The sequence below is a fragment of the Leptosomus discolor genome, unplaced genomic scaffold (genome assembly GCF_034619465.1).
Source record: "Leptosomus discolor isolate bLepDis1 unplaced genomic scaffold, bLepDis1.hap2 HAP2_SCAFFOLD_29, whole genome shotgun sequence".
Taxonomy (NCBI): domain Eukaryota; kingdom Metazoa; phylum Chordata; class Aves; order Leptosomiformes; family Leptosomidae; genus Leptosomus; species Leptosomus discolor.
In genome coordinates this window covers 3,713,985-3,855,251 of record NW_028237772.1, presented here as the reverse complement: position 1 = coordinate 3,855,251, position 141,267 = coordinate 3,713,985, and positions in this window count along the sequence as shown.

Sequence of the window (141,267 nt, the reverse complement as noted above, 5' to 3'; positions counted from 1 at the left end):
GGGACGTGCGTTGGCCTCTACGTCGGGACGTGCGTTGGCCTCTACGTCGGGATTTAGCTTACTTTCAGCTCTACGTCGGATCGTGCGTTGGGCTCTACGTCGGGATTTAGCTTACTTTCAGCTCTACGTCGGGACGTGCGTTGGGCTCTACGTCGGGACGTGCGTTGGGCTCTACGTCTGTAGTTAGCTAACTTTCAGCTCTACGTCGGGACGTGCGTTGGGCTCTACGTCGGGACGTGAGTTGGGCTCCACGTCGGGACGTGCGTTGGGCTCTACGTCGGGATTAAGCTTACTTTCAGCTCTACGTCGGGACGTGCGTTGGCCTCTACGTCGGCATTTAGCTTTCAGCTCTACGTCGGGACTTGCGTTGGGCTCTACGTCGGGACGTGCGTTGGGCTCTACGTCGGGACGTGCGTTGGGCTCTACGTCGGGACGTGCGTTGGGCTCTACGTCTGTAGTTAGCTAACTTTCTGCTCTACGTCGGGACGTGCGTTGGGCTCTATTTCTGTAGATAGGTAACTTTCAGCTCTACGTCGGGACGTGCGTTGGGCGCTACGTCGGGACGTGCGTTGGGCTCTACGTCGGGATTTAGGTTACTTTCAGCTCTACGTCGGGACGTGCGTTGGCCTCTACGTCGGGACACGCGTTGGGCTCTACGTCGCGACGCGCGTTGGGCTCTACGTCTGTAGTTAGCTAACTTTCAGCTCTACGTCGGGACGCGCGTTGGGCTCTTCGTCTGTAGTTACCTAACTTTCAGCTCTACGTCGGGACGTGCGTTGGGCTCTACGTCGGGACGTGCGTTGGGCTCTACGTCGGGATTTAGCTTACTTTCAGCTCTACGTCGGGACGTGCATTGGGCGCTACGTCGGGACGTGCGTTGGGCTCTACGTCGGGACGTGCGTTGGGTTTTACGTCGGGACGTGCGTTGGGTTCTACGTCGGGACGTGCGTTGGGCTCTACGTCTGTAGTTAGCTAACTTTCTGCTCTACGTCGGGACGTGCGTTGGGCTCTACGTCTGTAGTTAGCTAACTTTCAGCTCTACGTCGGGACGTGCGTTGGGCGCTATGTCGGGACGTGCGTTGGGCTCTACGTCGGGACGTGCGTTAGGCTCTACGTCATGATTTAGCTTACTTTCAGCTCTACGTCGGGACGTGCGTTGGGCTCTACGTCGGGACGTGCGTTGGGCTCTACGTCTGTAGTTAGCTAACTTTCTGCTCTACGTCGGGACGTGCGTTGGGCGCTACGTCGGGATTTAGCTTACTTTCAGCTCTACGTCGGGACGTGCGTTGGGCTCTACGTCGGGACGTGCGTTGGGCTCTACGTCGGGACGTGCGTTGGGCTCTACGTCGGGATTTAGCTTACTTTCAGCTCTACGTCGGGACGTGCGTTGGGCTCTACGTCGGGACGTGCGTTGGGCTCTACGTCGGGACGTGCGTTGGGCTCTACGTCTGTAGTTAGCTAACTTTCTGCTCTACGTCGGGACGTGCGTTGGGCTCTACGTCTGTAGTTAGGTAACTTTCAGCTCTATGTCGGGACGTGCGTTGGGCTCTACGTCGGGACGTGCGTTGGGCTCTAAGTCGGGACGTGCGTTGGGCTCTACGTCGGGATTTAGCTTACTTTCAGCTCTACGTCGAGACGTGCGATGGCCTCTACGTCGGGACGTGCGTTGGCCTCTACATCGGGACGTGCGTTGGGCTCTACGTCGGGACGTGCGTTGGGCTCTACGTCGGGATTTAGCTTACTTTCAGCTCTACGTCGGGACGTGCGTTGGGCTCTACGTCGGGACGTGCGTTGGGCTCTACGTCGGGACGTGCGTTGGACTCTACATCGGGACGTGCGTTGGGCTCTACGTCGGGATTTAGCTTACTTTCAGCTCTACGTCGGGACGTGCGTTGGCCTCTACGTCGGGACGTGCGTAGCCTCTACGTCGGGACGTGCGTTGGCCTCTACGTCGGGACGTGCGTTGGCCTCTACGTCGGGACGTGCGTTGGCCTCTACGTCGGGATTTAGCTTACTTTCAGCTCTACGTCGGGACGTGCGTTGGGCGCTACGTCGGGACGTGCGTTGGGCGCTACGTCGGGACGTGCGTTGGGCGCTACTTCATGACGTGCGTTGGGCGCTACGTCGGGATTTAGCTTACTTTCAGCTCTACGTCGGGACGTGCGTTGGGCTCTACGTCGGGACGTGCGTTGGCCTCTACGTCGGCATTTAGCTTTCAGCTCTACGTCGGGACGTGCGTTGGGCTCTACGTCGGGACGTGCGTTGGGCTCTACGTCGGGACGTGCGTTGGGCTCTACGTCTGTAGTTAGCTAACTTTCAGCTCTACGTCGGGACGTGCGTTGGGCGCTACGTCGGGACGTGCGTTGGGCGCTACGTCGGGACGTGCGTTGGGTTCTACGTCGGGACGTGCGTTGGGCTCTACGTCTGTAGTTAGCTAACTTTCAGCTCTACGTCGGGACGCGCGTTGGGCTCTTCGTCTGTAGTTAGCTAACTTTCAGCTCTACGTCGGGACGTGCGTTGGGCTCTACGTCGGGACGTGCGTTGGGCTCTACGTCGGGATTTAGCTTACTTTCAGCTCTACGTCGGGACGTGCATTGGGCGCTACGTCGGGACGTGCGTTGGGATCTACGTCGGGACGTGCGTTGGGCTCTACGTCTGTAGTTAGCTAACTTTCTGCTCTACGTCGGGACGTGCGTTGGGCTCTACGTCTGTAGTTAGGTAACTTTCAGCTCTACGTCGGGACGTGCGTTGGGCGCTACGTCGGGACGTGCGTTGGGCTCTACGTCGGGACGTGCGTTGGGCTCTAAGTCGGGACGTGCGTTGGGCTCTACCTCGGGATTTAGCTTACTTTCAGCTCTACGTCGAGCCGTGCGTTGGCCTCTACGTCGGAACGTGCGTTGGCCTCTACATCGGGACGTGCGTTGGGCTCTACGTCGGGACGTGCGTTGGGCTCTACGTCGGGATTTAGCTTACTTTCAGCTCTACGTCGGGACGTGCGTTGGGCTCTACGTCGGGACGTGCGTTGGGCTCTACGTCGGGACACGCGTTGGGCTCTACGTCGGGACGCGCGTTGGGCTCTACGTCTGTAGTTAGCTAACTTTCAGCTCTACGTCGGGACGCGCGTTGGGCTCTTCGTCTGTAGTTAGCTAACTTTCAGCTCTACGTCGGGACGTGCGTTGGGCTCTACGTTGGGACGTGCGTTGGGCTCTACGTCGGGACGTGCGTTGGGTTCTACGTCCGGAAGTGCGTTGAGCTCTACGTCGGGATTTAGCTTACTTTCAGCTCTACGTCGGGACGTGCGTTACGCTCTACGTCGGGACGTGCGTTGGGCTCTACGTCGGGACGTGCGTTGGGCTCTACGTCGGGATTTAGCTTACTTTCAGGTCTACGTCGGGATGTGCGCTGGGTCTACGTCGGGACGTGCGTTGGGCTCTACGTCTGTAGTTAGCTAACTTTCAACTCTACGTTGGGACGTGCGTTGGGCTCTACGTCTGTAGTTAGCTAACTTTCAGTTCTACGTCGGGACGTGCGTTGGGCTCTACATCTGTAGTTAGCTAACTTTCAGCTCTACGTCGGGACGTGCGTTGGGCGCTACGTCGGAACGTGCTTTGGGCTCTACGTCGGGACGTGCGTTGGGCTCTACGTCGGGACGTGCGTTGGGCTCTACGTCGGGATTTAGCTTACTTTCAGCTCTACGTCGGGACGTGCGTTGGCCTCTACGTCGGGACGTGCGTTGGCCTCTACGTTGGGATTTAGCTTACTTTCAGCTCTACATCGAGACGTGCGTTGGGCGCTACGTCGGGACGTGCGTTGGGCGCTACTTCGGGACGTGCGTTGGGCGCTACGTCGGGATTTAGCTTACTTTCAGCTCTACGTCGGGACGTGCGTTGGGCTCTACGTCGGGACGTGCGTTGGGCTCTAGGTCGGGACGTGCGTTGGGCTCTACGTCGGGATTTAGCTTACTTTCAGCTCTACGTCGGGACGTGCGTTGGCCTCTACGTCGGGACGTGCGTTGGCCTCTACTTCGGGATTTATCTTACTTTCAGCTCTACGTCGGGACGTGCGTTGGCCTCTACATCGGGACGTGCGTTGGCCTCTACGTCGGGATTTAGCTTATTTTCAGCTCTACGTCGGATCGTGCGTTGGGCTCTACGTCGGGATTTAGCTTACTCTCAGCTCTACGTCGGGACGTGCGTTGGGCTCTACGTCGGGACGTGCGTTGGGCTCTACGTCTGTAGTTAGCTAACTTTCAGCTCTACGTCGGGACGTGCGTTGGGCTCTACGTCGGGACGTGAGTTGGGCTCCACGTCGGGACGTGCGTTGGGCTCTACGTCGGGATTTAGCTTACTTTCAGCTCTACGTCGGGACGTGCGTTGGCCTCTACGTCGGCATTTAGCTTTCAGCTCTACGTCGGGACTTGCGTTGGGCTCTACGTCGGGACGTGCGTTGGGCTCTACGTCGGGACGTGCGTTGGGCTCTACGTCGGGACGTGCGTTGGGCTCTACGTCTGTAGTTAGCTAACTTTCTGCTCTACGTCGGGACTTGCGTTGGGCTCTATTTCTGTAGATAGGTAACTTTCAGCTCTACGTCGGGACGTGCGTTGGGCGCTACGTCGGGACGTGCGTTGGGCTCTACGTCGGGACGTGCGTTGGGCTCTACGTCGGGATTTAGGTTACTTTCAGCTCTACGTCGGGACGTGCGTTGGCCTCTACGTCGGGACACGCGTTGGGCTCTACGTCGCGACGCGCGTTGGGCTCTACGTCTGTAGTTAGCTAACTTTCAGCTCTACGTCGGGACGTGCGTTGGGCTCTACGTCGGGACGTGCGTTGGGCTCTTGTCGGGATTTAGCTTACTTTCAGCTCTACGTCGGGACGTGCATTGGGCGCTACGTCGGGACGTGCGTTGGGCTCTACTTCGGGACGTGCGTTGGGTTTTACGTCGGGACGTGCGTTGGGTTCTACGTCGGGACGTGCGTTGGGCTCTACGTCTGTAGTTAGCTAACTTTCTGCTCTACGTCGGGACGTGCGTTGGGCTCTACGTCTGTAGTTAGCTAACTTTCAGCTCTACGTCGGGACGTGCGTTGGGCGCTATGTCGGGACGTGCGTTGGGCTCTACGTCGGGACGTGCGTTGGGCTCTACGTCATGATTTAGCTTACTTTCAGCTCTACGTCGGGACGTGCGTTGGGCTCTACGTCGGGACGTGCGTTGGGCTCTACGTCTGTAGTTAGCTAACTTTCTGCTCTACGTCGGGACGTGCGTTGGGCTCTACGTCTGTAGTTAGGTAACTTTCAGCTCTACGTCGGGACGTGCGTTGGGCGCTACGTCGGGACGTGCGTTGGGCTCTACGTCGGGACGTGCGTTGGGCTCTAAGTCGGGACGTGCGTTGGGCTCTACCTCGGGATTTAGCTTACTTTCAGCTCTACGTCGAGACGTGCGTTGGCCTCTACGTCGGGACGTGCGTTGGCCTCTACATCGGGACGTGCGTTGGGCTCTACGTCGGGACGTGCGTTGGGCTCTACGTCGGGATTTAGCTTACTTTCAGCTCTACGTCGGGACGTGCGTTGGGCTCTACGTCGGGACGTGCGTTGGGCTCTACGTCGGGACGTGCGTTGGGCTCTACGTCGGGATTTAGCTTACTTTCAGCTCTACGTCGGGACGTGCGTTGGCCTCTACGTCGGGACGTGCGTTGGGCTCTACGTCTGTAGTTAGCTAACTTTCAACTCTACGTTGGGACGTGCGTTGGGCTCTACGTCTGTAGTTAGCTAACTTTCAGCTCTACATCGGGACGTGCGTTGGGCTCTACATCTGTAGTTAGCTAACTTTCAGCTCTACGTCGGGACGTGCGTTGGGCGGTACGTCGGAACGTGCGTTGGGCTCTACGTCGGGACGTGCGTTGGGCTCTACGTCGGGACGTGCGTTGGACTCTACGTCGGGACGTGCGTTGGGCTCTACGTCGGGATTTAGCTTAATTTCAGCTCTACGTCGGGACGTGCGTTGGCCTCTACGTCGGGACGTGCGTTGGCCTCTACGTCGGGCCGTGCGTTGGCCTCTACGTCGGGACGTGCGTTGGCCTCTACGTCGGGATTTAGCTTACTTTCAGCTCTACGTCGGGACGTGCGTTGCGCGCTACGTCGGGACGTGCGTTGGGCGCTACGTCGGGATTTAGCTTACTTTCAGCTCTACGTCGGGACGTGCGTTGGGCTCTACGTCGGGACGTGCGTTGGCCTCTACGTCGGGACGTGCGTTGGCCTCAACGTCGGGATTTAGCTTACTTTCAGCTCTACGTCGGATCGTGCGTTGGGCTCTACGTCGGGATTTAGCTTACTTTCAGCTCTACGTCGGGACGTGCGTTGGGCTCTACGTCGGGACGTGCGTTGGGCTCTACGTCTGTAGTTAGCTAACTTTCAGCTCTACGTCGGGACGTGCGTTGGGCTCTACGTCGGGACGTGAGTTGGGCTCCACGTCGGGACGTGCGTTGGGCTCTACGTCGGGATTAAGCTTACTTTCAGCTCTACGTCGGGACGTGCGTTGGCCTCTACGTCGGCATTTAGCTTTCAGCTCTACGTCGGGACTTGCGTTGGGCTCTACGTCGGGACGTGCGTTGGGCTCTACGTCGGGACGTGCGTTGGGCTCTACGTCGGGACGTGCGTTGGGCTCTACGTCTGTAGTTAGCTAACTTTCTGCTCTACGTCGGGACGTGCGTTGGGCTCTATTTCTGTAGATAGGTAACTTTCAGCTCTACGTCGGGACGTGCGTTGGGCGCTACGTCGGGACGTGCGTTGGGCTCTACGTCGGGATTTAGGTTACTTTCAGCTCTACGTCGGGACGTGCGTTGGCCTCTACGTCGGGACACGCGTTGGGCTCTACGTCGCGACGCGCGTTGGGCTCTACGTCTGTAGTTAGCTAACTTTCAGCTCTACGTCGGGACGCGCGTTGGGCTCTTCGTCTGTAGTTACCTAACTTTCAGCTCTACGTCGGGACGTGCGTTGGGCTCTACGTCGGGACGTGCGTTGGGCTCTACGTCGGGATTTAGCTTACTTTCAGCTCTACGTCGGGACGTGCATTGGGCGCTACGTCGGGACGTGCGTTGGGCTCTACGTCGGGACGTGCGTTGGGTTTTACGTCGGGACGTGCGTTGGGTTCTACGTCGGGACGTGCGTTGGGCTCTACGTCTGTAGTTAGCTAACTTTCTGCTCTACGTCGGGACGTGCGTTGGGCTCTACGTCTGTAGTTAGCTAACTTTCAGCTCTACGTCGGGACGTGCGTTGGGCGCTATGTCGGGACGTGCGTTGGGCTCTACGTCGGGACGTGCGTTAGGCTCTACGTCATGATTTAGCTTACTTTCAGCTCTACGTCGGGACGTGCGTTGGGCTCTACGTCGGGACGTGCGTTGGGCTCTACGTCTGTAGTTAGCTAACTTTCTGCTCTACGTCGGGACGTGCGTTGGGCGCTACGTCGGGATTTAGCTTACTTTCAGCTCTACGTCGGGACGTGCGTTGGGCTCTACGTCGGGACGTGCGTTGGGCTCTACGTCGGGACGTGCGTTGGGCTCTACGTCGGGATTTAGCTTACTTTCAGCTCTACGTCGGGACGTGCGTTGGGCTCTACGTCGGGACGTGCGTTGGGCTCTACGTCGGGACGTGCGTTGGGCTCTACGTCTGTAGTTAGCTAACTTTCTGCTCTACGTCGGGACGTGCGTTGGGCTCTACGTCTGTAGTTAGGTAACTTTCAGCTCTATGTCGGGACGTGCGTTGGGCTCTACGTCGGGACGTGCGTTGGGCTCTAAGTCGGGACGTGCGTTGGGCTCTACGTCGGGATTTAGCTTACTTTCAGCTCTACGTCGAGACGTGCGATGGCCTCTACGTCGGGACGTGCGTTGGCCTCTACATCGGGACGTGCGTTGGGCTCTACGTCGGGACGTGCGTTGGGCTCTACGTCGGGATTTAGCTTACTTTCAGCTCTACGTCGGGACGTGCGTTGGGCTCTACGTCGGGACGTGCGTTGGGCTCTACGTCGGGACGTGCGTTGGACTCTACATCGGGACGTGCGTTGGGCTCTACGTCGGGATTTAGCTTACTTTCAGCTCTACGTCGGGACGCTCGTTGGGCTCTACGTCTGTAGTTAGCTAACTTTCAGCTCTACGTCGGGACGTGCGTTGGGCTCTACGTCGGGACGTGCGTTGGGCTCTACGTCGGGACGTGTGTTGGGTTCTACGTCGGGACGTGCGTTGAGCTCTACGTCGGGATTTAGCTTACTTTCAGCTCTACGTCGGGACGTGCGTTGGGCTCTACGTCGGGACGTGCGTTGGGCTCTACGTCGGGACGTGCGTTGGGCTCTACGTCGGGATTTAGCTTACTTTCAGGTCTACGTCGGGACGTGCGTTGGGCTCTACGTCGGGACGTGCGTTGGGCTCTACGTCTGTAGTTAGCTAACTTTCAGCTCTACGTCGGGACGTGCGTTGGGCGCTACGTCGGAACGTGCGTTGGGCTCTACGTCGGGACGTGCGTTGGGCTCTACGTCGGGACGTGCGTTGGACTCTACATCGGGACGTGCGTTGGGCTCTCTGTCGGGATTTAGCTTACTTTCAGCTCTACGTCGGGAGGTGCGTTGGCCTCTACGTCGGGACATGCGTAGCCTCTACGTCGGGACGTGCGTTGGCCTCTACGTCGGGACGTGCGTTGGCCTCTACGTCGGGACGTGCGTTGGCCTCTACGTCGGGATTTAGCTTACTTTCAGCTCTACGTCGGGACGTGCGTTGGGCGCTACGTCGGGACGTGCATTGGGCGCTACTTCATGACGTGCGTTGGGCGCTACGTCGGGATTTAGCTTACTTTCAGCTCTACGTCGGGACGTGCGTTGGGCTCTACGTCGGGACGTGCGTTGGCCTCTACGTCGGCATTTAGCTTTCAGCTCTACGTCGGGACGTGCGTTGGGCTCTACGTCGGGACGTGCGTTGGGCTCTACGTCGGGACGTGCGTTGGGCTTTACGTCTGTAGTTAGCTAACTTTCAGCTCTACGTCGGGACGTGCGTTGGGCGCTACGTCGGGACGTGCGTTGGGCGCTACGTCGGGACGTGCGTTGGGTTCTACGTCGGGACGTGCGTTGGGCTCTACGTCTGTAGTTAGCTAACTTTCAGCTCTACGTCGGGACGCGCGTTGGGCTCTTCGTCTGTAGTTAGCTAACTTTCAGCTCTACGTCGGGACGTGCGTTGGGCTCTACGTCGGGACGTGCGTTGGGCTCTACGTCGGGATTTAGCTTACTTTCAGCTCTACGTCGGGACGTGCATTGGGCGCTACGTCGGGACGTGCGTTGGGATCTACGTCGGGACGTGCGTTGGGCTCTACGTCTGTAGTTAGCTAACTTTCTGCTCTACGTCGGGACGTGCGTTGGGCTCTACGTCTGTAGTTAGGTAACTTTCAGCTCTACGTCGGGACGTGCGTTGGGCGCTACGTCGGGACGTGCGTTGGGCTCTACGTCGGGACGTGCGTTGGGCTCTAAGTCGGGACGTGCGTTGGGCTCTACCTCGGGATTTAGCTTACTTTCAGCTCTACGTCGAGCCGTGCGTTGGCCTCTACGTCGGAACGTGCGTTGGCCTCTACATCGGGACGTGCGTTGGGCTCTACGTCGGGACGTGCGTTGGGCTCTACGTCGGGATTTAGCTTACTTTCAGCTCTACGTCGGGACGTGCGTTGGGCTCTACGTCGGGACGTGCGTTGGGCTCTACGTCGGGACACGCGTTGGGCTCTACGTCGGGACGCGCGTTGGGCTCTACGTCTGTAGTTAGCTAACTTTCAGCTCTACGTCGGGACGCGCGTTGGGCTCTTCGTCTGTAGTTAGCTAACTTTCAGCTCTACGTCGGGACGTGCGTTGGGCTCTACGTTGGGACGTGCGTTGGGCTCTACGTCGGGACGTGCGTTGGGTTCTACGTCGGGACGTGCGTTGAGCTCTACGTCGGGATTTAGCTTACTTTCAGCTCTACGTCGGGACGTGCGTTACGCTCTACGTCGGGACGTGCGTTGGGCTCTACGTCGGGACGTGCGTTGGGCTCTACGTCGGGATTTAGCTTACTTTCAGGTCTACGTCGGGATGTGCGCTGGGCTCTACGTCGGGACGTGCGTTGGGCTCTACGTCTGTAGTTAGCTAACTTTCAACTCTACGTTGGGACGTGCGTTGGGCTCTACGTCTGTAGTTAGCTAACTTTCAGTTCTACGTCGGGACGTGCGTTGGGCTCTACATCTGTAGTTAGCTAACTTTCAGCTCTACGTCGGGACGTGCGTTGGGCGCTACGTCGGAACGTGCGTTGGGCTCTACGTCGGGACGTGCGTTGGGCTCTACGTCGGGACGTGCGTTGGGCTCTACGTCGGGATTTAGCTTACTTTCAGCTCTACGTCGGGACGTGCGTTGGCCTCTACATCGGGACGTGCGTTGGCCTCTACGTTGGGATTTAGCTTACTTTCAGCTCTACATCGAGACGTGCGTTGGGCGCTACGTCGGGACGTGCGTTGGGCGCTACTTCGGGACGTGCGTTGGGCGCTACGTCGGGATTTAGCTTACTTTCAGCTCTACGTCGGGACGTGCGTTGGGCTCTACGTCGGGACGTGCGTTGGGCTCTAGGTCGGGACGTGCGTTGGGCTCTACGTCGGGATTTAGCTTACTTTCAGCTCTACGTCGGGACGTGCGTTGGCCTCTACGTCGGGACGTGCGTTGGCCTCTACTTCGGGATTTATCTTACTTTCAGCTCTACGTCGGGACGTGCGTTGGCCTCTACATCGGGACGTGCGTTGGCCTCTACGTCGGGATTTAGCTTACTTTCAGCTCTACGTCGGATCGTGCGTTGGGCTCTACGTCGGGATTTAGCTTACTCTCAGCTCTACGTCGGGACGTGCGTTGGGCTCTACGTCGGGACGTGCGTTGGGCTCTACGTCTGTAGTTAGCTAACTTTCAGCTCTACGTCGGGACGTGCGTTGGGCTCTACGTCGGGACGTGAGTTGGGCTCCACGTCGGGACGTGCGTTGGGCTCTACGTCGGGATTTAGCTTACTTTCAGCTCTACGTCGGGACGTGCGTTGGCCTCTACGTCGGCATTTAGCTTTCAGCTCTACGTCGGGACTTGCGTTGGGCTCTACGTCGGGACGTGCGTTGGGCTCTACGTCGGGACGTGCGTTGGGCTCTACGTCGGGACGTGCGTTGGGCTCTACGTCTGTAGTTAGCTAACTTTCTGCTCTACGTCGGGACTTGCGTTGGGCTCTATTTCTGTAGATAGGTAACTTTCAGCTCTACGTCGGGACGTGCGTTGGGCGCTACGTCGGGACGTGCGTTGGGCTCTACGTCGGGACGTGCGTTGGGCTCTACGTCGGGATTTAGGTTACTTTCAGCTCTACGTCGGGACGTGCGTTGGCCTCTACGTCGGGACACGCGTTGGGCTCTACGTCGCGACGCGCGTTGGGCTCTACGTGTGTAGTTAGCTAACTTTCAGCTCTACGTCGGGACGTGCGTTGGGCTCTACGTCGGGACGTGCGTTGGGCTCTTGTCGGGATTTAGCTTACTTTCAGCTCTACGTCGGGACGTGCATTGGGCGCTACGTCGGGACGTGCGTTGGGCTCTACTTCGGGACGTGCGTTGGGTTTTACGTCGGGACGTGCGTTGGGTTCTACGTCGGGACGTGCGTTGGGCTCTACGTCTGTAGTTAGCTAACTTTCTGCTCTACGTCGGGACGTGCGTTGGGCTCTACGTCTGTAGTTAGCTAACTTTCAGCTCTACGTCGGGACGTGCGTTGGGCGCTATGTCGGGACGTGCGTTGGGCTCTACGTCGGGACGTGCGTTGGGCTCTACGTCATGATTTAGCTTACTTTCAGCTCTACGTCGGGACGTGCGTTGGGCTCTACGTCGGGACGTGCGTTGGGCTCTACGTCTGTAGTTAGCTAACTTTCTGCTCTACGTCGGGACGTGCGTTGGGCTCTACGTCTGTAGTTAGGTAACTTTCAGCTCTACGTCGGGACGTGCGTTGGGCGCTACGTCGGGACGTGCGTTGGGCTCTACGTCGGGACGTGCGTTGGGCTCTAAGTCGGGACGTGCGTTGGGCTCTACCTCGGGATTTAGCTTACTTTCAGCTCTACGTCGAGACGTGCGTTGGCCTCTACGTCGGGACGTGCGTTGGCCTCTACATCGGGACGTGCGTTGGGCTCTACGTCGGGACGTGCGTTGGGCTCTACGTCGGGATTTAGCTTACTTTCAGCTCTACGTCGGGACGTGCGTTGGGCTCTACGTCGGGACGTGCGTTGGGCTCTACGTCGGGACGTGCGTTGGGCTCTACGTCGGGATTTAGCTTACTTTCAGCTCTACGTCGGGACGTGCGTTGGCCTCTACGTCGGGACGTGCGTTGGGCTCTACGTCTGTAGTTAGCTAACTTTCAACTCTACGTTGGGACGTGCGTTGGGCTCTACGTCTGTAGTTAGCTAACTTTCAGCTCTACATCGGGACGTGCGTTGGGCTCTACATCTGTAGTTAGCTAACTTTCAGCTCTACGTCGGGACGTGCGTTGGGCGGTACGTCGGAACGTGCGTTGGGCTCTACGTCGGGACGTGCGTTGGGCTCTACGTCGGGACGTGCGTTGGACTCTACGTCGGGACGTGCGTTGGGCTCTACGTCGGGATTTAGCTTAATTTCAGCTCTACGTCGGGACGTGCGTTGGCCTCTACGTCGGGACGTGCGTTGGCCTCTACGTCGGGCCGTGCGTTGGCCTCTACGTCGGGACGTGCGTTGGCCTCTACGTCGGGATTTAGCTTACTTTCAGCTCTACGTCGGGACGTGCGTTGCGCGCTACGTCGGGACGTGCGTTGGGCGCTACGTCGGGATTTAGCTTACTTTCAGCTCTACGTCGGGACGTGCGTTGGGCTCTACGTCGGGACGTGCGTTGGCCTCTACGTCGGGACGTGCGTTGGCCTCTACGTCGGGATTTAGCTTACTTTCAGCTCTACGTCGGGACGTGCGTTGGCCTCTACGTCGGGACGTGCGTTGGCCTCTACGTCGGGATTTATCTTACTTTCAGCTCTACGTCGGGACGTGCGTTGGCCTCTACATCGGGACGTGCGTTGGCCTCTACGTCGGGATTTAGCTTACTTTCAGCTCTACGTCGGATCGTGCGTTGGGCTCTACGTCGGGATTTAGCTTACTTTCAGCTCTACGTCGGGACGTGCGTTGGGCTCTACGTCGGGACGTGCGTTGGGCTCTACGTCTGTAGTTAGCTAACTTTCAGCTCTACGTCGGGACGTGCGTTGGGCTCTACGTCGGGACGTGAGTTGGGCTCCACGTCGGGACGTGCGTTGGGCTCTACGTCGGGATTTAGCTTACTTTCAGCTCTACGTCGGGATGTGCGTTGGCCTCTACGTCGGCATTTAGCTTTCAGCTCTACGTCGGGACTTGCTTTGGGCTCTACGTCGGGACGTGCGTTGGGCGCTACGTCGGGACGTGCGTTGGGCGCTACGTCGGGATTTAGCTTACTTTCAGCTCTACGTCGAGACGTGCTTTGGGCGCTACGTCGGGGCGTGCGTTGGGCGCTAGGTCGGGACGTGCGTTGGGCGCTACTTCGGGACGTGCGTTGGGCGCTACGTCGGGATTTAGCTTACTTTCAGCTCTACGTCGGGACGTGCGTTGGGCTCTACGTCGGGACGTGCGTTGGGCTCTACGTCGGGACGTGCGTTGGGCTCTACGTCGGGATTTAGCTTACTTTCAGCTCTACGTCGGGACGTGCGTTGGCCTCTACGTCGGGACGTGCGTTGGGCTCTACGTCTGTAGTTAGCTAACTTTCAACTCTACGTTGGGACGTGCGTTGGGCTCTACGTCTGTAGTTAGCTAACTTTCAGCTCTACATCGGGACGTGCGTTGGGCTCTACATCTGTAGTTAGCTAACTTTCAGCTCTACGTCGGGACGTGCGTTGGGCGCTACGTCGGAACGTGCGTTGGGCTCTACGTCGGGACGTGCGTTGGGCTCTACGTCGGGACGTGCGTTGGACTCTACGTCGGGACGTGCGTTGGGCTCTACGTCGGGATTTAGCTTAATTTCAGCTCTACGTCGGGACGTGCGTTGGCCTCTACGTCGGGACGTGCGTTGGCCTCTACGTCGGGCCGTGCGTTGGCCTCTACGTCGGGACGTGCGTTGGCCTCTACGTCGGGATTTAGCTTACTTTCAGCTCTACGTCGGGACGTGCGTTGCGCGCTACGTCGGGACGTGCGTTGGGCGCTACGTTGGGATTTAGCTTACTTTCAGCTCTACGTCGGGACGTGCGTTGGGCTCTACGTCGGGACGTGCGTTGGCCTCTACGTCGGGACGTGCGTTGGCCTCTACGTCGGGATTTAGCTTACTTTCAGCTCTACGTCGGGACGTGCGTTGGCCTCTACGTCGGGACGTGCGTTGGCCTCTACGTCGGGACTTATCTTACTTTCAGCTCTACGTCGGGACGTGCGTTGGCCTCTACATCGGGACGTGCGTTGGCCTCTACGTCGGGATTTAGCTTACTTTCAGCTCTACGTCGGATCGTGCGTTGGGCTCTACGTCGGGATTTAGCTTACTTTCAGCTCTACGTCGGGATGTGCATTGGGCTCTACGTCGGGACGTGCGTTGGGCTCTACGTCTGTAGTTAGCTAACTTTCAGCTCTACGTCGGGACGTGCGTTGGGCTCCACGTCGGGACGTGAGTTGGGCTCCACATCGGGACGTGCGTTGGGCTCTACGTCGGGATTTAGCTTACTTTCAGCTCTACGTCGGGACGTGCGTTGGCCTCTACGTCGGCATTTAGCTTTCAGCTCTACGTCGGGACTTGCTTTGGGCTCTACGTCGGGACGTGCGTTGGGCTCGACGTCGGGACGTGTGTTGGGCTCTACGTCGGGACGTGCGTTGGGTTCTACGTCGGGACGTGCGTTGGGCTCTACGTCTGTAGTTAGCTAACTTTCTGGTCTACGTCGGGACGTGCGTTGGGCTCTATTTCTGTAGATAGTTAACTTTCAGCTCTACGTCGGGACGTGCGTTGGGCGCTACGTCGGGACGTGCGTTGGGCTCTACGTCGGGACGTGCGTTGGGCTCTACGTCGGGACGTGCGTTGGGCTCTACGTCGGGATTTAGGTTACTTTCAGCTCTACGTCGATACGTGCGTTGGCCTCTACGTCGGGACACGCGTTGGGCTCTACGTCGCGACGCGCGTTGGGCTCTACGTCTGTAGTTAGCTAACTTTCAGCTCTACGTCGGGACGCGCGTTGGGCTCTTCGTCTGTAGTTACCTAACTTTCAGCTCTACGTCGGGACGTGCGTTGGGCTCTACGTCGGGACGTGCGTTGGGCTCTACGTCGGGATTTAGCTTACTTTCAGCTCTACGTCGGGACGTGCGTTGGGCGCTACGTCGGGACGTGCGTTGGGCTCTACGTCGGGACGTGCGTTGGGTTCTACGTCGGGACGTGCGTTGGGTTCTACGTCGGGACGTGCGTTGGGCTCTACGTCTGTAGTTAGCTAACTTTCAGCTCTACGTCGGGACGTGCGTTGGGCGCTATGTCGGGACGTGCGTTGGGCTCTACGTCGGGACGTGCGTTGGGCTCTACGTCATGATTTAGCTTACTTTCAGCTCTACGTCGGGACGTGCGTTGGGCTCTACGTCGGGACGTGCGTTGGGCTCTACGTCGGGACGTGCGTTGGGCTCTACGTCTGTAGTTAGCTAACTTTCTGCTCTACGTCGGGACGTGCGTTGGGCTCTACCTCGGGATTTAGCTTACTTTCAGCTCTACGTCGAGACGTGCGTTGGCCTCTACGTCGGGACGTGCGTTGGCCTCTACATCGGGACGTGCGTTGGGTCTACGTCGGGACGTGCGTTGGGCTCTACGTCGGGATTTAGCTTACTTTCAGCTCTACGTCGGGACGTGCGTTGGGCTCTACGTCGGGACGTGCGTTGGGCTCTACGTCGGGACACGCGTTGGGCTCTACGTCGGGACGTGCGTTGGGCTCTACGTCGGGATTTAGCTTAATTTCAGGTCTACGTCGGGACGTGCGTTGGGCTCTACGTCAGGACGTGCGTTGGGCTCTACGTCTGTAGTTAGCTAACATTCAACTCTACGTTGGGACGTGCGTTGGGCTCTACGTCTGTAGTTAGCTAACTTTCAGTTCTACGTCGGGACGTGCGTTGGGCTCTACATCTGTAGTTAGCTAACTTTCAGCTCTACGTCGGGACGTGCGTTGGGCGCTACGTCGGAACGTGCGTTGGGCTCTACGTCGGGACGTGCGTTGGGCTCTACGTCGGGACGTGCGTTGGGCTCTACGTCGGGATTTAGCTTACTTTCAGCTCTACGTCGGGACGTGCGTTGGCCTCTACGTCGGGACGTGCGTTGGCCTCTACGTCGGGACGTGCGTTGGGCTCTACGTCGGGATTTAGCTTACTTTCAGCTCTACGTCGAGACGTGCGTTGGGCGCTACGTCGGGACGTGCGTTGGGCGCTAGGTCGGGACGTGCGTTGGGCGTTACTTCGGGACGTGCGTTGGGCGCTACGTCGGGATTTAGCTTACTTTCAGCTCTACGTCGGGACGTGCGTTGGGCTCTACTTCGGGACGTGCGTTGGGCTCTACGTCGGGACGTGCGTTGGGCTCTACGTCGGGACGTGCGTTGGGTTCTACGTCAGGACGTGCGTTGGGCTCTACGTCTGTAGTTAGCTAACTTTCAGCTCTACGTCGGAACGTGCGTTGGGCGCTATGTCGGGACGTGCGTTGGGCTCTACGTCGGGACGTGCGTTGGGCTCTACGTCAGGATTTAGCTTACTTTTCAGGTCTACGTCGGGACGTGCGTTGGGCTCTACGTCGGGACGTGCGTTGGCCTCTACGTCGGGACGTGCGTTGGGCTCTACGTCTGTAGTTAGCTAACTTTCAACTCTACGTTGGGACGTGCGTTGGGCTCTACGTCTGTAGTTAGCTAAATTTCAGCTCTACATCGGGACGTGCGTTGGGCTCTACATCTGTAGTTAGCTAACTTTCAGCTCTACGTCGGGACGTGCGTTGGGCGCTACGTCGGAACGTGCGTTGGGCTCTACGTCGGGACGTGCGTTGGGCTCTACGTCGGGACGTGCGTTGGACTCTACGTCGGGACGTGCGTTGGGCTCTACGTCGGGATTTAGCTTACTTTCAGCTCTACGTCGGGACGTGCGTTGGCCTCTACGTCGGGACGTGCGTTGACCTCTACGTCGGGCCGTGTGTTGGCCTCTACTTCGGGACGTGCGTTGGCCTCTACGTCGGGATTTAGCTTACTTTCAGCTCTACGTCGGGACGTGCGTTGCGCGCTACGTCGGGACGTGCGTTGGGCGCTACGTCGGGACGTGCGTTGGGCGCTACTTCGGGACGTGCGTTGGGCGCTACGTCGGGATTTAGCTTACTTTCAGCTCTACGTCGGGACGTGCGTTGGGCTCTACGTCGGGACGTGCGTTGGGCTCTACGTCGGGACGTGCGTTGGGCTCTACGTCGGGATTTAGCTTACTTTCAGCTCTACGTCGGGACGTGCGTTGGGCTCTACGTCGGGATTTAGCTTACTTTCAGCTCTACGTCGGGATGTGCATTGGGCTCTACGTCGGGACGTGCGTTGGGCTCTACGTCTGTAGTTAGCTAACTTTCAGCTCTACGTCGGGACGTGCGTTGGGCTCCACGTCGGGACGTGAGTTGGGCTCCACATCGGGACGTGCGTTGGGCTCTACGTCGGGATTTAGCTTACTTTCAGCTCTACGTCGGGACGTGCGTTGGCCTCTACGTCGGCATTTAGCTTTCAGCTCTACGTCGGGACTTGCTTTGGGCTCTACGTCGGGACGTGCGTTGGGCTCGACGTCGGGACGTGCGTTGGGCTCTACGTTCGGACGTGCGTTGGGTTCTACGTCGGGACGTGCGTTGGGCTCTACGTCTGTAGTTAGCTAACTTTCTGCTCTACGTCGGGACGTGCGTTGGGCTCTATTTCTGTAGATAGTTAACTTTCAGCTCTACGTCGGGACGTGCGTTGGGCGCTACGTCGGGACGTGCGTTGGGCTCTACGTCGGGACGTGCGTTGGGCTCTACGTCGGGATTTAGGTTACTTTCAGCTCTACGTCGATACGTGCGTTGGCCTCTACGTTGGGACACGCGTTGGGCTCTACGTCGCGACGCGCGTTGGGCTCTACGTCTGTAGTTAGCTAACTTTCAGCTCTACGTCGGGACGCGCGTTGGGCTCTTCGTCTGTAGTTACCTAACTTTCAGCTCTACGTCGGGACGTGCGTTGGGCTCTACGTCGGGACGTGCGTTGGGCTCTACGTCGGGATTTAGCTTACTTTCAGCTCTACGTCGGGACGTGCATTGGGCGCTACGTCGGGACGTGCGTTGGGATCTACGTCGGGACGTGCGTTGGGTTCTACGTCGGGACGTGCGTTGGGTTCTACGTCGGGACGTGCGTTGGGCTCTACGTCTGTAGTTAGCTAACTTTCAGCTCTACGTCGGGACGTGCGTTGGGCGCTATGCCGGGACGTGCGTTGGGCTCTACGTCGGGACGTGCGTTGGGCTCTACGTCATGATTTAGCTTACTTTCAGCTCTACGTCGGGACGTGCGTTGGGCTCTACGTCGGGACGTGCGTTGGGCTCTACGTCTGTAGTTAGCTAACTTTCAGCTCTACGTCGGGACGTGCGTTGGGCGCTATGTCGGGACGTGCGTTGGGCTCTACGTCGGGACGTGCGTTGGGCTCTACGTCATGATTTAGCTTACTTTCAGCTCTACGTCGGGACGTGCGTTGGGCTCTACGTCGGGACGTGCGTTGGGCTCTACGTCGGGATGTGCGTTGGGCTCTACGTCTGTAGTTAGCTAACTTTCTGCTCTACGTCGGGACGTGCGTTGGGCTCTACCTCGGGATTTAGCTTACTTTCAGCTCTACGTCGAGACGTGCGTTGGCCTCTACGTCGGGACGTGCGTTGGCCTCTACATCGGGACGTGCGTTGGGTCTACGTCGGGACGTGCGTTGGGCTCTACGTCGGGATTTAGCTTACTTTCAGCTCTACGTCGGGACGTGCGTTGGGCTCTACGTCGGGACGTGCGTTGGGCTCTACGTCGGGACACGCGTTGGGCTCTACGTCGGGACGTGCGTTGGGCTCTACGTCGGGATTTAGCTTAATTTCAGGTCTACGTCGGGACGTGCGTTGGGCTCTACGTCAGGACGTGCGTTGGGCTCTACGTCTGTAGTTAGCTAACATTCAACTCTACGTTGGGACGTGCGTTGGGCTCTACGTCTGTAGTTAGCTAACTTTCAGTTCTACGTCGGGACGTGCGTTGGGCTCTACATCTGTAGTTAGCTAACTTTCAGCTCTACGTCGGGACGTGAGTTGGGCGCTACGTCGGAACGTGCGTTGGGCTCTACGTCGGGACGTGCGTTGGGCTCTACGTCGGGACGTGCGTTGGGCTCTACGTCGGGATTTAGCTTACTTTCAGCTCTACGTCGGGACGTGCGTTGGCCTCTATGTCGGGACGTGCGTTGGCCTCTACGTCGGGACGTGCGTTGGGCTCTACGTCGGGATTTAGCTTACTTTCAGCTCTACGTCGAGACGTGCGTTGGGCGCTACGTCGGGACGTGCGTTGGGCGCTAGGTCGGGACGTGCGTTGGGCGTTACTTCGGGACGTGCGTTGGGCGCTACGTCGGGATTTAGCTTACTTTCAGCTCTACGTCGGGACGTGCGTTGGGCTCTACTTCGGGACGTGCGTTGGGCTCTACGTCGGGACGTGCGTTGGGCTCTACGTCGGGACGTGCGTTGGGTTCTACGTCAGGACGTGCGTTGGGCTCTACGTCTGTAGTTAGCTAACTTTCAGCTCTACGTCGGAACGTGCGTTGGGCGCTATGTCGGGACGTGCGTTGGGCTCTACGTCGGGACGTGCGTTGGGCTCTACGTCAGGATTTAGCTTACTTTTCAGGTCTACGTCGGGACGTGCGTTGGGCTCTACGTCGGGACGTGCGTTGGCCTCTACGTCGGGACGTGCGTTGGGCTCTACGTCTGTAGTTAGCTAACTTTCAACTCTACGTTGGGACGTGCGTTGGGCTCTACGTCTGTAGTTAGCTAAATTTCAGCTCTACATCGGGACGTGCGTTGGGATCTACATCTGTAGTTAGCTAACTTTCAGCTCTACGTCGGGACGTGCGTTGGGCGCTACGTCGGAACGTGCGTTGGGCTCTACGTCGGGACGTGCGTTGGGCTCTACGTCGGGACGTGCGTTGGACTCTACGTCGGGACGTGCGTTGGGCTCTACGTCGGGATTTAGCTTACTTTCAGCTCTACGTCGGGACGTGCGTTGGCCTCTACGTCGGGACGTGCGTTGACCTCTACGTCGGGCCGTGTGTTGGCCTCTACTTCGGGACGTGCGTTGGCCTCTACGTCGGGATTTAGCTTACTTTCAGCTCTACGTCGGGACGTGCGTTGCGCGCTACGTCGGGACGTGCGTTGGGCGCTACGTCGGGACGTGCGTTGGGCGCTACTTCGGGACGTGCGTTGGGCGCTACGTCGGGATTTAGCTTACTTTCAGCTCTACGTCGGGACGTGCGTTGGGCTCTACGTCGGGACGTGCGTTGGGCTCTACGTCGGGACGTGCGTTGGGCTCTACGTCGGGATTTAGCTTACTTTCAGCTCTACGTCGGGACGTGCGTTGGGCTCTACGTCGGGATTTAGCTTACTTTCAGCTCTACGTCGGGATGTGCATTGGGCTCTACGTCGGGACGTGCGTTGGGCTCTACGTCTGTAGTTAGCTAACTTTCAGCTCTACGTCGGGACGTGCGTTGGGCTCCACGTCGGGACGTGAGTTGGGCTCCACATCGGGACGTGCGTTGGGCTCTACGTCGGGATTTAGCTTACTTTCAGCTCTACGTCGGGACGTGCGTTGGCCTCTACGTCGGCATTTAGCTTTCAGCTCTACGTCGGGACTTGCTTTGGGCTCTACGTCGGGACGTGCGTTGGGCTCGACGTCGGGACGTGCGTTGGGCTCTACGTCGGGACGTGCGTTGGGTTCTACGTCGGGACGTGCGTTGGGCTCTACGTCTGTAGTTAGCTAACTTTCTGCTCTACGTCGGGACGTGCGTTGGGCTCTATTTCTGTAGATAGTTAACTTTCAGCTCTACGTCGGGACGTGCGTTGGGCGCTACGTCGGGACGTGCGTTGGGCTCTACGTCGGGACGTGCGTTGGGCTCTACGTCGGGATTTAGGTTACTTTCAGCTCTACGTCGATACGTGCGTTGGCCTCTACGTTGGGACACGCGTTGGGCTCTACGTCGCGACGCGCGTTGGGCTCTACGTCTGTAGTTAGCTAACTTTCAGCTCTACGTCGGGACGCGCGTTGGGCTCTTCGTCTGTAGTTACCTAACTTTCAGCTCTACGTCGGGACGTGCGTTGGGCTCTACGTCGGGACGTGCGTTGGGCTCTACGTCGGGATTTAGCTTACTTTCAGCTCTACGTCGGGACGTGCATTGGGCGCTACGTCGGGACGTGCGTTGGGCTCTACGTCGGGACGTGCGTTGGGTTCTACGTCGGGACGTGCGTTGGGTTCTACGTCGGGACGTGCGTTGGGCTCTACGTCTGTAGTTAGCTAACTTTCAGCTCTACGTCGGGACGTGCGTTGGGCGCTATGTCGGGACGTGCGTTGGGCTCTACGTCGGGACGTGCGTTGGGCTCTACGTCATGATTTAGCTTACTTTCAGCTCTACGTCGGGACGTGCGTTGGGCTCTACGTCGGGACGTGCGTTGGGCTCTACGTCGGGATGTGCGTTGGGCTCTACGTCTGTAGTTAGCTAACTTTCTGCTCTACGTCGGGACGTGCGTTGGGCTCTACCTCGGGATTTAGCTTACTTTCAGCTCTACGTCGAGACGTGCGTTGGCCTCTACGTCGGGACGTGCGTTGGCCTCTACATCGGGACGTGCGTTGGGCTCTACGTCGGGACGTGCGTTGGGCTCTACGTCGGGATTTAGCTTACTTTCAGCTCTACGTCGGGACGTGCGTTGGGCTCTACGTCGGGACGTGCGTTGGGCTCTACGTCGGGACACGCGTTGGGCTCTACGTCGGGACGTGCGTTGGGCTCTACGTCGGGATTTAGCTTAATTTCAGGTCTACGTCGGGACGTGCGTTGGGCTCTACGTCAGGACGTGCGTTGGGCTCTACGTCTGTAGTTAGCTAACATTCAACTCTACGTTGGGACGTGCGTTGGGCTCTACGTCTGTAGTTAGCTAACTTTCAGTTCTACGTCGGGACGTGCGTTGGGCTCTACATCTGTAGTTAGCTAACTTTCAGCTCTACGTCGGGACGTGCGTTGGGCGCTACGTCGGAACGTGCGTTGGGCTCTACGTCGGGACGTGCGTTGGGCTCTACGTCGGGACGTGCGTTGGGCTCTACGTCGGGATTTAGCTTACTTTCAGCTCTACGTCGGGACGTGCGTTGGCCTCTACGTCGGGACGTGCGTTGGCCTCTACGTCGGGACGTGCGTTGGGCTCTACGTCGGGATTTAGCTTACTTTCAGGTCTACGTCGGGACGTGCGTTGGGCGCTACGTCGGGACGTGCGTTGGGCGCTAGGTCGGGACGTGCGTTGGGCGCTACTTCGGGACGTGCGTTGGGCGCTACGTCGGGATTTAGCTTACTTTCAGCTCTACGTCGGGACGTGCGTTGGGCTCTACTTCGGGACGTGCGTTGGGCTCTACGTCGGGACGTGCGTTGGGCTCTACGTCGGGACGTGCGTTGGGTTCTACGTCGGGACGTGCGTTGGGCTCTACGTCTGTAGTTAGCTAACTTTCAGCTCTACGTCGGAACGTGCGTTGGGCGCTATGTCGGGACGTGCGTTGGGCTCTACGTCGGGACGTGCGTTGGGCTCTACGTCAGGATTTAGCTTACTTTTCAGGTCTACGTCGGGACGTGCGTTGGGCTCTACGTCGGGACGTGCGTTGGCCTCTACGTCGGGACGTGCGTTGGGCTCTACGTCTGTAGTTAGCTAACTTTCAACTCTACGTTGGGACGTGCGTTGGGCTCTACGTCTGTAGTTAGCTAAATTTCAGCTCTACATCGGGACGTGCGTTGGGCTCTACATCTGTAGTTAGCTAACTTTCAGCTCTACGTCGGGACGTGCGTTGGGCGCTACGTCGGAACGTGCGTTGGGCTCTACGTCGGGACGTGCGTTGGACTCTACGTCGGGACGTGCGTTGGGCTCTACGTCGGGATTTAGCTTACTTTCAGCTCTACGTCGGGACGAGCGTTGGCCTCTACGTCGGGACGTGCGTTGACCTCTACGTCGGGCCGTGTGTTGGCCTCTACTTCGGGACGTGCGTTGGCCTCTACGTCGGGATTTAGCTTACTTTCAGCTCTACGTCGGGACGTGCGTTGCGCGCTACGTCGGGACGTGCGTTGGGCGCTACGTCGGGACGTGCGTTGGGCGCTACTTCGGGACGTGCGTTGGGCGCTACGTCGGGATTTAGCTTACTTTCAGCTCTACGTCGGGACGTGCGTTGGGCTCTACGTCGGGACGTGCGTTGGGCTCTACGTCGGGACGTGCGTTGGGCTCTACGTCGGGATTTAGCTTACTTTCAGCTCTACGTCGGGACGTGCGTTGGCCTCTACGTCGGGACGTGCGTTGGCCTCTACGTCGGGATTTAGCTTACTTTCAGCTCTACGTCGGGACGTGCGTTGGCCTCTACGTCGGCATTTAGCTTTCAGCTCTACGTCGGGACTTGCGTTGGGCTCTACGTCGGGACGTGCGTTGGGCTCTACGTCGGGACGTGCGTTGGGCTCTACGTCGGGACGTGCGTTGGGTTCTACGTCGGGACGTGCGTTGGGCTCTACGTCTGTAGTTAGCTAACTTTCTGCTCTACGTCGGGACGTGCGTTGGGCTCTACGTCTGTAGTTAGGTAACTTTCAGCTCTACGTCGGGACGTGCGTTGGGCGCTACGTCGGGACGTGCGTTGGGCTCTACGTCGGGACGTGCGTTGGGCTCTACGTCGGGATTTAGGTTACTTTCAGCTCTACGTCGGGACGTGCGTTGGCCTCTACGTCGGGACACGCGTTGGGCTCTACGTCTGTAGTTAGCTAACTTTCAGCTCTACGTCGGGACGTGCGTTGGGCTCTACGTCGGGACGTGCGTTGGGCTCTACGTCGGGATTTAGCTTACTTTCAGCTCTACGTCGGGACGTGCATTGGGCGCTACGTCGGGACGTGCGTTGGGCTCTACGTCGGGACGTGCGTTGGGTTCTACGTCGGGACGTGCGTTGGGCTCTACGTCTGTAGTTAGCTAACTTTCAGCTCTACGTCGGGACGTGCGTTGGGCGCTATGTCGGGATTTAGCTTACTTTCAGCTCTACGTCGAGACGTGCGTTGGCCTCTACGTCGGGACGTGCGTTGGCCTCTACATCGGGACGTGCGTTGGGCTCTACGTCGGGATGTGCGTTGGGCTCTACGTCGGGATTTAGCTTACTTTCAGCTCTACGTCGGGACGTGCGTTGGGCTCTACGTCGGGACGTGCGTTGGGCTCTACGTCGGGACACGCGTTGGGCTCTACGTCGGGACGCGCGTTGGGCTCTTCGTCTGTAGTTAGCTAACTTTCAGCTCTACGTCGGGACGTGCGTTGGGCTCTACGTTGGGACGTGCGTTGGGTTCTACGTTGGGACGTGCGTTGAGCTCTACGTCGGGATTTAGCTTACTTTCAGCTCTACGTCGGGACGTGCGTTAGGCTCTACGTCGGGACGTGCGTTGGGCTCTACGTCGGGACGTGCGTTGGGCTCTACGTCGGGATTTAGCTTACTTTCAGGTCTACGTCAGGACGTGCGTTGGGCTCTACGTCGGGACGTGCGTTGGGCTCTACGTCTGTAGTTAGCTAACTTTCAGCTCTACGTCGGGACGTGCGTTGGGCGCTACGTCGGAACGTGCGTTGGGCTCTACGTCGGGACGTGCGTTGGGCTCTACGTCGGGATTTAGCTTACTTTCAGCTCTACGTCGGGACGTGCGTTGGCCTCTACGTCGGGACGTGCGTTGGCCTCTACGTCGGGACGTGCGTTGTCCTCTACGTCGGGATTTAGCTTACTTTCAGCTCTAAGTCGAGACGTGCGTTGGGCGCTACGTCGGGACGTGCGTTGGGCGCTACTTCGGGACGTGCGTTGGGCGCTACGTCGGGATTAACTTACTTTCAGCTCTACGTCGGGACGTGCGTTGGGCTCTATGTCGGGACGTGCGTTGGGCTCTACGTCGGGACGTGCGTTGGGATCTACGTTGGGATTTAGCTTACTTTCAGCTCTACGTCGGGACGTGCGTTGGCCTCTACGTCGGGATTTAGCTTACTTTCAGCTCTACGTCGGGACGTGCGTTGGCCTCTACATCGGGACGTGCGTTGGCCTCTACGTCGGGATTTAGCTTACTTTCAGCTCTACGTCGGGACGTGCGTTGGGCTCTACGTCGGGATTTAGCTTACTTTCAGCTCTACGTCGGGACGTGCGTTGGGCTCTACGTCAGGACGTGCGTTGGGCTCTACGTCTGTAGTTAGCTAACTTTCACCTCTAGGTCGGGACGTGCGTTGGGCTCTACGTCGGGACGTGAGTTGGGCTCCACGTCGGGACGTGCGTTGGGCTCTACGTCGGGATTTAGCTTACATTCAGCTCTACGTCGGGACGTGCGTTGGCCTCTACGTCGGCATTTAGCTTTCAGCTCTACGTCGGGACGTGCGTTGGGCTCTACGTCGGGACGTGCGTTGGGCTCTACGTCGGTACTTGCGTTATGCTCTACGTCAGGACGTGCGTTGGGCTCTACGTCGGGATTTAGGTTACTTTCAGCTCTACGTCGGGACGCGCGTTGGGCTGTTCGTCTGTAGTTACCTATCTTTCAGCTCTACGTCGGGACGTGCGTTGGGCTCTACGTCGGGACGTGCGTTGGGCTCTACGTCGGGATTTAGCTTACTTTCAGCTCTACGTCGGGACGTGCATTGGGCGCTACGTCGGGACGTGCGTTGGGCTCTACGTCGGGACGTGCGTTGGGTTCTACGTCGGGACGTGCGTTGGGCTCTACGTCTGTAGTTAGCTAACTTTCAGCTCTACGTCGGGACGTGCGTTGGGCGCTATGTCGGGACGTGCGTTGGGCTCTACTTCGGGACGTGCGTTGGGCTCTACGTCAGGATTTAGCTTACTTTCAGCTCTACGTCGGGACGTGCGTTGGGCTCTACGTCGGGACGTGCGTTGGGCTCTACGTCGGGACGTGCGTTGGGCTCTACGTCTGTAGTTAGCTAACTTTCTGCTCTACGTCGGGACGTGCGTTGGGCTCTACGTCTGTAGTTAGGTAACTTTCAGCTCTACGTCGGGACGTGCGTTGGGCGCTACGTCGGGACGTGCGTTGGGCTCTACGTCGGGACGTGCGTTGGGCTCTAAGTCGGGACGTGCGTTGGGCTCTACCTCGGGATTTAGCTTAATTTCAGCTCTACGTCGAGACGTGCGTTGGCCTCTACGTCGGGACGTGCGTTGGCCTCTACATCGGGACGTGCGTTGGGCTCTACGTCGGGACGTGCGTTGGGCTCTACGTCGGGATTTAGCTTACTTTCAGCTCTACGTTTCTACGTGCGTTGGGCTCTACGTCGGGACGTGCATTGGGCTCTACGTCGGGACACGCGTTGGGCTCTACGTCGGGACGCGCGTTGGGCTCTACGTCTGTAGTTAGCTAACTTTCAGCTCTACGTCGGGACGCGCGTTGGGCTCTTCGTCTGTAGTTAGCTAACTTTCAGCTCTACGTCGGGACGTGCGTTGGGCTCTACGTTGGGACGTGCGTTGGGCTCTACGTCGGGACGTGCGTTGGGTTCTACGTCGGGACGTGCGTTGAGCTCTACGTCGGGATTTAGCTTACTTTCAGCTCTACGTCGGGACGTGCGTTAGGCTCTACGTCGGGACGTGCGTTGGGCTCTACGTCGGGACGTGCGTTGGGCTCTACGTCGGGATTTAGCTTACTTTCAGGTCTACGTCGGGACGTGCGTTGGGCTCTACGTCGGGACGTGCGTTGGGCTCTACGTCTGTAGTTAGCTAACTTTCAACTCTACGTTGGGACGTGCGTTGGGCTCTACGTCTGTAGTTAGCTAACTTTCAGCTCTACGTCGGGACATGCGTTGAGCTCTACGTCGGGATTTAGCTTACTTTCAGGTCTACGTCGGGACGTGCGTTGGCCTCTACGTCGGGATTTAGCTTACTTTCAGCTCTACGTCGGGACGCGCGTTGGCCTCTACATCGGGACGTGCGTTGGCCTCTACGTCGGGACTTAGCTTACTTTCAGCTCTACGTCGGGACGTGCGTTGGGCTCTACGTCGGGATTTAGCTTACTTTCAGCTCTACGTCGGGACGTGCGTTGGGCTCTACGTCGGGACGTGCGTTGGGCTCTACGTCTGTAGTTAGCTAACTTTCACCTCTACGTCGGGACGTGCGTTGGGCTCTACGTCGGGACGTGAGTTGGGCTCCACGTCGGGACGTGCGTTGGGCTCTACGTCGGGATTTAGCTTACTTTCAGCTCTACGTCGGGACGTGCGTTGGCCTCTACGTCGGCATTTACCTTTCAGCTCTACGTCGGGACGTGCGTTGGGCTCTACGTCGGGACGTGCGTTGGGCTCTACGTCGGGACGTGCGTTGGGCTCTACGTCGGGACGTGCGTTTGGTTCTACGTCGGGACGTGCGTTGGGCTCCACGTCTGTAGTTAGCTAACTTTCTGCTCTACGTCAGGACGTGCGTTGGGCTCTACGTCTGTAGTTAGCTAACTTTCAGCTCTACGTCGGGACGTGCGTTGGGCTCTACGTCGGGACGTGCGTTGGGCTCTACATCGGGACGTGCGTTGGGCTCTACGTCGGGATTTAGCTTACTTTCAGCTCTACGTCGGGACGTGCGTTGGGCTCTACGTCGGGACGTGCGTTGGGCTCTACGTCAGGACGTGCGTTGGGCTCTACGTCGGGATTTAGCTTACTTTCAGCTCTACGTCGGGACGTGCGTTGGGCTGTACGTCGGGACGTGCGTTGGGCTCTACGTCTGTAGTTAGGTAACTTTCAGCTCTACGTCGGGACGTGCATTGGGCTCTATGTCGGGACGTGCGTTGGGCTCTACGTCGGGACGTGCGTTGGGCTCTACGTCTGTAGTTAGCTAACTTTCAGCTCTACGTCGGGACGCGCGTTGGGCTCTTCGTCTGTAGTTAGCTAACTTTCAGCTCTACGTCGGGTCGTGCGTTGGGCTCTACGTCGGGACGTGCGTTGGGCTCTACGTCGGGATTTAGCTTACTTTCAGCTCTACGTCGGGACGTGCATTGGGCGCTACGTCGGTACGTGCGTTGGGCTCTACGTCTGTAGTTAGCTAACTTTCAGCTCTACGTCGGGACGTGCGTTGGGCGCTATGTCGGGACGTGCGTTGGGCTCTACGTCGGGACGTGCGTTGGGCTCTACGTCAGGATTTAGCTTACTTTCAGCTCTACGTCGGGACGTGCGTTGGGCTCTACGTCGGTACGTGCGTTGGGCTCTACGTCGGGATGTGCGTTGGGCTCTACGTCTGTAGTTAGCTAACTTTCTGCTCTACGTCGGGACGTGCGTTGGGCTCTACGTCTGTAGTTAGGTAACTTTCAGCTCTACGTCGGGACGTGCGTTGGGCGCTACGTCGGGACGTGCGTTGGGCTCTACGTCGGGACGTGCGTTGGGCTCTAAGTCGGGACGTGCGTTGGGCTCTACCTCGGGATTTAGCTTACTTTCAGCTCTACGTCGAGACGTGCGTTGGCCTCTACGTCGGGACGTGCGTTGGCCTCTACATCGGGACGTGCGTTGGGCTCTACGTCGGGACGTGCGTTGGGCTCTACGTCGGGATTTAGCTTACTTTCAGGTCTACGTCTGGACGTGCGTTGGGCTCTACGTCGGGACGTGCGTTGGGCTCTACGTCTGTAGTTAGCTAAGTTTCAACTCTACGTTGGGACGTGCGTTGGGCTCTACGTCTGTAGTTAGCTAACTTTCAGTTCTACGTCAGGACGTGCGTTGGGCTCTACATCTGTAGTTAGCTAACTTTCAGCTCTACGTCGGGACGTGCGTTGGGCGCTACGTCGGGACGTGCGTTGGGCTCTACGTCGGGACGTGCGTTGGGCTCTACGTCGGGACGTGCGTTGGGCTCTACGTCGGGATTTAGCTTACTTTCAGCTCTACGTCGGGACGTGCGTTGGCCTCTACGTCGGGACGTGCGTTGGCCTCTACGTCGGGATTTAGCTTACTTTCAGCTCTAAGTCGAGACGTGCGTTGGGCGCTACGTCGGGACGTGCGTTGGGCGCTACGTCGGGACGTGCGTTGGGCGCTACTTCGGGACGTGCTTTGGGCGCTACGTCGGGATTAACTTACTTTCAGCTCTACGTCGGGACGTGCGTTGGGCTCTATGTCGGGACGTGCGTTGGGCTCTACGTCGGGACGTGCGTTGGGCTCTACGTTGGGATTTAGCTTACTTTCAGCTCTACGTCGGGACGTGCGTTGGGCTCTACGTCGGGATTTAGCTTACTTTCAGCTCTACGTCGGGACGTGCGTTGGGCTCTACGTCAGGACGTGCGTTGGGCTCTACGTCTGTAGTTAGCTAACTTTCACCTCTAGGTCGGGACGTGCGTTGGGCTCTACGTCGGGACGTGAGTTGGGCTCCACGTCGGGACGTGCGTTGGGCTCTACGTCGGGATTTAGCTTACTTTCAGCTCTACGTCGGGACGTGCGTTGGCCTCTACGTCGGCATTTAGCTTTCAGCTCTACGTCGGGACGTGCGTTGGGCTCTACGTCGGGACGTGCGTTGGGCTCTACGTCGGGACGTGCGTTATGCTCTACGTAAGGACGTGCGTTGGGCTCTACGTCGGGATTTAGGTTACTTTCAGCTCTACGTCGGGACGCGCGTTGGGCTCTTCGTCTGTAGTTACCTATCTTTCAGCTCTACGTCGGGACGTGCGTTGGGCTCTACGTCGGGACGTGCTTTGGGCTCTACGTCGGGATTTAGCTTACTTTCAGCTCTACGTCGGGACGTGCATTGGGCGCTACGTCGGGACGTCCGTTGGGCTCTACGTCGGGACGTGCGTTGGGTTCTACGTCGGGACGTGCGTTGGGCTCTACGTCTGTAGTTAGCTAACTTTCAGCTCTACGTCGGGACACGCGTTGGGCTCTACTTCGGGACGCGCGTTGGGCTCTACGTCTGTAGTTAGCTAACTTTCAGCTCTACGTCGGGACGCGCGTTGGGCTCTTCGTCTGTAGTTAGCTAACTTTCAGCTCTACGTCGGGACGTGCGTTGGGCTCTACGTTGGGACGTGCGTTGGGCTCTACGTCGGGATGTGCGTTGGGTTCTACGTCGGGACGTGCGTTGAGCTCTACGTCGGGATTTAGCTTACTTTCAGCTCTACGTCGGGACGTGCGTTAGGCTCTACGTCGGGACGTGCGTTGGGCTCTACATCGGGACGTGCGTTGGGCTCTACGTCGGGATTTAGCTTACTTTCAGGTCTACGTCGGGACGTGCGTTGGGCTCTACGTCGGGACGTGCGTTGGGCTCTACGTCTGTAGTTAGCTAACTTTCAACTCTACGTTGGGACGTGCGTTGGGCTCTACGTCTGTAGTTAGCTAACTTTCAGTTCTACGTCGGGACGTGCGTTGGGCTCTACATCTGTAGTTAGCTAACTTTCAGCTCTACGTCGGGACGTGCGTTGGGCGCTACGTCGGAACGTGCGTTGGGCTCTACGTCGGAGGTGCGTTGGGCTCTACGTCGGGACATGCGTTGGGCTCTACGTCGGGATTTAGCTTACTTTCAGCTCTACGTCGGGACGTGCGTTGGCCTCTACGTCGGGACGTGCGTTGGCCTCTACGTCGGGACGTGCGTTGGCCTCTACGTCGGGATTTAGCTTACTTTCAGCTCTACGTCGGGACGTGCGTTGGGCTCTACGTCGGAACGTGCGTTGGGCTCCACGTCGGGACGTGCGTTGGGCTCTACGTCTGTAGTTAGCTAACTTTCTGCTCTACGTCGGGACGTGCGTTGGGCTCTACGTCTGTAGTTAGCTAACTTTCAGCTGTACGTCGGGACGTGCGTTGGGCTCTACATCTGTAGTTAGCTAACTTTCAGCTCTACGTCGGGACGTGCGTTGGGCTCTACGTCGGGACGTGCGTTGGGCTCTACGTCGGGACGTGCGTTGGGCTCTACGTCGGGATTTAGCTTACTTTCAGCTCTAAGTCGAGACGTGCGTTGGCCTCTACGTCGGGACGTGCGTTGGCCTCTACATCGGGACGTGCGTTGGCCTCTACGTCGGGACGTGCGTTGGCCTCTACGTCGGGATTTAGCTTACTTTCAGCTCTACGTCGGGACGTGCGTTGGGCTCTACGTCGGGACGTGCGTTGGGCTCTACGTCTGTAGTTAGCTAACTTTCAGCTCTACATCGGGACGTGCGTTGGGCTCTACGTCTGTAGTTAGGTAACTTTCAGCTCTACGTCGGGACGTGCGTTGGGCGCTACGTCGGGACGTGCGTTGGGCTCTACGTCGGGACGTGCGTTGGGCTCTACGTCTGTAGTTAGCTAACTTTCTGCTCTACGTCGGTACGTGCGTTGGGCTCTACGTCTGTAGTTAGCTAACTTTCAGCTCTACGTCGGGACGTGCGTTGGGCGCTATGTCGGGACGTGCGTTGGGCTCTACGTCGGGATGTGCGTTGGGCTCTACGTCTGTAGTTAGCTAACTTTCTGCTCTACGTCGGGACGTGCGTTGGGCTCTACGTCTGTAGTTAGGTAACTTTCAGCTCTACGTCGGGACGTGCGTTGGGCGCTACGTCGGGACGTGCGTTGGGCTCTACGTCGGGACGTGCGTTGGGCTCTAAGTCGGGACGTGCGTTGGGCTCTACCTCGGGATTTAGCTTACTTTAAGCTCTACGTCGAGACGTGCGTTGGCCTCTACGTCGGGACGTGCGTTGGCCTCTACATCGGGACGTGCGTTGGGCTCTACGTCGGGACGTGCGTTGGGCTCTACGTCGGGATTTAGCTTACTTTCAGGTCTACGTCGGGACGTGCGTTGGGCTCTACGTCGGGACGTGCGTTGGGCTCTACGTCTGTAATTAGCTAAGTTTCAACTCTACGTTGGGACGTGCGTTGGGCTCTACGTCTGTAGTTAGCTAACTTTCAGTTCTACGTCAGGACGTGCGTTGGGCTCTACATCTGTAGTTAGCTAACTTTCAGCTCTACGTCGGGACGTGCGTTGGGCGCTACGTCGGGACGTGCGTTGGGCTCTACGTCGGGACGTGCGTTGGGCTCTACGTCGGGACGTGCGTTGGGCTCTACGTCGGGATTTAGCTTACTTTCAGCTCTAAGTCGAGACGTGCGTTGGGCGCTACGTCGGGACGTGCGTTGGCCTCTACGTCGGGACGTGCGTTGGCCTCTACGTCGGGATTTAGCTTACTTTCAGCTCTAAGTCGAGACGTGCGTTGGGCGCTACGTCGGGACGTGCGTTGGGCGCTACGTCGGGACGTGCGTTGGGCGCTACTTCGGGACGTGCGTTGGGCGCTACGTCGGGATTAACTTACTTTCAGCTCTACGTCGGGACGTGCGTTGGGCTCTATGTCGGGACGTGCGTTGGGCTCTACGTCGGGACGTGCGTTGGGCTCTACGTTGGGATTTAGCTTACTTTCAGCTCTACGTCGGGACGTGCGTTGGCCTCTACGTCGGGATTTAGCTTACTTTCAGCTCTACGTCGGGACGTGCGTTGGCCTCTACATCGGGACGTGCGTTGGCCTCTACGTCGGGATTTAGCTTACTTTCAGCTCTACGTCGGGACGTGCGTTGGGCTCTACGTCGGGATTTAGCTTACTTTCAGCTCTACGTCGGGACGTGCGTTGGGCTCTACGTCAGGACGTGCGTTGGGCTCTACGTCTGTAGTTAGCTAACTTTCACCTCTAGGTCGGGACGTGCGTTGGGCTCTACGTCGGGACGTGAGTTGGGCTCCACGTCGGGACGTGCGTTGGGCTCTACGTCGGGATTTAGCTTACTTTCAGCTCTACGTCGGGACGTGCGTTGGCCTCTACGTCGGCATTTAGCTTTCAGCTCTACGTCGGGACGTGCGTTGGGCTCTACGTCGGGACGTGCGTTGGGCTCTACGTCGGGACGTGCGTTATGCTCTACGTCAGGACGTGCGTTGGCCTCTACGTCGCGATTTAGGTTACTTTTAGCTCTACGTCGGGACGCGCGTTGGGCTCTTCGTCTGTAGATACCTATCTTTCAGCTCTACGTCGGGACGTGCGTTGGGCTCTACGTCGGGACGTGCGATGGGCTCTACGTCGGGATTTAGCTTACTTTCAGCTCTACGTCGGGACGTGCATTGGGCGCTACGTCGGGACGTGCGTTGGGCTCTACGTCGGGACGTGCGTTGGGTTCTACGTCGGGACGTGCGTTGGGCTCTACGTCTGTAGTTAGCTAACTTTCAGCTCTACGTCGGGACGTGCGTTGGGCGCTATGTCGGGACGTGCGTTGGGCTCTACGTCGGGACGTGCGTTGGGCTCTACATTAGGATTTAGCTTACTTTCAGCTCTACGTCGGGACGTGCGTTGGGCTCTACGTCGGGACGTGCGTTGGGCTCTACGTCGGGACGTGCGTTGGGCTCTACGTCTGTAGTTAGCTAACTTTCTGCTCTACGTCGGGACGTGCGTTGGGCTCTACGTCTGTAGTTAGGTAACTTTCAGCTCTACGTCGGGACGTGCGTTGGGCGCTACGTCGGGACGTGCGTTGGGCTCTACGTCGGGACGTGCGTTGGGCTCTAAGTCGGGACGTGCGTTGGCCTCTACGTCGGGACGTGCGTTGGCCTCTACATCGGGACGTGCGTTGGGCTCTACGTCGGGACGTGCGTTGGGCTCTACGTCGGGATTTAGCTTACTTTCAGCTCTACGTCGGGACGTGCGTTGGGCTCTACGTCGGGACGTGCGTTGGGCTCTACGTCGGGACACGCGTTGGGCTCTACGTCGGGACGCGCGTTGGGCTCTACGTCTGTAGTTAGCTAACTTTCAGCTCTACGTCGGGACGCGCGTTGGGCTCTTCGTCTGTAGTTAGCTAACTTTCAGCTCTACGTCGGGACGTGCGTTGGGCTCTACGTTGGGACGTGCGTTGGGCTCTACGTCGGGATGTGCGTTGGGTTCTACGTCGGGACGTGCGTTGAGCTCTACGTCGGGATTTAGCTTACTTTCAGCTCTACGTCGGGACGTGCGTTAGGCTCTACGTCGGGACGTGCGTTGGGCTCTACGTCGGGACGTGCGTTGGGCTCTACGTCGGGATTTAGCTTACTTTCAGGTCTACGTCGGGACGTGCGTTGGGCTCTACGTCGGGACGTGCGTTGGGCTCTACGTCTGTAGTTAGCTAACTTTCAACTCTACGTTGGGACGTGCGTTGGGCTCTACGTCTGTAGTTAGCTTACTTTCAGTTCTACGTCGGGACGTGCGTTGGGCTCTACATCTGTAGTTAGCTAACTTTCAGCTCCACGTCGGGACGTGCGTTGGGCGCTACGTCGGAACGTGCGTTGGGCTCTACGTCGGGACGTGCGTTGGGCTCTACGTCGGGACGTGCGTTGGGCTCTACGTCGGGATTTAGCTTACTTTCAGCTCTACGTCGAGACGTGCGTTGGCCTCTACGTCAGGACGTGCGTTGGCCTCTACGTCGGGACGTGCGTTGGCCTCTACGTCGGGATTTAGCTTACTTTCAGCTCTACGTCGGGACGTGCGTTGGGCTCTACGTCGGAACGTGCGTTGGGCTCCACGTCGGGACGTGCGTTGGGCTCTACGTCTGTAGTTAGCTAACTTTCTGCTCTACGTCGGGACGTGCGTTGGGCTCTACGTCTGTAGTTAGCTAACTTTCAGCTCTACGTCGGGACGTGCGTTGGGCGCTACGTCGGGACGTGCGTTGGGCTCTACGTCGGGACGTCCGTTGGGCTCTACGTCGGGACGTGCGTTGGGCTCTACGTCGGGATTTAGCTTACTTTCAGCTCTACGTCGAGACGTGCGTTGGCCTCTACGTCGGGACGTGCGTTGGCCTCTATATCGGGACGTGCGTTGGTCTCTACGTCGGGACGTGCGTTGGCCTCTACGTCGGGATTTAGCTTACTTTCAGCTCTACGTCGGGACGTGCGTTGGGCTCTACGTCAGGACGTGCGTTGGGCTCTACGTCTGTAGTTAGCTAACTTTCAGCTCTACATCGGTACGTGCGTTGGGCTCTACGTCTGTAGTTAGCTAAGTTTCAACTCTACGTTGGGACGTGCGTTGGGCGCTACGTCGGGACGTGCGTTGTGCTCTACGTCGGTACATGCGTTGGGCTCTACGTCGGGATTTAGCTTACTTTCAGCTCTACGTCGGGACGTGCGTTGGCCTCTACGTCGGGACGTGCGTTGGCCTCTACGTCGGGACGTGCGTTGGCCTCTACGTCGGGATTTAGCTTACTTTCAGCTCTACGTCGGGACGTGCATTGGGCGCTACGTCGGGACGTGCGTTAGGCGCTACGTCGGGACGTGCGTTGGGCGGTACTTCGGGAAATGCGTTGGGCGCTACGTCGGGATTTAGCTTACTTTCAGCTCTACGTCGGGACGTGCGTTGGGCTCTACGTCGGGACGTGCGTTGGGCTCTACGTCGGGACGTGCGTTGGGCTCTACGTCGGGATTTAGCTTACTTTCAGCTCTACGTCGGGACGTGCGTTGGCCTCTACATTGGGACGTGCGTTGGCCTCTACGTCGGGATTTAGCTTACTTTCAGCTCTACGTCGGGACGTGCGTTGGCCTCTACGTCGGGACGTGCGTTGGCCTCTACGTCGGGATTTAGCTTACTTTCAGCTCTACGTCGGGACGCGCGTTGGGCTCTACGTCGGGATTTAGCTTACTTTCAGCTCTACGTCGGGACGTGCGTTGGGCTCTACGTCGGGACGTGCGTTGGGCTCTACGTCGGGACGTGCGTTGGGCTCTACGTCTGTAGTTAGCTAACTTTCAGCTCTACGTTGGGACGTGCGTTGGGCTCTACGTCGGGACGTGCGTTGGGCTCTACGTCGGGATTTAGCTTACTTTCAGCTCTACGTCGGGACGTGCGTTGGGCTCTACGTCGCGACGTGAGTTGGGCTCTACGTCGGGACGTGCGTTGGGCTCTACGTCGGGATTTAGCTTACTTTCAGCTCTACGTCGGGACGTGCGTTGGCCTCTAAGTCGGCATTTAGCTTACTTTCAGCTCTACGTCGGGACGTGCGTTGGGCTCTACGTCGGGACGTGCGTTGGGCTCTACTTCGGGACGTGCGTTGGGTTCTACGTCGGGACGTGCGTTGGGCTCTACGTCTGTAGTTAGCTAACTTTCTGCTCTACGTCGGGACGTGCGTTGGGCTCTACGTCTGTAGTTAGCTAACTTTCAGGTCTACGTCGGGACGTGCGTTGGGCGCTACGTCGGGACGTGCGTTGGGCTCTACGTCGGGACGTGCGTTGGGCTCTACGTCGGGATTTAGGTGACTTTCAGCTCTACGTCAGGACGTGCGTTGGCCTCTACGCCGGGACGTGCGTTGGGCGCTACGTCGGGACGTGCGTTGGCCTCTACGTCGCGACGTGCGTTGGCCTCTACGTCGGGATTTAGCTTACCTTCAGCTCTACGTCGGGACGTGCGTTGGCCTCTACGTCGGGACGTGCGTTGGGCTCTACGTCGGGACACGCGTTGGACTCTACGTCGGGACGTGCGTTGGGCTCTACGTCTGTAGTTAGCTAACTTTCAGCTCTACGTCGGGACGTGAATTGTGCTCTACGTCTGTAGTTAGCTAACTTTCAGCTCTACGTCGGCACGTGCGTTGGGCTCTACGTCGGTACGTGCGTTGGGCTCTACGTCGGGATTTAGCTTACTTTCAGCTCTACGTCGGGACGTGCGTTGGGCTCTACGTCGGGACGTGCGTTGGGCTCTACGTCGGGACGTGCGTTATGCTCTACGTCAGCACGTGCGTTGGGCTCTACGTCGGGATTTAGGTTACTTTCAGCTCTACGTCGGGACGCGCGTTGGGCTCTTCGTCTGTAGTTACCTAACTTTCAGCTCTACGTCGGGACGTGCGTTGGGCTCTACATCAGGATTTAGCTTACTTTCAGCTCTATGTCGGGACGTGCGTTGGGCTCTACGTCGGGACGTGCGTTGGGCTCTACGTCGGGACGTGCGTTGGGCTCTACGTCTGTAGTTAGCTAACTTTCTGCTCTACGTCGGGACGTGCGTTGGGCTCTACGTCTGTAGTTAGGTAACTTTCAGCTCTACGTCGGGACGTGCGTTGGGCGTTACGTCGGGACGTGCGTTGGGCTCTACGTCGGGACGTGCGTTGGGCTCTAAGTCGGGACGTGCGTTGGGCTCTACCTCGGTATTTAGCTTAATTTCAGCTCTGCGTCGAGACGTGCGTTGGCCTCTACGTCGGGACGTGCGTTGGCCTCTACGTCGGGACTTAGCTTACTTTCAGCTCTACGTCGGGACGTGCGTTGGGCTCTACGTCGGGATTTAGCTTACTTTCAGCTCTACGTCGGGACGTGCGTTGGGCTCTACGTCGGGACGTGCGTTGGGCTCTACGTCTGTAGTTAGCTAACTTTCACCTCTACGTCGGGACGTGCGTTGGGCTCTACGTCGGGACGTGAGTTGGGCTCCACGTCGGGACGTGCGTTGGGCTCTACGTCGGGATTTAGCTTACTTTCAGCTCTACGTCGGGACGTGCGTTGGCCTCTACGTCGGCATTTACCTTTCAGCTCTACGTCGGGACGTGCGTTGGGCTCTACGTCGGGACGTGCGTTGGGCTCTACGTCGGGACGTGCGTTTGGTTCTACGTCGGGACGTGCGTTGGGCTCCACGTCTGTAGTTAGCTAACTTTCTGCTCTACGTCAGGACGTGCGTTGGGCTCTACGTCTGTAGTTAGCTAACTTTCAGCTCTACGTCGGGACGTACATTGGGCTCTACGTCGGGACGTGCGTTGGGCTCTACATCGGGACGTGCGTTGGGCTCTACGTCGGGATTTAGCTTACTTTCAGCTCTACGTCGGGACGTGCGTTGGGCTCTACGTCGGGACGTGCGTTGGGCTCTACGTCAGGACGTGCGTTGGGCTCTACGTCGGGATTTAGCTTACTTTCAGCTCTACGTCGGGACGTGCGTTGGGCTGTACGTCGGGACGTGCGTTGGGCTCTACGTCTGTAGTTAGGTAACTTTCAGCTCTACGTCGGGACGTGCATTGGGCTCTATGTCAGGACGTGCGTTGGGCTCTACGTCGGGACGTGCGTTGGGCTCTACGTCTGTAGTTAGCTAACTTTCAGCTCTACGTCGGGACGCGCGTTGGGCTCTTCGTCTGTAGTTAGCTAACTTTCAGCTCTACGTCGGGACGTGCGTTGGGCTCTACGTCGGGACGTGCGTTGGGCTCTACGTCGGGATTTAGCTTACTTTCAGCTCTACGTCGGGACGTGCATTGGGCGCTACGTCGGTACGTGCGTTGGGCTCTACGTCTGTAGTTAGCTAACTTTCAGCTCTACGTCGGGACGTGCGTTGGGCGCTATGTCGGGACGTGCGTTGGGCTCTACGTCGGGACGTGCGTTGGGCTCTACGTCAGGATTTAACTTACTTTCAGCTCTACGTCGGGACGTGGGTTGGGCTCTACGTCGGTACGTGCGTTGGGCTCTACGTCGGGATGTGCGTTGGGCTCTACGTCTGTAGTTAGCTAACTTTCTGCTCTACGTCGGGACGTGCGTTGGGCTCTACGTCTGTAGTTAGGTAACTTTCAGCTCTACGTCGGGACGTGCGTTGGGCGCTACGTCGGGACGTGCGTTGGGCTCTACGTCGGGACGTGCGTTGGGCTCTAAGTCGGGACGTGCGTTGGGCTCTACCTCGGGATTTAGCTTACTTTCAGCTCTACGTCGAGACGTGCGTTGGCCTCTACGTCGGGACGTGCGTTGGCCTCTACATCGGGACGTGCGTTGGGCTCTACGTCGGGACGTGCGTTGGGCTCTACGTCGGGATTTAGCTTACTTTCAGGTCTACGTCTGGACGTGCGTTGGGCTCTACGTCGGGACGTGCGTTGGGCTCTACGTCTGTAGTTAGCTAAGTTTCAACTCTACGTTGGGACGTGCGTTGGGCTCTACGTCTGTAGTTAGCTAACTTTCAGTTCTACGTCAGGACGTGCGTTGGGCTCTACATCTGTAGTTAGCTAACTTTCAGCTCTACGTCGGGACGTGCGTTGGGCGCTACGTCGGGACGTGCTTTGGGCTCTACGTCGGGACGTGCGTTGGGCTCTACGTCGGGACGTGCGTTGGGCTCTACGTCGGGATTTAGCTTACTTTCAGCTCTACGTCGGGACGTGCGTTGGCCTCTACGTCGGGACGTGCGTTGGCCTCTACGTCGGGATTTAGCTTACTTTCAGCTCTAAGTCGAGACGTGCGTTGGGCGCTACGTCGGGACGTGCGTTGGGCGCTACGTCGGGACGTGCGTTGGGCGCTACTTCGGGACGTGCTTTGGGCGCTACGTCGGGATTAACTTACTTTCAGCTCTACGTCGGGACGTGCGTTGGGCTCTATGTCGGGACGTGCGTTGGGCTCTACGTCGGGACGTGCGTTGGGCTCTACGTTGGGATTTAGCTTACTTTCAGCTCTACGTCGGGACGTGCTTTGGCCTCTACGTCGGGATTTAGCTTACTTTCAGCTCTACGTCGGGACGTGCGTTGGCCTCTACATCGGGACGTGCGTTGGCCTCTACGTCGGGATTTAGCTTACTTTCAGCTCTACGTCGGGACGTGCGTTGGGCTCTACGTCGGGATTTAGCTTACTTTCAGCTCTACGTCGGGACGTGCGTTGGGCTCTACGTCAGGACGTGCGTTGGGCTCTACGTCTGTAGTTAGCTAACTTTCACCTCTAGGTCGGGACGTGCGTTGGGCTCTACGTCGGGACGTGAGTTGGGCTCCACGTCGGGACGTGCGTTGGGCTCTACGTCGGGATTTAGCTTACTTTCAGCTCTACGTCGGGACGTGCGTTGGCCTCTACGTCGGCATTTAGCTTTCAGCTCTACGTCGGGACGTGCGTTGGGCTCTACGTCGGGACGTGCGTTGGGCTCTACGTCGGGACGTGCGTTATGCTCTACGTAAGGACGTGCGTTGGGCTCTACGTCGGGATTTAGGTTACTTTCAGCTCTACGTCGGGACGCGCGTTGGGCTCTTCGTCTGTAGTTACCTATCTTTCAGCTCTACGTCGGGACGTGCGTTGGGCTCTACGTCGGGACGTGCGTTGGGCTCTACGTCGGGATTTAGCTTACTTTCAGCTCTACGTCGGGACGTGCATTGGGCGCTACGTCGGGACGTGCGTTGGGCTCTACGTCGGGACGTGCGTTGGGTTCTACGTCGGGACGTGCGTTGGGCTCTACGTCGGGATGTGCGTTGGGTTCTACGTCGGGACGTGCGTTGAGCTCTACGTCGGGATTTAGCTTACTTTCAGCTCTACGTCGGGACGTGCGTTAGGCTCTACGTCGGGACGTGCGTTGGGCTCTACATCGGGACGTGCGTTGGGCTCTACGTCGGGATTTAGCTTACTTTCAGGTCTACGTCGGGACGTGCGTTGGGCTCTACGTCGGGACGTGCGTTGGGCTCTACGTCTGTAGTTAGCTAACTTTCAACTCTACGTTGGGACGTGCGTTGGGCTCTACGTCTGTAGTTAGCTAACTTTCAGTTCTACGTCGGGACGTGCGTTGGGCTCTACATCTGTAGTTAGCTAACTTTCAGCTCTACGTCGGGACGTGCGTTGGGCGCTACGTCGGAACGTGCGTTGGGCTCTACGTCGGACGTGCGTTGGGCTCTACGTCGGGACATGCGTTGGGCTCTACGTCGGGATTTAGCTTACTTTCAGCTCTACGTCGGGACGTGCGTTGGCCTCTACGTCGGGACGTGCGTTGGCCTCTACGTCGGGACGTGCGTTGGCCTCTACGTCGGGATTTAGCTTACTTTCAGCTCTACGTCGGGACGTGCGTTGGGCTCTACGTCTGTAGTTAGCTAACTTTCTGCTCTACGTCGGAACGTGCGTTGGGCTCTACGTCTGTAGTTAGCTAACTTTCAGCTGTACGTCGGGACGTGCGTTGGGCTCTACATCTGTAGTTAGCTAACTTTCAGCTCTACGTCGGGACGTGCGTTGGGCTCTACGTCGGGACGTGCGTTGGGCTCTACGTCGGGACGTGCGTTGGGCTCTACGTCGGGATTTAGCTTACTTTCAGCTCTAAGTCGAGACGTGCGTTGGCCTCTACGTCGGGACGTGCGTTGGCCTCTACATCGGGACGTGCGTTGGCCTCTACGTCGGGACGTGCGTTGGCCTCTACGTCGGGATTTAGCTTACTTTCAGCTCTACGTCGGGACGTGCGTTGGGCTCTACGTCGGGACGTGCGTTGGGCTCTACGTCTGTAGTTAGCTAACTTTCAGCTCTACATCGGGACGTGCGTTGGGCTCTACGTCTGTAGTTAGGTAACTTTCAGCTCTACGTCGGGACGTGCGTTGGGCGCTACGTCGGGACGTGCGTTGGGCTCTACGTCGGGACGTGCGTTGGGCTCTACGTCTGTAGTTAGCTAACTTTCTGCTCTACGTCGGTACGTGCGTTGGGCTCTACGTCTGTAGTTAGCTAACTTTCAGCTCTACGTCGGGACGTGCGTTGGGCGCTATGTCGGGACGTGCGTTGGGCTCTACGTCGGGATGTGCGTTGGGCTCTACGTCTGTAGTTAGCTAACTTTCTGCTCTACGTCGGGACGTGCGTTGGGCTCTACGTCTGTAGTTAGGTAACTTTCAGCTCTACGTCGGGACGTGCGTTGGGCGCTACGTCAAGACGTGCGTTGGGCTCTACGTCGGGACGTGCGTTGGGCTCTAAGTCGGGACGTGCGTTGGGCTCTACCTCGGGATTTAGCTTACTTTAAGCTCTACGTCGAGATGTGCGTTGGCCTCTACGTCGGGACGTGCGTTGGCCTCTACATCGGGACGTGCGTTGGGCTCTACGTCGGGACGTGCGTTGGGCTCTACGTCGGGATTTAGCTTACTTTCAGGTCTACGTCGGGACGTGCGTTGGGCTCTACGTCGGGACGTGCGTTGGGCTCTATGTCGGGACGTGCGTTGGGCTCTACGTCGGGACGTGCGTTGGGCTCTACGTTGGGATTTAGCTTACTTTCAGCTCTACGTCGGGACGTGCGTTGGCTCTACGTCGGGATTTAGCTTACTTTCAGCTCTACGTCGGGACGTGCGTTGGCCTCTACATCGGGACGTGCGTTGGCCTCTACGTCGGGATTTAGCTTACTTTCAGCTCTACGTCGGGACGTGCGTTCGGCTCTACGTCGGGATTTAGCTTACTTTCAGCTCTACGTCGGGACGTGCGTTGGGCTCTACGTCAGGACGTGCGTTGGGCTCTACGTCTGCAGTTAGCTAACTTTCACCTCTAGGTCGGGACGTGCGTTGGGCTCTACGTCGGGACGTGAGTTGGGCTCCACGTCGGGACGTGCGTTGGGCTCTACGTCGGGATTTAGCTTACTTTCAGCTCTACGTCGGGACGTGCATTGGCCTCTACGTCGGCATTTAGCTTTCAGCTCTACGTCGGGACGTGCGTTGGGCTCTACGTCGGGACGTGCGTTGGGCTCTACGTCGGGACGTGCGTTATGCTCTACGTCAGGACGTGCGTTGGCCTCTACGTCGGGATTTAGGTTACTTTTAGCTCTACGTCGGGACGCGCGTTGGGCTCTTCGTCTGTAGTTACCTATCTTTCAGCTCTACGTCGGGACGTGCGTTGGGCTCTACGTCGGGACGTGCGATGGGCTCTACGTCGGGATTTAGCTTACTTTCAGCTCTACGTCGGGACGTGCATTGGGCGCTACGTCGGGACGTGCGTTGGGCTCTACGTCGGGACGTGCGTTGGGTTCTACGTCGGGACGTGCGTTGGGTTCTACGTCGGGACGTGCGTTGGGCTCTACGTCTGTAGTTAGCTAACTTTCAGCTCTACGTCGGGACGTGCGTCGGGCGCTATGTCGGGACGTGCGTTGGGCTCTACGTCGGGACGTGCGTTGGGCTCTACGTCAGGATTTAGCTTACTTTCAGCTCTACGTCGGGACGTGCGTTGGGCTCTACGTCGGGACGTGCGTTGGGCTCTACGTCGGGACGTGCGTTGGGCTCTACGTCTGTAGTTAGCTAACTTTCTGCTCTACGTCGGGACGTGCGTTGGGCTCTACGTCTGTAGTTAGGTAACTTTCAGCTCTACGTCGGGACGTGCGTTGGGCGCTACGTCGGGACGTGCGTTGGGCTCTACGTCGGGACGTGCGTTGGGCTCTAAGTCGGGACGTGCGTTGGCCTCTACGTCGGGACGTGCGTTGGCCTCTACATCGGGACGTGCGTTGGGCTCTACGTCGGGACGTGCGTTGGGCTCTACGTCGGGATTTAGCTTACTTTCAGCTCTACGTCGGGACGTGCGTTGGGCTCTACGTCGGGACGTGCGTTGGGCTCTACGTCGGGACGCGCGTTGGGCTCTACGTCGGGACGCGCGTTGGGCTCTACGTCTGTAGTTAGCTAACTTTCAGCTCTACGTCGGGACGCGCGTTGGGCTCTTCGTCTGTAGTTAGCTAACTTTCAGCTCTACGTCGGGACGTGCGTTGGGCTCTACGTTGGGACGTGCGTTGGGCTCTACGTCAGGATGTGCGTTGGGTTCTACGTCGGGACGTGCGTTGAGCTCTACGTCGGGATTTAGCTTACTTTCAGCTCTACGTCGGGACGTGCGTTAGGCTCTACGTCGGGACGTGCGTTGGGCTCTACGTCGGGACGTGCGTTGGGCTCTACGTCGGGATTTAGCTTACTTTCAGGTCTACGTCGGGACGTGCGTTGGGCTCTACGTCGGGACGTGCGTTGGGCTCTACGTCTGTAGTTAGCTAACTTTCAACTCTACGTTGGGACGTGCGTTGGGCTCTACGTCTGTAGTTAGCTTACTTTCAGTTCTACGTCGGGACGTGTGTTGGGCTCTACATCTGTAGTTAGCTAACTTTCAGCTCTACGTCGGGACGTGCGTTGGGCGCTACGTCGGAACGTGCGTTGGGCTCTACGTCGGGACGTGCGTTGGGCTCTACGTCGGGACGTGCGTTGGGCTCTACGTCGGGATTTAGCTTACTTTCAGCTCTACGTCGAGACGTGCGTTGGCCTCTACGTCAGGACGTGCGTTGGCCTCTACGTCGGGACGTGCGTTGGCCTCTACGTCGGGATTTAGCTTACTTTCAGCTCTACGTCGGGACGTGCGTTGGGCTCTACGTCGGAACGTGCGTTGGGCTCCACGTCGGGACGTGCGTTGGGCTCTACGTCTGTAGTTAGCTAACTTTCTGCTCTACGTCGGGACGTGCGTTGGGCTCTACGTCTGTAGTTAGCTAACTTTCAGCTCTACGTCGGGACGTGCATTGGGCGCTACGTCGGGACGTGCGTTGGGCTCTACGTCGGGACGTGCGTTGGGCTCTACGTCGGGATTTAGCTTACTTTCAGCTCTACGTCGAGACGTGCGTTGGCCTCTACGTCGGGACGTGCGTTGGCCTCTATATCGGGACGTGCGTTGGTCTCTACGTCGGGACGTGCGTTGGCCTCTACGTCGGGATTTAGCTTACTTTCAGCTCTACGTCGGGACGTGCGTTGGGCTCTACGTCAGGACGTGCGTTCGGCTCTACGTCTGTAGTTAGCTAACTTTCAGCTCTACATCGGGACGTGCGTTGGGCTCTACGTCTGTAGTTAGCTAACTTTCAGCTCTACGTCGGGACGTGCGTTGGGCGCTACGTCGGGACGTGCGTTGTGCTCTACGTCGGGACATGCGTTGGGCTCTACGTCGGGATTTAGCTTACTTTCAGCTCTACGTCGGGACGTGCGTTGGCCTCTACGTCGGGACGTGCGTTGGCCTCTACGTCGGGACGTGCGTTGGCCTCTACGTCGGGATTTAGCTTACTTTCAGCTCTACGTCGGGACGTGCATTGGGCGCTACGTCGGGACGTGCGTTAGGCGCTACGTCGGGACGTGCGTTGGGCGGTACTTCGGGAAATGCGTTGGGCGCTACGTCGGGATTTAGCTTACTTTCAGCTCTACGTCGGGACGTGCGTTGGGCTCTACGTCGGGACGTGCGTTGGGCTCTACGTCGGGACGTGCGTTGGGCTCTACGTCGGGATTTAGCTTACTTTCAGCTCTACGTCGGGACGTGCGTTGGCCTCTACATTGGGACGTGCGTTGGCCTCTACGTCGGGATTTAGCTTACTTTCAGCTCTACGTCGGGACGTGCGTTGGCCTCTACGTCGGGACGTGCGTTGGCCTCTACGTCGGGATTTAGCTTACTTTCAGCTCTACGTCGGGACGCGCGTTGGGCTCTACGTCGGGATTTAGCTTACTTTCAGCTCTACGTCGGGACGTGCGTTGGGCTCTACGTCGGGACGTGCGTTGGGCTCTACGTCGGGACGTGTGTTGGGCTCTACATCAGGATTTAGATTACTTTCAGCTCTACGTCGGGACGTGTGTTGGGCTCTACGTCGGGAAGTGTGTTGGGCTCTACATCAGGATTTGGATTACTTTCAGCTCTTCGTCGGGACGTGTGTTGGGCTCTACGTTGGGACATGTGTTGGGCTGTACATCAGGATTTAGCTTACTTTTAGCTCTACGTGGGGACGTGTGTTGCGCTCGACATCAGGATTTAGCTTACTTTTAGCTCTACGTCGCGACGTGTGTTGGGCTGTACGTCGCGACGTGTGTTGGGCTCTGCGTCGCGACTTGTGTTGGGCTCTGCGTCGGGACGTGTGTTGGGCTCTACGTCGGGACGTGTTTTGGGCACTAGATCAGGATTTATCTTACTTTCAGCTCTACGAGGGGACGTGTCCTGGGCTCGACATCAGGATTTAGCGTACTTTCAGCTCTACGTGGGGACCTGTGTTGGGCTCTACGTCGGGACGTGTGTTGGGCTCCACGTCGGGACGCGTGTTGGGCTGCATGTCGGGACGTGTGTTGGGCTCTACGTCGGGATTTAGTTACTTTCAGCTCTACGTCGGGACGTGTGTTGGCCTCTACTTCGCGACGTGTGTTGGACTCTACGTCGCGACGTGTGTTGGGCTGTACGTCGCGACGTGTGTTGGGCTCTGCGTCGCGACTTGTGTTGGGCTCTGCGTCGGGACGTGTGTTGGGCTCTACGTCGGGACGTGTTTTGGGCACTAGATCAGGATTTATCTTACTTTCAGCTCTACGAGGGGACGTGTCCTGGGCTCGACATCAGGATTTAGCGTACTTTCAGCTCTACGTGGGGACCTGTGTTGGGCTCTACGTCGGGACGTGTGTTGGGCTCCACGTCGGGACGCGTGTTGGGCTGCATGTCGGGACGTGTGTTGGGCTCTACGTCGGGACGTGTGTTGGGCTCCACGTCGGGACACGTGTTGGGCTGCATGTCGGGACGTGTGTTGGGCTCTGCGTCGGGACGTGTGTTGGGCTCTACGTCGGGATTTAGTTACTTTCAGCTCTACGTCGGGACGTGTGTTGGGCTCTACGTCGGGACTTGTGTTGGGCTCTACGTCACGACGTGTGTTGGACTCTGCGTCGGGACGTGTGTTGGGCTCTGCGTCGGGACGTGTGTTGGGCTCTACGTCGGGACGTGCGTTGGGCTCTACGTCGGGACGTGCGTTGGGCTCTACGTCGGGACGTGCGTTGGGCTCTACGTCTGTAGTTAGCTAACTTTCAGCTCTACGTCGGGACGTGCGTTGGGCTCTACGTCGGGACGTGCGTTGGGCTCTACGTCTGTAGTTAGCTAACTTTCAGCTCTACGTCGGGACGTGCGTTGGGCTCTACGTCGGGACGTGAGTTGGGCTCTACGTCGGGACGTGCGTTGGGCTCTACGTCGGGATTTAGCTTACTTTCAGCTCTACGTCGGGACGTGCGTTGGCCTCTAAGTCGGCATTTAGCTTACTTTCAGCTCTACGTCGGGACTTGCGTTGGGCTCTACGTCGGGACGTGCGTTGGGCTCTACGTCGGGACGTGCGTTGGGTTCTACGTCGGGACGTGCGTTGGGCTCTACGTCTGTAGTTAGCTAACTTTCTGCTCTACGTCGTGACGTGCGTTGGGCTCTACGTCTGTAGTTAGCTAACTTTCAGCTCTACGTCGGGACGTGCGTTGGGCGCTACGTCGGGACGTGCGTTGGGCTCTACGTCGGGACGTGCGTTGGGCTCTACGTCGGGATTTAGGTTACTTTCAGCTCTACGTCAGGACGTGCGTTGGCCTCTACGTCGGGACGTGCGTTGGCCTCTACGTCGGGATTTAGCTTACTTTCAGCTCTACGTCGGTACGTGCGTTGGCCTCTACGTCGGGACGTGCGTTGGGCTCTACGTCGGGACACGCGTTGGGCTCTACGTCGGGACGCGCGTTGGGCTCTACGTCTGTAGTTAGCTAACTTTCAGCTCTACGTCGGGACGCGCGTTGGGCTCTACGTTGGTACGTGCGTTTGGCTCTACGTCGGGATTTAGCTTACTTTCAGCTCTACGTCGGGACGTGCGTTGGGCTCTAGATCAGGATTTATTTTACTTTCAGCTCTACGAGGGGACGTGTGTTGGGCTCGACATCAGGATTTAGCGTACTTTCAGCTCTACGTCGGGACGTGTGTTGGGCTCTACGTCGGGACGTGTGTTGGGCTCCACGTCGGGTCGCGTGTTGGGCTGCATGTCGGGACGTGTGTTGGGCTCTACGTCGGGATTTAGTTACTTTCAGCTCTACGTCGGGACGTGTGTTGGCCTCTACGTCGCGACGTGTGTTGGAATCTACGTCGCGACGTGTGTTGGGCTGTACGTCGCGACGTGTGTTGGGCTCTGCGTCGCGACGTGTGTTGGGCTCTGCGTCGGGACGTGTGTTGGGCTCTACGTCGGGACGTGTGTTGGGCTCTACGTCGGGACGTGTTTTGGGCACTAGATCAGGATTTATCTTACTTTCAGCTCTACGAGGGGACGTGTCTTGGGCTCGACATCAGGATTTAGCGTACTTTCAGCTCTACGTGGGGACCTGTGTTGGGCTCTACGTCGGGACGTGTGTTGGGCTCCACGTCGGGACGCGTGTTGGGCTGCATGTCGGGACGTGTGTTGGGCTCTACGTCGGGACGTGTGTTGGGCTCCACGTCGGGACACGTGTTGGGCTGCATGTCGGGACGTGTGTTGGGCTCTGCGTCGGGACGTGTGTTGGGCTCTACGTCGGGATTTAGTTACTTTCAGCTCTACGTCGGGACGTGTGTTGGGCTCTACGTCGGGACTTGTGTTGGGCTCTACGTCACGACGTGTGTTGGACTCTGCGTCGGGACGTGTGTTGGGCACTGCGTCGGGACGTGTGTTGGGCTCTACGTCGGGACGTGCGTTGGGCTCTACGTCGGGACGTGCGTTGGGCTCTACTTCGGGATTTAGCTTACTTTCAGCTCTACGTCGGGACGTGCGTTGGGCTCTACGTCAGGATTTAGCTTACTTTCAGCTCTACGTCGGGACGTGCGTTGGGCTCTACGTCGGGACGTGCGTTGGGCTCTACGTCGGGACGTGTGTTGGGCTCTACGTCGGGACGTGCGTTAGGCTCTACATCTGTAGTTAGCTAACTTTCAGCTCTACGTCGGGACGTGCGTTGGGCTCTACGTCGGGACGTGCGTTGGGCTCTACGTCGGGACGTGTTTTGGGCTCTACGTCGGGACGTGTGTTGGGCTCTACGTCAGGATTTAGGATAATTTCAGCTCTACTTCGGGTCGTGCGTTGGGCACTACGTCGGGACGTGCGTTGGGCTCTACGTCGGGACGTGCGTTGGCTCTACGTCGGGACGTGTGTTCGGATCTACATCATGATTTAGGTTAATTTCAGCTCTACGTCGGGTCGTGTGTTGGGCACTACGTCGGGACGTGTGTTGGGCTCTACATCAGGATTTAGATTACTTTCAGCTCTACGTCGGGACGTGTGTTGGGCTCTACGTCGGGAAGTGTGTTGGGCTCTACATCAGGATTTGGATTACTTTCAGCTCTTCGTCGGGACGTGTGTTGGGCTCTACGTTGGGACATGTGTTGGGCTGTACATCAGGATTTAGCTTACTTTTAGCTCTACGTGGGGACGTGTGTTGCGCTCGACATCAGGATTTAGCTTACTTTTAGCTCTACGTCGGGAGATGTGTTGGGCTCTACGTCGGGACGTGTGTTGGGCTCTACATCAGGATTTAGATTACTTTCAGCTCTACGTCGGGACGTGTGTTGGGCTCTACGTCGGGACGTGTGTTGGGCTCTACGTAGGGACGTGTGTTGGGCTCTACATCAGGGTTTACCTTACTTTCAGCTCTACGTCGGGACGTGTGCTGGGCTCTACGTCGGGACGTGTGCTGGGCTCTACGTCGGGACGTGTGCTGCGCTCTACGTCGCGACGTGTGTTGCAGTCTGCCTCGGGACGTGTGTTAGGCTCTACGTCGGGACGTGGGTTGGACTCTACATCAGGATTTAGCTTACTTTCAGCTCTACGTCGGGACGTGTGTTGGGCTCTACATCATGATTTAGCTTACTTTCAGCTCTACGTCGGGACGTGTGTTGGGCTCTACATCAGGATTTAGCGTACTTTTAGCTCTGCTTCGGGACGTGTGTTGAGCTCTACGTCGGGACGTGTGTTGGGCTCTACATCAGGATTTAGCTTACTTTCAGCTCGACGTCGGAACGTGTGTTGGGCTCTACGTCGGGACGTGTGTTGGGCTCTACGTCAGGATTTAGCTTACTTTCAGCTGTACGTCAAGACGTGTGTTGGGCTCTACGTCGGGACGTGTGTTGGGCTCTACGTCGGGACGTGTGTTGGGCTCTACATCAGGATCTTGCATACTTTCAGTTCTACGTCGGGACACGTGTTATGCTCTAAGTCGGGACGTGTGTTGGGCTCTACATCAGATTTAGCTTACTTTCAGCTCTACGTCGGGACGTGTGTTGGGCTCTACGTCGGGACGTGTGTTGGGCTCTACATCAGGATTTAGCGTACTTTCAGCTCAACTTAGGGACGTGTGTTGGGCTCTACGTCGGGACGTGTGTTGGGCTCTATGTCGGGACGTGTGTTGGGCTCTACGTCGGGATTTAGCTTACTTTCAGCTCTACGTCGGGACGTGTGTTGGGCTCTATGTCGGGAAGTGTGTTGGGCTCTACGTCGCGGCGTGTGTTGGGCTCTACGTCGAGACGTATGTTGGGCTCTACATCAGGATTTAGCGTACTTTCAGCTCTACTTCGGGACGTGTGTTGGGCTCTACGTTGGGACGTGTGTTGGGCTCTACATCAGGATTTAGCTTACTTTCAGCTCTACGTCGGACATGTGTTGGGCTCTACGTTGGGACGTGTGTTGGGCTCTACATCAGGATTTAGCTTACTTTCAGCTCTACGTCTGGGCGAGTGTTAGGCTCTAAGTCGGGACGTGTGTTGGGCTCTACATCAGGATTTAGCGTACTTTTAGCTCTACTTCGGGACGTGTGTTGGGCTCTACGTCGGGACGTGTGTTGGGCTCTACATCAGGATTTAGCTTACTTTCAGCTCTACTTCGGGACATGTGTTGGGCTCTACGTTGGGACTTGTGTTGGGCTCTACATCAGGATTTAGCTTACTTTCATCTCTACGTCTGGGCGAGTGTTGGGCTCTAAGTCGGGACGTGTGTTGGGCTCTACATCAGGATTTAGCTTACTTTCAGCTCTACGTGGGGACGTGTGTTTGGCTCTACGTCGGGACGTGTGTTGGGCTCTATATCGGGACATGTGTTGGGCTCTACGTCGGGACGTCTGTTGGGATCTACGTCGGGACGTGTGTTGGGGTCTACGTCGGGACGTTTGTTGGGCTCTACGTCGGGACGTGGGTTGGGCTCTACGTCGGGATGTGTGTTGGGCTCTACGTCGGGACGTGGGTTGGGCTCTACGTCGTGACGTGGGTTGGGCTCTTCGTCGGGACGTCTGTTGGGCTCTACGTCGGGATTTAGCTTACTTTCAGCTCTACGTCGGGACGTGTGCTGGGCTGTACGTCGCGACGTGTGTTGGGCTCTACGTCGGGATGTGCGTTGGGCTCTACGTCGGGACGTGCGTTGGGCTCTACGTCGGGACGTGTGTTGGGCTCTATGTCGGGACGTGTGTTGGACTCTACGTCGGGATGTGTGTTGGGCTCTACATCAGGATTTAGCTTACTTTCAGCTCTACGTGGGGACGTGTGTTTGGCTCGATATCAGGATTTAGCGTACTTTCAGCTCTACGTCGGGACGTGTGTTGGGCTCTACGTCGGGACGCGTGTTGGGCTGCATGTCGGGACGTGTGTTGAGCTCTACGTCGGGACATGTTTTGGGTTCTGCGTCGGGACGTGTGTTGGGCTCTACGTCGGGACGTGTGTTGGGCTTTACGTCGCGACGTGTGTTGGGCTCTACGTCGCGACGTGTGTTGGACTCTGCGTCGGGATGTGTGTTGGGTTCTGCGTCGGGACGTGTGTTGGGCTCTACGTCGGGACGTGTGTTGGGCTCTACGTCGGGACGTGTGTTGGGCTCTACATCAGGATTTAGCTTACTTTCATCTCTACGTCGGGACGTGTGTTGGGCTCTACGTCGGGATGTGTGTTCGGCTCTACTTCGGGATGTGTGTTGGGCTCTACATAAGGATTTAGCTTACTTTCAGCTCTACGTGGGGACGTGTGTTTGGCTCGACATCAGGACTTAGCTTACTTTCAGCTCTACTTCGGGACGTGTGCTGGGCTCTGTGTCGGGACGTGTGCTGGGCTCTACGTCGGGATGTGTGCTGGGCTCTACGTCGGGACGTGTGTTGGGCTCTTCGTCGGGACGTCTGTTGGGCTCTACGTCAGGATTTAGCTTGTTTTCAGCTCTACATCGGGACGTGTGTTTGGCTCTACGTCGGGACGTGTGTTGGGCTCTACGTCGGGACGTGTGTTGGGCTCTAGATCAGGATTTAGCTTACTTTCAGCTCTACGAGGGGACGTGTGTTGGGCTCGACATCAGGATTTAGCTTACTTTCAGCTCTACGTCGGGACGTGTGTTGGGCTCTACGTCGGGACGTGTGTTGGGCTGTACGTCGCGACGTGTGTTGGGGTGCATGTCGGGACGTGTGTTGAGCTCTACGTCGGGACGTGTTTTGGGCTCTACGTCGGGACGTGTGTTGGGCTCTACGTCGGGATTTAGTTACTTTCAGCTCTACGTCGGGATGTGTGTTGGGCTCTACGTCGGGACGAGTGTTCGGATCTACATCAGGATTTAGCTTAATTTCAGCTCTACGTCGGGACGTGTTTTGGGCACTACGTTGGGACGTGTGCTGGGCTCTACGTCGGGACGTGTGTTGGGCTCTACATCAGGATTTAGATTACTTTCAGCTCTTCGTCTGGACGTGTGTTGGGCTCTACCTCGGGACATGTGTTGGGCTCTACATCAGAATTTAGCTTACTTTCAGCTCTACGTGGGGACGTGTGTTGGGCTTGACATCAGGATTTAGCTTACTCTCAGCTCTACGTCGGGACGTGTGTTGGGCTCTACGTCGGGACGTGTGTTAGGCTCTACGTCGGGACGTGTTTTGGGCTCTACGTCGGGAAGTGTGTTGGGCTCTACATCAGGATTTAGCGTACTTTCAGCTCTACGTCGGGACGTGCGTTGGGCTCTACGTCAGGACGTGTGTTGGGCTCTACGTCGGGACGTGTGTTGGGCTCTACGTCGGGACGTCTGTTGGGTTCTACGTCGCGATGTGTGTTGGGCTCTACGTCGAGACGTATGTTGGGCTCTACATCAGGATTTAGCTTACTTTCAGCTCTACGTCGGGACGTGTGTTGGGCTCTACGTCGGGACGTGTGTTGGGCTCTACGTCGGGACGTGTGTTGGGCTCTATATCAGGATTTAGCTTACTTTCAGCTCTACGTCGGGACATGTGTTGGGCTCTACGTCGGGACGTGTGTTGGGCTCCACATCAGGATTTAGCTTACTTTCAGCTCTACGTCGGGACGTGTGTTGGGCTCTACGTCGGGACGTGTATTGGGCTCTACATCAGGATTTAGCTTACTTTCAGCTCTACGTCGGGACGTGTGTTGGGCTCTACGTCGGGACGTGTGTTGTTGGGCTCTAAGTCGTGACGTGTTTTGGGCTCTACGTCGGGACGTCTGTTGGGTTCTACATCAGGGTTTAGCTTACTTTCACCTCTACGTCGGGACATGTGTTGGGCTCTACGTCGGGACGTGTGTTGGGCTCTACGTCGGGACGTGTGTTGGGCTCTACATCAGGATTTAGCGTACTTTCAGCTCTACGTCGGGACGTGTGTTGGGCTCTACGTCGGGACGTGTGTTGGGCTCTACGTCGGCACGTGTGTTGGGCTCTACATCAGGATTTAGCTTACTTTCAGCTCTACGTCGGGAAATGTGTTATGCTCTTTGTCGGGACGTGTGTTGGGCTCTACATCAGATTTAGCTTTCTTTCAGCTCTACGTCGGGACTTGTGTTGGGCTCTACATCAGGATTTAGCTTGTTTTCAGCTCTACTTCGGGACGTGTGTTGGGCTCTACATCGGGACGTGTGTTGGGCTCTACATCAGGATTTAGCTTACTTACAGCTCTACGTCGGGACATGTGTTGGGCTCTACGTTGGGACGTGTGTTGGGCTCTACATCAGGACTTAGCTTACTTTCAGCTCTACGTCGGGACGTGTGTTGGGCTCTACGTTGGGATGTGTGTTGGGCTCTACATCAGGATTTAGCTTACTTTCAGCTCAACGTCGGGATGTGTGTTGGGCTATACGTCGGGATGTCTGTTGGTCTCTACGTCGGGACGTGTGTTGGGTTCTACATCAGGATTTAGCTTACATTCACCTCTATGTCGGGACGTGTGTTGGGCTCTACGTCGGGACGTGTGTTGGGCTCCATGTCGGGACGTGTGTTGCGCTCTACGTCGGGACGTGTGTTGGGCTCTACGTCGGGACGTGTGTTGGGCTCCATGTCGGGACGTGTGTTGGGTTCTACATCGGGACGTATGTGGTGGGCTCTACGTCGGGACGTGTGGTGGGCTCTACGGCGGGACGTGTGTTGGGCTCTACATCAGGATTTAGCTTACTTTCAGCTGTACGTCGGGACGTGTGTTGGGCTCTACGTTGGGACGTGTGTTGGGCTCTACGTCGGGACGTGTGTTGGGCTTTACGTCGGGACGTGTGTTGGGCTCTACGGCGGGATGTGTGTTGGGCTCTACGTCGGGACGTGTGTTGGGCTCTACATCAGGATTTAGCTTACTTTCAGCTGTACGTCGGGACGTGTGTTGGGCTCTATATCAGGATTTAGCTTACTTTCAGCTGTACGTCGGGACGTGTGTTGGGCTCTACGTCGAGACATGTGTTGGGCTCTACATCAGGATTTAGCTTACTTTCAGCTCTACGAGGGGACGTGTGTTGGGCTCGACATCATTTTTTAGCTTACTTTCAGCTCTACGTCGGGACGTGCGTTGGGCTCTACGTCGGGACGTGCGTTGGGCTCTACGTCAGGACGTGCGGTGGGCTCTACGTCGGGACGTGTGTTGGGCTCTACATCAGGATTTAGCGTACTTTCAGCTCTACGTCGGGACGTGTGTTGGGCTCTACGTCGGGACGTGTGTTGGGTTCTACGTCGCGACGTGTGTTGGGCTCTACGTCGAGACGTATCTTGGGCTCTACATCAGGATTTAGCTTACTTTCAGCTCTACGTCGGGACGTGTGTTGGGCTCTACGTCGGGACGTGTGTTGGGCTCTACGTCGGGACGTGCGTTGGGTTCTACATCAGGATTTAGCTTACTTTCAGCTCTACGTCGGGACGTGTGTTGGGCTCTACGTCGGGACGTGTGCTGGGTTCTACGTCGCGACGTGTGTTGGGCTCTACGTCGAGACGTATGTTGGGCTCTACATCAGGATTTAGCTTACTTTCAGCTCTACGTCGGGACGTGTGTTGGGCTCTACGTCGGGACGTGTGTTGGGTTCTACGTCGCGACGTGTTTTGGGCTCTACGTCGGGACGTGTGCTGGGCTCTACGTCGGGGTTTAGCTTACTTTCAGCTCTACGTCGGGACGTGTGTTGGGCTCTGCGTCGGGACGTGTGTTGAGCTCTACGTTGGGACGTCTGTTGGGCTCTACGTCGGGACGTTTGTTGGGCTCTATGTGGGGGTTTAGCATACATTCAGCTCTACGTCGGGACGTGTGTTGGGCTCCACGTCGGGACGTGTGTTGGGCTCCATGTCGGGACGTGTGTTGGGCTCTACGTCGGAACGTGTGTTGGGCTCTATGTCTGTAGTTAGCTAACTTTCATCTCTACGTCGGGACGTGTGTTGGGCTCTACGTCGGGACGTGTGTTGGGCTCTACGTCGGGACGTTTGTTGGGCTCTACGTCGGGGTTTAGCATACATTCAGCTCTACGTCGGGACGTGTGTTGGGCTCCACGTCGGGACGTGTGTTGGGCTCCATGTCGGGACGTGTGTTGGGCTCCATGTCGGGACGTGTGTTGGGCTCTATGTCTGTAGTTAGCTAACTTTCATCTCTACGTCGGGACTTGTGTTGAGCTCTACGTCGGGACGTGTGTTGGGCTCTACGTCGGGACCTGTGTGGGGCTCTACGTCGGGACGTGTGTTGGGCTCTACGTCGGGACGTGTGTTGGGCTCTACATCAGGATTTAGCTTACTTTCAGCTCTACGTCGGGACGTGTGTTTGGCTCTACGTCGCGACGTGTGTTGGGCTCTACATCAGGATTTAGCTTCCTTTCAGCTCTACGTCGGGACGTGCGTTGGGCTCTACGTCGGGACGTGCGTTGGGCTCCACGTCGGGACGTGCGTTGGGCTCTACCTCGGGACGTGTGTTGGGCTCTACGTCGGGACGTGTGTTGGGCTCTACGTCGGGACGTGTGTCGGGCTCTGCGTCTGTAGTTAGCTAAATTTCAACTCTACGTCGGGACGTGCGTTGGGCTCTACGTCGGGACGTGCGTTGGTCTCTACGTCGGGACGTGCGTTGGGCTCTCCGTCGGGACGTGTGTTGGGCTCTATATCAGGATTTAGCTTACTTTCGGCTCTACGTCGGGACGTGTGTTGGGCTCTACGTCGGGAAGTGTGTTGGGCTCTACGTCGGGAAGTGTGTTGGGCTCTACATCGGGAAGTGTGTTGGGCTCTAAGTTGGGACGTGTGTTGGGCTCTACGTCGGGAAGTGTGTTGGGCTCTACATCAAGATTTAGCTTCTATTCAGCTCTACGTCGGGACGTGTGTTGGGCTCTACGTCGGGACGTGTGTTGGGCTCTACGTCGGGACATGTGTTGGGCTCCACATCAGGATTTAGCTTACTTTCAGCTCTACGTCGGGACGTGTGTTGGGCTCTACGTCGGGACGTGTGTTGGGCTCTACATCAGGATTTAGCTTACTTTCAGCTCTACGTCGGGACGTGTGTTGGGTTCTACGTCGGGAAGTGTGTTGGGCTCTACGTCGGGACGTGTGTTGGGCTCCACGTCGGGACGTGCGTTGGGCTCTATCTCGGGACGTGTGTTGGGCTCTACGTCGAGACGTGTTTTGGGCTCTACGTCGGGACGTGTGTTGGGTTCTACGTCGGGACGTGTGTTGGGCTCTACATCAGGATTTAGCTTACTTTCAGCTCTACGTCGGGACGTGTGTTGGGCTCTACGTCGGGACATGTGTTGGGCTCTACGTCGGGACGTGTGTTGGGCTATACGTCGGGACATGTGTTGGGCTCTACATCAGGATTTAGCATACTTTCAGCTCTACGTCGGGACGTGTGCTGGGCTCTACGTCGGGACGTGTGCTGGGCTCTACGTCGGGACGTGTGCTGGGGTCTACGTCGGGGTTTAGCTTACATTCAGCTCTACGTCGGGACGTGTGTTGGGCTCTGCGTCGGGACATGTGTTGAGCTCTACGTTGGGACGTCTGTCGGGCTCTACGTCGGGACGTTTGTTGGGCTCTACGTGGTGGTTTAGCATACATTCAGCTCTACGTCGGGACGTGTGTTGGGCTCCATGTCGGGACGTGTGTTGGGCTCTACGTCGGAACGTGTGTTGGGCTCTATGTCTGTAGTTAGCTAACTTTCATCTCTACGTCGGGACGTGTGTTGGGCTCTACGTCGGGACGTGTGTTGGGCTCTACGTCGGGACATGTGTTGGGCTATACGTCGGGACGTGTGTGGGGCTCTACATCACGATTTAGCTTACTTTCTGCTCTACGTCGGGACGTGGGTTCGGTTCCACGTAGGGACGTGTGTTGGGCTCTACGTCGGGATGTGTGTTGGGCTCTACTTCGGGACTTGTGTTGGGCTCTACATCAGGATTTAGCTTACTTTCTGCTCTACGTCGGGACGTGGGTTGGGTTCTACGTAGGGACGTGTGTTGGGCTCTACGTCGGGACGTGTGTTGGGCTCTACGTCGCGAAGTGTGTTGGGCTCTACGTCGGGAAGTGTGTTGGGCTCTACGTCGGGAAGTCTGTTGGGCTCTACTTCAGGATTTAGCTTCCTTTCAGCTCTACGTCGGGACGTGTGTTGGGCTCTACGTCGGGACGTGTGTTGGGCTCTACTTCGGGACTTGTGTTGGGCTCTACATCACGATTTAGCTTACTTTCTACTCTACGTCGGGACGTGGGTTCGGTTCCACGTAGGGACGTGTGTTGGGCTCTACGTCGGGACGTGTGTTGGGCTCTACTTCGGGACTTGTGTTGGGCTCCACATCAGGATTTAGCTTACTTTCAGCTCTACGTCGGGACGTGTGTTGGGCTCTACGTCGGGACGTGTGTTGGGCTCTACATCAGGATTTAGCTTACTTTCAGCTCTACGTCGGGACGTGTGTTGGGCTCTACGTCGGGAAGTGTGTTGGGCTCTACGTCGGGACGTGTGTTGGGCTCCACGTCGGGACGTGCGTTGGGCTCTACCTCGGGACGTGTGTTGGCCTCTACGTCGGGACGTGTGTTGGGCTCTACGTCGGGACGTGTGTTGGGCTCTACATCAGGATTTAGCTTACTTTCAGCTCTACGTCGGGACGTGTGTTGGGCTCTACGTCGGGACATGTGTTGGGCTCTACGTCGGGACGTGTGTTGGGCTATACGTCGGGACATGTGTTGGGCTCTACATCAGGATTTAGCATACTTTCAGCTCTACGTCGGGACGTGTGTTGGGCTCTACGTCGGGACGTGTGTTGGGCTCTACGTCGGGACATGTGTTGGGCTCCATGTCGGGACATGTGTTGGGCTCCATGTCAGGACGTGTGTTGGGCTCTACCTCAGAACGTGTGTTGGGCTCTACGTCGGGACGTGTATTGGGCTCTACGTGGGGACGTGTGTTGGGCTCTACGTGGGGACGTGTGTTGGGCTCTACGTCGGGACGTGTGTTGGGCTCTACGTCGGGACGTGTGTTGGGCTCTACTTCGGGACGTGTGTTGTGCTCTACATCAGGATTTAGCTTACTTTCAGCTCTACGTCGGGACGTGTGTTGGGCTCCACATCAAGATTTAGCTTACTTTCAGCTCTACGTCGGGACGTGTGTTGGGCTCTACGTCGGGACGTGTGTTGGGCTCTACATCAGGATTTAACTTACATTCAGCTCTTCGTCGGGACGTGTGTTGGGCTCTACGTCGGGACGTGTGTTGGGCTTTACTTCAGGATTTAACTTACTTTCAGCTCTACCTCGGAACGTGTGTTGGGCTCTACGTCGGGACGTGTATTGGGCTCTACGTGGGGACGTGTGTTGGGCTCTACGTGGGGACGTGTGTTGGGCTCTACGTCGGGACGTGTGTTGGGCTCTACGTCGGGACGTGTGTTGGGCTCTACATCAGGATTTAGCTGACTTTCATCTCTACTTCGGGACGTGTGTTGGGCTCTACGTCGGGACGTGTGTTGTGCTCTACGTCGGGACGTGCGTTGGGCTCTACGTCGGGACGTGCGTTGGGCTCTACGTCGGGACGTGCGTTGGGCTCTACGTCTGTAATTAGCTATCTTTCAGGTCTACGTCGGGACGTGCGTTGGGCTCTACGTCGGGACGTGCGTTGGGCTCTACGTCGGGACGTGCGTTGGGCTCTACGTCGGGACGTGCGTTGGGCTCTACGTCGGGATTTAGCTTACTTTCAGCTCTACGTCGGGACGTGCGTTGGGCTCTATGTCGGGATGTGCGTTGGGCTCTACGTCGGGACGTGCGTTGGGCTCTACCTCGGGACGTGCGTTGGGCTCTACTGCGGGACGTGCTTTGGGCTCTACGCCTGTTGTTAGCTAACTTTCAGCTCTACGTCGGGACGTGCGTTGGCCTCTACTTCGGGACGTGCGTTGGCCTCTACGTCGGGATTTAGCTTACTTTCAGCTCTACGTCGGGACGTGCTTTGGCCTCTACGTCGGGATTTAGCTTACTTTCAGCTCTACGTCGGGACGTGCGTTGGGCTCTACGTCGGGACGTGCGTTGGGCATTACGTCGGGACGTGCGTTGGGCTCTACGTCTGTAGTTAGCTAACTTTCAGTTCTACGTCGGGACGTGCGTTGGGCTCTACGTCGGGATTTAGCTTACTTTCAGCTCTACGTCGGGACGTGCGTTGGGCTCTACGTCGGGACGTGCGTTGGGCTCTACGTCGGGACGTGCGTTGAGCTCTACGTCGGGACGTGCGTTGGGCTCTACGTCGGGATTTAGCTTACTTTCAGCTCTACGTCGGGACGTGCGTTGGGCTCTACGTCGGGACGTGCGTTGGGCTCTACGTCGGGATTTAGCTTACTTTCAGCTCTATGTCGGGACGCGCGTTTGCCTCTACGTCGGGACGCGCGTTGGCCTCTACGTCGCGACGCGCGTTGGCCTCTACGTCGGGATTTAGCTTACTTTCAGCTCTACGTCGGGACGCGCGTTGGGCTCTACGTCGGGACGCGCGTTGGGCTCTACGTCTGTAGTTAGCTAACTTTCAGCTCTACGTCGGGACTCGCGTTGGGCTCTACTTCGGGACGCGCATTGGGTTCTACGTCGGGACGCGCGTTGGGCTCTACGTCGGGATTTAGCTTAGTTTTAGCTCTACGTCCGGACGTGCGTTGGGCTCTACGTCGGGACGTGCGTTGGGCTCTACGTCGGGACGTGCCTTGGGCTCTACGTCGGGACGTGCGTTGGGCTCTACTTCGGGACGTGCTTTGGGCTCTACGCCTGTAGTTAGCTAACTTTCAGCTCTACGTCGGGATGTGCGTTGGCCTCTACTTCGGGACGTGCGTTGGGCTCTACGTCGGGATTTAGCTTAATTTCAGGTCTACGTCGGGACGTGCGTTGGCCTCTACGTCGGGATTTAGCTTACTTTCAGCTCTACGTCGGGACGTGCGTTGGCCTCTACGTCGGGATTTAGCTTACTTTCAGCTCTACGTCGGGACGTGCTTTGGCCTCTACGTCGGGATTTAGCTTACTTTCAGCTCTACGTCGGGACGTGCGTTGGCCTCTACGTCGGGACGTGCGTTGGGCATTACGTCGGGACGTGCGTTGGGCTCTACGTCTGTAGTTAGCTAACTTTCAGTTCTACGTCGGGACGTGCGTTGGGCTCTACGTCGGGATTTAGCTTACTTTCAGCTCTACGTCGGGACGTGCGTTGGGCTCTACGTCGGGACGTGCGTTGGGCTCTACGTCGGGACGTGCGTTGGCCTCTACGTCGGGACGTGCGTTGGGCTCTACGTCGGGATTTAGCTTACTTTCAGCTCTACGTCGGGACGTGCGTTGGCCTCTACGTCGGGATTTAGCTTACTTTCAGCTCTACGTCGGGACGTGCTTTGGCCTCTACGTCGGGATTTAGCTTACTTTCAGCTCTACGTCGGGACGTGGGTTCGGTTCCACGTAGGGACGTGTGTTGGGCTCTACGTCGGGACGTGTGTTGGGCTCTACTTCGGGACTTGTGTTGGGCTCTACATCAGGATTTAGCTTACTTTCTACTCTACGTCGGGACGTGGGTTCGGTTCCACGTAGGGACGTGTGTTGGGCTCTACGTCGGGACGTGTGTTGGGCTCTACTTCGGGACTTGTGTTGGGCTCTACATCAGGATTTAGCTTACTTTCTGCTCTACGTTGGGACGTGGGTTGGGTTCTACGTAGGGACGTGTGTTGGGCTCTACGTCGGGACGTGTGTTGGGCTCTACGTCGGGAAGTGTGTTGGGCTCTACGTCGGGAAGTGTGTTGGGCTCTACATCAAGATTTAGCTTCCTTTCAGCTCTACGTCGGGACGTGTGTTGGGCTCCACGTCGGGACGTGCGTTTGGCTCTACCTCGGGACGTGTGTTGGTCTCTACGTCTAGACGTGTTTTTGGCTCTACATAAGGATTTAGCTTACTTTGAGCTCTATGTCGGGACGTGTGTTGGGCTCTACGTTGGGACGTGTGTTGGGCTCTACGTCTAGACGTGTGTTGGGCTCTACATCAGGATTTAGCTTACTTTGAGCTCTATGTCGGGACGTGTGTTGGGCTCTACGTCGGGACGTGTGTTGGGCTCTACGTCGCGACGTGCGTTGGGCTCTACGTCTGTAGTTAGCTAACTTTCAGCTCTACGTCGGGACGTGCGTTGGGCTCTACATCGGGACGTGCGTTGGGCTCTACGTCGGGACATGGGTTGGGCTCTACGTAGGGACGTGCGTTGGGCTCTCCGTCGGGACGTGTGTTGGGCTCTACATCAGGATTTAGCTTACTTTCAGCTCTACGTCGGGACGTGTGTTGGCATCTACGTCGGGAAGTGTGTTGAGCTCTACGTCGGGAAGTGTGTTGGGCTCTACGTCGGGAAGTGTGTTGGGCTCTAAGTCGGAACGTGTGTTGGGCTTTACGTCGGGAAGTGTGTTGGGCTCTACATCAAGATTTAGCTTCCTTTCAGCTCTACGTCGAGACGTGTGTTGGGCTCTACGTCGGGACGTGTGTTGGGCTCTACGTCGGGACGTGTGTTGGGCTCTACATCAGGATTTAGCTTATTTTCAGCTCTACTTCGGGACGTGTGTTGGGCTCTACGTCGGGACGTGTGTTGGGCTCTACGTCGGGATGTGTGTTGGGCTCTACGTCGGGATTTAGCTTACTTTCAGCTCTACGTCGGGACGTGCGTTGGGCTCTACGTCGGGATGTGCGTTGGGCTCTACGTCGGGACGTGCGTTGGGCTCTACGTCGGGACGTGCATTGGGCTCTACGTCGGGATTTAGCTTACTTTCAGCTCTACGTCGGGACGTGCTTTGGCCTCTACGTCGGGATTTAGCTTACTTTCAGCTCTACGTCGGGACGTGCGTTGGGCTCTACGTCGGGACGTGCGTTGGGCATTACGTCGGGACGTGCGTTGGGCTCTACGTCTGTAGTTAGCTAACTTTCAGCTCTACGTCGGGACGTGCGTTGGGCTCTACGTCGGGATGTGCGTTGGGCTCTACGTCGGGACGTGCGTTGGGCTCTACGTCGGGATTTAGCTTACTTTCAGCTCTACGTCGGGACGTGCGTTGGGCTCTACGTCGGGACGTGCGTTGGGCTCTACGTCGGGACGTGCGTTGGGCTCTACGTCTGTAGTTAGCTAACTTTCGGCTCTACGTCGGGACGTGCGTTGGGCTCTACGTCGGGACATGTGTTTCTAAGCAGAGAATAGAAACGCTTCCGCAAGTCTATTAAGATTCCTGATAAGATGGTAAAAGGAAAAGCAAAGAAAGAAGTCTGTCTTATTTGATGGGGACAGGAAATAACACCGTATTACATAACCCATTAAATGTTCCAAGCTTTACTTCACACTAAAGCTCAATGCCAATGGTTTTATATATGTGTGTGTGTGTTTTTGTAAAAACCTGTGTAGCTGTTCTGGCAGATCTGCACTGATCCATTGCCATAATTTTTTTTTCCCAGTGGTTCAAATCTCTGACACCAACCCAGTGCTCTAGTACAAAAATACTAGAGTACAATAGTTCAATTTCTAGTGCTAAGGTCTAAATTGTTTTCCCTGTGGTTTGAGAGTGAAAATTTGGCACATCAAACAGGCCACAAGATCATCCAAATTAAACTTCATCCAAACAATTGAACCCACTCCTGTAAACACAGTAAGCAAATTTATATCCAAGCATTTGGCTTTACATTGTTTCGAATTATTTGCTAGCATATATGGAACGTGATAAAACAGGTGATTACTCAATCACTGGCATAAAATGCACCAAAAATAAATATAAGCTAATATTAGTTGGCAAGTTCTGAATGATCCAGAGGTTCCCTTTAACATGCGCATTTGAGCTTCAGATTTGGGAAAGAAAAAGTTTTCTTTTAGTCTTGAGTGTTCACGGATTACGTCCACTGCATAGTAAACTGCTTTTCATGGTATTTTAATAGCACTGTGGTGTTAAAAATACGCGCGTAACTATAGTATCATTTTGCCAGAATGCATTTAAAGAGTATGCTGAAAGATGTATTTCAATGGCAAATGGTGACAGAACAAGAATATATTGGGGGTGCTTTCTTTGGAGATTTAATGGGTCACTTCTTAAATATACATGAAGTGGTAAAGCCGCAAAGGACCGGCTACATTGAATGAGGGTCTCACTCCAAAATCACTGAGGGAATTTTTTAACACTTTGGATCTGATCTAAATGTTCACTTGGTGTAAACATCTGGAAGATGTTTACTTTCTACAGTTACAGCCCAGGCCAACCGAGGAGAGAGGAGTGATGGCCTGTAGTGAGTTATGTGCTCAGCATTGTTGCCCAAAGGCCAGTGTAGTTGAAGGGACACCGGCCTAACTGCATCTGTGCTGAGGAGTAGCCAGAGAAGGCGTGCCGTTTAAGTAGGTCTTTAATTTGAAGGAGCCCAACTGAAAGGCATCCTGTCTCTGGATGCAGCCATTGACTGTTCCCTGCTGCAAGGCATTGGCATACACATGCATGGCCCTGTTACACAGTCTGACGCATGGCTTCTCATAGGATAGGACCCAGAAATGCTTGAGCTGCCTGCCTTTTCTCAAAGGGGCTCTACGCACACAGATGCTAGCATACCTCCATGGAGCTCCCCCTAAGAAGTCTGTGGCAATGCTGCATACAGCAATTGCCTGTGATTTTCTCGTGGTTCTTCCCTTTAGTTGCAAAAGGATTTGAGCAAAGCTAGTTTGTTCCTTCCAGCATGGGCCACGTTCTCTGTGCAGGTGCACCACTGTAATTAAAACTGGAGTAACTCTAATGACTCCCATTTACTCAGGTTACTGCAAGCTGGTCCTGAGATGAAGCATAGATCTTGCTGCCTCCTCCTCCTAACATAATTGTTAAGGACATAAACTACAACTGCGTTCACTGTGACTACTGAACTAGAGGGTAAACAGGCTTAGCACAGTAATATAGAGGATTTAAAGTCATGGGTTCTTATGCCTGTTAACGGTCTAGTTCCAAAGATCTGATCCAGGTTCTGTTTATCTGTGGTGTAAATCTAGACTAATTCGATGTGCTCAGTGGAATTGTGGCTGTATAAAGCTGAATGAGAAGAGAATCAGCATGTAGGTATCAAACGTGGTGGACAGATGTCCCCTTCAGGATTCTTCTGTTTCAGTGGTAGGGGATATCACCTCCAGCTTTTCTTCAGTCACCTGCAACAATCTGGCAAACTCGACTGCAGAAAAAGCAGTCTTTCTGCTACCTAGGAGAGATATTCTACCGTTATACTTCAACCCTGTGTGAAGAAGGGACATCCGTTCATTGCTTGAAAATAGGACTTGGAGGCAGCTCCTCAGTAAAATTTAAGCCAAATATAGTTTCTGCCCTTCTGAAATATTTTGAAGGGAAGGAAAGAAGCGGAGGACTGTCATACTAAGAACTTCTACCTTCATGTTTTTATAAAACTCGTGGGTCACTGCCCTTGTTTTTCACCTGGACAGCTGCATCTAAAGGCCTGTAAGGCTCGAGAGATTAAATGCATTGCAAGTATAAGAGCGGAAAGACACCTAAAGACAGCATAACCTGGATTCCATCTTTCAGTTTTTAAGAAATGCTGAATTTTGGTAATGACATTACATAAGGTAAATTAGGAGTTATTTTTTGGTATCCATCCAAACCTTCCTGGGTAAGATGTGATTTGACCTAAAGAGGAGACAGGCTCAAGAAGAAAACCAGACATGCAAAATTGTTTGGCTGTTCTTGCTTGCTCTGATAAATACCACGGCCGGAGCTAGGGTAGCTTCTCTGAAAAGATGACTGTATTTATCATGCTATCAGATGTTTACTAAAAAGAATTATGCTCTTACTCAGTGGTATTGTAATAGAGGACATAAATTAACACAGTGTTTTGGAACTATGCATATTTTTTTCAGCCAAACATTTGGCCTGCGGCCCAGATAACAATGAGGTTTAGGGCAAAGCTGTGCACTCTGAGTAACCCATGGGATCAACAGCTCCCTTTCCCAACACACATTTTATTTTTACCTTTCCATTCTGTCTCTTCCTTCCCAATTGGAAAAGCAAAATTGAGACAGTAATGAAAACAATGAGACACAATACATTGATTCAAGGATTCCAAGTGCTCCTTGCCCATATACATCTTCCGTGTCCTTTTTGGTCATCAAAATGCCTTTGAATTAAGGAGGAACTTAGAGCAATGCTCTCAGGCAAGAGAAAGAGAGACCATGTGAGGTGGAAAGATGGGTCTGCAAGACAGGGACAACTTGGAAAGCCATACTCTAAGACTGCAAAACCTCTTTCTTCAGTGAAAAGATACATACTGATCATTTCCTCATTGGTTACTGCCATCACACACAAGGCAACTCGCTTCTCCTGTTCCGGCGTAAAACTGGCCAGTTTTTTTTTCCTTCTCTTTTAGGGCTCAAACTGGCAAAGTGCATGTTAAGGTTCAAGGCCTTGAGAAACTCTGGAGCAACTGGAAAGTTCTCCTGGGTTATAGTATCATTTACTGATAGAGCTTTACCTCTGCTGATGCCCCTATTACTGTCCACAAAGTCAGACTCCTCTGCTTACGGATTTGTTAAGAGCAGTCTTCTAAAGGACACACTCCCTTGGCCTTTAGGGACCAGCATAAAACTCGCATACAGTGCCCGTGTTTTCAGGAGACTAAGACTCTGGCTGGTTGCCAACACAAGTGAGAAAAGGATAATGGATCTTATCCCTTTGAAGAACAGACACAATATAGCAGCCTTTCTCCTCCATCCCCTTTGAAGTACACGACAACACAGAGGAGACAATGAAAAAGACGGAAATTTAATGTGAATGCACCTAGGAGTAATCAAAAAAAGATCCTCTTCTGCAATTTGACCAGAAAAGCACACCCTTCTCGAAGGAAGGAACTCCCATCTAAAAGGAAGTTCATTCAGAGTGAGGGAGGTCATGAATGTGCAGCATACGGCATATGCTACACCTGTTCCTTATACAGACACTCATGGGGTTAAGAGAGATGATATGGTTGATCTAATCTAATGGTACACTGTGGCCAAGACGGAAAGCCAAGTCTCCTGTTACCATCCTCACTCCCACTGTTTGTGTCATGCCATTTCTGGGTTCATCAGAACACTTCATGAGGCAATTCAATCATTCAACCCAACAGAAAACCAGTCCAAGCAAAAAAGAAATGGATTTGCCCTCTTCTGGGCTAGTAAGCTCAGTCAGCAACGGACAGAGCAGGAAAGAACTGGTAGCACTGAGAGTGGCACTGAGAGTGGCGACTGGAAAGGAAGAAGACCACTCTCACTGGGCAGCAGTGTGTGGCTAGTCTGGTTCTTGGCATGCAGTAAGACTACCCTTGAATGGAATCAGTTCCTCAGTCTCACTCTTCACAAAGCATGCTGATTAATTAGTGCACAGCAAATTTGTATCATACCTTATTGCGCAGTAACTTCCAATGGCAGACATAGCTCTTCTCACGCTGGCAAAGCTTCATAAACCAATAGGGCAGCAGGGATCAATGCCAGCAGGGAAGCTGTCTCTGCTTTGACAGGGAAAAAAAAAAATCTAAGAAGAGATGCTTTCCTTCCAGAAAGGCAGTGAGACACAACTGCTGTATTCTCTCATAGGTACCCACTGGGGTGGAAAATGTTTTCCCTGTGGGAATGCTGCTTTCAGCAAGGTGTCAGAGAACAATGCTGTCACCAGCCCCAGCCACATATGATTTCCATGTCTCTTTCTATCTTTTCTTCTCACATAGTTACTTGTGCGCTTTATCTGGCTGGAGCAGGGCCATTTATCTCCTATGGTACATTGCTTCCCAGGTCAAGTCTGCCTCTCCCTTCCCCCTTCTCTCCTCAACAGCTTCAAAAACATACCTTAAATTCTGTAAAGTAATCGAAGGCCTTGTTCTCTGCCATCAAAAGAGTCTAAAGGGCTTGCTGTGAAAGATGCTGGACAGTTCTGGTACTGGCAACCTCCGTACTCCTGCCAGCCAAAATTCTGCTCGTGACGAGACTAAGACTATATCTCTCCACTACCGCTCTCTTCTGCCACTGCCAAAAGAGGAGTGAGAATAAAGCAGGATCCTCAGGGTCTCTGTACTGAAAGCAACTAAGGAGCAAAGAAGTGAGAATAGAAGCTGAAATGAAGGACTGAAGAGCACGCAGTAGGAAGAATGGATATGTGTGATTTGTGGTGTTGTATGAGCACCTGGAGTTTCAGTATGCCTGGGTCTATCCCATCTACACTCCACTTACTCTTAAACTGGGCTGTGAGAATAAATTTAGTGTTGCCTGCAGATGTGTAACCACTTCTCATACTGTACCTTTTCCGCTTGGCAAGAAAGCACTATCTCTAGCTAAAAGCTGAAAGTAAAGCTGTCTCTGTTTTTTGTGCACAGACTGACAGGTCAGTCTGTGTTGCTTCCCTCTGGTGAGGAAACTCCTGAGAGTATTGAGTCATTGGTTTCCTGCCATTGCTGGGGCAGAGCAGAAGCACAGTGTCTGACCTCAAAGAGGACTCAGTTCAGGGCTCCTACTTCTGCAACATTAATGACTGAATTTTGCAGATACTGACATTTCACCTCAGCAAATGGTAGTCTGACAAGGACTGGCAAATAGGGAAGCTCAGAGAGGAGCCAACACATACCTGATTCCCACAGAGTCTGTTGTCTTCCTGCAAACAGATGACCTTCACAGACAGCCAGGTGGCAAGCACGTGGGAACACTTGGAATTTTTAGAGGAAAAATGTGGCAGGCTTTTTTTTGCAGCAGGTATTTGCTCATCCTCTTGCTGACTCTCCATTTCCCAATTACCTGCAAAATGCCTTCTTTTAGAGAAGACTCCCATAGAAAGGTTTACTGCACGAGTGTTTACTGTTTAAGAGTTTCAGTCCAGAGCAAGTATGTCACAAATTCTGTCCCTTCTGGCAATCGGCCCTTAGCAAAAGATTTCTCTAAGGTTTAAACTGAATGGCGGCATGCGTGTGCATTTCGTACTGACAAGTAAGAGGTTACGGCTGTCGGGGGCAGTTTGTTCATGAGCCAGCCAATTTTGTAGCAAGGATGCATTGGATCTGCGATGGAGGAACATTATGGTTTCTATTCCTCTGACAAACGTGCACGCTTCAAATGATGCCAGTCCTTCCTCAGCTTATCCTAGTGCTCACTGCAATTTATATGCCAAAACCATTGCTATTCCTCTCCCTGGCATCCCAGCTGGGAGAGCTCTGGGAAGGGAGAGAATCAATTTTCCTGGCAAGCAGTAGGTCACATGGCAGCATGTTTTGCCCATTTTTTCTCTGCCAAGCCCCATCCTAACATACCCTTGTCCTCTGCCGATTCTGATAGGCTGGTCTTTTTCCAGAGTGGACTGGGAAACTAGCTAAAAAAATAAAACAATCAACCAGCTTCTGCTCAATGCCAGATGCTGTGCTTTGTAAAAATGGCTCAGGTGAGATCCTGCTGGCCAAGTCAGTAGGAGATTTGCCAGTGGTGTACAGGATGCCACATCAGGCTTTTCCAGCAAGAAGCAGTCTTGGAATTTATTACAGAAAGTATCCTTTCATACTAACAACAACCACCCGCAAGATTTGGTTCCAAAGGAGTCCAAAATGCAGTGTACAGACTGGATGTAGAGGTGTAATGGATTAAGGATGGGAAATGTTTCTTTCGGATTCATTTTCAAGACAGCAGTTTTCCTATTTTTTTATGCCAGGCCAGACACTTCAAAAACTACAGGCATAACTGCTTCATGCTGTAGCCTGAATCGCTTCAACCATTCTGTCAGAGACATCCTCCCTGCACTAGTAATTTTCATCCCTCCTCTACCTCAGTTCACCTATATGCAGAATACAGCTAATAACATCCCCTCAAGTAAAGCACCTTCCATTGACTGTCTTGCTGAATATCGTGGTCAGCTGTTTTGGTCGTGGACTATTTTTTACCCCATGAATTACTGGGCAGCATCCAGCATAACTGGGAACTCTCAGTACTCCTATAATAAAAGAAGTACTTGTAACACTGGCACCATTCATAAGGCAGCATGCCATCCTAACCACCAGCTTAACCCATCAGCTCTCGGCACATTCCCAGGTTTAGGCTTGGAATCTTGATGACTATGACAGACCACCAGGATACATGTCCAGCTGTTAGGATGTGCTTCTTTCCCCTTCCTCTGACAGGTACCAGGCTACCAGAGTCTAAGCAGCAACCTGCAAGATGGCTCAAGGCTTCCACTGGGAGACCATTTCCTATGCCAGCAAGCAGTGCCTGGCATCTTCCATGGCTCACTCCTGCTCACTGTCATTTGTATTCCAAAATTAAGCCTCAAAATTAATGAGGAGATTAAGTTAGAGAATAAGATTCAAAGTTCTAGGTTGCTGCAAACAAGACACCTTGGATTAATCAGCATACATGTTTAAAACAGATTATAATGACTGGTGGTGTCAAAGTGGAGCTGAAAAATACAGTTTATAAAAGCGCTGGATTAAGCAGGCAGCTTCATGGCATCAGGCAAAGCAGAGGGAATAACTGCATCACTGAAAAGCATACACGTCTGCTTAACTCTGACTCAAAAAGATGCATATGCCTGTGTCCAAATTTGCATCTGATTGGCTTTGTTCTTAAAAAAGATACTCGAGTGTTTTGCTGTACTTCAGCATGACACAAGAAACAGGCGTGCAGTACCAAAGCAAGCACAAGCCACATCAATGCACGTGCAAAAGACCAAAGGCTTTGCACTTATTGTGTGAAATATGATTATTACCAAAAGGCAAGTGCACATGCAAAAAGATTTCTAGTGCACTCAATGTGATTTGCCAGTGTGTCGCATGCTGATCAACACAGCACACTGCAGTCCTAATTCTGGAGTCCTTAAAATCAACTGTGCACTACAGCTGCATATGATAAGTGCTTCACTGTCGGATTTTCCTTACTTCAGATTTGTTCCTCTTTGGACATCTTTCTAAGTTGGTTTTATTTTATGAACTGTTTTAGTTGCTTGAGTCTCTTTTCATTCATGTTAGCAGACCAGTCAGAGCAGGGACTAGCAATGGGGCTCTGGTCTTCCCTATGACACTGACTTTCCAGCAATCATTGGGCAAGCTCCTGAAACTCTGGGACTACTGAGGATTAAAGGCGCTTTATGCTCTCCTGCCAAAACTGGGGTGACAGGAAGTGGATGTGACTTCAGTTTGCTGTAAAGTTTCTTTTGCTTGTGAAAAGGGCATTTCTAGGTCTCCCTCTCTCCCTGCCTCCATTTATCCAGGTCCCTGTTGATTGTGGGAAGTGTGGTGGGTTTCCACTGGCGCTTTTGTTGTATTTTCTTCCTCTGGTTGAGGAAAGGAAGTGATGGAGCACCTTGGTGGGCACTCAACAGCCAGCCAAGGTCAACCCATGGCAGTTTGCTTCTACTGGGCTCTCTGTTCCTGTTTTTTCCTTCTTGCATGTTTCTTGTACCCCATCGCTTTTGAAAGTTTCTACCTCTCCGTTCCTGTCTTTTAACTTCTCACTTAAGTCTCTTGAACCCAGTCACTTTTTAAATTTTCTTGCAACCTCTCTCTTGCTCTCCCCCTCCCTGACCTAATTTTAATTTCTTGCCTATGTTTCTCGTCTCCTGTTGTTTTTCACATTTTTGCCTGCATCCCTTTACGCAGGTCCATATACCTATTCTTTTAATTCTTGTACCCTTTCACATTTAAAATATTCTTTCTGCTTTTCCCTCTGTCCATCTCCCTGTCTCTAGTTCTTAATTCTTCCCTCTGTGTCCTCTACCCAACCACTTCTTCAGTTTTGCTTCTTCCATCTGTCACCCTGCCCCCATGTGTTATTTCTTGCCTGTGTTTCCCGTACTCCATCGCTTTTTGAAATATTTGTTCTACATGTGTTTCTATTTGGCTCCCTGTTTCTATTTTTAATTTCTTGCCTATGTTTCTTTTCCCCTGTTGCTTTAGAATTTGTCCCTGGCCCTTGTTTTGCCTCTGTCTCGTCAGTCCCTTCTGCCTCACTCCCCATCTCTCCCATTTGTCTCTCAGTCCCTATTTTCTGGTGCAATCTCTCAGCTCTCCTCTCTACACCCTTGTCCCCCTCTCCATCCCTCTCTTGTTCATGGTGTCCCATTTTCTGGCTCCCTCTCCCAATTTCTTAATGCTTTCCCGTGTTTCTTGTGCCTCACTGCATTGCAATTTCTCTTTCTCATTTTCCCTCCCTCTGGCACCCTGTCCCTCCTTTTTTAATTCCTCTCTCTGTCCTGTATGCTCTCACTTAAAAAAAAAAAAAATTCTTCCTCAATTTTCTTCTATCCACCTCCCCAACCCTATTTTTAAATTATTTCTGTTTCTTGTACCCTGTTGCTCTTAAAGATTTCTATCTACTTTTATCCCACATCCTGTCTTTATTTTTTAATTATGCCTTATCTTTCCTTACCACCATCCTTTTAAATTTTTCTTTCTCTGTCTCCATTTTTGTTGGCTGTCACTTTCTGTATTTTTATATCTTTCCCCTTTATTTCCCTAATCCCTATTGCTTACACTGTATTTTCTACATCTACTCTTTGCTTTTTGATATCTTAAGTTTTAACTTTTTCTTTTTCTTCAGTGCCTTTGCTTTATAGATTTTTCTTTCTACTTCTCCATTACTATTTTTATTTTTTTCCCTTATTTCCTTAATCCCCATCACTTTTAAAAGTTTCTGTCTACAAACTTGCTTGTCTGTGTTTCACTGTCACGGTTTGGCTGGTCCAGAATCACAGCCCAGCAATGCTCAGCAGGCTGTTAACAGTTTGAGTCAGCTACAGGTGTAGCCCGGACCATTGTGTCATGCTCAGTATAAAGCGGGAAGGTTTGCTGAGGAAGGGGATCTCCCGCGGGGCTCCTGCAGGGCTCTCTCCTTTCCCTGCTTCTCCTTGCTCCCGAGGACCCCTCTCCTGTCGATCGTGGCTGCTGCACGTTCATTTGGCCCAGTGTAACTTTGCATGCCTCTGTTGGTAGTGGTGCTGTCTCGTTAAACCCGATTTCACTTCGACCCGCAGGTCTCCTCCCCTTTTCTCGACGCCCCTCCCTGGCTAGTGAGGGGTCATCGGGGGACAGGGCAGCTGTTGCCGTGTAGCCCCGGACACGGGCTGGAGGGGCACGTTCGCTGCCTTTTCTGTCCATCGCCCCCGGATTTCCTCAGAGCCCGCGCTTCTTAAATGGGCTTTCTGCGCGTTTCAGTTCGCTTTGCGGCGCTCTGCTGCCACCATGCGGCCAAGGGCAGGTACTGCAGCCCCGACCCGCGCATGCGCGGTGTCGCTCGCTGTTTCCACGCTGCCGTTCGCCCGCAGCGGCCATGCGAGACCGCGGGGGCTGCCTGGCGCCGTCTGCTGCCTCCCGGTAAGGCAGCCCCGCTGCCGCTCCGCGGGCGCGGGGCCGGCGCTGCCGTTCTGCCCCTCGCCCTCTGCCCGTTCGCGCGCCGGCTCCGGCCCCTCCGGCGCGTCGGTGGTGGGCGGGGCAAGCGCGTGCCGGGCAAACGCGTGCCCGGCAGCAGCACGGCGGCGCGCCGGGGGAGGGCCGAGGCCACCGGTGAGGCGAGCGAGTCATCCCTTTCGGCGGGTGCGCGGGGTCTCCTGGTCGGCGGCGGCCCGGAGGTGCCGTCCCGCTCCCTTCTCCCGCCCCTGGTGCGCGTGCTTTGGCGCTGCCCAGCGGTGCTCCCGCCCGCCCAGGGGTGTGTCTTCCATGCTCCCCCCGCCCGGCAGGGGGCGCGCTTTGCCGCATCCCCCCGTCCTGGTGGGCGCGTGTTCCTGCATCCTGTCGCGCCGCCGGAAGCGTCACTTCCGCCTCTCTCCCCGCCCCTCCGGGGCGCGTGGCTTCCTGCACTCTGCGGTGCACCGCCCGGCAGTGCGAGTCGCGGCAGGAGCGGCGCGGTCACCGAACGTTGCGGGGCTGGGGCTGCGGCTGGGGCTCTTCTGGCTCGGGCTCCGCCGGGGGAGCGGGTGAGTGGGGAGCGGGCGATCGACCGGTGGGTCCCGGGGAAAGCCGTGAGGCGGGCGGCCAGGCCGGCGGGGCCCGTGTCGGAGGCGCGGAGCGGGGGGGGGCTGCGGGCGGAGCCGCGCCGTGTGGGAAGGAGCGGGGGGGAGCCGCGCCGTGGGGGGGAGGGTGGGGAGGGCGATGTCCCCGCAGGGCCGGAAGCCGGGCAGGCGCCTCTCGCGACACGGCGGGAGCGGCGGTCCCGGGGCGCGGCGCTGCCGGGCTGCCCTGCCGGTGCGCCGGAGCGGGCCGGGCGGTGCTCGCCGGTGTCTGGGGCGGGGCGGCGGGGCCTGCTCGGTGCCGGGCAAAGGGGACGGAAGGGGGCCGGCTGGGGCTCCAGGGGGCCCTGCCCGGCCCCTCGGGCAGAACCTTGCTCGGTCTTCTCGCCGCTGGCCGGGCGACCTGACCAAGAGGTTCCTGTTCCGCCGCCTCTTCCCGGCGTCGCGTTCCGCGTCCCACGAGGGAGATCCCGCGCGGGCGGATGCGGTCGGTGCTTGGGCGATGGCCCACGTGGGGCTGGGGGAGCGCGGAGGGGCCAGGGCGAGTGGAAGGGCCCCGCCGCCCCTCCCCACCCAAGCCCGGGGCAGAGAAGCTGGAGACAAAACGCCGTTAATGGAGCACGGTTCGTTCCCCGGGAGGTCTCTTGGGAGTCGAGAGTGGTTTTTTTTTCCGGGCCGAGGAACAGACTTTCCTCCGTGGTAAGTGCAGAGCTGCCTGTTGCCGCCTTGAGAGTTTCTCTTCTCGTGGTTCACCCTGATTTTATGGGTGGGGTGGAGATGGCTTTTTATTTTTAGATGCCCGAGTACATTGTCAGTAACCTGTGGTGTGAGGACAGTGAACTCTTGAGCACCTAGATGCCGGTAGAAATGTAACCAAAGACACAGGATGGACAGTGATGTTTAAACTTGGTTTATAGTCGATTTGGTTTTTTCATTAGAGTGTTGATGACTGCTTGTCCTGTGGTTCAGTCCACATGCTATTCCGTGGAGCCCTCAGTCTGGGACTTTTATGTGTTAAAAAAAAAAAAGCTTGTCCTTCAAAAAAAAGAACTAGTCCTTCGTAGGACTGAGGTATAGACTTGGGGAGTCTCTTAAAGACGTGATCAGAATTAAAGCTGGATTTCACTTAACGTTGCTGCTGTTTGTCTTTGCTTTTGTTACTGTCCCCACCGCTCCGTCATGATTGGGAGCTCCGAATCATGCCCTTTTTTTTTTTTCCAATTTGTAATGCCTTTCTCCCCCCTGCCCCTCTCCTAGGACTGTAGCGTACAGACCCTTCATTTAAACGTTAGTTTGTTTCCTCACAATTGAGTTCTGATGATTGAAATCACAGAAATGACACCTGTCTGTCTTACAGATTCGGAGTATTTCTGAACATGTACCCTCACAGACAAATGCTGTGGGGATACGCATCTTCTGCACTTCATCCTCCAGCAGGACAATCCGCCGAGACGGGGACGAGCTGTGAAGGGGCAGTTTCTGCAAGGAGGCGGTTGACAAGGACAGGTGGGTCGCTGTACATTTTAAGGATAGTATTCGATTTGGGATGTCTAGGGTGAGGAAACCCTGGCTCTGTGTAGGCTTGAGAAAAGGTGCGTAGTTATCTGTGTCGATCTAAGGAAGGGAGTTCTGGTGAGACTGAAGCTGCCAATGAGTCAGAAGGAGGAAAAAAAAGAAAAAAAAAAAAAGGCAGAAAGCACCCAGTTTTCTATGAAAACCAAAATCTCTAGTGGCCTGTCTCAACAGCTGTACCAAAGATGATGCAAAATGCTTTTTCCTCCACTCGGTTGTAGTCATTGCAAACCTTCGCCGAAATAGGAAGCTTTTGATTCCTAGCCCGCTTTGTGCTAAAAGGTGGCTTGTTTTTTTTTTTTTTCCTCTCTCAGCAGACTATCAGCTGGCATCATTTCACCATGGTGACCCTTTCTTCTGCCCTGGAGGTACAAGACTGGCCCAGAGGATCCCGAGTGGCCTGCAAGGACAAGGTACATCTGCCCCGTGCGTCTGCATTTTTCCCCAGGTACTTGTAGTACGGACTTTAAAGTGAACGTGAAGAACGTGCCAGCTCTCCTTCTCTAGTTTTGATAGGAAGTGCTTCAGCAGAAACACTCAAAATAAGATCTGTTCTGGAGCACGTTGTGCCTGTGTGAAGTGTACTCCCCTCCGTTTATTTGCTCTTCCTGAGAGCGTGTGTAGCTTTCTGTTTTGTGTGCTTGCTGAGAAACGATTCTGTGAGAATCGTGTGGTGCTGAAAGGGGAAAGAAACTGTGTGTCAGAGTTTGGATGTTCTGAAGAAATGGACTGTGTTCCAGATAAAAGCTTTCTCCTTTTTCAGTCCTTAAGTGTTTAAAATATCTCATAGGGGTACGTGAAAACCTGACTGAGATACTGACATCTGTACTAAGAGCAATCAAGGTCGTGGGTTGGGGTTTTTTTTGTGTTGTGTTGTTTTGTTTTGTTGTTTGGGGTTTTTTTGCTTGTTTGGTGGGTTTTTTCCCCCCACCTCTCTCTGGCAAATCTTCCAGTCCTGTTTGGTAGCCTTAAGCATTGCAGAACTGGGTAGTTGATTTCTGCATTGTGTCGTCATCCCTGTCCGTCATCGTCCCGTCCGTGTGTGTGTCGTGTGTGTGTGTGTCCCCCAAAGTAAAATAGTATGGGGATCTCTTATCTTACTAATTTTTTATAAGTTTCATTTCTGATAGGAAAAAACCCCAAACAGTTCATGTTGTGTAATATACAAATGAACTTGCCTTGTTTAAACTGTAACCGCCCGCGAGCTTCAGGGTACGATTGAAGAGGGTGTTTAAGCAATTCGGTATTTCTTCTATGTGTTTAAAAAGAGAGGCTGCTGAATGTTATGGGTGGTTTTCCCCATATTTGGAGGGAGCACTCCAAAGTACTTTATTTCTGTCTGGCTTTCGGTGGTGCATTTCCCTGGCCATTTGGTGGCATCTCTCCTGGGCGGTGCAGCTGCCCAGATGTCCCTCCTAATGGTGTAATGCACAAGAAACCCCCCAGTCGGATGGGAACGGTGTATTTTGGAGACAGGTGATTTAATGGTATCTGCTTGCAGCTGGGTGAGTGCAGTTAACGCAAACATCAAATCAAATACTTTGGTAGTGTAAGCGTTTTTGTTGGATGTACATGAACATCCACGTGCTTTTTCGGTATAAAGTGAACGACTGAGATTTGTTCTTTCTTTAAAGAACGTTTTAAACATGACTTTGTTATGTTTATTTAGAGTTTTACACTTCACTCTGCAGATTTATTGACTGAGCAAGCGAGACGTGCAGCAGCAGCGGCGGTGGCGCAAGGGCTGTAGCTGTTATGGTGAGTCCGAGGATGGTACGAGGTCTTCATGCGGTCTCACGGGCGGGGGGGGGGGGGGGGGGTGTGTATCTCCCCCCAGGGGTGCTGTGAGAAAGGGACGAGACGTTTTCCAGCACTATCAAGGGTGTTTGCTTTTATGCTGAGAATGCTTTCAAAATTGTATTGATGAGTCTTAGTATTGATTTTTTTTTTTAAATTTTTTTTTAAGCGTACCGATGGCTCTGGCTTTGAACAGATGTGTTGTAGTTTGAGCTGACCTCCTTTAGCTCAACTGCTATCCTATCCCTCATTCTCACTGAATTCTTCTGCTTTCTCCTGTGTTACTTTTCTCATATGCTGAGACATAACTTGGGATTTTTGTTCTTGAGCTGCCGTGTTGTGTCTGGTGCTGCTCGGCAGCTCCCCCTGCCCAGGTTTGCCTGCCGGCCGTTCAGCGTGCTCGCCCGGCGGCGCCAGCCCTGCGGCCGGAGGCTCCTGGCTCTGTCTCCAGCGGGGACCTGCGGGTGCTGCAGCCGGGGCTGTCCGGTGGGGAGAGTCCGGGGCCCAGAGGGTCTCCTCCCCGCTGTTCTGCCCGCCCCCGCCCCCCCCATCCCTGTCGTCCGTCGTGTCGTCCCGTCCCGTCCCCCCCCCCCCCCCCCCAAGTGATTCCCATGGAGATGTTGCCCCATGCGAGGTTTTTGCGGGACGTGCCCCCGAACCCCCTGCCCTCCGACCTTGTGCCCCCTCCGCCCCACCATGCTCGGCACCGCCCTCCCACCGCCCCTCGGGTGCCGCCTGCACCCGCCGACTTGCCCCTCGCCCCCAGCCCAAGCTCAGACCCGCCCCTTCCCCGCTCCCGCCCCGCCGGGGGCGTGTCCTCCCGCCCCAGGGGCGCGGGGCCGGCGGGCGCTCGGCGCGCAACGCGCGGGGCTGCAGCGTCGGGGCCGCCCCGGGCACGCGCCGCCCGGCGGGCGCTGCTGCCGCGCGGCCAAAGCGCGGTCCCGCAGCGCGGCGGTCGCGCGCCGGGCGTGGACCTTCCGGCGCGCCGGCGGCGGCTCGCGCATGCGCGGTGCGCGAGAGCAGCATGGCGGCGGGTGAGGGGCGAGGCCGGCGGTGAGGCGAGCTCGCTCCTTCGGCTGGTGCGGGAGTCTCTGCTGGCCGCTGGCCGCCGGGGGTGGCGGGACGGGAAGCCTCAAGGCCCGTGCTGCGGCGGGCAGCCCCGGGGAGCTCCCGGGAGCTGGTGGGAGGGAAGAGGGGAAGGAGGCGGACGCCCCTCCAGGCGCCGGGTGCCTTCCCAACTCGCCAGAGCTCCCCTTGAGCCTTCCCCGGCCCCGCTGGCCCCGCGCAGCTGCCTCCAGCTCCAGCACCTCCCCTGCAGCCTGTCTCCCCAGGTCATCCTGTTGTGATGGCAGCAAGCTGGCCCTCGGATGCACTTGATTCTGCCTTAACGTGGATGCCATTAGCTGCAGTGCAGGGAAAAAGTGGCATCTCCAGAAGCTGCTGTGGAAGGAGGCGATTTGGCCGGGGATGATCGACGGTCATAATGGTCACTGATTCTCCTTGTCTCCCAGAGGCTGCACTGAGGGCACAGGTGTCTCTTCCTCCCCTGAGGATGCTGTTGTCTGCACCCGCCTCGGTCTTGCCTGGGTTGTCTCTGCCTGACCTCGCTCTCGTCGCGGCGTGGGGGCAAAAAGGGGCGGGCGGAGCGCTTGCTGGCTGTGGGCAGTGGACAGGAGCTGCTGCGGCTGAAGCTGGAGAGGCCAGAGAAAGGTAAAGAAGAAGGAATCAGAGGCCGGCCGGCCGGCAGCTGCCTCCCACCGCAGGCAAGCGGAGAGTCCATGTGCGTAACCCACGGCGTGGTACGGCCGTGTGACGCATGAACGAGCGAGGCTACATGTCTAGGAAGCCTTGTCTCGCAAGAGTTGAGACAGCCATGTAATCTTTTAGGTGGAGAACCACCATGTGACCGGAGCTGCAGAAGAGGAAGGGAGGAGAGGAAGAGAAGGAAGCGTCTGAACGGGCAAATTCTCCTGGCAGCACTGAGAACAAGGGATGCGGTGAGTCCTGGGCCCTCGGGGCCCCATCGCCCCACTTGTGTGTCCCAGGCCCTCCCTATCCCCCTCCCCTGGCCCCCTGTCTTTCACATGGTGCTGTGATTTCCCCCTTGCCCGCCCCCGCAGGAGCTGCCCCCCCAGCTCCTGGTCTCTAATTTTAAATTCCCCTCTCTCTCTGGAAGCCTGTCAGGACTTTTCTCTGTCTGGCTCTCTGTCCCTGTTGTTTAATTCCTTCCTGTGTGCCCTTTTAGGCCTCACCATTTTTATTTGCTCGGTCTCTCTTGGTCCAGCACAAGATCCGGATTTTTTAAAATTCCTCCCTCTCTGCCCTGCAGCCTGTCGCTTTCGAAGTTCGTGTTGCGATTTCATTCCTTTTGCCGTCTCTCCCTGCTGGGATTTTTCAATTCCTCCCTGTCTGTCTCGCAGCCCGTTGTTGCTTTCTTGTTCTCTCTGTCTCTGTTGGGCTCCCTGTCCCTGTCTTGACCCACTTCTAAAAATGCCTTCCTCTCTGCCTCGTATGCATTGTTCTTGAAACTTCCGTTTCCCGACGTCTCTCTGTAGGTTGCTCCTGGTCCCAGATGTTTATTTCTTCCCTCTCTGTCCTGTGGCCTGTTGCGATTTGGTGTTTCTGCGTGTCTCCTGTTCCCGGCTCTCGGTCCCCGTTTTTCAGTTTCTCTCTCTCAGCCCTGTAGCCCACTGCTGTTATCTGTCTGTCCTCATCTCTCTCTGGCCAGTTGCCTCTCCCCACATATGTGGTTCCTCCCTCTGCCCTGTGGCCCGTCACTGGTTTTCCGTTCTCTGTCCTGCTCCTTTTCCCCGAGTCTTCAGTTGCTCCCTCTCTGTCCTGTAGCCCATCAAGGGGCTTTGTTTCTTTCTCCATCGCTCCCTGTCCGTCTCCCTGCCCCATCTTTTTAATCCTTCCCTTGCTGCCGTGTGGCGGCTCCCCGCTATCTTCCCTTTCTTCATATCTCTCTCTGGACGGCTCCCGCTTCCCTGTTTTTCAGTTTCTTCCTTCTGGGCCCTGTAGCCTGTGGTGATTGTGCTGCTTTCTCCTTCTCTCTGTCCGGCTGTGGATCCCATTTCTTTAATTCCTCCTGCTTCTCCCTGTAGCCTGTCTTTCTGTCTGCCCTCTCCCCCTTTATCTGTCTCCCCACTCCACCTCTGGCGCCCTGTCCCTGTGTTTTAATTCTTCCCTTTCTGCCCTCCAGCTGTTGCTGTGCTTCCTGCGTGTGTCACACTGGGTCCGGCCCCTCATCTCTGTCTTTTCATTCCTCCCGCTCCTCCCTGGAGCTTGTCGCTGTCATTTTCTTTTGCTGTTGCTCTGTCTGGCTCCAGATCCTCGCAGCTTCCCCCCACCCCTGCCCCGCCTCGTTGCTCCTGGCTGTTTTTTCTGTCTCGATCTCTCTGTGCCTGGCTCTGGCTCCCTGTTGTTTCACTCCTCCCTCTCTGTCCTGTAGCCCATCGGCACATTTTCTTTCGTTGGGCTCTCTTTGGCCGTTTCCCTGTCCCTGTTGTTCAGTTTCTTCCTTCTCAGCCCTGTAGTGTGCCGTGATTCTTTTTCTTTCTCCCCCTCTCCCAGCTCCCAGTCCCTCCCTTTTAATTCCTCCCTCTCTGTCCTGTTGCCTGTCAGGAGTCGTGTGTCCTGGAGTCCCCGGCCCACCCCCCCCCCCCCAGCCCCTTCTCACTTTCGCACTTCCTGTCCGTGTTTTTTAATTCCTCCTCCTTTGCTGTGTAGCCTGTTGCTTTTTTCTTTTCTCCATCTCTGTGTCTCAGTGCCCCCATTTTTTAATTCTTACTCTCTGCCCTCTACCCTACCCCTATTTTCACCTTTCTCTGACCCTCTGTATCCAGCTCCCTGTCCCTATCGATTATTTTCTCCCTCTTACTCCTGCACCCGCTGCTATTCCCTGCTGTCGCCATCCCTCTCTGTTCAGCTCTCTGTCCCCAGATTTTAATTCCTTCTTCTGCCCCTCCGTAGCCTGTCTGGATTTTCCCCCTGCTCTCTGTCTGGCTCCCTCTCTCTGCCTTTTCATTCCACATTCTCTGTCCCATAGCCCCAGGCTATTTGTCTGTGTTTCTCAGTCTCTTCTGTCTGGCTCCCTGCTGCTGTTTTTTCTTTCCTCCTTATTTGTCTCATAGCCCATCACTGTTTCGTGGTTTGTTTTTTTTTTTTCTGTCTCTTTGTCCAGCTCCCAGTCCCTGCTCTTGAATTCCTCTTCCCTGTAGCCCGCTGCTGTTTTTTTCTGTTCTCGATCACGCTCTGTCTGGTCCCCTGTCCCTGTTGGTCAATTCTTCCTTCTCTGCCCTGCAGCCCCTGCAGTCTTGTACTTTTTTCTGTCTCTCTCTGGCCGGAGCTCTGTTGCTGCTCATGAGTTCCTCCCTCTCTGCCCTGTAGCCTGTTGCTTTTGTCCTTTCTCCGTCTCGCTTTCTCTGGCTCCCTGATGACGCTATTTTAATATTCCCTCCCTTTTTGTATGAATCGCTATACTTTTTGCTCTCCAGCTTTTTTTTTTTCCTGGCTCCCCGGCTCTATTTTTTAATTCTTCCACCTGTAGTGTGTAGCTCTGTGGTTTGTACCGTGTTGTTGTTCCCCCCACCCCCGCCCCTCCCCTCCATCGTTGGCTGTCTTGGCTCCCTGTCCCTGTTGTTTCATCCTCCCTCTCTGCCCTGTTCTTTGTTGTCTTTCTTCATGTGTCTCGGTCCAGCTTCCTGCCCCTGTTCTTCTTTCCTTCCTCTCTGTCGTGCTGCCTGTCCCAGTTTTGTCCTGCGTCTCCGTCCTCCTTTGTCAGTCTCTGCCCTGCTCCCTTCTCCCTCTATCTGCTGCCTCTCTTCTTCTCTCCCTGCTGCTTCTTTCTCCACCTGTCGGGCTCCCTGTCCCTGTCTTTCTCTCGCCATCCTGTTCCCTGCCTCAGGCGCTCTCGCTGCATCCGCTACCTGCGTGACTGAAGAAACGTTCGCAGTCTCCTTTGCCCTCCCAGCTGCGTTTGCAGTCCCTTCACAGCAGGCGAGGGGCTGTGAGGGAGCCCAGGGGAGGAGGTGCTGCGCTGCGGGGGTCGAGTGATGGCCCCCCGCTCCTGCGGCACGGCCCAGCCCTCGCCACAGCCGCCGCACGAGCTGTGGGCTCGTTGCCAGGGCCGCATGGCTGCCTGCGGGCGTCCGGCTCGGGCACCATGCTCAGCGCTGCATCCGGCGAGCAGCAGGCTGTCCTGCCGGCGGGCGCCGCCGGTAACGGCCGCGCGATGCTGCAGGGCCTGTGGGATGGGGCCGCCGTGCCCGCTGCCACTTCCCCGTGAGGAAAGGCCGCTGCTGCCCCCTGGGCACAGGGCTGGTGGGCGTGCTCTTTTCACCCGCCTGGCTCCCTGACCCCGTTTTCCTTCCACAGACCAGGACTCTGTGTCCTTTCTTTATCTGTGTCTCCCCCTCTCTGTTCTTTTCCCGGTACCTCTCTTTCTCTGCTCCTCAGTTCCTCTCCCTCACCTTATTTTTCTCTTTCTGTTCCTCTGCCCAGCTCCCCATGGCTGTGTTTTCGTTCTCCGTACCTGCTGCCCCAGCGTGGACTGCCGAGCGGTCCCAGGGAAGGGTGAGTGGACGGGCTCTGAGCCCCAGAGCAGGCGTGTTCCTCGCACTTAGATGGGTTTGCAAATAAACCCTCGCTCTGTCTCCTTTGTACTTGCTGAGCAGCGGTCAGAGAGTCCAGGGGAGCAGGTACACAGCGGGGGTAAGGGGCCATGGCTGCAGCTGCGGGCTGGTGCCGGAGGAGCCCCGGAGGGAGCCAGCGAGGCTGATGGCGATGGCCGCTCTGTGTCATGGGGCCGCAGCCCCAGGGGATGGTGCTGCTAGGGCACGCCTGCCCGAGAGTGCCGACAGCAGACGTCGGGCCCCGTCAGGGCAGCTCCCAGGGGTTTTGTGAGCTGGTGGAGAGGAAGGAGGAAGAGGGGCAGATGGCTGCCTCCGGGCACCTGGAGGCCTTCCCACCCCCTGGAAAAGTGCTCCAGCCTGCGCGCCCCATGCAGCTGCCCACAGCTCCAGCACCTGTCCCGTAGCCCCTGACCACCCCAGACCCTGCCCTCGCAGCAGCAAGCTGACCCGTGAACGTGCTTTATTGCCCCATAAGCACGGGTGCCGTTGGCAATGGTCTGGGGCAGGAGGGGGCGTCTCCAGGAGCTCCTGCAGAAGGAGGGGTTCCTGCCTGGGGAAAGGGGTGGCCGTCGCTGTGGACAACAGTTGGCCGTTCTTTGTGTCTCCCAGGGGCAGCGCTGAGGACTTGGTTGCCGGTTCCTCCCCGGGGATGTTGCTGACTGCACCTGGCTCAGGTTTGTGTCCTTATTCTCCCAGTTAAAGCGGTTCCGTTAGTTTAATTCCCTGCCCGGTCACGTTGCTGGTGCCGCAGATACCTGCAGTAGAAGAGCAGGTGTCGGCCTTTGCGGTACGGGTCGCTGTCTTTGCTCAGTGCTTTGTACCCCGTGACACGGAGGCAGGTGAGGAAACTCCCCGCTGCTCCTCCGGCCGCCCTTGTGTCTGCTGGGGGTCGCCCCAGCCCCTTTCCCAGGGGATTGCAGGAAGGGTGGTGAGCAGGGCCCCGGGTGTACGAGCCCTGGCCTCTGCACAGGGAGCCCGTTCTGCTCCGGGGCTGCTGCGGTGCGGGCGCTCCGCTGGTCTGGTCGCTGGCGGCAGCTCTTGGAGCCGGCTGGGCTGCGCGGGCGTCGGGGGTTTGCTCACGGCAAGAAGCGGAGGCGTCGGTGTGAGGGAAGAGTTTCGAGACCGGCCGAGGTTCGGCTGTAGGCATAGTAGGAAGTACCCTTTTATGCAGTTGTTTTTGTTGTTTCAGGCTGGCGGTTTTCCGCTGAGGGTTTGGGGGTGGCAAAATGGTTTAATAGCCTGCCATTTTTTTTTTTTAAATTTTAGATGCATTGCATTTTTTTGGAATTCCTGACTATGGGAGATGGAACCTTGTTTTTTTTCCCCACCGTTTTTACTGTGTGCTGTGTAAGTTGCTGATGTCTTGATCTATGCTCTTTTTTCTCTCTTAATAGGACTGATGGTGAAATTGTCCAGCGAGGGTTAGGGTGAGCATCTTGTACTCGCCTGTATACGGAGCTTGAGAGTTTCTCGAGAAGGCATCTTCCCCAGAACTTCTCAGAGAAGAGGGTCTGCGTTCTTTGCGCTGGTAACAGTCTCCAGCCAGGGTCTGTCTTCTGTCGTAGGCCCGGGCACGCGAGCCTTCCCATTACTCCGTTTCTGACTTTTTCATGACGCGCCTGATGAGACGTGTCGTAGTGCCGGTCACAGCAGTTACGTTTCCGTGTAGTTTTTCACCTGTTGTGTGTTTAGCACCGGTTTCTGTGGTTGTAAGGTGCCTGTGTTAGATCTTTCAGCCGCCGTGGTTTTTCCGTCAGCTGACCGCCGCTGTGATTCCTTGAGGGGTTCAGTGGTAAGGAGGCGGTCGGTGGTGCTTGTTCCGTGTGCGCTATACTGCACATTAATGAGGTCTCGATGCTCCGGAGGTTTATTCTTTTGCGGTAGGCGGGCGCATCGGTAGCCGCACCGAGGGTCTCGTGCTCCTCGACTCACCGGGGTACCGCCGACCGAGCGCTCCCCGTCTCGCGCGAGAAGCTCCACACACAGATCTGTCCAGCACGTCTCGTGTCCGAGAAGGTGACGAGTGGTCCAGGATGCGCTGGGGTATCCGCTGTCGAGCGGTCTGTTCTCACGGAGCCCTCTTCTGGGACGACGACTTCTCCGCGTCCTGTGGATGTTGGGTCTTGGGGCCCGGCTTCTCGCGCGTCCACCGTTGCGGTTGCGGCCGCGGCCGTATCTTTTCGTCAGGGGCCGTGGCATTTGACTTCCGGGGTGGAAGGTGCTAAGGGTCGTACGCGTAGGGCCAGGTGTTGCTTTGGCTTTGGTTTTCTGTGATGGCTGGCTGGCTGTTGTTGGAGTCTAGAGGGTATTCCTACATGGAAAGGAGATCTCCGGAACCGTTAAGCTGTTGCTCCGCAGCCGGGTGACTCGTTCGATGCCGTTTTCAGATGCAGTGAGACGAGCCGTGCACCAAAGGGTTAGAGGAGGGGCGGGGGAGCGGCCATAAGAAGGTGGGTTGGCACGCAGTGTCAGCGGGCAGATGCGGCCGATGGCTGTGTGAGCAGCTGACAGGTCTTGGTAGGTTTGTTGTATTCCAAAGGCACGAAGTAGCGAGCGAAGCAGGGTATCGGCACTGCGGGTGGCTGGGGCGAGGTGAGCTGGGACTGGTGGGCTGCAGCAGAGAAGTTACTTTTCAGGCGTTGTGTCGTTTGTGAAGTTTATAAGCATCCCTTATGGGTTGTGTTTTACAGGTGGTACCGGAGCCTCAACGCGGCAGCTGGCAGAGGTAGGGTGGGTGGGCGGCCGAGGTAGAGGAGGAGGAGAGGGGAATGGGCACGGGCAGGCTGTGGTTTCGGGCGGTATCTCAGCACGTGCCTTTTGTTTTGGCTTTCGCAGGTCACGCACGTAGCCTCGGAGGGGCGAAGCTGCGCGCCGACCAGCGGCCTGAGGAGGCGAGGCGGTTGTCAGCCGGGCCGGCGTCCAAGAGCGGAGCATCCTGCGGCAGCTCGGTCAAGCGTTTCTGTGCGTTTGTGCAGGTGTTACGCAGCTGCCTTTGGAGTTGGGTGAGCTTTTGAGGTGGTGAGCTAAGGAGCAGCAAGGAGGAGCGTGGGGCTGGTGATTTCTCCCAAGCGTGACGGTATTTCTCTGTCTGTTGCTACCTTAGGGGGGCCGCAAGCGATGACAGCTGCAGCGTCCAACACGGGAATCGGTGCGGAGCAGTTGAGCGGAAGACCACGTTCCTTTTGAGGAGGAGGGTGTTTCGAGGAGGTCTGTGGTGACCCGTGTGACAGCTACCACTGTCAGCGGTGTGTGTGGTTTTTTTTTTTTTTTTCTGTAGGCGATGAGGAGGAACGTGGCAACTGCAGGAGTAATCAGGTTAGTTGATGTGGTTTCTGCTGAGGATGGACGCGGATCCCCAGCCCTCTGGAAGCGAAGCTGAGGGACCAGGGACCGTTGTCCTGCAGTGCGTAACTTTGATTTCAGTTGGAAAAGGGATTTTCCTGGAATGGAAATCTTTCTCCTTCAAAGAAATTGCGTTGTACGAACTGCCTGTCGGACTCTGTGTGCTTGGCTGTAGAAGTCATGAGCAGTGAGACTTTTTGCCCTCTTTTGAAAAACAAAACAACAGCAAAGTCAATTTGTTTCCAAAGACTGAAGCACAGCAAGTGTTCCAAAAGTGGATGGCGTCGCTGGTCTTTACATTCTTGGTTGCAACGGTCGAGATACGATTAAAAAATGTTCCTCTGCGTGCTTTGGTACAGCCAGAAGCCTTAGTGCATCTGCCAGTCCTGTTCGGTGGCCTTACCTGTTGCAGCCCTGGGGATTTGAATTTCTTTTTTTTTTTTTTCTTTTTAATGAGTAAAACCATGTGGGGGATCTATTATTTCACTGATCTTTTCCTGTCATATATGAAACTCTAGAGAAAGTTAAAATTGTATAATTGGCAGAATGACTAACGCGGTTTAAACTCGCTGCCGAATCAGTACAGCATGTAATGTATGAGGTGTACTTAAGCGGTCAGGGGTTTCTCTAACTCTTTCCAAGCCAGAGGCAGCTGCATGTTACTGAGTTTCTTCCCTGTGTTTTGACAGAGCGCTCTGAAGTACTTGGTTTCTAATCATGTGACATGATAGAACAAGGTGGGGCAGGAGCAGAGTCAATTAACAACTGTGTATTTTGGAGACAGGTGTAAGCATAGATCTAGATGGGGGTGTACAGCCTTGTTCTGCAGCAGCGCTCTAAGGAAGGGCATCAAACATGAGCAAGAGCAGTTGCTTTTCTGCTAAGAAGGGGTTGGAAATCGTATCTGTTTGTCTTTCTATGGAGTGTTAAGTATTCAAATCACTCTGGTTTGTAGAGGATGTGTCTGTATTTCGGGCTGGTCTCCTTCAGTTCGACTGCTCTCCTGTCCCTCGTTCTATTGAATTCCTCTCCTTGCTTCTGTGTTGTTCTTCTAATGTGCTGAACTATGGCTGGGGCCTTTTGTTTCCCGATGTCTTGCTGTGAGTGTCCGGTGCTGCGCAGCAGCTCGCCCCCCCCCCCCAGGTTTGCCTGCCGGTGGCTCAGCACTCTCGCCCCGCGGGGCCAGCTCTGTCTCTGTCCAAGCTTTCTGCCACGGCTGTCCGGTGGGGAAAGGGGCAGTTGTTGCTCTGGGGAGCCCGTCCGGGCGTGGTCCGAGACGGGGAACGTGGCAGAGCCGAGTGCGAGCAAGAGCCATGGCACCGTCCTTTGGCGGACGCCCTGCCACCCCTCTGCTGTGCGGCAGCCGGCGTCGATGATCTGGCGGGGGGCAGGCATCGAGCATGGATTCTGTCTCGTGGGCTGTGGCAGGTGAGTGCTCGTCTGTGGGTTATGCCGGGGAGAGCCGTTGGTGTCGGTCATCCCCCACCCCTCTCCGGGTCCCCCTGTACCCCCAGTGTCAGAGAAAGACGCAGGTGCTGCTGCGCCGCTGTGACCGCACGGGGGTGCTGCGTGAAACGGCGCTTTGTGCTGCCTGCGCGTGGGGGGTGTGCGGTACTGCAGGCCGGGGTACGCGCATGCGCGCTGGCGGCCGCCCGCGGCGCGCTCTGCTACCACGATTTGACTAGGGTTGGGTACTGGGGCGTGGTACACGCGCGTGTGTGGTGACACCGATTTGTGGCGCTCTCTGCTGCCACCCTGTGACCAAAAAGCAGTACTGCAGCCCCGAAGGCGCTGCCGCGCTCCCTGCTGCCACCCTGTGACCGAAAGTCGGTACTGCAGGCCCAGCGGAGCTTTCCGCGCTCCCTGCTGCCACCCTATGACCAAAAAGCGGTTATGCAGCCCCGGCGGCGCTGCCGCGCACCCTGCTGCCACCCTGTGACCAAAAGACGGTACTGCAGCTCCGGGTGCGCGCTGCCGCGCTCTCTCCTGCTACCGCCTACAGTGAGTGGGCTACGCACCGGACGCTCTCACCTTTGTGCCCCGCGGCGGCCCCTTCCCCTGGGGATGTTTGGAAAGGCAGTGGGCGGGGCCTGGGGTAGATGAGTCCCGGGCTCTGCCCAGGGAGCTCCTTCTGTGCGAGGTGAGAGCTGTGGGATTGGGCAAGCTCCAGCAGCACCCACAGTAGAGAGAGCCCTGGGATGCAGCTTGGGCTTTTTTTTTTTATTATTTGTCAGCAGTTTCATACGGAGTGTTAAGGGGTGATGAGAGGGTTCTAAAACACACAGCTTTTTTAACTGACAGTTTTGCTGTGGTTTTGTTCTAGGTTGTCCTGGGTTACAGTGCAAAATGTGCCAAAAGAAAAAAATATTCTATTACCATCTTCAGGAGCTGTTGAGACCAGGTGGGGCGGTGCTCTCTGCCTCCCCCCCCCCCCCCCGGACTATCTCCTGTTACTGGGCACAACAATGCCTTATCGCCTGACTCATCGATAACTCGCTCCTGGACTATCTCCTGTTAATGGCCCATCAAGGAACTGCCTCACGACTCCCCATCCCATTGTGAGATGCTCCGCCCGGGGGGGGGGGGGGCGGGGGGCGGGGGGGAAGGAGCCAAGCAGTCCATGCCAAATAAAAACAGAGATTTTGAACACCCTAGCAGCCTTCTTCCAGTGGATTCCCAGAGGAGCTTTTCCCCCCACTGGAGTTCCAGAGGACAAGAGCTACCTACCTACCACTGGACCTTCGGAGGAAGACCAGACTCTTTTACCTGATTGCTGCTTCCACAGAACTACATCCATCGCTTCAGGAGGACTGCAGCCAGCATCTTATCGGACTGCTACTGCCACCCTAACAGGGTGTCAGGTTGTATTCCTGACTCTGTCAGTGTAAACCAGTGGGTTGTTTGTTTTTTCCCTGCCTTGTGTTATATATATATATATATATATTTATATATATATATATTTATATATATATATATATTAGTAAAGAACTGTTATTCCTATTCCCCATATCTTTGCCTGAACGCCCGTTAATTTCAAAATTATAATAATTTGGAGGGAAGGGGGTTGCACTTTCCATTTCAAGGGAGGCTCCTGCCTTCCTCCACAGACACCTGTCTTTCAAACCAAGACATAGGTGCACTGGATTTTCCTGGAATTCTGAACTTCCTGCAGGATGGCAACTTGTTTTTTGTGACAAGGGTTTGTGATCCCATTTCCTTTCCTAGGACTGAAGGTGAGATTATCGAGTAGCATGAGGATGTGCACCACATCTGCACCTGTCTATGCCCCCCCATACCCCTGTCTCTGCCTTCAGGTGGGGTTTTTCCCATGCCACCCCGATCTTTGTGGCCTTGACTCGTGTGTGTGTGCCTGGCCCTACTTGTCATGTCCCTGCCTCCCATGGGCCTGCCTTGCCTGCTTTTTTTCATGGTAGGGATGGACAACGACAAGAGTATATGTAAGAAGGCAGTCTTTATTAAGTTGCAAAAACCAAGATGGCTGAGATGGTGCAGCAGAAAAAGCGTACCCTTTTATAACCTTTCTTATCTGTCCACCTGTTCATGCACTAAGGCTGCTAAAATGATTCGCTCAATAGCTTTGTCCATTCACCTCCATTCACATAATGATTGGCTGGAGCTCCTACTGTATTTCTCACTGTACCTACTGTTCTCTTGCCAAGTTTCTGCTCTGTGGTATTACTTGCTCAGTCTCTTCTTGCTCAATCTCTTATAACTTCCTCAAACTTGTTTACAACATTCTTCATCCACTTCTTCTGTCTTTTCAAGGGTATACTGGAATGCTGTCAAGGTCAACTTCATCTTCCTCAATCAGGTTATCCCTGACAGATTTTTGTACCCACTTTATGGGTGTGCATAGCTCACACCCTATCCTCCCCCTGTGCACCTGCCTTCCTCCCCCCCCCCCGCCCCCCCACCATGGGTGTGCCTTGCACCTGCCTCCCATTACCATGTTTTGTGTCCCCCCCCCCCTTGTCCCTGCTCCATGCACCTGCCTTGCCCCCACCGCTACAAGAAGTGCTGCTCCAGATGCAAACTGTTTTAAACAAACTGTTTGCATTCCAAACTTCACTCTGGCACTTCCTTGGGCCCAAAATGCCATCACCAGTAGATATCAGGGGGAATGAGGGGCACCCAGCAGGGACACCCTGAAGTCTCATGGTTTCCATCAGGCTTTCCCAAGGGCAGGGGTGGGTGGGAGAGTGGAAAAGCAGTATTGCTTTTTACATTTTCTTCCTACATCTCCCTCTTCAGAGCTCCTTGTCCCTGGGTGCTTGTTCTTGCCTGTGGCCCCTGTTCCTGATGGGCTCCAGGTGTGGCCAGTGGGGCTAATAACAGGGCCGGCCCTCCTGTGGGCTATAAAGGGGCTGCCTGAGGGAGCTGATAAAGGGGAACTGGCTGAGGAGGTAGCTGGAGGTACCTCCAGAATGGAATGGCTGGTCCCTGTGGTAAGGAAGGATCCCCCTGAGCTGTCCATGATGGAGCAGACCACCAGCACACATTGCTGGCAGCTTGGTGCCTGCATCGGCTGTGTGTGTGAGCCGCTGGCCAGCCTGGCGGTGGAGGGGAGTTGAGAGAAAAGTGTTGGGGTGCTGAAGATCTGAGCTGGTGCCAGGAGCTGGGGTGAGTCACACGTTCTCCTGTGTGTGTCCCGGTCCACCTCTGCTGCCCTGCCTGCCGCTCCTTCTGCTGCCTGGGAAAGGGCTGCCCAGGGATGGGGAGGGCCAGCAATGGCTTTCTGTCCTGGCCCCTTTGCTGTGGGAGCCTGATGGACAGCCTAACACCTTCCTGATTGCACTGGGGCTTCCCCTCAAGCCAGGGGGAGAGGCAGGGCTGGAAGAAAGTGGAGGCTGAGATGGGGTGCGAAGTCAGGGAAAATGTGGAAGTCAAGATGGGGGTGGAAATGGTGTCACTTTTTACATTGTCTTTGTAAGGCTCCCTCTTTTTGTCTTCCTGACCCTATGTGTTAGTTCTTGCCTCTGTTTCTTTTCCCCTATTGCTTTACAATATTCCGCTGTCCCTTGTCTTGTCCCTGCTTTGTGGTCCTGCTGGTCCCTTTGGCCTCTCTCTCCTGCTCCTCCTCGCTCTTATGTATTCCTCCATCTCTCCCTGGGTTTTTTGCTCAGTGTCCCAGTACTCCTCTCTCTATGCTACTGTCCTGCTCCCTGTCCCTCTCCTGTTTGCAGCATCCCGTTTACTGGCTGCCTGTCCCCCACCTCTTCTCTACCTTCCTCCTGCTTTTTCCCTTCTCTCCTGCTGCGTTTGTTGTGTTTGCACATCGAGCCTTGTAGCCAGCTAAGTGCCAGGATTTGTTCTGGGCAGAGGTGAGTAAACTTTTCCTGCCTCCTCTGTGCCCCTGGATGGTATTCAAGCCCCTGGGTGCAGAGCTCGTGGCTGTGGGCAGGTGCCGGGGAGGGGGCCATGTGCTGTGGGGCTTTGCCCAGGCCCCTGTTCCTGATGGGCTCCAGCTGGGGCAGGTGTGGCCAGTGAGGCTAATGATGGGGCTGGCCCTACTTTGGGCTATGAAGGGGGCTGCCTGGGCATGCCTGCCTGCAGGAGCTGGCTGAGGAGTCAAACCAAGGGGCTTCCACAGGCAACTGTCTCCAGCTGGTCCCTGTGGCAAGGAAGGATCCCTCCCACCCATCCACAACAGAGAATGCCACCATAACACAGCACCAGGACCTTGGCGCCTCTGTTGGCTGCACACGTGTGAGCTGCTGCATGTCCAGGAAACCTCGTGAGAGAAGTGCATTGAGTCACCCACCGCCTGCTCCTAAGGTCAGGCAGCTGGCACTGTGGAGGAGGAAGGGGCAGAGACAGAGAGAAAAGCCTCGGGGCGGTGAAGGTCTGCCGTTGTCACCAGGAGCCACGTGTCCCCTCGTGTGTGTCCAGGGCCATCCCTGCCCTGGTTCTCTGAATCTCTGCCTGCCTCCTTGCCTGTCCCTGCCTCTGTCTGCCTTTCAGGCTGTCTAGTTCCCCAAAGCTTTTTGCTCTTTTGCTAGCATTGCCCTGTAAAGTGTCACCTTCTACCTTTCCTTTCTATGTCGTTTCCTTTCTGGCACCCCACCAGCTCTGATTTCATTCTTCCTCATTGCTTGTGAAACTGGCATTTCTAGGTCCCCTCTCTCCGTGTCTCAGTTTACCCAGTTGCCTATGATTGTGGGAAGGGTGGTGGTTGGGGCCTGGGGTAGATGAGCCCTGAGCTCTCCCAGGAAGCTCCTTCTTACGTGTGAAGCAAGAACTCTGGGACTAGGCAGGGTCCAGCAGCACCCACAGTAGAAAGTGCCCTGGGATGAAGCTTGGGTTTTTTTTTTTTCTTGTTTTTATGTCAGCAGTTTCCTAGGGGGTGTTCAGGGGTGACAGGAGGGTTTTAAAACACACAGCCTTTTTTTTAACTGATAGTTTTGGTGCTGTTTTGTTCTAGGTGCACTGGATTTTCCCGGAATTCTGAACTTCCTGCAGGATGGCAACTTGTTTTTTGTGAGGAGTGTTTGTGACCGCATTTCCCTTCCTAGGACTTGAAGGTGAGACTATCGAGCAGCTGTGAGGATGCGCACCACGTCTGCACCTGTCTATGCCCCCCCGTACCCCTGTCTCCGCCTTCAGGTGGGGTTTTTCCCATGCCACCCCCAACTCGGTGGCCTTGCTAAGGGTGGGTGTGCCTGGCCCCAAATCCACCCGGCGCCTCCCCCCCGCCGTGAGCGTGCCTTGCTGCTGTTCTTCGGCACTGGCCACTGTAGGCGTGCCCTGCTTGCCCCCCCCCCCCGACCCCCCCCCCCGTGTGCCTTTTCTGCCCCGGCACCGCCCCCCCCCCGTGGGCGTGCCCTGCTTCCCCGCGCCCCGCCCCGGCACCGCTCCCCCCGTGGGAGTGCCTTGCTGCTTTGCACCTCGCCCCAGCACCGCCCCCCCCATGGCCTCGCCGACAGTGGCCGTGCCCTGCCCGGCCCCCACCCCCTTCCCCTTCCCGGGTTTGCCTTTGTTATTCTGCACCCCACCCCAGCACCGCCCCCCCCCCGGGCGTGACTTTTTTGCCCCATGCCCCACCCTCCCGTTGGCGTGCCTTGCTGCCCACCCCCCCCCCCTCACCGGCACCGCCCCCCCTTGTGTCCCATCCCCACCACTTGCCCGGGGGCGGGGCCTGGGGTATATGAGCCTCGGCCTCTGCTCAGGGAGCTCATTCTGCTCTGGGGCTGCTGGCGCTGGCAGATCCAGACCCAGCTGCCTCTGCGGGCATGGGGCTTCGGGCGCGGACAGGAGCGCAGGCGGCTGCGGCAGGGAAGAGCTGCGGCCGGGGACACCAGGCCACCCCTGTACTCCTCAGGCCCCTATCGGCTCCAGCCCCTCAGCGAGGACCAGATGTGCTCCTGGGCCTGGCCAGGCCCTGCCGGGACGCGTTCCCCCCCGTCGGGCCCCCTGCCACCAGCTACGCCCAGCGCTGCTGCCTCTGCCCGGCCCCGGGGGCGCCGGGGCCAGAGGTTGTCGTCCCCAAGTGGGGTCACAGCATCTTTTGGGGGGGGTCGATGGCACCGACGCCGAGCCATCCTGCAGCCCGGCTTTGCACCGCAGGCATCTCCGTAAGCTGTCCGAGTTCCTCCCTCCCCTTCGTGCGCCCCTCAGTCCCCTCCATTTCCCATCCAGGCACCAGAATCAATCTGCGTGACAAGCGGCCTTCTCAGAACCACAGGCCTTCAAAGGGCCTTCTCTCACCTGCCTAGTCCTCTCAGAAGGACACGGGCGTTGCTCTGTGTGGACTCATTTGTCTTTCCTGGCACCTCTCCTGAGGTGCTTTGTCACTTGTTTTGGTTCGAGTCGCTTCAGTGTTACTTAAGGTGCTTGGTACAGTTCCTGATGCTTTGGGGTTCTTTTCCCCGACGGTTTTTCCTTGGTTTTGGTTTTTGGTTTGGGTTCCGTTTGATTTCAACCCGATCCTGGGGTTTTCTGTCCTTTGGGACTTATTTCTGTTGAGGGAGGCAGATGGAGAAAAGTAGGAGTCTCAGTGTCTTACAACTGCTGGTGATCTACAATATTCCCTTTGCAACCAGAGAGCTCTGAGAGGAGGATTCTTGCAGGCTGTCATTCGGCTTTGTCATTCGGTCCCGTCCAGAATGTAGCGCTGGTACAAGTTCTGCAACAGACAGGAACGGGTCTAGCCTTGTTACGCGGGCTTTCTTTTTCCTTGCAGGTCGGACTTGAGACTTGCAATGGCCTTTTCCTTCGCTAAAAAAACACGCCCCGGACTCGCCGCAGACTCGGCAGCGTCGCGGATTTCGCCGGACCGCGCCGCTGGCAGAGCCGGCGGCCGACGGGGTCGCGGGCGCTCGGCACTGCGTCGGCCGGAGGCTCCCGTTGGCGCAGCAGCGACGGTCGGGGGCGGCGCAGCTGGACAGCCGGAGGTTTGGTGTCGCGGCGTATCTGCTGTGCGCGGGTTCGCTTCCCCGGGATTTTGGGCTGCTCTGGAAAAACGGGTGGCGGAGCCGGAGAGAAGAGCGGGCGGTGGCTACAGGCCGAGTCGCCGCTCGGGGAGGTTGCGCTCCGCGGAGCTTCAAGCTTTGGAGACGGAGTGCAAAACCGTCGAGCGTCCCAAGTGGACCGCGGCAGGCGTCCTGGCTCCGGTCGCGTCGAGGCGCTCCGGTGGTTTTTCCTGGGGAATTCCAAAGTGGTCAGTTTCTATTAGTTTAATTTTTACCGCTCGTTTACGTCAAAACGTTTAAAATAAAAATGTCCGTCACAGTAACCAGAATAGTCTTTGGGAGCAAATACTGCCCGTCGTCCGCTCTAGCTATTGCTTCCCGCTTTGCAGACAGTACTTACTCCCCATTGATGTAATCAAAGGGCAAGCAGCAGAATATCAACAACAGAGCACTAACTGGAAGTAATAGCTGTAGCGAAACAACTCTAACAGGAAAAGAAAAAAATCACGCGTCCTAGTTAATCCACTTCGTGGTAAAGTCACAAAATATTAGAGCGCGCCTAAAGAGAAGAAATATTACCTAGGGTTGAGTAATGACTAAATTTAGTGGCAGATGTTACTTAATGAACCGGGCAGTAATGATTCCCGGTCCGTACTGCAATTCAAAAAATGAATAGTTTAGAGACCCTCTTGAAGTGATAAAGACAGAAAACTAATTGGGAGTCGTTAACAGCTCCATTTAAACATAACCACTGCTAAACCAATTGAACTGGAAACTAATTGGGAGGCTCTAACGCTTAAACGATCACACCGCTGTAAGCAAGCTGGGAGGCAACAGTGACTCCTGCTTAGAACCAAAAGAGTAATCGAAGCTTTAGATTTTTAGATAAAGAGAAATAAAAAAAGGAATCGTTCAATAACGGCTACGTTTAAACGTAGGTACTAAAAGAATTCCCGGGCGGTGGTGAACTAACATAACGCTAAAAGATTTAGATTTAAAATAAAAGGAAGATTAGAAAACCAACAGGGAGTCACGACTGCCAAAATTTAAACATAGCCGTTGGGGGGGGAGGAGGGGACGGGTACCAATTCCTTCCAAGTAGAGCTAAAAGAAAAAACCGACGCCCATTAAATCCGACGAACAAAAACTTAGATTTCATTTTAGAAACAGATCGAACGCTAACTGGGCATCATGAATGCCCGTTTAACAATACTAGCCATCTTAAACTGATGCATTAAAGATACCCCCGCAGCACCATCAGATGAAAATTTTCTCCTTGGGAAGCAGAAATAGAATACCAATTGGGAGCAGTTTAGGGTAACGGTCGTCGTGAACGTACCCCTAATTCGAGTCCTAATTCACAATCCGAAACCGTGATTTCCAACGGTAATGAACCTTTTCCTCTTGTGTCAGTCGGGTGCCTGCGCTTTGCTCCTGCTCCCTTCAGCAGCGGTACACGGAGCGCTCGCCGGCTGTGAGCCGTTCGTTCACCGGCTTTTTGTACCAGTCAACTCTTCAATCGGGCCGTTTAAATAACAGACTATTCTCTCAAATTCCAGCTCAAACGCGTGGCACGAATTAACGGCGCCCGAGGACCACGCCATTTACTAGTGCCGCCCCGGAGCTGAGCCTGCTTATTGTGAGGCTCTTCTCGCAAGAGCCCCTCACGCACGCACGCCCGCACGCCCGCACGCCCGCAGGTCCCGTCACCGGTGCTCCGCGCCGGCCTAACCGCGGACCGGCAGGGCGGGCGGAGAAACTGCCCGGAAGCCGTGGAGAGCGAGACGGATTCGAGAGCGAGACGGATTCAACAGCGATTCCTGCCGAAACACGCAAGGAACGCAGCTCTGCACGGCGGGGCGGCGGCCTGTCCCCTCCTGGCCGCGCGGCCCCATCCCCGCCGCGGGCAGCCTTAGCCTTCAGAAGATGGCGGCGCCATACCCCCCCCCCCCCCCCGCCCCCCTCCAAGCACCGTCCGCAGCTCCGGAGAGAAACGACGCGGATGCGGCCCCGAGACAGCGTTTCGCGGGGGACTCACCGGCTCCTCCGGGGCTCCGGCAGGCTCCCGCCGCTTCCCCGCGGTCCTCCATGATGCTGGAAGTGCCCCTCAGTCCTCCGAACTTGCGCTCTATGGGCCCGCAGTCCTCCAGGATGCCCAAGTGCCGGTTCGGTGCGGGGGGCCCTGGAGTAGATGAGCCCCGGGCTCTGCCCAGGGAGCTCCTTCTGGGCGAGAGCTGTGGGACTGGGCAGGGTCCAGCGGCACCCACAGGAGAGAGTGCCCTGGGCTGCAGCTTGGGTTTTGGTGGGGTTTTTTTGGTTTGGTTTTTTTTTTTTTTTTTACGTCGGCAGTTTCCTACGGGGTGTTCAGGGGTGACAGGAGGGTTTTAAAACACACAGCCTTTTTTTAACTGATAGTTTTGGTGCTGTTTTGTTCTAGGTGCACTGGATTCTCCCAGAATTCTGAACTTCCTGCAGGATGGCAACTTGTTTTTTGCGAGGAGTGTTTGTGACCGCATTTCCCTTCCTCGGACTTGAAGGTGAGAATATCGAGCAGCCGTGAGGATGCGCACCACGTCCGCACCTGTCTATGCCCCCCCATCCCTCCGTCCGTGGCTGCAGGTGGGATTTTTCCCATGCCACCCCCAACTCGGTGGCCTTGCCAAGGGTGGGTGTGCCTGGCCCTACTTCTCGTGTCCCTGCCTCCAATGGGTGTGCTTTGCCTGCTTTGTGTTCCCTCTTTATGGGTGTGCATAGCTCACACTGTTGTCCTCGCCCTGTGCTTCTGCCTTGCACCTGCCTCCCATGGGCATGCATTGTCCCCCCCTTGTCTCTGCTCCATGCAGCTGCCTTGCCCCCACCTCTCCAAGTATTGCTGCTCCAGGTTTACAGCACGAATAAACTGTTAGCATTCCGAACTTTGCTCTGGCACTTCCTTGGGCCCCAAATCCCTAAGACTACCGCAAAATGCCATCACCAGTAGATGTCAGGGGGAATGAGGGGCACCCAGCAGGGACACCCTGAAGTCTCATGGTTTCCATCAGGCTTTCCCAAGGGCAGAGGTGGGTGGGAGAGTGGAAAAGCAGCATTACTTTTTACGTTTTCTTCCTACATCTCCCTCTTCTGAGCTCCTTGTCCCTGGGTGTTTGTTCTTGCCTGTGGCCCCTGTTCCTGATGGGCTCCAGGTGTGGCCAGTGGGGCTAATGGCATGACTGGCCCTGCTGTGGACTATAAAGGGGCTGCCTGAGGGAGCTGGTAAAGGGGAACTGGCTGAGGAGGAGCTGGAGGTGCCTCCAGCATGGAATGGCTGGTCCCTGTGGTGAAGAAGGGTTCCTCTGAGCTGTCCGTGATGGAGCAGACCACCAGCATGTGTTGCCAAGAGCTTGGTGCCTGCATCGGCTGTGTGTGAGCCGCTGGCCAGCCTGGCAGTGGAGGGGAGTTGAGAGAAAAGTGTTGGGGCACTGAAGGTCTGAGCCGGTGCTGGGAGCTGGGGTGAGTCACATGTTCTCCCATGCACATCCTGGTCCATCTCTGCTGCCCTGCCTGTCGCTCCTTCCGCTGCCTGGGAAAGGGCTGCCCAGGGATGGGGAGGGCCAACGATGGCTTTCTGTCCTGGCCACTTTGCTGTGGAAGCCTGCCAGGCACCCTGCTGCCATTCCGATGGCACTGGGGCTTCCCCTCAAGCCAGGGGGAGGTGGCAGGGCTGGAAGAAAGTGGAGGCTGAGATGGGGTGCGAAGTCAGGGAAAATGTGGAAATCAAGAGTGGGTGGAAATGGTGTCACTTTTTACATTGTCTTTGTAAGGCTCCCTCTTTTTGTCTTCCTGACCCTATGTGTTAGTTCTTGCCTCTGTTTCTTTTCCCCTATTGCTTTACAATATTTGCCTGTCCCTCGTCTTGTCCTTGCCTTGTGGTCCTGCTGGTGCCTTTGGACTCTTTCTCCTGCTCCTCCTCTCTCTTATGTATTCCTCCACCTCTCCCTGGGTTTTTTGCTCAGTGTCCCAGTACTCCTCTCTCTATGCTACTGTCCTGCTCCCTGTCCCTCCCCTGTTTGCAGCATCCCGTTTACTGGCTGCCTGTCCCCCACCTCTTCTCTATCTTCCTCCTGTTTTTTCCCTTCTCTCCTGCTGTCCTGCTGCGTTTGAGCACTGAGCCTTGTAGCCAGCTCAGTGCCAGGATTTGTTCTGGGCAGAGGTGAGTAAACTTTTCCTGCCTCCTCTGTGCCCCTGGATGGTATTCAAGCCCCTGGGTGCAGAGCTCGTGGCTGTGAGCAGGTGCCAGGGAGGGGGCCATGTGCTGTGGGGATTTGGCCAGGCCCCTGTTCCTGACGGGCTCCAGCTGGGGCAGGTGTGGCCAGTGAGGCTAATGATGGGGCTGGCCCTGCTTTGGGCTAGGAAGGGGGCTGCCTGGGCATGCCTGCCTGCAGGAGGTGGCTGAGGAGTCAAACCAAGGGGCTTCCACAGGCAGCTGTCTCTAGCCGGTCCCTGTGGCAAGGAAGGATCCCTCCCAGCCGTCCCCAACAGAGCACGCCACCAGCACACGACACCAGGACCCTGGCGGCTCTGTTGGCCACACGTGTGAGCTGCTGCATGTCCAGGAAACCTCGTGAGAGAAGTGCATTGAGTCACGCACCGCTTACTCCTAAGGTCAGGCAGCTGGCACTGTGGAGGAGGAAGGGGCAGAAGCAGAGAGAAAAGCCTCGGGGCGGTGAAGGTCTGCCGTTGGCACCAGGAGCCACGTGTCCCCTCGTGTGTGTCCGGGCCCATCCCTGCCCTGGTTCTGCAGGTCTCTGCCTGCCTCCTTGCCTGTCCCTGCTTCTGTCTGCCTTTCAGGCTGTCTAGTTCCCCAAAGCTTTTTGCTCTTCTGCTAGCATTGCCCTGTAAAGTATCACCTTCTACCTTTCCTTTCTATGTCTCTTCCTTTCTGGCACCCCACCAGCTCTGATTTCATTCTTCCTCGTTGCTTGTGACAATGGCATTTCTAGGTCTCCCTCTCTCGGTGTCTCCGTTTATTCAGTTCCCTGTGATTGTGGGAAGGGTGGTGGTCGGGGTCTGGGTCTCTGCTCAGGGAGCTCATTCTGCTCTGAGGTTGCTGTGGTGTGGGTGCTCTGTTGGTGCTATCAGCGGTGGCAGTTTGGGAGCTGGCTGGGCTGTGTGGGTATTGCGGTTTGGACACGGAGAGAAGCAGAAGCATCTGAGGTAAGAGTTGTGGGACTGGGCAAGGTCCAGCAGCACATAGAGAGTGCCATTGGATGCCGGTTTGTTGGTTTTGATGTCAGCAATATTATACTGAGTGTTCAGGGGTGGCAAGATACTTTAAAAACACAGAATTTTTTTTAACTGAATTTTTTTTGTTCTAGCTGCACTGGATTTTCCTGGAACTCTGGACTTCATGCAGGATGTAACCTTGTTTTTTTCCCTAGTTTGGCTGACAGCTTTTCCCTTAATAGGACTGAAGGTGAGATTATTAGGTATTAGAATGTGCAACATGTATGCACCTGTATATGCCACTCCCTATCCACCTGTCCATGCCTCATTCAGAAGATGGCGGCGCCATACCCCCCCCCCCCCCCCCCCCCCCTCCAAGCACCGTCCGCAGCTCCGGAGAGAAATGACGCGGATGCGGCCCCGAGACGGCGGTGCCGCCACCGCGGCCGCCGTCGGCACTCGTTTCGCGGGGGACTCACCGGCTCCTCCAGGGCTCCGGCAGGCTCCCGCCGCTTCCCCGCGGTCCTCCATGATGCCGGAAGTGCCCCTCAGTCCTCCGAACTTGCGCTCTATGGGCCCGCAGTCCTCCAGGATGCCCAAGTGCCGGTTCGGTGCGGGGGGCCCTGGAGTAGATGAGCCCCGGGCTCTGCCCAGGGAGCTCCTTCTGGGCAAGGCGAGAGCTGTGGGACTGGGCAGGGTCCAGCGGCATCCACAGGAGAGAGCGCCCTGGGATGCAGCTTGGGTTTTGGGTGTGGTTGTGTTTTTTTTTTTTTTTTTTTTTTTTTTTTTTTTTTTTTTTACGTCGGCAGTTTCCTAGGGGGTGTTCAGGGGTGACAGGAGGGTTTTAAAACACATAGCCTTTTTTTTAACTGATAGTTTTGGTGCTGTTTTGTTCTAGGTGCACTGGTTTTTCCCGGAATTCTGAACTTCCTGCAGGATGGCAACTTGGTTTTTGTGAGGAGTGTTTGTGACCGCATTTCCCTTCCTGGGACTTGAAGGTGAGACTATCGAGCAGCCGTGAGGATGCGCACCACGTCTGCACCTGTCTATGCCCCCCCATCCCTCCGTCTTGCGGCTATACGTCGGGTCATCTTCTGAGCTATACGTCGGGACGTCTGTTGGTCTCTACGTCGGAACGTATGTTGGTTTCTACGTCTGGCTTGACGTTAATTTCAGCTCTACTTCGGAATGTCTTTTGGGATATACGTCGGGACGTGTGTTGGGCTCTATGTCGGGACATCTCTCGGGCTCTACGTCAGGACGTCTTTTAGGCTCTACGTCCGGCTGTAGCTCACTTTTGGCTCTACGTCGGAACGTCTGTTGGTCTCTACTTCGATATGTCTGGCTTGAGCTCGCTTTCGGCTCTATGTCGGGACGTATGTTGAGTTCTACAACTGGACATGTGTTGGGCTCTGCGTCGGGACGTCTGTTAGGCTCTATGTCGGGACATCTCTTGGGCTCTACGTCGGGACATCTGTTGGGATCAACGTCGGGACGTTTGTTGGGTTGTAGGTCGGGAAGTCTGGCTTGAGCTTGCTTTCGCCTCTAAGTCGGGACGTCTGTTGGGCTCTACATCTGGTTTAGCTTACTTTCAGCTCTGCGTCGGGACGTGCGTTGGGCTCTGCGTCGGGACGTGCGTTGGGCTCTGCGTCGGGACGTGCGTTGGGCTCTGCGTCGGGACGTGCGTTGGGCTCTGCGTCGGGACGTGCGTTGGGCTCTGCGTCGGGACGTGCGTTGGGCTCTGCGTCGGGACGTGCGTTGGGCTCTGCGTCGGGACGTGCGTTGGGCTCTGCGTCGGGACGTGCGTTGGGCTCTGCGTCGGGACGTGCGTTGGGCTCTGCGTCGGGACGTGCGTTGGGCTCTGCGTCGGGACGTGCGTTGGGCTCTGCGTCGGGACGTGCGTTGGGCTCTGCGTCGGGACGTGCGTTGGGCTCTGCGTCGGGACGTGCGTTGGGCTCTGCGTCGGGACGTGCGTTGGGCTCTGCGTCGGGACGTGCGTTGGGCTCTGCGTCGGGACGTGCGTTGGCCTCTGCGTCGGGATTTAGCTTACTTTCAGCTCTACGTCGGGACGTGCGTTGGGCTCTGCGTCGGGATTTAGCTTACTTTCAGCTCTACGTCGGGACGTGCGTTGGGCTCTGCGTCGGGATTTAGCTTACTTTCAGCTCTACGTCGGGACGTGCGTTGGGCTCTAATTTTATTGTTAGCTCACTTTCAGCTCTACTTCGGAACTTCTCTTGGGCTCTGCGTCGGGACGTGCGTTGGGCTCTGCGTCGGGACGTGCGTTGGGCTCTGCGTCGGGACGTGCGTTGGGCTCTGCGTCGGGACGTGCGTTGGGCTCTGCGTCGGGACGTGCGTTGGGCTCTGCGTCGGGACGTGCGTTGGGCTCTGCGTCGGGATTTAGCTTACTTTCAGCTCTGCGTCGGGACGTGCGTTGGCCTCTAGGTCGGGACGTGCGTTGGCCTCTAGGTCGGGACGTGCGTTGGCCCCTACGTCGGGACGTGCGTTGGCCCCTACGTCGGGACGTGCGTTGGCCCCTACGTCGGGACGTGCGTTGGCCCCTACGTCGGGACGTGCGTTGGCCCCTACGTCGGGACGTGCGTTGGCCCCTACGTCGGGACGTGCGTTGGCCCCTACGTCGGGACGTGCGTTGGCCCCTACGTCGGGATTTAGCTTACTTTCAGCTCTACGTCGGGACGTGCGTTGGGCTCTACGTCGGGACGTGCGTTGGGCTCTGCGTCGGGACGTGCGTTGGCCTCTGCGTCGGGACGTACGTTGGGCTCTACGTCGGGACGTGCGGTGGGCTCTACGTCGGGATTTAGCTTACTTTCAGCTCTACGTCGGGACGTGCGTTGGCCTCTACGTCGGGACGTGCGTTGGGCTCTACGTCGGGATTTAGCTTACTTTCAGCTCTACGTCGGGACGCGCGTTGGCCTCTACGTCGGGACGTGCGTTGGGCTCTACGTCTGTAGTTAGTTAAGTTTCAGCTCTACGTCGGGACGTGCGTTGGGCTCTATGTCGGGACGTGCGTTGGGCTCTACGTCAGGACGTGCGTTGGGCTCTACGTCGGGATTTAGCTTACTTTCAGCTCTACGTCGGGACGTGCGTTGGCCTCTACGTCGGGACGTGCGTTGTCCTCTACGTCGGGACGTGCGTTGGCCTCTACGTCGGGACGTGCGTTGGCCTCTACGTCGGGACGTGCGTTGGCCTCTACGTCGGGACGTGCGTTGGCCTCTACGTCGGGACGTGCGTTGGCCTCTACGTCGGGACGTGCGTTGGGCTCTACGTCGGGATTTAGCTTACTTTCAGCTCTACGTCGGGATTTAGCTTACTTTCAGCTCTACGTCGGGACGTGCGTTGGCCTCTACGTCGGGACGTGCGTTGGCCTCTACGTCGGGACGTGCGTTGGGCTCTACGTCGGGACGTGCGTTGGGCTCTACGTCGGGACGTGCGTTGGGCTCTACGTCGGGACGCGCGTTGGGCTCTACGTCTGTAGTTAGCTAACTTTCTGCTCTACGTCGGGACGCGCGTTGGGCTCTTCGTCTGTAGTTAGCTAACTTTCAGCTCTACGTCGGGACGTGCGTTGGGCTCTACGTCGGGACGTGCGTTGGGCTCTACGTCGGGACGTGCGTTGGGCTCTACGTCGGGACGTGCGTTGGGCTCTACGTCGGGATTTAGCTTACTTTCAGCTCTACGTCGGGACGTGCGTTGGGCTCTACGTCAGGACGTGCGTTGGGCTCTACGTCTGTAGTTAGCTAACTTTCAGCTCTACGTCGGGACGTGCGTTGGCCTCTACTTCGGGACGTGCGTTGGCCTCTACGTCGGGACGTGCGTTGGCCTCTACGTCGGGACGTGCGTTGGCCTCTACGTCGGGACGTGCGTTGGCCTCTACGTCGGGACGTGCGTTGGGCTCTACGTCTGTAGTTAGCTAACTTTCTGCTCTACGTCGGGACGCGCGTTGGGCTCTTCGTCTGTAGTTAGCTAACTTTCAGCTCTACGTCGGGACGTGCGTTGGGCTCTACGTCAGGACGTGCGTTGGGCTCTACGTCTGTAGTTAGCTAACTTTCAGCTCTACGTCGGGACGTGCGTTGTCCTCTACGTCGGGACGTGCGTTGGCCTCTAAGTCGGGACGTGCGTTGGCCCCTACGTCGGGACGTGCGTTGGCCCCTACGTCGGGACGTGCGTTGGCCCCTACGTCGGGACGTGCGTTGGCCCCTACGTCGGGACGTGCGTTGGCCCCTACGTCGGGACGTGCGTTGGCCCCTACGTCGGGACGTGCGTTGGCCCCTACGTCGGGACGTGCGTTGGGCTCTACGTCGGGATTTAGCTTACTTTCAGCTCTACGTCGGGACGTGCGGTGGGCTCTACGTCGGGACGTGCGGTGGGCTCTACGTCGGGACGTGCGGTGGGCTCTACGTCGGGATTTAGCTTACTTTCAGCTCTACGTCGGGACGTGCGTTGGCCTCTACGTCGGGACGTGCGTTGGGCTCTACGTCGGGTTTTAGCTTACTTTCAGCTCTACGTCGGGACGTGCGTTGGCCTCTACGTCGGGACGTGCGTTGGCCTCTACGTCGGGATTTAGCTTACTTTCTGCTCTACGTCGGGATGTGCGTTGGGCTCTACGTCGGGACGTGCGTTGGGCTCTACGTCTGTAGTTAGTTAAGTTTCAGCTCTACGTCGGGACGTGCGTTGGGCTCTACGTCGGGACGTGCGTTGGGCTCTACGTCGGGACGTGCGTTGGGCTCTACGTCGGGACGTGCGTTGGGCTCTACGTCGGGACGTGCGTTGGGCTCTACGTCGGGACGTGCGTTGGGCTCTACGTCGGGACGTGCGTTGGGCTCTACGTCGGGACGTGCGTTGGGCTCTACGTCGGGACGTGCGTTGGGCTCTACGTCGGGATTTAGCTTACTTTCAGCTCTACGTCGGGACGTGCGTTGTCCTCTACGTCGGGACGTGCGTTGGCCTCTACGTCGGGACGTGCGTTGGCCTCTACGTCGGGACGTGCGTTGGCCTCTAAGTCGGGACGTGCGTTGGCCTCTAAGTCGGGACGTGCGTTGGCCTCTAAGTCGGGACGTGCGTTGGCCTCTAAGTCGGGACGTGCGTTGGCCTCTAAGTCGGGACGTGCGTTGGCCTCTACGTCGGGACGTGCGTTGGCCTCTACGTCGGGACGTGCGTTGGCCTCTACGTCGGGACGTGCGTTGGCCTCTACGTCGGGACGTGCGTTGGCCTCTACGTCGGGACGTGCGTTGGCCTCTACGTCGGGACGTGCGTTGGCCTCTACGTCGGGATTTAACTTACTTTCAGCTCTACGTCGGGACGTGCGTTGGGCGCTACGTCGGGACGTGCGTTGGGCTCTACGTCGGGACGTGCGTTGGGCTCTACGTCGGGATTTAGCTTACTTTCAGCTCTACGTCGGGACGTGCGTTGGCCTCTACTTCGGGACGTGCGTTGGCCTCTACGTCGGGACGTGCGTTGGCCTCTACGTCGGGACGTGCGTTGGGCTCTACGTGTGTAGTTAGCTAACTTTCTGCTCTACGTCGGGACGCGCGTTGGGCTCTTCGTCTGTAGTTAGCTAACTTTCAGCTCTACGTCGGGACGTGCGTTGGGCTCTACGTCGGGACGTGCGTTGGGCTCTACGTCGGGACGTGCGTTGGGCTCTACGTCGGGACGTGCGTTGGGCTCTACGTCGGGACGTGCGTTGGGCTCTACGTCGCGACGTGCGTTGGGCTCTACGTCGGGATTTAGCTTACTTTCAGCTCTACGTCGGGACGTGCGTTGGGCTCTACGTCGGGACGTGCGTTGGGCTCTACGTCAGGACGTGCGTTGGGCTCTACGTCAGGACGTGCGTTGGGCTCTACGTCTGTAGTTAGCTAACTTTCAGCTCTACGTCGGGACGTACGTTGGGCGCTACGTCGGGACGTGCGTTTGGCTCTACGTCGGGACGTGCGTTGGGCTCTACGTCGGGACGTGCGTTGGGCTCTACGTCGGGATTTAGCTTACTTTCAGCTATACGTCGGGACGTGCGTTGGGCTCTACGTCGGGACGTGCGTTGGGCTCTACGTCGGGACGTGCGTTGGGCTCTACGTCGGGACGTGCGTTGGGCTCTACGTCGGGACGTGCGTTGGGCTCTACGTCGGGATTTAGCTTACTTTGAGCTCTACTTCGGGACGTGCGCTGGCCTCTACGTCGGGACGTGCGCTGGCCTCTACGTCGGGACGTGCGCTGGCCTCTACGTCGGGACGTGCGCTGGCCTCTACGTCGGGACGTGCGCTGGCCTCTACGTCGGGACGTGCGCTGGCCTCTACGTCGGGATTTAGCTTACTTTCAGCTCTACGTCGGGACGTGCGTTGGCCTCTACGTCGGGATTTAGCTTACTTTCAGCTCTACGTCGGGACGTGCGTTGGCCTCTATGTCGGGATTTAGCTTACTTTCAGCTCTACGTCGGGACGTCTGTTGGGCTCTACGTCGGGACGTCTGTTGGGCTCTACGTCGGGACGTCTGTTGGGCTCTACGTCGGGACGTGCGTTGGCCTCTACGTCGGGACGTGCGTTGGCCTCTACGTAGGGACGTGCGTTGGCCTCTACGTCGGGATTTAACTTTCAACTCTACGTCGGGACGTGCGTTGGGCTCTACGTCGGGACGTGCGTTGGGCTCTACGTCGGGACGTGCGTTGGGCTCTACGTCGGGACGTGCGTTGGGCTCTACGTCTGTAGTTAGCTAACTTTCAGCTCTACGTCGGGACGTGCGTTGGCCTCTACGTCGGGACGTGCGTTGGCCTCTACGTCGGGACGTGCGTTGGCCTCTACGTCGGGACGTGCGTTGGCCTCTACGTCGGGATTTAGCTTACTTTCAGCTCTACGTCGGGACGTGCGTTGGCCTCTACGTCGGGACGTGCGTTGGCCTCTACGTCGGGACGTGCGTTGGCCTCTACGTCGGGATTTAACTTACTTTCAGCGCTACGTCGGGACGTGCGTTGGGCGCTACGTCGGGACGTGCGTTGGGCGCTACGTCGGGACGTGCGTTGGGCGCTACGTCGGGACGTGCGTTGGGCGCTACGTCGGGACGTGCGTTGGGCTCTACGTCTGTAGTTAGCTAACTTTCTGCTCTACGTCGGGACGTGCGTTGGGCTCTACGTCTGTAGTTAGCTAACTTTCAGCTCTACGTCGGGACGTGCGTTGGGCGCTACGTCGGGACGTGCGTTGGGCGCTACGTCGGGACGTGCGTTGGGCTCTACGTCGGGACGTGCGTTTGGCTCTACGTCGGGACGTGCGTTGGGCTCTACGTCGGGACGTGCGTTGGGCTCTACGTCGGGATTTAGCTTACTTTCAGCTATACGTCGGGACGTGCGTTGTCCTCTACTTCGGGACGTGCGTTGGCCTCTACGTCGGGACGTGCGTTGGGCTCTACGTCGGGACGTGCGTTGGGCTCTACGTCGGGACGTGCGTTGGGCTCTACGTCGGGACGTGCGTTGGGCTCTACGTCGGGACGTGCGTTGGGCTCTACGTCGGGATTTAGCTTACTTTCAGCTCTACGTCGGGACGTGCGTTGGCCTCTACTTCGGGACGTGCGTTGGGCTCTACGTCGGGACGTGCGCTGGCCTCTACGTCGGGACGTGCGCTGGCCTCTACGTCGGGACGTGCGCTGGCCTCTACGTCGGGACGTGCGCTGGCCTCTACGTCGGGACGTGCGTTGGCCTCTACGTCGGGATTTAGCTTACTTTCAGCTCTACGTCGGGACGTGCGTTGGCCTCTACGTCGGGACGTGCGTTGGGCTCTACGTCGGGACGTGCGTTGGCCTCTACGTCGGGACGTGCGTTGGCCTCTACGTCGGGACGTCTGTTGGGCTCTACGTCGGGACGTCTGTTGGCCTCTACGTCGGGACGTGCGTTGGCCTCTACGTCGGGATTTAACTTTCAACTCTACGTCGGGACGTGCGTTGGGCTCTACGTCGGGACGTGCGTTGGGCTCTACGTCTGTAGTTAGCTAACTTTCTGCTCTACTTCGGGACGTGCGTTGGGCTCTACGTCTGTAGTTAGCTAACTTTCAGCTCTACGTCGGGACGTGCGTTGGGCTCTACGTCGGGAAGTGTGTTGGGCTCTACGTCGGGACGTGCGTTGGGCTCTATGTCGGGATTTAGCTTACTTTCAGCTCTACGTCGGGACGTGCGTTGGCCTCTACTTCGGGACATGCGTTGGCCTCTACGTCGGGACGTGCGATGGGCTCTACGTCGGGACGTGCGTTGGGCTCTACGTCTGTAGTTAGCTAACTTTCTGCTATACATCGGGACGCGCGTTGGGCTCTTCGTTTGTAGTTAGCTAACTTTCAGCTCTACGTCGGGACGTGCGTTGGGCTCTACGTCGGGACGTGCGTTGGGCTCTACGTCGGGACGTGCGTTGGGCTCTACGTTGGGATTTAGCTTACTTTCAGCTCTACGTCGGGACGTGCGTTGGGCTCTACGTCGGGACGTGCGTTGGGCTCTACGTCTGGACGTGCGTTGGGCTCTACGTCTGTAGTTAGCTAACTTTCAGCTCTACGTCGGGACGTGCGTTGTCCTCTAAGTCGGGACGTGCGTTGTCCTCTAAGTCGGGACGTGCGTTGGCCTCTAAGTCGGGACGTGCGTTGGCCCCTACGTCGGGACGTGCGTTGGGCTCTACGTCGGGATTTAGCTTACTTTCAGCTCTACGTCGGGACGTGCGTTGGCCTCTACGTCGGGACGTGCGTTGGCCTCTACGTCGGGACGTGCGTTGGCCTCTACGTCGGGACGTGCGTTGGCCTCTACGTCGGGATTTAACTTACTTTCAGCTCTACGTCGGGACGTGTGTTGGGCTCTACTTCGGGATTTAGCTTACTTTCTGCTCTACGTCGGGATGTGCGTTGGGCTCTACGTCGGGACGTGCATTGGGCTCTACGTCTGTAGTTAGTTAAGTTTCAGCTCTACGTCGGGACGTGCGTTGGGCTCTACGTCGGGACGTGCGTTGGGCTCTACGTCGGGACGTGCGTTGGGCTCTACGTCGGGATTTAGCTTACTTTCAGCTCTACGTCGGGACGTGCGTTGGCCTCTACGTCGGGACGTGCGTTGGCCTCTACGTCGGGACGTGCGTTGGCCTCTACGTCGGGACGTGCGTTGGCCTCTACGTCGGGACGTGCGTTGGCCTCTACGTCGGGACGTGCGTTGGCCTCTACGTCGGGACGTGCGTTGGCCTCTAAGTCGGGACGTGCGTTGGCCTCTAAGTCGGGACGTGCGTTGGCCTCTAAGTCGGGACGTGCGTTGGCCTCTAAGTCGGGACGTGCGTTGGCCTCTAAGTCGGGACGTGCGTTGGCCTCTACGTCGGGACGTGCGTTGGCCTCTACGTCGGGATTTAACTTACTTTCAGCTCTACGTCGGGACGTGCGTTGGGCGCTACGTCGGGACGTGCGTTGGGCGCTACGTCGGGACGTGCGTTGGGCGCTACGTCGGGACGTGCGTTGGGCTCTACGTCGGGATTTAGCTTACTTTCAGCTCTACGTCGGGACGTGCGTTGGCCTCTACTTCGGGACGTGCGTTGGCCTCTACGTCGGGACGTGCGTTGGGCTCTACGTCGGGACGTGCGTTGGGCTTTACGTCTGTAGTTAGCTAACTTTCTGATCTACGTCGGGACGCGCGTTGGGCTCTTCGTCTGTAGTTAGCTAACTTTCAGCTCTACGTCGGGACGTGCGTTGGGCTCTACGTCGGGACGTGCGTTGGGCTCTACGTCGGGACGTGCGTTGGGCTCTACGTCGGGACGTGCGTTGGGCTCTACGTCGGGACGTGCGTTGGGCTCTACGTCGGGACGTGCGTTGGGCTCTACGTCGGGACGTGCGTTGGGCTCTACGTCGGGATTTAGCTTACTTTCAGCTCTACGTCGGGACGTGCGTTGGGCTCTACGTCGGGACGTGCGTTGGCCTCTAAGTCGGGACGTGCGTTGGCCTCTAAGTCGGGACGTGCGTTGGCCTCTACGTCAGGACGTGCGTTGGGCTCTACGTCGGGATTTAGCTTACTTTCAGCTCTACGTCGGGACGTGCGTTGGCCTCTACGTCGGGACGTGCGTTGGCCTCTACGTCGGGACGTGCGTTGGCCTCTACGTCGGGACGTGCGTTGGCCTCTACGTCGGGATTTAACTTACTTTCAGCTCTACGTCGGGACGTGCGTTGGGCGCTACGTCGGGACGTGCGTTGGGCTCTACGTCGGGACGTGCGTTGGGCTCTACGTCGGGACGTGCGTTGGGCTCTACGTCGGGACGTGCGTTGGGCTCTACGTCTGTAGTTAGCTAACTTTCTGCTCTACGTCGGGACGTGCGTTGGGCTCTACGTCTGTAGTTAGCTAACTTTCTGCTCTACTTCGGGACGTGCGTTGGGCTCTATGTCTGTAGTTAGCTAACTTTCAGCTCTACGTCGGGACGTGCGTTGGGCTCTACGTCGGGACGTGCGTTGGGCTCTACGTCGGGATTTAGCTTACTTTCAGCTATACATCGGGACGTGCGTTGGGCTCTACGTCGGGACGTGCGTTGGGCTCTACGTCGGGACGTGCGTTGGGCTCTACGTCGGGACGTGCGTTGGGCTCTACGTCGGGACGTGCGTTGGGCTCTACGTCGGGATTTAGCTTACTTTCAGCTCTACGTCGGGACGTGCGTTGGCCTCTACTTCGGGACGTGCGCTGGCCTCTACGTCGGGACGTGCGCTGGCCTCTACGTCGGGACGTGCGCTGGCCTCTACGTCGGGACGTGCGTTGGCCTCTACGTCGGGATTTAGCTTACTTTCAGCTCTACGTCGGGACGTGCGTTGGCCTCTACGTCGGGACGTGCGTTGGCCTCTATGTCGGGATTTAGCTTACTTTCAGCTCTACGTCGGGACGTGCGTTGGCCTCTAAGTCGGGACGTCTGTTGGGCTCTACGTCGGGACGTCTGTTGGCCTCTACGTCGGGACGTGCGTTGGCCTCTACGTCGGGACGTGCGTTGGCCTCTACGTCGGGACGTGCGTTGGCCTCTACGTCGGGATTTAACTTTCAACTCTACGTCGGGACGTGCGTTGGGCTCTACGTCGGGACGTGCGTTGGGCTCTACGTCTGTAGTTAGCTAACTTTCAGCTCTACGTCGGGACGTGCGTTGTCCTCTACGTCGGGACGTGCGTTGGCCTCTAAGTCGGGACGTGCGTTGGGCTCTACGTCGGGATTTAGCTTACTTTCAGCTCTACGTCGGGACGTGCGTTGGCCTCTACGTCGGGACGTGCGTTGGCCTCTACGTCGGGACGTGCGTTGGCCTCTACGTCGGGACGTGCGTTGGCCTCTACGTCGGGATTTAACTTACTTTCAGCTCTACGTCGGGACGTGCGTTGGGCGCTACGTCGGGACGTGCGTTGGGCGCTACGTCGGGACGTGCGTTGGGCTCTACGTCGGGACGTGCGTTGGGCTCTACGTCGGGACGTGCGTTGGGCTCTACGTCGGGACGTGCGTTGGGCTCTACGTCTGTAGTTAGCTAACTTTCTGCTCTACGTCGGGACGTGCGTTGGGCTCTACGTCTGTAGTTAGCTAACTTTCAGCTCTACGTCGGGACGTGCGTTGGGCGCTACGTCGGGACGTGCGTTGGGCGCTACGTCGGGACGTGCGTTTGGCTCTACGTCGGGACGTGCGTTTGGCTCTACGTCGGGACGTGCGTTGGGCTCTACGTCGGGACGTGCGTTGGGCTCTACGTCGGGACGTGCGTTGGGCTCTACGTCGGGACGTGCGTTGGGCTCTACGTCGGGATTTAGCTTACTTTCAGCTATACGTCGGGACGTGCGTTGTCCTCTACTTCGGGACGTGCGTTGGCCTCTACGTCGGGACGTGCGTTGGCCTCTACGTCGGGACGTGCGTTGGCCTCTACGTCGGGACGTGCGTTGGCCTCTACATCGGGATTTAGCTTACTTTCAGCTCTACGTCGGGACGTGCGTTGGGCTCTACGTCGGGACGTGCGTTGGGCTCTACGTCGGGATTTAGCTTACTTTCAGCTCTACGTCGGGACGTGCGTTGGCCTCTACGTCGGGACGTGCGTTGGCCTCTACGTCGGGACGTGCGTTGGCCTCTACGTCGGGACGTGCGTTGGCCTCTACGTCGGGACGTGTGTTGGCCTCTACTTCGGGATTTAGCTTACTTTCAGCTCTACGTCGGGACGTGCGTTGGCCTCTACGTCGGGACGTGCGTTGGCCTCTACGTCGGGACGTGCGTTGGCCTCTACGTCGGGATTTAGCTTACTTTCAGCTCTACGTCGGGACGTGCGTTGGGCTCTACGTCGGGTTTTAGCTTACTTTCAGCTCTACGTCGGGAAGTGCGTTGGGCTCTACGTCGGGAAGTGCGTTGGGCTCTACGTCGGGACGTGCGTTGGGCTCTACTTCGGGACGTGCGTTGGGTTCTATGTCTGTAGTTAGCTAACTTTCTGCTCTACGTCGGGACGTGCGTTGGGCGCTGCGTTGGGCGCTACGTCGGGACGTGCGTTGGGCTCTACGTCGGGACGTGCGTTGGGCTCTACGTCGGGACGTGCGTTGGGCTCTACGTCGGGATTTAGCTTACTTTCAGCTGTACGTCGGGACGTGCGTTGGCCTCTACGTCGGGACGTGCGTTGGCCTCTAGGTCGGGACGTGCGTTGGCCTCTACGTCGGGACGTGCGTTGGCCTCTGCGTCGGGATTTAGCTTACTTTCAGCTCTACGTCGGGACGTGCGTTCGGCGCTACGTCGGGACGTGCATTGGGCGCTACGTCGGGATTTAGCTTACTTTCAGCTCTACGTCGGGACGTGCATAGGGCTCTACGTCGGGACGTGCGGTGGGCTCTACGTCGGGACGTGCGTTGGGCTCTACGTCGGGACGTGCGTTTGGCTCTACGTCGGGATTTAGCTTACTTTCAGCTCTACGTCGGGACGTGCGTTGGCCTCTACGTCGGGACGTGCGTTGGCCTCTACGTCGGGATTTAGCTTACTTTCAGCTCTACGTCGGGACGTGCGTTGGCCTCTACGTCGGGACGTGTGTTGGCCTCTACGTCGGGATTTAGCTTACTTTCAGCTCTACGTCGGGACGTGTGTTGGGCTCTACGTCGGGATTTAGCTTACTTTCAGCTCTACGTCGGGACGTGCGCTGGCCTCTACGTCGGGACGTGCGCTGGCCTCTACGTCGGGACGTGCGTTGGCCTCTACGTCGGGATTTAGCTTACTTTCAGCTCTACGTCGGGACGTGCGTTGGCCTCTACGTCGGGACGTGCGTTGGCCTCTACGTCGGGACGTCTGTTGGGCTCTACGTCGGGACGTCTGTTGGCCTCTACGTCGGGACGTGCGTTGGCCTCTACGTCGGGATTTAACTTTCAACTCTACGTCGGGACGTGCGTTGGGCTCTACGTCGGGACGTGCGTTGGGCTCTACGTCTGTAGTTAGCTAACTTTCTGCTCTACTTCGGGACGTGCGTTGGGCTCTACGTCTGTAGTTAGCTAACTTTCAGCTCTACGTCGGGACGTGCGTTGGGCTCTACGTCGGGAAGTGTGTTGGGCTCTACGTCGGGACGTGCGTTGGGCTCTATGTCGGGATTTAGCTTACTTTCAGCTCTACGTCGGGACGTGCGTTGGCCTCTACTTCGGGACATGCGTTGGCCTCTACGTCGGGACGTGCGATGGGCTCTATGTCGGGACGTGCGTTGGGCTCTACGTCTGTAGTTAGCTAACTTTCTGCTATACATCGGGACGCGCGTTGGGCTCTTCGTCTGTAGTTAGCTAACTTTCAGCTCTACGTCGGGACGTGCGTTGGGCTCTACGTCGGGACGTGCGTTGGGCTCTACGTCGGGACGTGCGTTGGGCTCTACGTCGGGACGTGCGTTGGGCTCTACGTCGGGACGTGCGTTGGGCTCTACGTCGGGACGTGCGTTGGGCTCTACGTCGGGATTTAGCTTACTTTCAGCTCTACGTCGGGACGTGCGTTGGGCTCTACGTCAGGACGTGCGTTGGGCTCTACGTCTGTAGTTAGCTAACTTTCAGCTCTACGTCGGGACGTGCGTTGTCCTCTAAGTCGGGACGTGCGTTGGCCTCTAAGTCGGGACGTGCGTTGGCCCCTACGTCGGGACGTGCGTTGGGCTCTACGTCGGGATTTAGCTTACTTTCAGCTCTACGTCGGGACGTGCGTTGGCCTCTACGTCGGGACGTGCGTTAGCCTCTACGTCGGGATTTAACTTACTTTCAGCTCTACGTCGGGACGTGTGTTGGGCTCTACTTCGGGATTTAGCTTACTTTCTGCTCTACGTCGGGATGTGTGTTGGGCTCTACGTCGGGACGTGTGTTGGCCTCTACTTCGGGATTTAGCTTACTTTCAGCTCTACGTCGGGACGTGCGTTGGCCTCTACGTCGGGACGTGCGTTGGCCTCTACGTCGGGATTTAGCTTACTTTCAGCTCTACGTCGGGACGTGCGTTGGGCTCTACGTCGGGTTTTAGCTTACTTTCAGCTCTACGTCGGGAAGTGCGTTGGGCTCTACGTCGGGACGTGCGTTGGGCTCTACTTCGGGACGTGCGTTGGGTTCTATGTCTGTAGTTAGCTAACTTTCTGCTCTACGTCGGGACGTGCGTTGGGCGCTACGTCGGGACGTGCGTTGGGCTCTACGTCGGGACGTGCGTTGGGCTCTACGTCGGGATTTAGCTTACTTTCAGCTGTACGTCGGGACGTGCGTTGGCCTCTACGTCGGGACGTGCGTTGGCCTCTAGGTCGGGACGTGCGTTGGCCTCTACGTCGGGACGTGCGTTGGCCTCTGCGTCGGGATTTAGCTTACTTTCAGTCTACGTCGGGACGTGCGTTCGGCGCTACGTCGGGACGTGCATTGGGCGCTACGTCGGGATTTAGCTTACTTTCAGCTCTACGTCGGGACGTGCATAGGGCTCTACGTCGGGACGTGCGGTGGGCTCTACGTCGGGACGTGCGGTGGGCTCTACGTCGGGACGTGCGTTGGGCTCTACGTCGGTACGTGCGTTTGGCTCTACGTCGGGATTTAGCTTACTTTCAGCTCTACGTCGGGACGTGCGTTGGCCTCTACGTCGGGACGTGCGTTGGCCTCTACGTCGGGATTTAGCTTACTTTCAGCTCTACGTCGGGACGTGCGTTGGCCTCTACGTCGGGACGTGTGTTGGCCTCTACGTCGGGATTTAGCTTACTTTCAGCTCTACGTCGGGACGTGTGTTGGGCTCTACGTCGGGATTTAGCTTACTTTCAGCTCTACGTCGGGACGTGCGCTGGCCTCTACGTCGGGACGTGCGTTGGCCTCTACGTCGGGATTTAGCTTACTTTCAGCTCTACGTCGGGACGTGCGTTGGCCTCTACGTCGGGACGTGCGTTGGCCTCTACGTCGGGACGTCTGTTGGGCTCTACGTCGGGACGTCTGTTGGCCTCTACGTCGGGACGTGCGTTGGCCTCTACGTCGGGATTTAACTTTCAACTCTACGTCGGGACGTGCGTTGGGCTCTACGTCGGGACGTGCGTTGGGCTCTACGTCTGTAGTTAGCTAACTTTCTGCTCTACTTCGGGACGTGCGTTGGGCTCTACGTCTGTAGTTAGCTAACTTTCAGCTCTACGTCGGGACGTGCGTTGGGCTCTACGTCGGGAAGTGTGTTGGGCTCTACGTCGGGACGTGCGTTGGGCTCTATGTCGGGATTTAGCTTACTTTCAGCTCTACGTCGGGACGTGCGTTGGCCTCTACTTCGGGACATGCGTTGGCCTCTACGTCGGGACGTGCGATGGGCTCTACGTCGGGACGTGCGTTGGGCTCTACGTCTGTAGTTAGCTAACTTTCTGCTATACATCGGGACGCGCGTTGGGCTCTTCGTCTGTAGTTAGCTAACTTTCAGCTCTACATCGGGACGTGCGTTGGGCTCTACGTCGGGACGTGCGTTGGGCGCTACGTCGGGACGTGCGTTGGGCGCTACGTTGGGACGTGCGTTGGGCTCTACGTCGGGATTTAGCTTACTTTCAGCTCTACGTCGGGACGTGCGTTGGGCTCTACGTCAGGACGTGCGTTGGGCTCTACGTCTGTAGTTAGCTAACTTTCAGCTCTACGTCGGGACGTGCGTTGTCCTCTACGTCGGGACGTGCGTTGGCCTCTAAGTCGGGACGTGCGTTGGCCCCTACGTCGGGACGTGCGTTGGCCCCTACGTCGGGACGTGCGTTGGCCTCTACGTCGGGACGTGCGTTGGCCTCTACGTCGGGACGTGCGTTGGCCTCTACGTCGGGATTTAACTTACTTTCAGCTCTACGTCGGGACGTGTGTTGGGCTCTACTTCGGGATTTAGCTTACTTTCTGCTCTACGTTGGGATGTGTGTTGGGCTCTACGTCGGGACGTGCGTTGGGCTCTACGTCTGTAGTTAGTTAAGTTTCAGCTCTACGTCGGGACGTGCGTTGGGTTCTACGTCGGGACGTGCGTTGGGCTCTACGTCGGGACGTGCGTTGGGCTCTACGTCGGGATTTAGCTTACTTTCAGCTCTACGTCGGGACGTGCGTTGGCCTCTACGTCGGGACGTGCGTTGTCCTCTACGTCGGGACGTGCGTTGGCCTCTACGTCGGGACGTGCGTTGGCCTCTAGGTCGGGACGTGCGTTGGCCTCTAAGTCGGGACGTGCGTTGGCCTCTACGTCGGGACGTGCGTTGGCCTCTACGTCGGGACGTGCGTTGGCCTCTACGTCGGGACGTGCGTTGGCCTCTACGTCGGGATTTAACTTACTTTCAGCTCTACGTCGGGACGTGCGTTGGGCGCTACGTCGGGACGTGCGTTGGGCTCTACGTCGGGACGTGCTTTGGGCTCTACGTCGGGATTTAGCTTACTTTCAGCTCTACGTCGGGACGTGCGTTGGCCTCTACGTCGGGACGTGCGTTGGCCTCTACGTCGGGACGTGCGTTGGCCTCTACGTCGGGACGTGCGTTGGCCTCTACGTCGGGACGTGCGTTGGGCTCTACGTCGGGACGTGCGTTGGGCTCTACGTCTGTAGTTAGCTAACTTTCTGCTCTACGTCGGGACGCGCGTTGGGCTCTTCGTCTGTAGTTAGCTAACTTTCAGCTCTACGTCGGGACGTGCGTTGGGCTCTACGTCGGGACGTGCGTTGGGCTCTACGTCGGGACGTGCGTTGGGCTCTACGTCGGGACGTGCGATGGGCTCTACGTCGGGACGTGCGTTGGGCTCTACGTCGGGACGTGCGATGGGCTCTACGTCGGGACGTGCGTTGGGCTCTACGTCTGTAGTTAGCTAACTTTCTGCTATACATCGGGACGCGCGTTGGGCTCTTCGTCTGTAGTTAGCTAACTTTCAGCTCTACATCGGGACGTGCGTTGGGCTCTACGTCGGGACGTGCGTTGGGCTCTACGTCGGGACGTGCGTTGGGCGCTACGTTGGGACGTGCGTTGGGCTCTACGTCGGGATTTAGCTTACTTTCAGCTCTACGTCGGGACGTGCGTTGGGCTCTACGTCAGGACGTGCGTTGGGCTCTACGTCTGTAGTTAGCTAACTTTCAGCTCTACGTCGGGACGTGCGTTGTCCTCTACGTCGGGACGTGCGTTGGCCTCTAAGTCGGGACGTGCGTTGGCCCCTACGTCGGGACGTGCGTTGGCCCCTACGTCGGGACGTGCGTTGGCCTCTACGTCGGGACGTGCGTTGGCCTCTACGTCGGGACGTGCGTTGGCCTCTACGTCGGGATTTAACTTACTTTCAGCTCTACGTCGGGACGTGTGTTGGGCTCTACTTCGGGATTTAGCTTACTTTCTGCTCTACGTCGGGATGTGTGTTGGGCTCTACGTCGGGACGTGCGTTGGGCTCTACGTCTGTAGTTAGTTAAGTTTCAGCTCTACGTCGGGACGTGCGTTGGGCTCTACGTCGGGACGTGCGTTGGGCTCTACGTCGGGACGTGCGTTGGGCTCTACGTCGGGATTTAGCTTACTTTCAGCTCTACGTCGGACGTGCGTTGGCCTCTACGTCGGGACGTGCGTTGTCCTCTACGTCGGGACGTGCGTTGGCCTCTAGGTCGGGACGTGCGTTGGCCTCTATTCGGGACGTGCGTTGGCCTCTACGTCGGGACGTGCGTTGGCCTCTACGTCGGGACGTGCGTTGGCCTCTACGTCGGGATTTAACTTACTTTCAGCTCTACGTCGGGACGTGCGTTGGGCGCTACGTCGGGACGTGCGTTGGGCTCTACGTCGGGACGTGCTTTGGGCTCTACGTCGGGATTTAGCTTACTTTCAGCTCTACGTCGGGACGTGCGTTGGCCTCTACGTCGGGACGTGCGTTGGCCTCTACGTCGGGACGTGCGTTGGCCTCTACGTCGGGACGTGCGTTGGGCTCTACGTCTGTAGTTAGCTAACTTTCTGCTCTACGTCGGGACGCGCGTTGGGCTCTTCGTCTGTAGTTAGCTAACTTTCAGCTCTACGTCGGGACGTGCGTTGGGCTCTACGTCGGGACGTGCGTTGGGCTCTACGTCGGGACGTGCGTTGGGCTCTACGTCGGGACGTGCGTTGGGCTCTACGTCGGGACGTGCGTTGGGCTCTACGTCGGGATTTAGCTTACTTTCAGCTCTACGTCGGGACGTGCGATGGGCTCTACGTCAGGACGTGCGTTGGGCTCTACGTCTGTAGTTAGCTAACTTTCAGCTCTACGTCGGGACGTGCGTTGGGCTCTACGTTGGGACGTGCGTTGGCCTCTAAGTCGGGACGTGCGTTGGCCTCTACGTCAGGACGTGCGTTGGGCTCTACGTCGGGATTTAGCTTACTTTCAGCTCTACGTCGGGACGTGCGTTGGCCTCTACGTCGGGACGTGCGTTGGCCTCTACGTCGGGACGTGCGTTGGCCTCTACGTCGGGACGTGCGTTGGCCTCTACGTCGGGATTTAACTTACTTTCAGCTCTACGTCGGGACGTGCGTTGGGCGCTACGTCGGGACGTGCGTTGGGCTCTACGTCGGGACGTGCGTTGGGCTCTACGTCTGTAGTTAGCTAACTTTCTGCTCTACGTCGGGACGTGCGTTGGGCTCTACGTCTGTAGTTAGCTAACTTTCAGCTCTACGTCGGGACGTGCGTTGGGCGCTACGTCGGGACGTGCGTTTGGCTCTACGTCGGGACGTGCGTTTGGCTCTACGTCGGGACGTGCGTTTGGCTCTACGTCGGGACGTGCGTTGGGCTCTACGTCGGGACGTGCGTTGGGCTCTACGTCGGGATTTAGCTTACTTTCAGCTATACGTCGGGACGTGCGTTGGCCTCTACGTCGGGACGTGCGTTGGGCTCTACGTCGGGACGTGCGTTGGGCTCTACGTCGGGACGTGCGTTGGGCTCTACGTCGGGACGTGCGTTGGGCTCTACGTCGGGATTTAGCTTACTTTCAGCTCTACGTCGGGACGTGCGTTGGCCTCTACTTCGGGACGTGCGCTGGCCTCTACGTCGGGACGTGCGCTGGCCTCTACGTCGGGACGTGCGCTGGCCTCTACGTCGGGACGTGCGCTGGCCTCTACGTCGGGACGTGCGCTGGCCTCTACGTCGGGACGTGCGCTGGCCTCTACGTCGGGACGTGCGCTGGCCTCTACGTCGGGACGTGCGTTGGCCTCTACGTCGGGATTTAGCTTACTTTCAGCTCTACGTCGGGACGTGCGTTGGCCTCTACGTCGGGACGTGCGTTGGCCTCTATGTCGGGATTTAGCTTACTTTCATCTCTACGTCGGGACGTGCGTTGGCCTCTAAGTCGGGATGTCTGTTGGGCTCTACGTCGGGACGTGCGTTGGCCTCTACGTCGGGACGTGCGTTGGCCTCTACGTCGGGACGTGCGTTGGCCTCTACGTCGGGATTTAACTTTCAACTCTACGTCGGGACGTGCGTTGGGCTCTACGTCGGGACGTGCGTTGGGCTCTACGTCTGTAGTTAGCTAACTTTCAGCTCTACGTCGGGACGTGCGTTGGCCTCTAAGTCGGGACGTGCGTTGGCCTCTAAGTCGGGACGTGCGTTGGCCTCTACGTCGGGACGTGCGTTGGGCTCTACGTCGGGATTTAGCTTACTTTCAGCTCTACGTCGGGACGTGCGTTGGCCTCTACGTCGGGACGTGCGTTGGCCTCTACGTCGGGACGTGCGTTGGCCTCTACGTCGGGACGTGCGTTGGCCTCTACGTCGGGACGTGCGTTGGCCTCTACGTCGGGATTTAACTTACTTTCAGCTCTACGTCGGGACGTGCGTTGGGCGCTACGTCGGGACGTGCGTTGGGCTCTACGTCGGGACGTGCGTTGGGCTCTACGTCGGGACGTGCGTTGGGCTCTACGTCTGTAGTTAGCTAACTTTCTGCTCTACGTCGGGACGTGCGTTGGGCTCTACGTCTGTAGTTAGCTAACTTTCAGCTCTACGTCGGGACGTGCGTTGGGCGCTACGTCGGGACGTGCGTTTGGCTCTACGTCGGGACGTGCGTTTGGCTCTACGTCGGGACGTGCGTTTGGCTCTACGTCGGGACGTGCGTTGGGCTCTACGTCGGGACGTGCGTTGGGCTCTACGTCGGGACGTGCGTTGGGCTCTACGTCGGGATTTAGCTTACTTTCAGCTATACGTCGGGACGTGCGTTGGCCTCTACGTCGGGACGTGCGTTGGCCTCTACGTCGGGACGTGCGTTGGCCTCTACGTCGGGACGTGCGTTGGCCTCTACATCGGGATTTAGCTTACTTTCAGCTCTACGTCGGGACGTGCGTTGGGCTCTACGTCGGGACGTGCGTTGGGCTCTACGTCGGGATTTAGCTTACTTTCAGCTCTACGTCGGGATTTAGCTTACTTTCAGCTCTACGTCGGGACGTGCGTTGGCCTCTACGTCGGGACGTGCGTTGGCCTCTACGTCGGGACGTGTGTTGGCCTCTACTTCGGGATTTAGCTTACTTTCAGCTCTACGTCGGGACGTGCGTTGGCCTCTACGTCGGGACGTGCGTTGGCCTCTACGTCGGGATTTAGCTTACTTTCAGCTCTACGTCGGGACGTGCGTTGGGCTTTACGTCGGGTTTTAGCTTACTTTCAGCTCTACGTCGGGAAGTGCGTTGGGCTCTACGTCGGGACGTGCGTTGGGCTCTACTTCGGGACGTGCGTTGGGTTCTATGTCTGTAGTTAGCTAACTTTCTGCTCTACGTCGGGACGTGCGTTGGGCGCTACGTCGGGACGTGCGTTGGGCTCTACGTCGGGACGTGTGTTGGCCTCTACGTCGGGATTTAGCTTACTTTCAGCTCTACGTCGGGACGTGTGTTGGGCTCTACGTCGGGATTTAGCTTACTTTCAGCTCTACGTCGGGACGTGCGCTGGCCTCTACGTCGGGACGTGCGTTGGCCTCTACGTCGGGATTTAGCTTACTTTCAGCTCTACGTCGGGACGTGCGTTGGCCTCTACGTCGGGACGTGCGTTGGCCTCTACGTCGGGACGTGCGTTGGCCTCTACGTCGGGACGTCTGTTGGGCTCTACGTCGGGACGTCTGTTGCCCTCTACGTCGGGACGTGGGTTGGCCTCTACGTCGGGATTTAACTTTCAACTCTACGTCGGGACGTGCGTTGGGCTCTACGTCGGGACGTGCGTTGGGCTCTACGTCTGTAGTTAGCTAACTTTCTGCTCTACTTCGGGACGTGCGTTGGGCTCTACGTCTGTAGTTAGCTAACTTTCAGCTCTACGTCGGGACGTGCGTTGGGCTCTACGTCGGGAAGTGTGTTGGGCTCTACGTCGGGACGTGCGTTGGGCTCTATGTCGGGATTTAGCTTACTTTCAGCTCTACGTCGGGACGTGTGTTGGCCTCTACTTCGGGACATGCGTTGGCCTCTACGTCGGGACGTGCGATGGGCTCTACGTCGGGACGTGCGTTGGGCTCTACGTCTGTAGTTAGCTAACTTTCTGCTATACATCGGGACGCGCGTTGGGCTCTTCGTCTGTAGTTAGCTAACTTTCAGCTCTACGTCGGGACGTGCGTTGGGCTCTACGTCGGGACGTGCGTTGGGCTCTACGTCGGGACGTGCGTTGGGCTCTACGTCGGGACGTGCGTTGGGCTCTACGTCGGGATTTAGCTTACTTTCAGCTCTACGTCGGGACGTGCGTTGGGCTCTACGTCAGGACGTGCGTTGGGCTCTACGTCTGTAGTTAGCTAACTTTCAGCTCTACGTCGGGACGTGCGTTGTCCTCTACGTCGGGACGTGCGTTGGCCTCTAAGTCGGGACGTGCGTTGGCCCCTACGTCGGGACGTGCGTTGGGCTCTACGTCGGGATTTAGCTTACTTTCAGCTCTACGTCGGGACGTGCGTTGGCCTCTACGTCGGGACGTGCGTTGGCCTCTACGTCGGGACGTGCGTTGGCCTCTACGTCGGGATTTAACTTACTTTCAGCTCTACGTCGGGACGTGTGTTGGGCTCTACTTCGGGATTTAGCTTACTTTCTGCTCTACGTCGGGATGTGCGTTGGGCTCTACGTCGGGACGTGCGTTGGGCTCTACGTCTGTAGTTAGTTAAGTTTCAGCTCTACGTCGGGACGTGCGTTGGGTTCTACGTCGGGACGTGCGTTGGGCTCTACGTCGGGACGTGCGTTGGGCTCTACGTCGGGATTTAGCTTACTTTCAGCTCTACGTCGGGACGTGCGTTGGCCTCTACGTCGGGACGTGCGTTGGCCTCTACGTCGGGACGTGCGTTGGCCTCTAAGTCGGGACGTGCGTTGGCCTCTAAGTCGGGACGTGCGTTGGCCTCTAAGTCGGGACGTGCGTTGGCCTCTACGTCGGGACGTGCGTTGGCCTCTACGTCGGGACGTGCGTTGGCCTCTACGTCGGGATTTAACTTACTTTCAGCTCTACGTCGGGACGTGCGTTGGGCGCTACGTCGGGACGTGCGTTGGGCTCTACGTCGGGACGTGCGTTGGGCTCTACGTCGGGATTTAGCTTACTTTCAGCTCTACGTCGGGACGTGCGTTGGCCTCTACTTCGGGACGTGCGTTGGCCTCTACGTCGGGACGTGCGTTGGGCTCTACGTCTGTAGTTAGCTAACTTTCTGCTCTACGTCGGGACGCGCGTTGGGCTCTTCGTCTGTAGTTAGCTAACTTTCAGCTCTACGTCGGGACGTGCGTTGGGCTCTACGTCGGGACGTGCGTTGGGCTCTACTTCGGGACGTGCGTTGGCCTCTACGTCGGGACGTGCGTTGGGCTCTACGTCTGTAGTTAGCTAACTTTCTGCTCTACGTCGGGACGCGCGTTGGGCTCTTCGTCTGTAGTTAGCTAACTTTCAGCTCTACGTCGGGACGTGCGTTGGGCTCTACGTCGGGACGTGCGTTGGGCTCTACGTCGGGACGTGCGTTGGGCTCTACGTCGGGACGTGCGTTGGGCTCTACGTCGGGACGTGCGTTTGGCTCTACGTCGGGACGTGCGTTGGGCTCTACGTCGGGATTTAGCTTACTTTCAGCTCTACGTCGGGACGTGCGATGGGCTCTACGTCAGGACGTGCGTTGGGCTCTACGTCTGTAGTTAGCTAACTTTCAGCTCTACGTCGGGACGTGCGTTGGGCTCTACGTTGGGACGTGCGTTGGCCTCTAAGTCGGGACGTGCGTTGGCCTCTAAGTCGGGACGTGCGTTGGCCTCTAAGTCGGGACGTGCGTTGGCCTCTACGTCGGGACGTGCGTTGGCCTCTACGTCGGGACGTGCGTTGGCCTCTACGTCGGGATTTAGCTTACTTTCAGCTCTACGTCGGGACGTGCGTTGGGCTCTACGTCGGGACGTGCGTTGGGCTCTACGTCGGGATTTAGCTTACTTTCAGCTCTACGTCGGGACGTGCGTTGGCCTCTACGTCGGGACGTGCGTTGGCCTCTACTTCGTTATTTAGCTTACTTTCAGCTCTACGTCGGGACGTGCGTTGGCCTCTACGTCGGGACGTGCGTTGGCCTCTACGTCGGGATGTGCGTTGGCCTCTACATTGGGATTTAGCTTACTTTCAGCTCTACGTCGGGACGTGCGTTGGGCTCTACGTCTAGACGTGCGTTGGGCTCTACATCGGGATTTAGCTTACTTTCAGCTCTACGTCGGAACGTGCGTTGGGCTCTACGTCGGGAAGTGCGTTGGGCTCTACGTCGGGACGTGCGTTGGGCTCTACTTCGGGACGTGCGTTGGGCTCTATGTCTGTAGTTAGCTAACTTTCTGCTCTACGTCGGGACGTGCGTTGGGCTCTATGTCTGTAGTTAGCTAACTTTCTGCTCTACGTCGGGACGTGCGTTGGGCGCTACGTCGGGACGTGCGTTGGGCTCTACGTCGGGACGTGCGTTGGGCTCTACGTCGGGATTTAGCTTACATTCAGCTCTACGTCGGGACGTGCGTTGGCCTCTACGTCGGGACGTGCGTTGGCCTCTAGGTCGGGACGTGCGTTGGCCTCTAGGTCGGGACGTGCGTTGGCCTCTACGTCGGGACGTGCGTTGGCCTCTGCGTCGGGATTTAGCTTACTTTCAGCTCTACGTCGGGACGTGCGTTGGGCTCTATGTCGGGATTTAGCTTACTTTCAGCTCTACGTCGGGACGTGCATTGGGCTCTACGTCGGGACGTGCGGTGGGCTCTACGTCGGGACGTGCGGTGGGCTCTACGTCGGGACGTGCGTTGGGCTCTACGTCGGGACGTGCGTTGGGCTCTACGTCGGGATTTAGCTTACTTTCAGCTCTACGTCGGGACGTGCGTTGGCCTCTACGCCGGGACGTGCGTTGGCCTCTATGTCGGGATTTAGCTTACTTTCAGCTCTACGTCGGGACGTGTGTTGGGCTGTACGTCGGGATTTAGCTTACTTTTAGCTCTACGTCGGGACGTGCGTTGGGCTCTACGTCGGGACGTGCGTTGGGCTCTACGTCTGTAGTTAGCTAACTTTCAGCTCTACGTCGGGACGTGCGTTGGGCTCTACGTCGGGACGTGCGTTGGGCTCTACGACGGGACGTGCGTTGGGCTCTACGTCAGGATTTAGCTAACTTTCAGCTCTACGTCGGGACATGCGTTGGGCTCTACGTCGGGACGTGCATTGGGCTCTACGTCGGGATTTAGCTTACTTTCAGCTCTACGTTGGGACGTGCGTTGGACTCTACGTCGGGATTTAGCTTACTTTCAGCTCTACGTCGGGACGTGCGTTGGGCTCTACGTCGGGACGTGCGTTGGGCTCTACGTCGGGACGTGCGTTGGGCTCTACGTCGGGACGTGCGTTGGGCTCTACGTCTGTAGTTAGGTAACTTTCAGCTCTACGTCGGGACGTGCGTTGGGCTCTACGTCTGTAGTTAGGTAACTTTCAGCTCTACGTCGGGACGTGCGTTGGGCTCTACGTCTGTAGTTAGCTAACTTTCAGCTCTACGTCGGGACGTGCGTTGGGCGCTACGTCGGGACGTGCGTTGGGCTCTACGTCGGGACGTGCGTTGGGCTCTACGTCGGGATTTAGCTTACTTTCAGCTCTACGTCGGGACGTGCGTTGGCCTCTACGTCGGGACGTGCGTTGGCCTCTACGTCGGGACGTGCGTTGGCCTCTACGTCGGGACGTGCGTTGGCCTCTACGTCGGGACGTGCGTTGGCCTCTACGTCGGGACGTGCGTTGGCCTCTACGTCGGGACGTGCGTTGGCCTCTACGTCGGGATTTAGCTTACTTTCAGCTCTACGTCGGGACGTGCGTTGGGCTCTACGTCGGGACGTGCGTTGGGCTCTACGTCGGGACGTGCGTTGGGCTCTACGTCGGGATTTAGCTTACATTCAGCTCTACGTCGGGACGTGCGTTGGCCTCTAGGTCGGGACGTGCGTTGGCCTCTAGGTCGGGACGTGCGTTGGCCTCTACGTCGGGACGTGCGTTGGCCTCTGCGTCGGGATTTAGCTTAGTTTCAGCTCTACGTCGGGACGTGCGTTCGGCGCTACGTCGGGACGTGCGTTGGGCTCTATGTCGGGATTTAGCTTACTTTCAGCTCTTCGTCGGGACGTGCATTGGGCTCTACGTCGGGACGTGCGATGGGCTCTACGTCGGGACGTGCGTTGGGCTCTACGTCGGGACGTGCGTTGGGCTCTACGTCGGGGTTTAGCTTACTTTCAGCTCTACGTCGGGACGTGCGTTGGCCTCTACGTCGGGACGTGCGTTGGCCTCTACGTCGGGATTTAGCTTACTTTCAGCTCTACGTCGGGACGTGCGTTGGCCTCTACGCCGGGATGTGCGTTGGCCTCTACGTCGGGATTTAGCTTACTTTCAGCTCTACGTCGGGACGTGTGTTGGGCTCTACGTCGGGATTTAGCTTACTTTTAGCTCTACGTCGGGACGTGCGTTGGGCTCTACGTCGGGACGTGCGTTGGGCTCTACGTCTGTAGTTAGCTAACTTTCAGCTCTACGTCGGGACGTGCGTTGGGCTCTACGTCGGGACGTGCGTTGGGCTCTACGTCGGGACGTGCGTTGGGCTCTACGTCAGGATTTAGCTAACTTTCAGCTCTACGTCGGGACATGCGTTGGGCTCTACGTCGGGATTTAGCTTACTTTCAGCTCTACGTTGGGACGTGCGTTGGACTCTACGTCGGGATTTAGCTTACTTTCAGCTCTACGTCGGGACGTGCGTTGGGCTCTACGTCGGGACGTGCGTTGGGCTCTACGTCGGGACGTGCGTTGGGCTCTACATCGGGACGTGCGTTGGGCTCTACATCGGGACGTGCGTTGGGCTCTACGTCGGGACGTGCGTTGGGCTCTACGTCGGGACGTGCGTTGGGCTCTACGTCTGTAGTTAGGTAACTTTCAGCTCTACGTCGGGACGTGCGTTGGGCTCTACGTCTGTAGTTAGCTAACTTTCAGCTCTACGTCGGGACGTGCGTTGGGCGCTACGTCGGGACTTGCGTTGGGCTCTACGTCGGGACGTGCGTTGGGCTCTACGTCGGGATTTAGCTTACTTTCAGCTCTACGTCGGGACGTGCGTTGGCCTCTACGTCGGGACGTGCGTTGGCCTCTACGTCGGGACGTGCGTTGGCCTCTACGTCGGGACGTGCGTTGGCCTCTACGTCGGGATTTAGCTTACTTTCAGCTCTACGTCGGGACGTGCGTTGGACTCTATGTCGGGACGTGCGTTGGGCTCTACGTCGGGATTTAGCTTATTTTCAGCTCTACGTCGGGACGTGCGTTGGCCTCTACGTCGGGACGTGCGTTGGCCTCTACTTCGGGATTTAGCTTACTTTCAGCTCTACGTCGGGACGTGCGTTGGCCTCTACGTCGGGACGTGCGTTGGGCGCTACGTCGGGACTTGCGTTGGGCTCTACGTCGGGACGTGCGTTGGGCTCTACGTCGGGATTTAGCTTACTTTCAGCTCTACGTCGGGACGTGCGTTGGCCTCTACGTCGGGACGTGCGTTGGCCTCTACGTCGGGACGTGCGTTGGCCTCTACGTCGGGATTTAGCTTACTTTCAGCTCTACGTCGGGACGTGCGTTGGCCTCTACGTCGGGACGTGCGTTGGCCTCTATGTCGGGTTTTAGCTTACTTTCAGCTCTACGTCGGGACGTGCGTTGGGCTCTACGTCGGGACGTGCGTTGGCCTCTATGTCGGGTTTTAGCTTACTTTCAGCTCTACGTCGGGACGTGCGTTGGGCTCTACGTCGGGACGTGCGTTGGGCTCTACGTCGGGATTTAACTTACTTTCAGCTCTACGTTGGGACGTGCGTTGGCCTCTACGTCGGGATTTAGCTTACTTTCAGCTCTACGGTGGGACGTGCGTTGGGCTCTACGTCGGGACGTGCGTTGGGCTCTACGTCGGGACGTGCGTTGGGCTCTACGTCGGGACGTGCTTTGGGCTCTACGTCTGTAGTTAGGTAACTTTTAGCTCTACGTCGGGACGTGCGTTGGGCTCTACGTCTGTAGTTAGCTAACTTTCAGCTCTACGTCGGGACGTGCGTTGGGCGCTACGTCGGGACGTGCGTTGGGCTCTACGTCGGGAGGTGCGTTGGGCTCTACGTCGGGACGTGCGTTGGGCTCTACGTCGGGATTTAACTTACTTTCAGCTCTACGTCGGGACGTGCGTTGGCCTCTACGTCGGGACGTGCGTTGGCCTCTAAGTCGGGACGTGCGTTGGCCTCTAAGTCGGGACGTGCGTTGGCCTCTAAGTCGGGACGTGCGTTGGCCTCTATGTCGGGACGTGCGTTGGGATCTACGTCGGGATTTAGCTTACTTTCAGCTCTACGTCGGGACGTGCGTTGGCCTCTACGTCGGGACGTGCGTTGGCCTCTACTTCGGGATTTAGCTTACTTTCAGCTCTACGTCGCGACGTGCGTTGGGCTCTACGTCGGGACGTGCGTTGGCCTCTACGTCGGGATTTAGCTTACTTTCAGCTCTACGTCGGGACGTGCGTTGGGCTGTACGTCGGGTTTTAGCTTACTTTCAGCTCTACGTCGGGACGTGCGTTGGGCTCTACGTCGGGACGTGCGTTGGGCTCTACGTCGGGACGTGCGTTGGGCTCTATGTCTGTAGTTAGCTAACTTTCTGCTCTACGTCGGGACGTGCGTTGGGCTCTATGTCTGTAGTTAGCTAACTTTCAGCTCTACGTCGGGACGTGCGTTGGGCGCTACGTCGGGACGTGCGTTGGGCTCTACGTCGGGACGTGCGGTTTGCTCTACGTCGGGATTTAGCTTACTTTCAGCTCTACGTCGGGACGTGCGTTGGCCTCTACATCGGGACGTGCGTTGGCCTCTAGGTCGGGACGTGCGTTGGCCTCTACGTCGGGACGTGCGTTGGCCTCTGCGTCGGGATTTAGCTTACTTTCAGCTCTACTTCGGGACGTGCGTTGGGCGCTACGTCGGGACGTGCGTTGGGCGCTACGTCGAGATTTAGCTTACTTTCAGCTCTACGTCGGGACGTGCATTGGGCTCTACGTCGGGACGTGCGGTGGTCTCTACTTCGGGACGTGCGTTGGGCTCTACGTCGGGACGTGCGTTGGCCTCTACTTCGGGATTTAGCTTACTTTCAGCTCTACGTCGCGACGTGCGTTGGGCTCTACGTCGGGACGTGCGTTGGCCTCTACGTCGGGATTTAGCTTACTTTCAGCTCTACGTCGGGACGTGCGTTGGGCTGTACGTCGGGTTTTAGCTTACTTTCAGCTCTACGTCGGGACGTGCGTTGGGCTCTACGTCGGGACGTGCGTTGGGCTCTACGTCGGGACGTGCGTTGGGCTCTATGTCTGTAGTTAGCTAACTTTCTGCTCTACGTCGGGACGTGCGTTGGGCTCTATGTCTGTAGTTAGCTAACTTTCTGCTCTACGTCGGGACGTGCGTTGGGCTCTATGTCTGTAGTTAGCTAACTTTCAGCTCTACGTCGGGACGTGCGTTGGGCGCTACGTCGGGACGTGCGTTGGGCTCTACGTCGGGACGTGCGGTTTGCTCTACGTCGGGATTTAGCTTACTTTCAGCTCTACGTCGGGACGTGCGTTGGCCTCTACATCGGGACGTGCGTTGGCCTCTAGGTCGGGACGTGCGTTGGCCTCTACGTCGGGACGTGCGTTGGCCTCTGCGTCGGGATTTAGCTTACTTTCAGCTCTACTTCGGGACGTGCGTTGGGCGCTACGTCGGGACGTGCGTTGGGCGCTACGTCGAGATTTAGCTTACTTTCAGCTCTACGTCGGGACGTGCATTGGGCTCTACGTCGGGACGTGCGGTGGTCTCTACTTCGGGACGTGCGTTGGGCTCTACGTCGGGACGTGCGTTGGGCTCTACGTCGGGATTTAGCTTACTTTCAGCTCTACGTCGGGACGTGCGTTGGCCTCTACGTCGGGACGTGCGTTGGCCTCTACGTCGGGACGTGCGTTGGCCTCTACGTCGGGATTTAGCTTACTTTCAGCTCTACGTCGGGACGTGCGTTGGCCTCTACGTCGGGACGTGCGTTGGCCTCTATGTCGGGATTTAGCTTACTTTCAGCTCTACGTCGGGACGTGTGTTGGGCTCTACGTCGGGATTTAGCTTACTTTTAGCTCTACGTCGGGACGTGCGTTGGGCTCTACGTCGGGACGTGCGTTGGGCTCTACGTCTGTAGTTAGCTAACTTTCAGCTCTACGTCGGGACGTGCGTTGGGCTCTACGTCGGGACGTGCGTTGGGCTCTACGTCGGGACGTGCGTTGGGCTCTACGTCGGGACGTGCGTTGGGCTCTACGTCGGGACGTGCGTTGGGCTCTACGTCGGGATTTAGCTTACTTTCAGCTCTACGTCGGGACGTGCGTTGGCCTCTAAGTCGGGACGTGCGTTGGCCTCTACGTCGGGACGTGCGTTGGCCTCTAAGTCGGGACGTGCGTTGGCCTCTAAGTCGGGACGTGCGTTGGCCTCTAAGTCGGGACGTGCGTTGGCCTCTACGTCGGGATGTGCGTTGGCCTCTACGTCGGGATTTAACTTACTTTCAGCTCTACGTCGGGACGTGCGTTGGGCGCTACGTCGGGACGTGCGTTGGGCTCTACGTCGGGACGTGCGTTGGGCTCTACGTCGGGATTTAACTTACTTTCAGCTCTACGTCGGGACGTGCGTTGGCCTCTACGTCGGGACGTGCGTTGGCCTCTACATCGGGATTTAGCTTACTTTCAGCTCTACGTCGGGACGTGCGTTGGGCTCTACGTCGGGACGTGCGTTGGCCTCTAAGTCGGGACGTGCGTTGGCCTCTACGTCGGGACGTGCGTTGGCCTCTACATCGGGATTTAGCTTACTTTCAGCTCTACGTCGGGACGTGCGTTGGGCTCTACGTCGGGACGTGCGTTGGGCTCTACGTCGGGACGTGCGTTGGGCTCTACGTCGGGATTTAGCTTACTTTCAGCTCTACGTCGGGACGTGCGTTGGCCTCTACGTCGGGACGTGCGTTGGCCTCTACTTCGGGATTTAGCTTACTTTCAGCTCTACGTCGGGACGTGCGTTGGCCTCTACGTCGGGACGTGCGTTGGCCTCTACGTCGGGACGTGCGTTGGCCTCTACGTCGGGACGTGCGTTGGCCTCTACGTCGGGACGTGCGTTGGCCTCTACATTGGGATTTAGCTTACTTTCAGCTCTACGTCAGGACGTGCGTTGGCCTCTATGTCGGGACGTGCGTTGGCCTCTACGTTGGGACGTGCGTTGGCCTCTAAGTCGGGACGTGCATTGGCCTCTACGTCGGGACGTGCGTTGGCCTCTACATCGGGATTTAGCTTACTTTCAGCTCTACGTCGGGACGTGCGTTGGGCTCTACGTCGGGACGTGCGTTGGGCTCTATGTCTGTAGTTAGCTAACTTTCTGCTCTACGTCGGGACGTGCGTTGGGCTCTATGTCTGTAGTTAGCTAAGTTTCAGCTCTACGTCGGGACGTGCGTTGGGCGCTACGTCGGGACGTGCGTTGGGCTCTACGTCGGGACGTGCGTTGGGCTCTACGTCGGGATTTAGCTTACTTTCAGCTCTACGTCGGGACGTGCGTTGGCCTCTACGTCGTAACGTGCGTTGGCCTCTAGGTCGGGACGTGCGTTGGCCTCTAGGTCGGGACGTGCGTTGGCCTCTACGTCGGGACGTGCGTTGGGCTCTACGTCGGGATTTAGCTTACTTTCAGCTCTACGTCGGGACGTGCGTTGGCCTCTATGTCGGGACGTGCGTTGGCCTCTAAGTCGGGACGTGCGTTGGCCTCTAAGTTGGGACGTGCGTTGGCCTCTACGTCGGGACGTGCGTTGGCCTCTACGTCGGGATTTAACTTATTTTCAGCTCTACGTCGGGACGTGCGTTGGGCGCTACGTCGGGACGTGCGTTGGGCTCTACGTCGGGACGTGCGTTGGGCTCTACGTCGGGATTTAACTTACTTTCAGCTCTACGTCGGGACGTGCGTTGGCCTCTACGTCGGGACGTGCGTTGGCCTCTACATCGGGATTTAGCTTACTTTCAGCTCTACGTCGGGACGTGCGTTGGGCTCTACGTCGGGACGTGCGTTGGCCTCTAAGTCGGGACGTGCGTTGGCCTCTACGTCGGGACGTGCGTTGGCCTCTACATCGGGATTTAGCTTACTTTCAGCTCTACGTCGGGACGTGCGTTGGGCTCTACGTCGGGACGTGCGTTGGGCTCTACGTCGGGATTTAGCTTACTTTCAGCTCTAAGTCGGGACGTCCGTTGGCCTCTACGTCGGGACGTGCATTGGCCTCTACTTCGGGATTTAGCTTACTTTCAGCTCTACGTCGGGACGTGCGTTGGCCTCTACGTCGGGACGTGCGTTGGCCTCTACGTCGGGATGTGCGTTGACCTCTACATTGGGATTTAGCTTACTTTCAGCTCTACGTCGGGACGTGCGTTTGCCTCTACGTCGGGACGTGCGTTGGCCTCTACGTCGGGACGTGCGTTGGCCTCTAGGTCGGGACGTGCGTTGGCCTCTAGGTCGGGACGTGCGTTGGCCTCTACGTCGGGACGTGCGTTGGCCTCTGCGTCGGGATTTAGCTTACTTTCAGCTCTACGTCGGGACGTGCGTTGGGCTCTATGTCGGGATTTAGCTTACTTTCAGCTCTACGTCGGGACGTGCATTGGGCTCTACGTCGGGACGTGCGGTGGGCTCTACGTCGGGACGTGCGTTGGGCTCTACGTCGGGACGTGCGTTGGGCTCTACGTCGGGACGTGCGTTGGGCTCTACGTCGGGATTTAGCTTACTTTCAGCTCTACGTCGGGACGTGCGTTGGCCTCTACGCCGGGACGTGCGTTGGCCTCTACGTCGGGATTTAGCTTACTTTCAGCTCTACGTCGGGACGTGTGTTGGGCTCTACGTCGGGATTTAGCTTACTTTTAGCTCTACGTCGGGACGTGCGTTGGGCTCTACGTCGGGACGTGCGTTGGGCTCTACGTCTGTAGTTAGCTAACTTTCAGCTCTACGTCGGGACGTGCGTTGGGCTCTACGACGGGACGTGCGTTGGGCTCTACGTCAGGATTTAGCTAACTTTCAGCTCTACGTCGGGACATGCGTTGGGCTCTACGTCGGGACGTGCGTTGGGCTCTACGTCGGGATTTAGCTTACTTTCAGCTCTACGTTGGGACGTGCGTTGGACTCTACGTCGGGATTTAGCTTACTTTCAGCTCTACGTCGGGACGTGCGTTGGGCTCTACGTCGGGACGTGCGTTGGGCTCTACGTCGGGACGTGCGTTGGGCTCTACGTCGGGACGTGCGTTGGGCTCTACGTCTGTAGTTAGGTAACTTTCAGCTCTACGTCGGGACGTGCGTTGGGCTCTACGTTTGTAGTTAGCTAACTTTCAGCTCTACGTCGGGACGTGCGTTGGGCTCTACGTTTGTAGTTAGCTAACTTTCAGCTCTACGTCGGGACGTGCGTTGGGCGCTACGTCGGGACGTGCGTTGGGCTCTACGTCGGGACGTGCGTTGGGCTCTACGTCGGGATTTAGCTTACTTTCAGCTCTACGTCGGGACGTGCGTTGGCCTCTACGTCGGGACGTGCGTTGGCCTCTACGTCGGGACGTGCGTTGGCCTCTACGTCGGGACGTGCGTTGGCCTCTACGTCGGGATTTAGCTTACTTTCAGCTCTACGTCGGGACGTGCGTTGGGCTCTACGTCGGGACGTGCGTTGGGCTCTACGTCGGGATTTAGCTTACATTCAGCTCTACGTCGGGACGTGCGTTGGCCTCTAGGTCGGGACGTGCGTTGGCCTCTAGGTCGGGACGTGCGTTGGCCTCTACGTCGGGACGTGCGTCGGCCTCTGCGTCGGGATTTAGCTTACTTTCAGCTCTACGTCGGGACGTGCGTTCGGCGCTACGTCGGGACGTGCGTTGGGCTCTATGTCGGGATTTAGCTTACTTTCAGCTCTTCGTCGGGACGTGCATTGTGCTCTACGTCGGGACGTGCGATGGGCTCTACGTCGGGACGTGCGTTGGGCTCTACGTCGGGACGTGCGTTGGGCTCTACGTCGGGATTTAGCTTACTTTCAGCTCTACGTCGGGACGTGCGTTGGCCTCTACGTCGGGACGTGCGTTGGCCTCTACGTCGGGATTTAGCTTACTTTCAGCTCTACGTCGGGACGTGCGTTGGCCTCTACGCCGGGATGTGCGTTGGCCTCTACGTCGGGATTTAGCTTACTTTCAGCTCTACGTCGGGACGTGTGTTGGGCTCTACGTCTGTAGTTAGCTAACTTTCAGCTCTACGTCGGGACGTGCGTTGGGCTCTACGTCGGGACGTGCGTTGGGCTCAACGACGGGACGTGCGTTGGGCTCTACGTCAGGATTTAGCTAACTTTCAGCTCTACGTCGGGACATGCGTTGGGCTCTACGTCGGGACGTGCGTTGGGCTCTACGTCGGGATTTAGCTTACTTTCAGCTCTACGTTGGGACGTGCGTTGGACTCTACGTCGGGATTTAGCTTACTTTCAGCTCTACGTCAGGACGTGCGTTGGGCTCTACGTCGGGACGTGCGTTGGGCTCTACGACGGGACGTGCGTTGGGCTCTACGTCAGGATTTAGCTAACTTTCAGCTCTACGTCGGGACATGCGTTGGGCTCTACGTCGGGACGTGCGTTGGGCTCTACGTCGGGATTTAGCTTACTTTCAGCTCTACGTTGGGACGTGCGTTGGACTCTACGTCGGGATTTAGCTTACTTTCAGCTCTACGTCGGGACGTGCGTTGGGCTCTACGTCGGGACGTGCGTTGGGCTCTACGTCGGGACGTGCGTTGGGCTCTACGTCGGGACGTGCGTTGGGCTCTACGTCTGTAGTTAGCTAACTTTCAGCTCTACGTCGGGACGTGCGTTGGGCTCTACGTCTGTAGTTAGCTAACTTTCAGCTCTACGTCGGGACGTGCGTTGGGCGCTACGTCGGGACGTGCGTTGGGCTCTACGTCGGGATTTAGCTTACTTTTAGCTCTACGTCGGGACGTGCGTTGGGCTCTACGTCGGGACGTGCGTTGGGCTCTACGTCTGTAGTTAGCTAACTTTCAGCTCTACGTCGGGACGTGCGTTGGGCTCTACGTCGGGACGTGCGTTGGCCTCTACGTCGGGACGTGCGTTGGCCTCTACGTCGGGATGTGCGTTGACCTCTACATTGGGATTTAGCTTACTTTCAGCTCTACGTCGGGACGTGCGTTGGCCTCTACGTCGGGACGTGCGTTGGCCTCTACGTCGGGACGTGCGTTGGCCTCTACGTCGGGACGTGCGTTGGCCTCTAGGTCGGGACGTGCGTTGGCCTCTACGTCGGGACGTGCGTTGGCCTCTGCGTCGGGATTTAGCTTACTTTCAGCTCTACGTCGGGACGTGCGTTCGGCGCTACGTCGGGACGTGCGTTGGGCTCTATGTCGGGATTTAGCTTACTTTCAGCTCTACGTCGGGACGTGCATTGGGCTCTACGTCGGGACGTGCGGTGGGCTCTACGTCGGGACGTGCGTTGGGCTCTACGTCGGGACGTGCGTTGGGCTCTACGTCGGGATTTAGCTTACTTTCAGCTCTACGTCGGGACGTGCGTTGGCCTCTACGCCGGGACGTGCGTTGGCCTCTACGTCGGGATTTAGCTTACTTTCAGCTCTACGTCGGGACGTGTGTTGGGCTCTACGTCGGGATTTAGCTTACTTTTAGCTCTACGTCGGGACGTGCGTTGGGCTCTACGTCGGGACGTGCGTTGGGCTCTACGTCTGTAGTTAGCTAACTTTCAGCTCTACGTCGGGACGTGCGTTGGGCTCTACGTCGGGACGTGCGTTGGGCTCTACGACGGGACGTGCGTTGGGCTCTACGTCAGGATTTAGCTAACTTTCAGCTCTACGTCGGGACATGCGTTGGGCTCTACGTCGGGACGTGCGTTGGGCTCTACGTCGGGATTTAGCTTACTTTCAGCTCTACGTTGGGACGTGCGTTGGACTCTACGTCGGGATTTAGCTTACTTTCAGCTCTACGTCGGGACGTGCGTTGGGCTCTACGTCGGGACGTGCGTTGGGCTCTACGTCGGGACGTGCGTTGGGCTCTACGTCGGGACGTGCGTTGGGCTCTACGTCTGTAGTTAGGTAACTTTCAGCTCTACGTCGGGACGTGCGTTGGGCTCTACGTCTGTAGTTAGCTAACTTTCAGCTCTACGTCGGGACGTGCGTTGGGCGCTACGTCGGGACGTGCGTTGGGCTCTACGTCGGGACGTGCGTTGGGCTCTACGTCGGGATTTAGCTTACTTTCAGCTCTACGTCGGGACGTGCGTTGGCCTCTACGTCGGGACGTGCGTTGGCCTCTACGTCGGGACGTGCGTTGGCCTCTACGTCGGGACGTGCGTTGGCCTCTACGTCGGGATTTAGCTTACTTTCAGCTCTACGTCGGGACGTGCGTTGGGCTCTACGTCGGGACGTGCGTTGGGCTCTACGTCGGGATTTAGCTTACATTCAGCTCTACGTCGGGACGTGCGTTGGCCTCTACGTCGGGACGTGCGTTGGCCTCTAGGTCGGGACGTGCGTTGGCCTCTACGTCGGGACGTGCGTTGGCCTCTGCGTCGGGATTTAGCTTACTTTCAGCTCTATGTCGGGACGTGCGTTCGGCGCTACGTCGGGACGTGCGTTGGGCTCTATGTCGGGATTTAGCTTACTTTCAGCTCTTCGTCGGGACGTGCATTGGGCTCTACGTCGGGACGTGCGATGGGCTCTACGTCGGGACGTGCGTTGGGCTCTACGTCGGGACGTGCGTTGGGCTCTACGTCGGGATTTAGCTTACTTTCAGCTCTACGTCGGGACGTGCGTTGGCCTCTACGTCGGGATTTAGCTTACTTTCAGCTCTTCGTCGGGACGTGCGTTGGGCTCTACGTCGGGACGTGCGTTGGGCTCTACGTCTGTAGTTAGGTAACTTTCAGCTCTACGTCGGGACGTGCGTTGGGCTCTACGTCTGTAGTTAGCTAACTTTCAGCTCTACGTCGGGACGTGCGTTGGGCGCTACGTCGGGACTTGCGTTGGGCTCTACGTCGGGACGTGCGTTGGGCTCTACGTCGGGATTTAGCTTACTTTCAGCTCTACGTCGGGACGTGCGTTGGCCTCTACGTCGGGACGTGCGTTGGCCTCTACGTCGGGACGTGCGTTGGCCTCTACGTCGGGATTTAGCTTACTTTCAGCTCTACGTCGGGACGTGCGTTGGACTCTACGTCGGGACGTGCGTTGGGCTCTACGTCGGGATTTAGCTTACTTTCAGCTCTACGTCGGGACGTGCGTTGGCCTCTACGTCGGGACGTGCGTTGGCCTCTACTTCGGGATTTAGCTTACTTTCAGCTCTACGTCGGGACGTGCGTTGGCCTCTACGTCGGGACGTGCGTTGGCCTCTACGTCGGGATTTAGCTTACTTTCAGCTCTACGTCGGGACGTGCGTTGGGCTCTACGTCGGGACGTGCATTGGCCTCTATGTCGGGTTTTAGCTTACTTTCAGCTCTACGTCGGGACGTGCGTTGGGCTCTACGTCGGGACGTGCGTTGGCCTCTATGTCGGGTTTTAGCTTACTTTCAGCTCTACGTCGGGACGTGCGTTGGGCTCTACGTCGGGACGTGCGTTGGGCTCTACGTCGGGATTTAACTTACTTTCAGCTCTACGTTGGGACGTGCGTTGGCCTCTACGTCGGGATTTAGCTTACTTTCAGCTCTACGGTGGGACGTGCGTTGGGCTCTACGTCGGGACGTGCGTTGGGCTCTACGTCGGGACGTGCTTTGGGCTCTACGTCTGTAGTTAGGTAACTTTTAGCTCTACGTCGGGACGTGCGTTGGGCTCTACGTCTGTAGTTAGCTAACTTTCAGCTCTACGTCGGGACGTGCGTTGGGCGCTACGTCGGGACGTGCGTTGGGCTCTACGTCGGGAGGTGCGTTGGGCTCTACGTCGGGACGTGCGTTGGGCTCTACGTCGGGATTTAACTTACTTTCAGCTCTACGTCGGGACGTGCGTTGGCCTCTACGTCGGGACGTGCGTTGGCCTCTACGTCGGGACGTGCGTTGGCCTCTAAGTCGGGACGTGCGTTGGCCTCTAAGTTGGGACGTGCGTTGGCCTCTACGTCGGGACGTGCGTTGGCCTCTACGTCGGGATTTAGCTTACTTTCAGGTCTACGTCGGGACGTGCGTTGGACTCTATGTCGGGACGTGCGTTGGGCTCTACGTCGGGATTTAGCTTACTTTCAGCTCTACGTCGGGACGTGCGTTGGCCTCTACGTCGGGACGTGCGTTGGCCTCTACTTCGGGATTTAGCTTACTTTCAGCTCTACGTCGCGACGTGCGTTGGGCTCTACGTCGGGACGTGCGTTGGCCTCTACGTCGGGATTTAGCTTACTTTCAGCTCTACGTCGGGACGTGCGTTGGGCTGTACGTCGGGTTTTAGCTTACTTTCAGCTCTACGTCGGGACGTGCGTTGGGCTCTACGTCGGGACGTGCGTTGGGCTCTATGTCTGTAGTTAGCTAACTTTCTGCTCTACGTCGGGACGTGCGTTGGGCTCTATGTCTGTAGTTAGCTAACTTTCAGCTCTACGTCGGGACGTGCGTTGGGCGCTACGTCGGGACGTGCGTTGGGCTCTACGTCGGGACGTGCGGTTTGCTCTACGTCGGGATTTAGCTTACTTTCAGCTCTACGTCGGGACGTGCGTTGGCCTCTACATCGGGACGTGCGTTGGCCTCTAGGTCGGGACGTGCGTTGGCCTCTACGTCGGGACGTGCGTTGGCCTCTGCGTCGGGATTTAGCTTACTTTCAGCTCTACTTCGGGACGTGCGTTGGGCGCTACGTCGGGACGTGCGTTGGGCGCTACGTCGGGATTTAGCTTACTTTCAGCTCTACGTCGGGACGTGCATTGGGCTCTACGTCGGGACGTGCGGTGGTCTCTACTTCGGGACGTGCGTTGGGCTCTACGTCGGGACGTGCGTTGGGCTCTACGTCGGGATTTAGCTTACTTTCAGCTCTACGTCGGGACGTGCGTTGGCCTCTACGTCGGGACGTGCGTTGGCCTCTACGTCGGGATTTAGCTTACTTTCAGCTCTACGTCGGGACGTGCGTTGGCCTCTACGTCGGGACGTGCGTTGGCCTCTATGTCGGGATTTAGCTTACTTTCAGCTCTACGTCGGGACGTGTGTTGGGCTCTACGCCGGGATTTAGCTTACTTTTAGCTCTACGTCGGGACGTGCGTTGGGCTCTACGTCGGGACGTGCGTTGGGCTCTACGTCGGGACGAGCGTTGGGCTCTACGTCTGTAGTTAGCTAACTTTCAGCTCTACGTCGGGACGTGCGTTGGGCTCTACGTCGGGACGTGCGTTGGGCTCTACGTCGGGACGTGCGTTGGGCTCTACGTCGGGACGTGCGTTGGGCTCTACGTCGGGATTTAGCTTACTTTCAGCTCTACGTCGGGACGTGCGTTGGCCTCTAAGTCGGGACGTGCGTTGGCCTCTAAGTCGGGACGTGCGTTGGCCTCTACGTCGGGATGTGCGTTGGCCTCTACGTCGGGATTTAACTTACTTTCAGCTCTACGTCGGGACGTGCGTTGGGCGCTACGTTGGGACGTGCGTTGGGCTCTACGTCGGGACGTGCGTTGGGCTCTACGTCGGGATTTAACTTACTTTCAGCTCTACGTCGGGACGTGCGTTGGCCTCTACGTCGGGACGTGCGTTGGCCTCTACATCGGGATTTAGCTTACTTTCAGCTCTACGTCGGGACGTGCGTTGGCCTCTAAGTCGGGACGTGCGTTGGCCTCTAAGTCGGGACGTGCGTTGGCCTCTACGTCGGGACGTGCGTTGGGCTGTACGTCGGGATTTAGCTTACTTTCAGCTCTACGTCGGGACGTGCGTTGGGCTCTACGTCGGGACGTGCGTTGGGCTCTACGTCGGGATTTAGCTTACTTTCAGCTCTACGTCGGGACGTGTGTTGGCCTCTACGTCGGGACGTGCATTGGCCTCTACTTCGGGATTTAGCTTACTTTCAGCTCTACGTCGGGACGTGCGTTGGCCTCTACGTCGGGACGTGCGTTGGCCTCTACGTCGGGATGTGCGTTGACCTCTACATTGGGATTTAGCTTACTTTCAGCTCTACGTCGGGACGTGCGTTGGCCTCTACGTCGGGACGTGCGTTGGCCTCTACGTCGGGACGTGCGTTGGCCTCTACGTCGGGACGTGCGTTGGCCTCTAGGTCGGGACGTGCGTTGGCCTCTACGTCGGGACGTGCGTTGGCCTCTGCGTCGGGATTTAGCTTACTTTCAGCTCTACGTCGGGACGTGCGTTCGGCGCTACGTCGGGACGTGCGTTGGGCTCTATGTCGGGATTTAGCTTACTTTCAGCTCTACGTCGGGACGTGCATTGGGCTCTACGTCGGGACGTGCGGTGGGCTCTACGTCGGGACGTGCGTTGGGCTCTACGTCGGGACGTGCGTTGGGCTCTACGTCGGGATTTAGCTTACTTTCAGCTCTACGTCGGGACGTGCGTTGGCCTCTACGCCGGGACGTGCGTTGGCCTCTACGTCGGGATTTAGCTTACTTTCAGCTCTACGTCGGGACGTGTGTTGGGCTCTACGTCGGGATTTAGCTTACTTTTAGCTCTACGTCGGGACGTGCGTTGGGCTCTACGTCGGGACGTGCGTTGGGCTCTACGTCTGTAGTTAGCTAACTTTCAGCTCTACGTCGGGACGTGCGTTGGGCTCTACGTCGGGACGTGCGTTGGGCTCTACGACGGGACGTGCGTTGGGCTCTACGTCAGGATTTAGCTAACTTTCAGCTCTACGTCGGGACATGCGTTGGGCTCTACGTCGGGACGTTCGTTGGGCTCTACGTCGGGATTTAGCTTACTTTCAGCTCTACGTTGGGACGTGCGTTGGACTCTACGTCGGGATTTAGCTTACTTTCAGCTCTACGTCGGGACGTGCGTTGGGCTCTACGTCGGGACGTGCGTTGGGCTCTACGTCGGGACGTGCGTTGGGCTCTACGTCGGGACGTGCGTTGGGCTCTACGTCGGGACGTGCGTTGGGCTCTACGTCTGTAGTTAGGTAACTTTCAGCTCTACGTCGGGACGTGCGTTGGGCTCTACGTTTGTAGTTAGCTAACTTTCAGCTCTACGTCGGGACGTGCGTTGGGCGCTACGTCGGGACGTGCGTTGGGCTCTACGTCGGGACGTGCGTTGGGCTCTACGTCGGGATTTAGCTTACTTTCAGCTCTACGTCGGGACGTGCGTTGGCCTCTACGTCGGGACGTGCGTTGGCCTCTACGTCGGGACGTGCGTTGGCCTCTACGTCGGGATTTAGCTTACTTTCAGCTCTACGTCGGGACGTGCGTTGGGCTCTACGTCGGGACGTGCGTTGGGCTCTACGTCGGGATTTAGCTTACATTCAGCTCTACGTCGGGACGTGCGTTGGCCTCTACGTCGGGACGTGCGTTGGCCTCTAGGTCGGGACGTGCGTTGGCCTCTACGTCGGGACGTGCGTTGGCCTCTGCGTCGGGATTTAGCTTACTTTCAGCTCTACGTCGGGACGTGCGTTCGGCGCTACGTCGGGACGTGCGTTGGGCTCTATGTCGGGATTTAGCTTACTTTCAGCTCTTCGTCGGGACGTGCATTGCGCTCTACGTCGGGACGTGCGATGGGCTCTACGTCGGGACGTGCGTTGGGCTCTACGTCGGGACGTGCGTTGGGCTCTACGTCGGGATTTAGCTTACTTTCAGCTCTACGTCGGGACGTGCGTTGGCCTCTACGTCGGGACGTGCGTTGGCCTCTACGTCGGGATTTAGCTTACTTTCAGCTCTACGTCGGGACGTGCGTTGGGCTCTACGTCGGGACGTGCGTTGGGCTCTACGTCTGTAGTTAGGTAACTTTCAGCTCTACGTCGGGACGTGCGTTGGGCTCTACGTCTGTAGTTAGCTAACTTTCAGCTCTACGTCGGGACGTGCGTTGGGCGCTACGTCGGGACTTGCGTTGGGCTCTACGTCGGGACGTGCGTTGGGCTCTACGTCGGGATTTAGCTTACTTTCAGCTCTACGTCGGGACGTGCGTTGGCCTCTACGTCGGGACGTGCGTTGGCCTCTACGTCGGGACGTGCGTTGGCCTCTACGTCGGGATTTAGCTTACTTTCAGCTCTACGTCGGGACGTGCGTTGGACTCT